General features: G+C 44.3%; 16 protein-coding genes across 22 annotated transcripts; 2 read left to right on the plus strand and 14 right to left on the minus strand.

Annotated features, from left to right (window-relative positions):
- Positions 1–11,341: 11,341 nt before the first annotated feature.
- Positions 11,342–13,116, minus strand: LOC127780550 (60 kDa jasmonate-induced protein-like). Its single transcript, XM_052307469.1, has one exon. It carries the CDS (start codon positions 13,078–13,080, stop codon positions 12,286–12,288), a length of 795 nt encoding a protein of 264 aa, XP_052163429.1. The 5' UTR covers positions 13,081–13,116; the 3' UTR covers positions 11,342–12,285.
- Positions 13,117–20,476: 7,360 nt separating this feature from the next.
- LOC127780490 (equilibrative nucleotide transporter 3-like) lies at positions 20,477–24,124 on the minus strand. Of its 3 annotated transcripts, none has more exons than XM_052307407.1 (10): positions 24,106–24,124; positions 23,131–23,222; positions 22,919–23,023; positions 22,357–22,512; positions 22,137–22,280; positions 21,923–22,028; positions 21,616–21,791; positions 21,366–21,526; positions 20,975–21,233; positions 20,477–20,866 (listed from the first exon to the last, which is right to left on the minus strand). In XM_052307407.1, the coding sequence occupies exons 2-10, from the start codon at positions 23,170–23,172 to the stop codon at positions 20,759–20,761; spliced, it is 1,257 nt and encodes a 418-aa protein (XP_052163367.1). In that variant the 5' UTR covers positions 23,173–23,222; positions 24,106–24,124; the 3' UTR covers positions 20,477–20,758. The 3 variants fall into 3 exon arrangements, with proteins under 3 accessions (XP_052163367.1, XP_052163365.1, XP_052163364.1); XM_052307405.1 differs by lacking the exon at positions 24,106–24,124 and adding an exon at positions 23,965–24,012; XM_052307404.1 differs by lacking the exon at positions 24,106–24,124 and having other exon boundaries at positions 23,131–23,849.
- Positions 24,125–25,143: 1,019 nt separating this feature from the next.
- LOC127780632 (equilibrative nucleotide transporter 3-like) lies at positions 25,144–29,391 on the minus strand. Of its 5 annotated transcripts, none has more exons than XM_052307566.1 (12): positions 29,181–29,391; positions 28,829–29,084; positions 28,634–28,756; positions 28,251–28,275; positions 28,089–28,153; positions 27,893–27,997; positions 27,627–27,782; positions 27,398–27,541; positions 26,952–27,308; positions 26,702–26,862; positions 26,350–26,608; positions 25,145–26,226 (listed from the first exon to the last, which is right to left on the minus strand). In XM_052307566.1, exons 5-12 carry the CDS (start codon positions 28,128–28,130, stop codon positions 26,119–26,121), a joined length of 1,332 nt encoding a protein of 443 aa, XP_052163526.1. In that variant the 5' UTR covers positions 28,131–28,153; positions 28,251–28,275; positions 28,634–28,756; positions 28,829–29,084; positions 29,181–29,391; the 3' UTR covers positions 25,145–26,118. The 5 variants fall into 5 exon arrangements, with proteins under 5 accessions (XP_052163527.1, XP_052163526.1, XP_052163524.1 ...); XM_052307564.1 differs by having other exon boundaries at positions 25,146–26,226; positions 28,251–28,756; positions 28,829–28,911; positions 28,982–29,084; XM_052307568.1 differs by having other exon boundaries at positions 25,303–26,226; positions 26,952–27,127; positions 27,206–27,308; positions 28,251–28,756; positions 29,181–29,389.
- Positions 29,392–31,906: 2,515 nt separating this feature from the next.
- Positions 31,907–32,559, minus strand: LOC127780292 (uncharacterized). The gene is made up of 2 exons (XM_052307205.1): positions 32,539–32,559; positions 31,907–32,311 (listed from the first exon to the last, which is right to left on the minus strand). The coding sequence occupies exons 1-2, from the start codon at positions 32,557–32,559 to the stop codon at positions 31,907–31,909; spliced, it is 426 nt and encodes a 141-aa protein (XP_052163165.1).
- A 378-nt stretch (positions 32,560–32,937) lies between these two features.
- Positions 32,938–35,602, minus strand: LOC127780633 (equilibrative nucleotide transporter 3-like). Its single transcript, XM_052307569.1, has 10 exons — positions 35,376–35,602; positions 35,100–35,162; positions 34,888–34,992; positions 34,638–34,793; positions 34,411–34,554; positions 34,179–34,284; positions 33,859–34,037; positions 33,619–33,779; positions 33,266–33,524; positions 32,938–33,190 (listed from the first exon to the last, which is right to left on the minus strand). The coding sequence occupies exons 1-10, from the start codon at positions 35,406–35,408 to the stop codon at positions 33,083–33,085; spliced, it is 1,314 nt and encodes a 437-aa protein (XP_052163529.1). The 5' UTR covers positions 35,409–35,602; the 3' UTR covers positions 32,938–33,082.
- A 1,069-nt stretch (positions 35,603–36,671) lies between these two features.
- On the plus strand, positions 36,672–41,733 carry LOC127779708 (E3 ubiquitin-protein ligase JMJ24-like). Its single transcript, XM_052306591.1, has 6 exons — positions 36,672–38,048; positions 38,148–38,284; positions 40,050–40,158; positions 40,258–40,384; positions 40,471–40,531; positions 41,025–41,733. The coding sequence occupies exons 1-6, from the start codon at positions 36,786–36,788 to the stop codon at positions 41,407–41,409; spliced, it is 2,082 nt and encodes a 693-aa protein (XP_052162551.1). The 5' UTR covers positions 36,672–36,785; the 3' UTR covers positions 41,410–41,733.
- A 3,076-nt stretch (positions 41,734–44,809) lies between these two features.
- On the minus strand, positions 44,810–47,508 carry LOC127778659 (uncharacterized GPI-anchored protein At4g28100-like). The gene is made up of 2 exons (XM_052305279.1): positions 46,750–47,508; positions 44,810–45,589 (listed from the first exon to the last, which is right to left on the minus strand). The coding sequence occupies exons 1-2, from the start codon at positions 47,383–47,385 to the stop codon at positions 45,218–45,220; spliced, it is 1,008 nt and encodes a 335-aa protein (XP_052161239.1). The 5' UTR covers positions 47,386–47,508; the 3' UTR covers positions 44,810–45,217.
- Positions 47,509–56,869: 9,361 nt separating this feature from the next.
- LOC127779824 (uncharacterized) lies at positions 56,870–62,086 on the minus strand. The gene is made up of 6 exons (XM_052306732.1): positions 61,719–62,086; positions 59,817–61,131; positions 59,335–59,604; positions 58,076–58,231; positions 57,673–57,814; positions 56,870–57,045 (listed from the first exon to the last, which is right to left on the minus strand). The coding sequence occupies exons 1-5, from the start codon at positions 61,745–61,747 to the stop codon at positions 57,713–57,715; spliced, it is 1,872 nt and encodes a 623-aa protein (XP_052162692.1). The 5' UTR covers positions 61,748–62,086; the 3' UTR covers positions 56,870–57,045; positions 57,673–57,712.
- Positions 62,087–69,989: 7,903 nt separating this feature from the next.
- Positions 69,990–71,651, minus strand: LOC127778597 (transcription factor MYB102-like). Its single transcript, XM_052305215.1, has 3 exons — positions 71,396–71,651; positions 71,151–71,280; positions 69,990–71,022 (listed from the first exon to the last, which is right to left on the minus strand). Exons 1-3 carry the CDS (start codon positions 71,526–71,528, stop codon positions 70,179–70,181), a joined length of 1,107 nt encoding a protein of 368 aa, XP_052161175.1. The 5' UTR covers positions 71,529–71,651; the 3' UTR covers positions 69,990–70,178.
- Positions 71,652–80,065: 8,414 nt separating this feature from the next.
- LOC127779670 (putative PAP-specific phosphatase, mitochondrial) lies at positions 80,066–84,992 on the minus strand. Its single transcript, XM_052306526.1, has 9 exons — positions 84,827–84,992; positions 84,589–84,721; positions 83,355–83,457; positions 83,031–83,266; positions 82,881–82,940; positions 81,746–82,128; positions 81,324–81,399; positions 81,178–81,228; positions 80,066–81,065 (listed from the first exon to the last, which is right to left on the minus strand). Exons 1-9 carry the CDS (start codon positions 84,934–84,936, stop codon positions 80,922–80,924), a joined length of 1,296 nt encoding a protein of 431 aa, XP_052162486.1. The 5' UTR covers positions 84,937–84,992; the 3' UTR covers positions 80,066–80,921.
- Positions 84,993–85,146: 154 nt separating this feature from the next.
- On the minus strand, positions 85,147–89,863 carry LOC127779671 (putative PAP-specific phosphatase, mitochondrial). The gene is made up of 9 exons (XM_052306527.1): positions 89,728–89,863; positions 89,490–89,631; positions 88,290–88,392; positions 87,969–88,201; positions 87,820–87,879; positions 86,726–87,108; positions 86,313–86,388; positions 86,169–86,219; positions 85,147–86,069 (listed from the first exon to the last, which is right to left on the minus strand). Exons 1-9 carry the CDS (start codon positions 89,841–89,843, stop codon positions 85,929–85,931), a joined length of 1,305 nt encoding a protein of 434 aa, XP_052162487.1. The 5' UTR covers positions 89,844–89,863; the 3' UTR covers positions 85,147–85,928.
- A 2,851-nt stretch (positions 89,864–92,714) lies between these two features.
- On the minus strand, positions 92,715–94,203 carry LOC127779709 (chlorophyll a-b binding protein CP29.1, chloroplastic-like). Its single transcript, XM_052306592.1, has 2 exons — positions 93,697–94,203; positions 92,715–93,319 (listed from the first exon to the last, which is right to left on the minus strand). The coding sequence occupies exons 1-2, from the start codon at positions 94,201–94,203 to the stop codon at positions 92,954–92,956; spliced, it is 873 nt and encodes a 290-aa protein (XP_052162552.1). The 3' UTR covers positions 92,715–92,953.
- Positions 94,204–95,342: 1,139 nt separating this feature from the next.
- On the minus strand, positions 95,343–99,996 carry LOC127779914 (protein THYLAKOID FORMATION1, chloroplastic). Its single transcript, XM_052306846.1, has 5 exons — positions 99,694–99,996; positions 97,971–98,241; positions 97,311–97,527; positions 96,070–96,185; positions 95,343–95,776 (listed from the first exon to the last, which is right to left on the minus strand). Exons 1-5 carry the CDS (start codon positions 99,857–99,859, stop codon positions 95,683–95,685), a joined length of 864 nt encoding a protein of 287 aa, XP_052162806.1. The 5' UTR covers positions 99,860–99,996; the 3' UTR covers positions 95,343–95,682.
- A 6,444-nt stretch (positions 99,997–106,440) lies between these two features.
- LOC127780064 (vesicle-associated protein 4-1-like) lies at positions 106,441–110,967 on the plus strand. Its single transcript, XM_052307020.1, has 7 exons — positions 106,441–106,801; positions 108,101–108,171; positions 108,321–108,402; positions 108,499–108,614; positions 110,191–110,268; positions 110,368–110,487; positions 110,577–110,967. The coding sequence occupies exons 1-7, from the start codon at positions 106,474–106,476 to the stop codon at positions 110,634–110,636; spliced, it is 855 nt and encodes a 284-aa protein (XP_052162980.1). The 5' UTR covers positions 106,441–106,473; the 3' UTR covers positions 110,637–110,967.
- Positions 110,968–119,096: 8,129 nt separating this feature from the next.
- LOC127778703 (uncharacterized) lies at positions 119,097–121,073 on the minus strand. Its single transcript, XM_052305325.1, has 2 exons — positions 120,302–121,073; positions 119,097–119,690 (listed from the first exon to the last, which is right to left on the minus strand). Exons 1-2 carry the CDS (start codon positions 120,761–120,763, stop codon positions 119,331–119,333), a joined length of 822 nt encoding a protein of 273 aa, XP_052161285.1. The 5' UTR covers positions 120,764–121,073; the 3' UTR covers positions 119,097–119,330.
- A 4,715-nt stretch (positions 121,074–125,788) lies between these two features.
- On the minus strand, positions 125,789–128,492 carry LOC127780373 (sugar transport protein MST6). Its single transcript, XM_052307274.1, has 3 exons — positions 128,215–128,492; positions 127,514–127,842; positions 125,789–127,185 (listed from the first exon to the last, which is right to left on the minus strand). The coding sequence occupies exons 1-3, from the start codon at positions 128,345–128,347 to the stop codon at positions 126,055–126,057; spliced, it is 1,593 nt and encodes a 530-aa protein (XP_052163234.1). The 5' UTR covers positions 128,348–128,492; the 3' UTR covers positions 125,789–126,054.
- Positions 128,493–138,178: the final 9,686 nt, after the last annotated feature.

Below are 138,178 nucleotides of genomic sequence, written 5' to 3' on the forward strand. Positions count from 1 at the left end.
CTTCTCCCCACTCCCATTTTCGCCCAAGCATCAGCCCGAGCTGAGCAGCAGCAGTTGGTAACTAACGGTGAATTTATTACTTTGTCATGTAGGATGGCCGAGGAGGGACAACCACCGACTTACCCAGCCTTGGAGACGTACTACGAGGCCCGTCATCGCGGGGCTGCGATCGAGGCGGGGAGGGTATGAATCGACAAGTATCGGTAGCGTGTGTTTGACATTATATTAACTAATTGATTTACAATTGCTATTGCAGGTACTTCAACCACTCCGAGTTAGAGCTCATGCCCCCCCAGTGTTCGACGATAGGTACATCCCGTACCTAAGGGCGGCCGGGTTGCTCGGGGTGGCCTTGGTCGTGAGCAGAGGAATGCCAGTGTTCAACGCTCCTGCGTTGACAGCACTTGTGGACAGATGGAGGCTTGAGACACACAGCTTCCACCTCCCCAGTGGTGAGATGACCATCACTCTACAGGATGTGGCTATGATCTTGGCCCTCCCATTACGGGGGCATGCCGTGACGGGCAGGACAGAGAATCCTGGATGGCGTGCACAAGTGGAGCAGCTGTTTGGCATTCCACTGAACATTGAGCAGGGGCAAGGGGGCAAGAAGAAGCAAAATGGAATACCCCTGTCTTGGCTGAGTCAGAACTTCTCACAGCTTGACGACGACGCTGAGCCATGGCGTGTTGAGTGCTACGCCCGTGCATACATCTTGCACTTGTTGGGAGGGGTTCTATTTCCTGATGCTGGGGGTGACATTGCTTCGGCGATATGGATTCCTTTGGTCGCCAACCTTGGTGATCTGGGCCGTTTCAGTTGGGGCTCAGCAGTGTTGGCGTGGACATATAGACAGCTCTGTGAGGCCTGTTGTCGCCAGGCACCATCGTCCAACATGAGTGGTTGTGTGCTATTGATTCAGCTGTGGATGTGGTTAAGACTACCGGTTGGAAGGCCTAAGTGGAGGCAAAGCTCCACTACTTGGCCCTACAATGAGCCAGACATGGAGAAGACAGTGGCCTACCTTTTTGAGAGGACAGCCACTGCACATGCTCACCGGGATGTGGCATACAAGCATTATGTCAATGAGATGGACTGCTTACAGCCTCAACATGTAAGTACTTCCAATATCACTTCTAGTTAGACATTTACTTCTTTAATTGAGATACTAACCAACGACATCTCTTCAACTTTTGCAGATTGAGTGGTTACCATACCACACAAATGAGGCTTCAAGCCTGACCCTGAACTCGATGTGCAATCGAGACTCTGACTACTTCATGTACCAGTGCCCATTGATTTGTTTCTGGGCAGTTGAGTACCACCTTCCGCACCGTGTCATGCGACAATTCGGGAAGAAGCAAGACTGGCCGGTTGAGGACATCTCAACTGGAGTTGAATTACACAAGTAAATATTTCTTATCTTTGTTTTGCTTTCATTGTCAATGTTCAATTTTGTACCATTTAACCTTTGTCGATGCTCACTCTTGTTTCATCACCTTCCACTTGTCTAGGTATGACAGGGTGAGAACAAAGAAAGTGAAAGACTGGGGGCTTGAGCATAACAGATACATTGATGAATGGAGGACAGCCGGAAGGAACGACAGGTACATCGAGAATATACACCAAAATCATTTTTTCTCAGAGTACCTTCGTTGGCTACATAGGACATATAGACTGTTCCTCCGCCCTACTTGGACGGAAGCCGACATAGAGGATGACCGCGATTCCGATGAGGGGCGGAATCCCTATGATGTCCGGACTAGAGTTGGATATCAAATGGAGCACGCCCCACTTAGAGACAGAGTCGTAAGTTTTCTTGCATTTGTTAAAGTTATTTCCATTTACACCCTAGACCCTAACATATACATTCTCACGCTTTCAGTCGAGAGAGCTCCTCAGGAGTGTGAATGAAATGGGGCATGCCCTCCAAGCTCCGAGGGGTGGTGAGGACACAGAGAACACACTCCGCAATGTTTTAGAGGTAAAATTTATTTAGCACTTTGCATTACTTGAGTTATGCCTAACAAACTTCTTTTTTTTAAAATGCAGAAAGTTCGTCAAAGGTGCCGGAAACTTGCAGCAAGATTAGGTTGCAGGTCGGTTGGATTGGACGACGTGTACCAACCGTGGAGACTACCACCACCACTACCTCAATCCGCGCGTCCAAGTACCGCTCGACACTCCATCAGGATAGAAGAGCGTGAAGAAGTTGGTGGCTCGTCATCGTCACGCATTCCGCAAGGGAGGGGAAAGGGGAAGGCGCCGGCTCCACCTAGCAACGACGATGACGACGACGACGAGGAGGATGAGGACTACGTCGCACCAGACGCTGAGGAGATAGACATGTCGCAGCTTCCCGACGCGCCTCAGGGGACGCAACCCACGCAATACAACTTGCGATCCACTCGGGCAGCGAAAAAGAGGTAAAATGAGCTTACCATTCTCAAATGTTATTTGATTTCCCTCATTTTGTTTTTAAAATGTTTTAAACACTGGATTTTCAAATGTAGGTACACTCCGGGCTCGCAAGCTATTCGGCGCCAACGGAAGAAGTGATTTGTATGAAGTTAATCTATTTGTTGGTAGTATGACATGTGTGGTGCACTATGTGATATAAAATGTGATGGACTATGTGAGGACTATGTGATGGAGTTTTGACATTGTTTCATGTGTGGAATATGTGATGGACTTTTGGCATTGTTTGATGTGTCGAATATGTGATGGACTTTTGGCATTGTTTGATGTGTCGAATATGTGATGGACTTTTGGCATTGTGATTTGTGCAATTGGAACTTGTTTTAGTCTGTATGATACTGTGAATTGTGATTTGAATTGCGAACTGTGAATTGGTACATTTGTGCAATATATATCTTCAATTTGCAGGGAGGCAGAGGCGCCAATCATCCTGGCGCCGCGGTCGGGGAGGGCGGCGCCAGCCGTAGCCCGGAGGCAGAAGGGTTTCGGTGGGGGACGAGGGCGGCGCCAGACACCCTGGCGCCGTAGTCCAAGAGGGCGGCGCCAGCCCGGGCCCGGAGGCAGAAGGGTGTCGGGCGAGGAGGAGGGCGGCGCCAGCCACCCTGGCGCCGCGGTCTGGGGCTGGGCGCCAGCCTTTGCCCGGAGGCAGAACAGACTTGGCAAAAAAAATTTGGGGGGGGAGAAAGTTGGGGGGCCGCAGAGGAGGGGCGCGCCAGCCATGCTGGCGCCGTGGTATGAGGTGCCGCGCCAGTTTGGCTGGCGCCCCCGTTCTGCCCAGTCAGCACCTCCGGACAGCCCTAGTGCCACGGTGGCACGGGCTCGGCGCCAGTGTGGCTGGCGCCGCCATGTTGGGGTACGGCGCCAGCCGCTCTGGCGCCCCAAAAAGGACCATTTTTGGTTTAAGTTTTCCCAGGGGTCTATTTGTAAAATAAGTTTTCAAAAAGGACCAAAATATAAAAAATTCAGGCGTGCGGGGTCGATAGGGCCGTGATGCAGAGGAATGATTAACTGGGCTATAATATGGCCCATTTGCATGAGCCACGGTTGAATTCAGAACCATTTCATCCAATGGTTCATAAAACACACAGATATCAATCTAACGGCCTAGCTGAAGTGACGACGTGGTGAACTGTGGTTTAAGTTTTATAGCAATTATGGCTTTAGTGGGTAGCAACTATATAGAAAAAAGGATAGGATAAGTGCTAACCCACAGGTTGCCGTATTATTGCCGGGTTACCATATCTAGAATACAAGTGAGTCAACCCATGAACTCATTTATCTATTATATAAAACACTCGCTCCCAAGCCTCTACATAGCTCCTTTCATTTAAATTGGTGGACCCAATATTTTTAACCATCAAATTATTAATTTTCACCATTAAATTTATCTCCAACAAAACTAATCTGTTCGTTCCCTCATCTTGGCATGTTTATAGGAAACGTACTGCGGCGCACCTATGTACGTATTTCCTCCCCCATCCGACTCTCCCTTCTGTCCCTTTCCTATTTTCTAGCTAGCAATCAAATTATTAATTTTCACCATTAGATTAATCTTGAGAGAATAAACTATGTACGTTCATCTCATCCTGACATGTTTACTAATTAAAAAATTATATCTATTATATACTAAAAGTCCATTAAACTTCCTATTTTTTATCATATTATAATATTAATTAATATATCTGTCAATCTCTACTATTATAAAAATTGAAGATATTTTTGCCGGTAATTTGGAACGTCATCCGTGTATGAGTCTGTTTTTAAGTTCGCTCGATTTTGAAAATACATATCCATATTTGAATCGGTTTTTAAGTTCGCTCGCTTTTGGAAATATAAAAGGAGTCGTATAAGAAATCTTTTTAAAAAAACTCGCATGCTAACTTGAGACGATCGGACTCCTAATTGCAGCTCATGATTTTCTAAAAAAATATATATCCAAGCAAATTACCACAGCGAATTTCATCTTAATTAAACCGTATAACAATAATAAGAAATAACCTTCATCCGTTGCAACGCACAGGCATTTTTTCTAGTAATTAAATAATTACATAATATTCCACAAATACTAATGCCTGTGTAATTATGTTTACCTATCAATCGTATTCCTGCTAGGCTACATGTAGTCTCGCATACATTGCAAGTAACATTTCTTTGGTGTGATGTCTTCCACACTATGGAATCAAATTGGACTATAGAAGGTTTTTCATTTAGAGTACGTGCAGTTCACAATCACCCAAGCCAACTATTAATAAAAGATAATAAAATCTAACACTTTGAAGAAAAAAAAGAACATGTGCATCCATGCTAAAAAAAAATTTAACTGTGAAAACATCCAACCAATTTTTCTATGTATCAAAGAAACTACCAAGGTATATCAAAATTAGCAAACAATGATATAAATATATTTATGTGTATTATTTCACATGGGTTCTTTCAATAATCTATGTACAATGATAATTCTAAGCCACTTATTTATTTTTTTTAATTGTTTGAACAATTATGTTCATTGCACTACTATATAAATTATTTTCTCAAGCTCCACGCATTATTTTACACGTACAACCGGAATGTGCAGCTGTCTGTAATGAAGCCGCGGCTGCCTCAACCACATTTGTTGCTTTTTAAAATAACTTTTCTAGGCTTTTACTACTATAACTATTTACCGGAGCTTTAACCCAAAAAGCTAACATTGAATCAATTTACTCTCTTAGCAACAAAGCTGATTTGACATCCTAATTATATATTTCTTTTTTTTCTTGACTAGCAAAAATGCCTGTGCGTTGTAATGGGTAAAAAAATTCTAATAATAATATACGTTTTTCATGCATAATCATGTCAATGACAATGTTTCTATTTTAATGAGCGGCTTGTTTTTTTATAAACAGTGTTTTTTTTTCTTGCGCGATTTTCTCAAACCATTTTTCAGAAATGGCACATTTCTTTCTAACAGTTTTTTCCTACCATGTTTTTTTTTGCTTTTTTTACTTATGAAGAAAACCATATTTTTCTCCCTTTTTTTGCTTTTCTTTTCTCGTGTGTTTTTTTTCTTGTTTTCTCGCACGTTTTTTTGCTTGTTTTTTTTGAAAGTTCTTTTTTGCTTTTTTCCAATACAGGAGAATATATGACAAAATAAAGCCATGTAGTAGATGGAAAAAATTCGATGGATCCTATCCGACTCAAGCGTCCATCAATTTAGCTTTTTTTCTGACAGTTTTTTCAGAGCGATTTTTTTTAATAGACGGTGTTTTTTTCTTGCACGGTTTTTTAAAACCATTTTTTTAGAAATGGCGTGTTTTTTCGATAGTTTTTTCCTCGCATGTTTTTTTAAAATATTTTACCGACAATGGAAATAATTTTTCTCGCGCGTCTTTTTTTATATTATTGATGATGGAGAACCTTTTTAGCGTGTTTTTTGCGCTTTTTTCTGACTTTTGCCTCACATGTTATTTTAACTGTTTTTATTTTCTCATGCATTTTCTCTTTTTAAATAGTTAGATTAGAGAGAGAGATATATACTGGTTAGAAATCAGATTTTGTTTCGCCATTTCCATTTTTTTCTCTCTTGCATTTTTTATTTTTTACGAACCATTTTTTCACCATTTTCTTAGAGAATCGAATGAACTTTTTCAGATTTTTTTGCCTTTATAGGAATTGGACTTTTTTCTTCTGTTTTTAAAGGATTCGGATCTAGCGTTTTTTTTGTCACCACTTTTCTTTTTTTTCCTTTTATATGAATCAGATTTTTTTTTCCGTCGGATCTACAGTTTTTTTCGCCACTCAGGGAAAAAACTTTTGTTGTTGTTGTTTTTCTTTATTTTCTTTTTTGTGCAGCTTTTCTTTTTCCTTTTATGCACCTTTCTGTCTTTGTTCTCTTTCTCTTTTATTATTTTTTTAACAAAAACGACCTCAAGCAGCTTGTTGCAAGATTATAGGGACTCAAATGTAAATATAAAAAATACAGGGACTCAAATATAAAAGTACAAATCCAAAAATTAAAATCATATAAAAATGGAATGCTCTCGACATGTAGATTCTGTTTTTGCAAACAGATCTTCAATCCGGCACATCAATTTTTTTCACCAATCTGAGTCAGACTTTTTTTTTTTTGCTTTTTTTTCTTTTTATACACCTTTCTGCCTTTGTTCTCTTTCTCTTTTATTATTTTTTTAACAAAAACGATCTCAAGTAGCTTGTTGCAAGATTATAGAGACTCAGATGTAAATATAAAAATTACAGGGACTTAAATATAAAAGTACAAATCCAAAAATTAAAATCATATAAAAATGGAATGCTCTCGACATGTAGATTCCGTTTTTGCAAACAGATCTTCAATCCGGCACATCAATTTTTTTCACCAATCTGAGTCAGACTTTTTTTTTTTGTTTGTAACAGCGAATCTGATATAGGAGTCGGACTTTTTTTTCACTGTTACGGATATAGGAGTCGGACTTTTTTTTTTGGTTTTTTTATTGGACAAACCTGGTTTTTTCCATCCCCTTTTTTTTTGTTTTTTTCACCCCTTTTTTTCTGGATCAGACTCCATCCAGTTTTTTCTGGGTTTTTTTCGCCCCTTTTTTTGGATCGGACTTCTTTTTTCCGTTCCGGTTTTTTTATCGGACAAACCTGGTTTTTTCTGCCCGTTTTTTTCACCCGATTTTTTTGACGGACGATGGAAGCACCTCTTTTTTTTTTAATTAGTAGAGATTTTTATGTTTCTCTTCGTACAAGTCATATTTTTTCTTTGATAAATGCTGAGACGAAAGGCAATGATAAATCCATGAAGTCACTAAGCTCATATCCTTTATAGTAGCTTATGGGTTTCTCCACGTTTGAGATGTACACGTCACTCAAAATAGTTTAAAAGCTATATTTGTTCCTGTTAAATTTACATTTTAAGACCCACATTGACTATATTTTTCTCTTAAAAATACTATACGAGTCCCATGTATCATAGATTATGTCCAAGATATGTATATTTCTTCCAATTTTACTAATTCACATGCAAGAATATAACAAATTGCATGCACATAAACCAATTAAAGCAAAAACTGGATGCAACAAATAAAGTTTCACGAGGTTTCTTAAGTAAAAAATAGACAATGTCCATTCAATTAAAAAAGGTGAACATCGTGCTTTTAATTTGAACTTTGTTAAGCCTGTTTTTTAAACAAACTAATACACATACCTGCGCGAATGCGCAGGCTAACTTTCTAGTTGATTAAATTAGTCGATAACCTATGGGTTACGAAATAATTTTACCTATAAGTAGATTCGTGGGTCGGTCCGCTTGCATTGCAGCTAAGCTCTGCTTCCTCTGCCAATGAACAGTAAAAACTTACCAAGATGACAGTTAGACTGACCCAACACTATCTCGAATGACCACTCCAGCACTGGCGAAACCAGAGTTTTCAAGAAAACTCCCGTCCACGTTCACCTTCAGACTTCAGAGACAACAAACAAGTACTCCTATCAGAGTGATGGCTGCTAAAGATGGCAATATTACATACGGAGTAGCTGTCAGCGGACAAGCACTCTTAATTTCTCAGAGCTTTCACAGTACGCTTACCTGTTGTTCAGCCCCAACATTCCACGTAACCCGTTACCAAGTGAGGACCGTGGAGCTAAACTAAGCCACCAGTTTCTCGTGAATCGTAAGAATTGTCAAGCTTTCATCAGGGCCGACCCGCACCCCCACGACGCTTGGGAAGGGAGAGGAAGAAAGAAGATAGAGGAAAGGAGCTTATCGTCGGTCGGGGAGGGGGCAGTGGCCGTGGGCTCGTCGCCGTTCCCCGCTTGTCCAGACAGCTCGACGACCGCCGGCTTGATCTAGAGGTTGCTGGCGGCCTAATCTGTTGCATGCGCGAGCCCTCATCGATCGAGCTGCACTTGCTATTACCGCTACCGCGCTCGCATCCAGCTTAAAATAATCTGCATTATATTGTGGAGCATTGTTCTTGGGTGTTCTTCTGCTTATGTGGCTGGTGAGGCTCCTCAAATTTTCGCGTGGCACTGCCCTCATACTACCATTCCAAATGGATTCCACATGAACAGGTGAAGCTCATAGTGTTCCTGGTCGTTTTCTAGCGAAGCAACGCACATGTTCACCATCCGATAGTAGTACTACGATCGTACGAAGAAATCGTGTGCATAGTATTTTCGTGTAACTAAAGTGTACCTGTGATCCTGTTGATATGGAGTACATTCATCCTGGCCGGTGGTGGCCGGAAATAGCCGGTAACTCTCAGGGGCTGCACATGCATGTGGCGATGTGTTCGTGATCCAGGGTTGGAAATTCCGGAAATAAAAGCAAAGATACGATACGATATTTCGGAAATTTCGGTCATTTCAGTCCCCTCCGATACGATGTTATTTCGAACGAAATTTTTTAATTTTTCCGTGAATTTTGGTAATATTGGTCCAAATTCAAGTAAATTTTGTTCAAAATTTCGGAATTTCCGTATTTCGGTGGGCATCGATCAAATCGGCTAAACCGATAGGTTTAACCCTGCCGCAATCCGAGAGGCATGCAAGAGCACCCTGAGGCTCACAGGAAGCTTACCAAGAGTCGGCCAAGGATGGGCGAGCTCCGGTGAGGTTGGGCAGCGCGGGTGGCAGTGGAGTAGACAGGCGGCGACGGCGACACAGCGATGGCTTGATCTACAGCATGCATGCTGAAAATAACACATGTAACATGTGAAACACTAATCCAGGTTGCTACTACTGCAAGCAATCGTCCAATGGCTCACCGGTTGGACGGGAATCGACGACGGGGGCGCTAGGTTGGAGTCGGAGAAGACGGTGGTTGATCTCCCTCCTCGGTGCACCGTTATTAGTTCTTGGGGCGTTTCGGAGAGGATGATGAGGCAAAGCTAGTGGCGCAGCATCTCATCCGGATTCGCCTTGAGGCGGTGGGAACGGCGACGCGATCCCGCGGCGTCGACGGCGTGGCCCCGCTCCCATGCTCCCGTGGCGAGGTCGCCAGGTCGGCGTTCCTGGAGAATGGCAGTGAGAAATGGAACGAAATAAATACAGCAGCTGTGGCATACGAGCGGCGCAACAACTTCTTCTCCACGGCCGCCGGCAACAAAAGTGAGAAAGAGAGCTGAAGAAATCTCTCCTCCCTTGGGTTTCTCAGCAATGGGTGAAGTGGGAGGGCGAATGACAGAGCTGGGGAACTTGAAAGCCACTTTGTTTGGCTTGAAGGATTCCGAGATGTTGTTTGTAATTAGGTAGTTAGCGATTAAGCTGGGCTACTGATTAATTAATGGAGTTGTCTTCTTACTTTTTTTAAATAAAAATGGAGCATGGAGACGAGACGAGCAGGCCAGTATAGGAAACTGGAGTAGTCAAACTCAAAAGCAAAGTTGCACAGGACTTTCACACCATGTGAGTTGCATAATATTGGAGTACATAAATTGTGGAAGTGCGCCTATATTAGCTAGGAGGGCGCTTACACCATGCATTAATACAACCAATTTGTACTTTTAGCACCTAAGATAGCTCCGTAATAACACATCAACGGTTTCAAGTACCTGAGGTTCGTTAAAGATTTTACAATCTCGTGCTAGATTCTTGAGGCGAGTAGGGTCTGTTTGGTTCCATTGCCCAGCTAGCCTAGCTGGTAAGGGCAAGCCAACTCGTTGCCAGCTTGCCAGGCTTGCCATATACCCTTTATTTGGTTGGTGTGTTTTCTATGGCAAGAATTAATGGCTAGCCGTTTGGTTGCTTTAACGAATCATCTTTCTCTTTAGAGTATTTTGTGCCGCTTCTTTTCATACTGAGCAAAATAATATTGCACACAGATCAAATTTTTTTAACTGATGGCTTTGTCACAAGAACACTACAGATTCTTCCACAGTTAACTTGGCCACAAGAATAATACCGATAGAAGTAGTAAAAAGGGCAAAGCTATATGCTAAAAGAATTCCTTGAAACAATCAAACATCTTTTTGAACTACTTTATTATAAGTTCGAACCAAAGCATATCAATTATTTAAATAATATCTAAAGTGCACGTTTCATTCTTAAACTATTTAACTTGAATGCATAGTAATTATTCAAACATCTCAGCAAAGAAATTACATAGCAGCTGGATAGTTTTGTATTATCCATTGGGCCATATATTCCTTAATAGAATCCAGTGGCCTACCCTTCAACATGGCAGCTATATTCTCATGGGTCGCGAGATAAGTCTGCAGCTCAAGTCGAACCATGACAGGGTATTCCGTCATCTCATCAATTATCTTGAATAGGGATTCATTTGGATGTGTCATATGTGTGAAACACATGGTTTCAGACATATTATCCGTAGCCCCTATTATCTCATAAACCATATTATCATCAGTTCTAACTCTTTTACCTTTATCAGATTTTCTACCTTTTGCACGCCTAGAAGATGAGCTACTTCCAGTATTGTTCTCTTGATCTGGAAGACAATCTGAGTCATAATTTGATGAAGGGTCAACATCACCAGGACTGCCATTTTTATCACCAATAAAATCATCATCTTCAGTCATTGGATGGTCATATGGTGTTTGCAGAACATTAAATTCCCCTGTTGCATGCTTGTCTTGAAAAATAAACTCCATTTCATCATACCAACGTATGGGGACGTTAATGAATTTAGCCCTTTTATCTTTGGCCTACACATGACAAGAAAAATACCGCGAGCACGATCTTTTTCAATAAAATCATCGCGCAATAAATCAACAAAACAGTCAGAAACATAGACATCCATATTATATGTAAACACGATAGTTATTTGCAAGGAAAGAATAGTTAGAACACTCACATTAGTCATTCGAACAACTTCAGTCTCATCATATAGGATTTTTTTTCTCAACATCATCAAATTTGGCCCCGCTTAAATTCTTTGCCTACATAATCACCTTCCACTGAGCCTTCAACTTGTGATAAACTTGTCGACTTGTGAAGTTTGTGTGATACTTGCCATTAATTTGCTTTGCACATTCCTCATGATGGACTTCTTTAAATACAAGTTGTCTTCCATCATGCTTGGTGCCGACGGCCAGAAAGTTCCTAGCTACTACTGCCCATACCATCGACAATCCCCATTAATGCAAAATCAGAATCCAGCACCAAAGGCCCAAAGCAAGATTACTGGATGTGGAAATAGTACATGAAGCAACATAGACAGCTCGTATACATTCATCCATGGCAGGAAGATGGAGAGCTTTAATATAAGAAAAAAAGTCCTCGTACCTGCAAATCTAGATAGACGAGGCGCCATCGGCGGAAGAAATCAAATCTGGGAGCTTCTCAGTTCTCACCACGAGCAATCTTATGTCCAGTAGCAATCTTCTGCAAGAACATGCTCTCCTCAAATCGAGTTGGCCTTGCTCTCCGATTTACTGCGTGGAGGCCGGAGGCTCTACTGCATTTATATATGGGCACGGGATTACTACAGATGAATCGAGGATGCTTGAAAGTTCGGCAAGGGGAGGAGGGTGATTGCAAATTGACCGGATCTGTGAGCCCTATAGTTCAGCCAAGAGTGGGGGGAAGAGAGCGACGAGATCTGCAAGCCCGATTCTTTGGCGAAGAGTGGAGGAGTAGGACGAAATTGGGGGGCTGGTTGTTGAAGAAGGTAACAACTTTTGAGAAAAATCGCTTCATCCTTATCAACAACTTTTTTCACGCGAGGAGCTTGCCGTCGGAGGCGAGCCGATTCAGCTCTCCCTTGTGAGCTATCCTTTTCTCGCTCCTATGGGCTAGCTCGCTCCCATGGGCTAGGATTTTTTTTCTGATTCCAAACGACTGTCCTTGCCAGGCCAGGCTAGGCCCCTGCTAGCCTTGGATCCAAACGCAACGTTGTTCCTCCGAGTCCCATGAATGACCGGACATAAAACTATATTCAAGCATATATGAGATTTGTCCCCAACATACGAGACGATCCGCATCGGTTGAGGTAATGTAGGCAACGGAGTCCCAACCTATTTCAACCGCATTTCTTATAGGAAAGAACCTGAGAGCTTCGCAGAAGGTAAGAAGGATGATCACTACCGCACGTTTTATGGTTGCTTCATCAGTGCGATTTGGATCGTATTCTGAAAGAACTTTTACCGCCCACTCCGTTTGACGCCTACCGAGAGGGTAGTTTGGAAGGTTTTTCCGGAAGCCGGCGATCGATGCGTAGTCCACTCCAAAGCTGAGAGGCCTGGCCCGAAAGGAAGGCGGCAGGTCGTTCCTGTCCTTGAAAGAGAACCATTGCCCTGCTTTGTTGGCGAAACCTATGAAGTAGATGTTGGAGTCGCGGAGGGCGAGCGTGGCCGTCTTGTCTCCGTTGGCCACCAGCTTCGGCAACAGCAACCGTGCCGGCGGGACGGTGTCGTCGTACTGGGGAGCCAGCACCGGATGGTCTTCCGGCACCATGACCTCCGGGCGAGTGTTGAGGAGCACGAGGTCTCGCCATTTCTTGATCAAGTCGCGGTACGGCGACGTGCTCACGTCCATCTCCGTCCTGTCTATGGTAGGTACAGAGTTGGGAGGAGGGACGAAGGGGTTGCGGCTGAGGCCGATCCTCGTCGGGGTGACGAGAAGGGGAAGGTAGAGGAGCAGGAGGACGGCTGCAGGCTTCACCATGACGGCTAAGCTGGTGCAATTAAACAAAGGTGAACTTGAAGGTTTGGGCTTTTTATTTTATCAATCACGCTACAAATGTCTACTATAAATACATGTACACCGATGTACTCTTTGCACGTACTCATGCAAAGAGAACCTGGCTCATCCATTTGCATCATCAACCAAATGGCATATTAATTGTAGCACCATCTTTTTACCTGATGATTGGTAGGAGGCAAGTAGGCAACTCAACATCATTTGATATTCTGATCCCAGATCATTTCCTAGCTACTTCTACTCTAACATGCGCGCAGGTCGCGCGCCCACAAACACCCCCCACCTTCCATTTTCAACCTTTGGGCTATTTCAATTTCGGGAAGGCCACTTCCCCTATTTGGTCTCACACGCGTGCGGTGCGGCCGTGCGGGCTTGTGCCGAATTCAGGTGGTGGCATGCTGAGCAAAACGACGTGGGCTTGAACGGCCCATATAAACGTCTGTGTCTTTTTTTTAATTCAAATATTTATATGTATAAAGTTTATATATTAAATATTTTTATGCATGTATACTTTGTGTTTACATCTAAAATATGATCTTTGGTAACTTTATCACTAAATCTTTAGTTTTGAGATATAATGCTTTAAAAGCTGAATTCTAAAGTGAAGTTGGAGTGAGCTAATCCATCTTTTCCAGTGATCACGTTTCTAAATTATTAAATGGTGCAGTTTTTGAAAAACAATATATAGAGGTTTCATAAAAATTAAATAAATATATTTTCCAAGCTCACAATAACTAATACCAAATTAATCATGTGCTAATAACTCGTATTGTTCTCCGTGTCAAAAAAAGCTCAATCACAACCTCTTTTAAACTCAGCCTTAATCTATAATTTAATTTGGTACTATATTTATAGTTTATGATACGCACAGTTATAGAGAAAATCCTTTACCCACCTATGAACGTTCAAATCCCTTAGCCTTATGTGTCCCTTAATTTAGCCTCATCCCTTCATCTTGATCCCATATATGCTCATTCCATGAGTTGATTGTCGGTTGACCGTAGATTTCTTCAAAAGTGTCAATATCACCCTTATTGTCTTGCTTATGTGCTTATAGTAGTTGATTGGGAAAAAAACATGGCTCTCAACCTAAAAATGACTAGATGATATGCCGCATTTAGCTGTGGGATATATGTTAGATATTGGAGAAATTATGAAATGATTTGGATTGAAATATTATGAAAATGATTTGAGAATAATGATTTAGCATGTGTATGTTTAGTTTTAGAATAAAATAAATTATAGATATAATTACTATATACTTACATGTTAAGCTTTATGTGCTTAAAATAGGTTGATGTGGCATGGTTGCATGTAGTTTTAGGAGTGATAATAAATATTATGCTTGCATGTTGAGCTTTAGATGTTTAGTGAGCTTTAGCTTTATAGAAAGAAGATATTTGTTTATAAAAAAGCAAACATGACATAATTACTTCATCACAAATTTGAAACTAAAACATAGATTTTTTTTAAAAAAAATAAGTTTCAAATCAAATTTGATGAGATTTATTCAAAATTTTCGCTAAAATTTAAACCCAAATAAGAAACTTTTTTGGTTTTTTAGTTCACCAATAAAACCTTTGTGTGGATTTCATTATTTTTTTAAAAAAAATGAAAATAAATTTAAATTTTGTTTTCGAAATCCAGTGTCGAATAATCATGTCCCATTTGAGATCTTGTTATAGATTAAGCTCTCTTTATAACGAGACTTATGTTTTCAAAGTAGTTAACGCAGAGTACAAGTCGAGGGCAATAAAGTTATTTTATGACAATTCTAATGGTCACATCATAGTCAACTCAGGGCATCAGCATAGAAGAGATCAAAAGAACATATAGAAACTTTCGATCGATTAGAAGCTGAGACCGCAAAAATGTCCAGTAATTGAGTACCTGATCTAGCTTTGTTTTAGGGGAAATTGAGTATCTGAGTTGTCCATGGCAAAAACTAATCTAGCAGCATTAACATCGCAACAGGACAGCCGCCGCGCCGGACTTTAGCGGCACGGAGCAGTGGTACCTGTGTGCATCGAGATGCGGTGGAGAACGATGAGACCATGGCTCCGTTTGGATCAATAGGTTATTATTTAGTACTTTCTCAAATAGCCCCAAATAATATAAAAGTTACATACAGATAAGCTATTTCAGGGCTATTTTTTTTAAGTCCTCACTCAAATAACCTTAAATGTTGCATTGGTATTTGGCAAGGCACAGGAGAGCGCGCATGCTCTCCTTGCGCTCGTTCCTGGCCAGTGGCCACCACGATGCGCCGATCGGGAGCACCGGCCGCCGCACCATATCACCAGGAGCAGACGCCACCGAGTTCGTGCTGCTGCGCACCTCTAGCCGAAGCCCGAAGGCCGAAGCAGCTGCAGCGTCTGTACAAGAGAGGACAGGAGAAGAAGAGGAGGAGGTTATTCTCTGACTTGTGGGGCCTATTATGGGCAAAATAGAATTTTTCATGCCGGTGGTCCCCGCTGGCACACCGATGTAGGGAAAAGTGGCAAAATATTAAGCACTATTCTCTCACCCGTGGTAAAAATGTAAAGTCAATCTATTATATTATTAAAGGAATGAAAAAAGGAGCATCCACGTTCGCTCTTATGGTTTAGAAATTCTCACATTAATCGGAGAAAAAGAAAAAACAGAGTCCATATAGAAATACAATTTAGAAATAACTGAAATTCGGAATTAAAAAATAAGGAATATTAGAATAGAAGACTAGAATCCATATAGAAATACAATTTAGAAATAGCAGAAATTCGGAATTAAAAAATAAGGAATATTAGAAGAAGATACTAGAGTCCATATAGAAATACAATTAGGAAATAATAGAAATTCGGAATTAAAAATAAGGAATATTAGAAGTAGAGTATAGAGGCCATATAGAAATACAATTAAGAAAAGAAATAGAAATTCTGAATTAAAAAATAAGGAATATTAGAAGTAGAGTATAGAGTCCATACTAAAATTCGAAATAAACATAATAAAATTAAAACTAGTGTTTAGAGTCCGTATAAAAATACAATTTACAAATAACTAAAATTCGAAATTAAGAAAAATATGGGAAGAAGAGTTTAAAGTCAATATAGGAATATAATTTAGAAGTAACTGAAATTTGAAATTAAAAATTAAAGAATATTGAAAGATAAGTTTAGAGTCCACATATAAATACAATTAGAAATAATAAAAATTCAGAATTAAAAAAATAAATATTAAAAAGAGAATCTAGAGTCCATATAGGAATATATATAATTTACAAATAACTAAAATTTGATATTATAAATAATTAATAACTAACACGTATATAAAATACAATATGAATATTACACATTAGTGGTTTCGTAAAGTTATTGCAAAATTTAAAATTATGTTGTCATTTTAATATATTTGAATAATATAATGAGAAAACATATATGCTATTATACGAAAGAAAATATAATGATGCTAGCCGCGTAATCTACGCGGGCCACCATGCTAGTTGTAAAATATTTGAAGAGTTGTCATATCTAGTAACGACAATTTGTCCTGTTCGTTTTCTCTAAACTTAGAGGATAAACTTTTGAATTAAAATGGCACGTTTTTCAAACTACTAAACGGTGCATTTCGTGCGAAAACTTTCTATATGAAAGTTATTCTAAAATATCAGATTAATCCATTTTTTATGTTTGTAATAATTAAACTCAATTAATCTCATGTTATTACTACCTCGTTTTACGTGAAACACTTAATTTCTATCTTCATTTTTATCTCCAGTAGATTCAAACACTACCGGCTGGAGTACTCTGTTAGATAGTCGCTGACTGCCTGACTATGACGATAAACGCGGGCACACTTGAACACAGTGATGAGTGGCTGGCTGGTGAAGCAGTGGATACTGGATAGCGGTCCAGCCTCGCGAGTTCGCGCGGTGGAGTCGACGAGAGGAGAGCGGCGGAGATGGAGGTGGTGGACAATGTGGTGTGACAAACCTGGGGAGTGGTGGGAGGGCCCCAGAGGGGAAACGAAGAAATCTACGTCAGAGGGATGCTGGATATCGCTAGGCCCTCGTTCGGCATCGGACGGACGTGAGCAAGCATAGCACACCAACAGGCTCCTCCATCCACGCTAGCAAAATCAGCCCATCAACAGGCTCGCTCTTGGCCGCTTCACTCGCCCACCCATGGCCTTCGCCGATCGACGGTGCGGGAATGCAGGCACAGCTTCCTCGGAAAACCGATCCTCGCATGGTCGCCTAGTGCTCCACCGATGGCGGCGGAAAGTCCTGCACCTCCAAGTCTCTCTCCTACGTGCGCTGGACATCTAGTCGTCACGCAATTACGCATCCTGACGACGCCAACGCCGAAGCCGAATGTCCACGTCCGCATCCTCCTTTATCCCCACCCCCTCCCCACGGCGATGTCGCGCGGACGCCGACGGTGACGACCACCACGACGGGGTCGGTGTCCCGGGCATAGGTCGCTGTCGCGCGCGGATTTCCAGAAGAGAAATGCAGTCGTGCAGGACGTACGATCCTGGCATCTTTACGACGCGTCGATCTGTCGATGGCAATGAGCTCGACGCCGGTGTCTCCACGTACCACTGGCCGGCTGCTCCACACCAAGTCACCGACCAGCTCACGTAGGTCATCGTTTCAGATCAAATCTCCAACTTTAAGCCACGTGATGGGAAAGTATGCTTAAATCATCTATGCACGGCCGCACGGGCGGCACGGCTACGGTTGTCATGGACGGCAACGTGGAGCGAGGCGGCGGCGCGCGGCTTTCGACGGTTCATCGTGTGGAGGAGCTCAAGTGTCGATCATCTGGGGTGAACAGGCTTCGGTCCGTTAACCACACGCTCGACGCGGAGGGCGCTGCGTGAATGAAAAACTCAGCGGTCATGCACGGGCGAGCGAAGCGGCCAAGAGCTTGACTGTCGATGGGCTGATTTTGCGAGCGTGGATGGAGGAGCCTGTTGGTGTGCTATGCTTGCTCACGTCCGTCCGATGCCGAACGAGCAGGTTAGGGTGTGTTTGGTTCATGGTCATGCATGGATAGGATATGGCCATCTATATTTTGTTGTATATGGCGATTCAATTTTTTTGTTTGATTTGTATGGATATAGCGAACAAATTTCTAATTTGGTTGAAGGGATATAGCATATATGGGAAAAGCCTAGTGGGATTCATTTGTCATATGTATTTTATTGTCAAAATATAATCATCCGAGATATTGTTTTAAAGATTTAATTATAACAAATATAATGGTGTAATCAAATCATAAATTAGATAAACAGTTTAGGAGAAAAAATCATTTGGAGTTTGCTTAATAGAAAATTAAATTAACCATAACTAATCATAATAGGACATATCACCCAGACCAAAACTGGACGGCTTCATCCAGTCAAGTCGGCCAGATGCATTCATCTAGTATATTGAGGAAATATTCCCTATTCCAAGGCATCTCATCCATCCCGCCCTCCAACCAAATACCATAAAAAATTGGACGGCCATCTCCCATCCAAGCTCATCCACCCAAACAAATACACCCACATCCAACATCCCTCTGACGATCCGTTTTCGCCAGGAGGGGAGAGGGCAAAGGAACGATAGAGGGTGTTCTTTTCTCCTGTAGGTGAATATGAAAATGAAGATTAAATATTTTACGTAAAACAAGGTGGTATTAACATATGATTAATTGAGTTTTAATTATTATAAACTTGAAAAATAGATTTATCTGATATTTTAGAGCAACTTTTATATATATATTTTTCACAAAACTTATCGTTCAACCTTTAAAAAGTGTGCCACGAGTATCCAAATTTTCATCCCCTTCTTTCAGTAGAAACGAACGGGATCAGAATTGAAGAAACCGGCATGTAGTGCCGTCCGTCAACGCGGCACTCCACGTCTAGGCCCCTGCTATCCATATCCATATTATTTGGGTAGGGTATGGGTAAAAATATTACCCATTTAAATTTTGGATATGGGGAGGGCATTACCCATTTTACCCCATTCTCATTTGTTCTTGAAAAGAGAAGCAAGCATATTAACGGAGCGCGTATGCCTTGTACTTGGACTTGGGTTACTACAGGGATTAAAAAGTAGGCAACATGAAGGCGGTATATGTAAAACTCGGATCTAAAATTTTAAAACCCCTCTTCACATTACAAAACTTATCAAATTTGACCAAAATTTGGAGGGATAATTTATCATATGGAAGAGTAACTTTGTACAATTTTTGTTTCATTTCTACATGTGGGACCCACACATATATCACATTACAAAAACTTATCAATTTGACTAGAATTTGGAGGGATGATTTATTAATGGAAGATCAACTTTGTACAAATTTTGATTTATTTCTATATGTGGGACCCACATATACTTTTTTTTATTTATTGGGTTACCCATACTCATTGGATAATACCCATTTGATTTAGGTATGGGTAATGTTTTTGGCTGTGTTAGGCAGCGCTACATCATAGCTGCAGCCACTGCTCTGCAAATCCGTAATAACTGAATCAACAATAAAAACGTTGTTCAACCTGCTGCAGTCCAGCCGCAGTATCTAGCTTCCGAACAGGGCCTTTATAGATGGGGATAACTGAGGGTCTGAGGCCATGTTTACTTCCCAAACAAAAAATTTTCGTCCTATCACATTAAACGTTTAGACACATGATAAAGTATTAAATATGGAATAATAATAATTACATAAATTGCGTGTAAATTGTGAGGCGAATCTTTTAAGTCTAATTACGCTATGATTTAGCAATGTGGTGCTACAGTAAATAGTTGCTAATAATGAATTAATTAGGCTCAATAAATTCGTCTCACAGTTTCTAGACGAAATCTATAATTTATTTTATTATTAGTCTATGTTTAATATTTTAAATGTGTGTCCGTATATCCAATGTAACACGTAAAAAAAAATTTCGTTTCCGAACTAAACAAGCCCTGAGTATGAATATAGATCCCACTGCCCTTCCCAGTCTCCACCCCACCCTGCGCGGCTGATACGTACGCGTGACGGAGCTGAAGCAGCAGCACGGGCGGCACGGCAAACGTTGTTTGATGTTTCTTCCGCACGTTGCACCGTCGCTGCTGTGCCCGACACCACCAGGTTCGTTTTTTCATTCCCCCCGCGGCCCCGCGCTGTGCGCGCGACGCCCGGGCCCGGGCCGCGGTGCCGGATCACGGTGACACGGGACGAGACGCGGCGTGGCTATTCTGGTGGCGGCCTGTTTCGTCGACTCCGGCCTCCTCGCATGGTCGACGGTAGGTGGCTGGTTGGACTCGTGCACTCGTCAGCCAATCAACCTCATCGTCCTTTTGCAGCACGTCATGTATGATATATACATCCAATCCAAGCAAGCAAACACGTCACCGTATGTCCGTATGTATGATATATCCAAGCAAACGCAAGCGCTGCAGATTATATTGAACCCCAAAATTTACGACGGGGTTGAACTACAGCACTACACTAACACATTGCAGCCAAAAGTCGTCAAAATGGTACACAATCTGGTCCCATACGAGTTGCTAACAGCCAGATTTATAGGAGGATTCTTTTTTTCTTTCCTGCCATTCTGATGTTAAAACAGCCCCGCTCATCCGAGCAGGGAGAACCAATGGGTCTCTCACGCCAGAGATATTACAACACGATCACCAGCCTTTTCCTATCAACCACAGCCAGTCGAGCACAACGCCGGAGAAAATGCCGCCGAGGAGGCAGACCACCAGCACGTTGCCCAGCGCGTTCTGCTCCGGCCCCTGCAAAACAGCAACAAAAATTCAGAAACACGGCCTGAAACACTGGCTGCAACCAAAAAAAAAAAAGAAAGAAAGAAAGAGAGGAGGAGGATGAGATTGCAAACTCGCCTTGTATCCTTTGGGCGCCTCGGTGAGGACGCACACGGTGAGGAAGCCATTGGTGAGGCCCAGGAAGGACGTCAGGAAGATCATGTAGCCTTGATCGCCGTACTTGGCAGTGAAGTAGAATGCGGGGATGAACAAGAACCGAGACAGGATCGCCCCCGTGAGACCCTTCCGGGAGGTCAGCTTGATGCACTTGATCAGTGGCAGGTACCTCCCAATCAGATCCCACACATTGTACATCGCAATGAGCGTCAACGCGTACCTGAAATTTTGTCAGGAATGGACGGCATGTCAGGTATTTGCACAACAGCACTAGATTTTAGTGGAAGCTACAGTACATGTTTTACATGCAACTAAGTGCTTAACAGAATGGATAGAAAGTAACATAAGATACCATGTTCCCAGGCTGTGTGCTCCAGTATCTTCAGACAAAAATCCAGGGAAGATTGATAGAGTCAGGACATATATCAGGAAAATGTCAAATGCGTAGTCTATGTTCTGTATCAACAGCTCTTTGGTGCTTAAACGATCGCATTTTTTGGGATCTTCCTCGGCCTGCAGAAGTCAGAATATAATCATATTAGTTTGATTGTCATGATAAAGTTAGAGGAAATGAATAGAGGAATTGATATTGTGAGACAGACTTGTATAGATTGTTCATTGTTGATTCCTGCAGCTGCAAGATCACTTGCAACAGTCTTGCTCCCTTCAGCGGCAGCCTTTGATCGGTAGTACTTCACGATGGGTAACTTGGGAAAGACATACGCATAAAGGAGTAGGCACACTAGCTCGAAGAAGCATGTTATCGAAAAGAACAGTACTGCACCGAGCAATCAAACATCGATTGTTATGCAGGAAAAAACATTGCAAATTTTCAAAGTATGTGAAAAACATTGGAGAAGGCACTGAAGATAAGTATGTGAGATTGGAAGAAGCGCTGAAGGTACTTACTAGCTCCATTACGAAGACCATTTTGTGAGTTCTCAAATGCTGCTTTTGTAATTAATCTCAAGGCTGATGTTAGAACTCCTGATGCAGCCAAGCCAGCAAGGAAAGACTGAAAATTCAAAGCAGGATATGAATCTTCCAAGGTAAGGATGTCATTTGAGGATGATCAAAATAGCAAGAATCATCACGAATCTCTGAACTTCATGTGAAACGCTACCTGAATAAACTCCGGGCACATGAAGGAAAGGTCGCCAACCAAACCGCCTTGAACACTGGCATCAGCTGTCCCAAATAAGGCACTGATTATGCAGACACCGATAAATGGACCAAGTCCACCCCTTCCTTTAGTGCCAACATCCAGCTAGAGAAACAGAGATGATTAAATGAGTTGTAATACTGGCACATCATATATATATATTTTTTGGCAATGTACTTACCATTATTAATGCAAAAGAACTAATTAAGAAAAGTGCAAATCCAATTAGATTCCTCTTCCTTGTGTTGAGCTTTGCTTCATGGTATGTCAGGATGCAGGTTATTCCGAAGGCAAAAGGTTGGTAAGCTATTGTAAGAACTCTTGTTGGATGGTATGTCTGCAACCAAAAGTAGCACTTTAGATATGCTAGTGTATTTACTACATTTGCGTGTATGAATGCAATAAATTCTGCAATGAGAGGAAAACTTTATTTTGATTGACAAGCTATCTTAGATGTAGCCTGAACCGATACGATTGTATTGGTTGTCTATCCCAGCACTCTGATGAAAAGTGAAAGGCAGAGGATGCTTAAAGCATCTATTCAAGTATGCTGCGTGTATGATGCTACTGAATTGGTTTCCATTTAAACCATGAATTGAATATAGCAAAATATATCCCATGATTCACAACAAAGGATAAGGATGCTTTTTTTTTCATCTGTCAATTGAAATGCAAGACCCAACAGAACTTGAGTGCCTGATCTCATTAAAGCCATGAATGGAATGTCCGAGATAAGCATGTACCGGGAACAGAATTGAATAGTAATCTTCAATGGTGAGCATACTATTCCAAGCGAAGAGGCTTCCATTTCCCAAAACCCAGCAGACAAGTATACCCAAGAACTTCCCCTGTCAATTTCAACCAAACACAACAAAGTTTCAGTAACCATTTTTAGTACTGCATAGAAAGATATCTGAACTTTGCATTATTAGAGAATAAGGATAAGTTCAGATACCTGAGCCTGAGGTGCCCCCGCACCTGCGACCTCGAGGCTCATGATAAAGTTCACGTGCGCCTATTCAAGAAAGTTTCTAGGATAGGCACACACTGCAAAGCGTCATGTAGCATTTATTTCAGAATTCAATACTGCAAAGAGATTAATTCGAAGCAGAACTGGAATATTTTGTTGGTCAGCTGATAAAATCCTCTAGTTTTAGAAAGCATGGTTAAACAAGACCAAAATAATCCTAGGACCTAACGCCATACTTAAATAAAGAACAGGGCGCAGAAGTATCTAAATACGATTGTTCAGTTCCTCTGCTATTCCAAACTGAAAGTTTCAGAATTCAGATGTTGAAGTTGAAGATGCCTAGCTACTGCTCTGAATTCCGAAGCAGCAACAAGAGAAACATAAAAAGGAGTTGCCCAATCCACACCACGAACACGATTCAGCAACAACGCATGGGCCACGAAATCCGGCAGAACACTCGCCATGACGCCACGCCACCGGCACACCACAATTCACAAACTACAGAGAAGGCCAGCAACGCAAACAGATCCAACCCCAAATCGCATGAACCCCGCAGAAAAAAGGGCATCCGCCTAACAAGAATCCATGCGCCGGCCGAAGAGATTACCACCAGAGACCTCGCGAACCACCATACCCTCAACCCGAGTTAGTATAAAACAAACAAACAAACAAAAAAAAAAAAACACCCAGGCTAAACCATAAACCACGAGTTAAAAACTTATAAAACACCAACTTCACCACCGCCACCACCACCACCACCAACAACAACAACGTCCCAAGGAAGAGGCGTGCGGGAGAAGAGCAGAGCAGAGCACTGACCTGCCGCTGCCCCCCCCCCCCCCCCCCCCCCCCCCACGGCGAGGCGGCGGCGGCAAGTATGCCTAATCTATGCAGGGTAGGAGGAGAGGAAGCCGGGCAATAACCCGGAGGAGGAGGAAGAGAGGGGCAACTATAACTAACCCAAGCGCGCGTGGGATCCGGTTTATATATACATCTGGGCGCACGCACGCGCACGCGCACGCGCATATAGCGCGCGATTAATTTGCGGGGGGGATGCAGCTGGAATCTCTCGGCTTTCTTTTGACCCCTCTCGGTGGGAGAATCTCTTCCGGAGGATTACGCCGACGTGCTTCCCTTATTAATTTAATTGTTATTGGGCTAACAATATTATACATGTGCGAGGATAGCAAATCGGAGCGGCGAGGAATGGTTGCGTGGGGAACATCGGACGGCGTTCAGACTGTCCCTCCTGCGTTCCCACTACTGTTAGCAAGAAAAAGAATGCGCCCGCAGTTGACCTTTGTAGATATATTTCATCATTCGTCTTATTTAAAAAAAAATATAATTATTATTTATTTTATTTTATTGTTACTTGATTTATCATCAAATACTTTTTAAGTATGATTTAAACATTTATATATTTTTAAAAAAATTGCATTAAATAAAGATACAAGACACTAATATAAGTAATAATATAAGTAGTACCTTCATCAGTTTGAATGCAAGACACTGACTTTTGGGCTAACCATTTGTACTATCACAAATTTATAGGGAGTAACCATTAGTTATTTTTTAAAAAAATAATAATAAAAGTAAGGACAACCTATATTTTATTATAAATTCAAACATCAAATACCTAGTTTTAGATATATTTAGAAATATATTTTGTCGTATATTTAGAAATGAAACGACTGTATAATGTGGGGAAAATATTTTTTTTAGATAATGAAAAAAATATCTAGTTAGGTGTGCCCTACTAGATTTAAATGCGTAATAGATGCGTATTTATATTCGACGATATCTGCAACGGGGGAGAATAGCAGGTTAGCGAATAATATCGATCCCCGGATTTAATTTGCAAGGCTGGAGATTCATATGTACACGGTATATATCAACAGTATCTCTCATCATTGTGCTGCCGGTTTATTACTTTCCTCCTAGAAGAAAAAGAAACGAATAAGTGTAGTATTTTCCAAAGTGACGTGACGAGTTGGACGATGGCCATCTCTTGGCCAAAAAAAAGCTCTTGCTTTTGGGTTGCCCCACATAGAGATAGTCAGATAGAGATATATAAAAGATTATAAAAGAAGACAAGAAAAGATGACCATAAAAATCAAAGAAGAAAAAAAGAAAGGAGCTTCTTGGTTTGACCTAAGAGTGACATGATAGTGGAGTCCACTAATCTCAGCCGTACGATGTCCTTCTCATGATTAGAAATTTGGGGATCGGTTCTTCCAAGTGGCTCGCTTTTTTATCTTGTGAATTTGCTGTGATTTAGACTGGAGAGTGTTGTGCTTTGCATGATGACTATATGTTCTCAGCTTGGCCTTTCTGCCTGCCTGCCACCTTAGACTAATTTTCGTTAGTTTATGACAATCCAGAATTGCAGCTTTTTGGGTCAAACGCTGCGAGCCTGTGAATGTGGTGCTTGTATAATTATAATCTACAGAGATGAAAGTTGATGATCGTTCTTATCTCCATGATAAACGGTGTTTAGGGGTAATCAACTCCCCGCCGCTAAAAACAATCATTTGCTTGCATCAACAGCTAATCCAGAGAAACGTGACACGGACGATGCTGACAGCCCGTCGTCGTCATCTGCGTTGCTGAGCTACTGCAGATGATTGCATCAGATACCTTGAGTAGATACCCAAGATGAACTGTTGTTTTATCTGCAATTTCTGCATCACCCAAGATGATAAAACTGTTGTTTTATCAAGCATCTGAAACTCTGTTCAACAGAAAGTGGGAAAAAGACATGTAGTGCAATTATGCATGACATAATATTTTACATCTCAAAAACATGTCTTTACATTTGTTCTTCCTCGCTTTCCTCCTCATCATTCCGATACATTTGCAGGTTAAATTTTCAGCAGAAGAGACTGTTCAAGCTGTGCCTGGAGCTTAATTGCATCCAGGGACCCATACCCTAGCACAAAACATGAAGAATATGTTACACAGATCGATCGATGGTCACCACCCTTTACCTATCAACCAGAGCCAATCAAGAATGGCCCCGCAAAATATGCCTCCCAACAGGGAAAGCACAAGCAAGTTGCCCAAAGCATTTTGTTCTGGTCCCTGCATGAAGAATCATTCATGGGATATAGTTCTTTTTCTTTGAAAGATCATTCATGGATGTAGCTTATCAAATGCTACAAAAAGGCAACATCAATGGTTGAAAACATTCATTCATCCACTAACCTTGTACCCTTTGGGTGCTTCGGTGAGGATGCAGACGGTGAGATATCCGTTGCTCAAACCGAGAAACGACGTTAGCATGATCATCCAGCCCTGGTCACTGTACTTTGCAGTGTAGTAGAATGCAGGAATGAGCAAGAACCGCGAGACGACGGCGATCAGTATCACCTTGCGGGACCTTAGCTTGACTTGTTCAATCAGAGGTATGTATCTTCCGATCAGATCCCATACGTTATAGCTCGCGATCAAGACAAGTGCATACCTGCATAATGATGTGACAAGAACAAGAGGATGGGTTTTAGAAGTAACCTGTCAATGATCGATCCAAAGTCAAGTACGAAAGTTAGGACAGTACCAAGAGCCCAAGCTGTGTGATCCAGTGTTTTCAGCTAAAAAACCCGGAAAGATGGACAGTGTCAGTAAATAGATCAAGAACAAATCCAATGCATAGTCTGTGTTCTGTAGTAGCAACTGCTTGGTACTCAAACGTTCAACGCAGGAAGGGTCTTCTTCAGACTAAAAATCCATATAAAACTTGGTGTTAACAGATCCTCTTGCTAAGATTCATTAAATGATACAAAACTTCCTACAAACTAAGAAGATACCAGTGAATTTGCGCGATTTTGGATGCCACCAGCAGCAAGATCAGCAGCGACTGTCAGAGACCCCTCTGAAGCTGCTTTTGAACGATAAAACTTCACGATTGGCAGCTTCGGGAAGATGAAAGCATATAGTAGAACACATAGTAGCTCAAAGAAGCATGATATTGAGGAGAACAACACTGCGTCAATTAAGTAGATATGTAAGAAACAAGATAGAGGTTGCATAGGGATAATCATATACGATTGTTGCAACATACTAGCTCCTTTGCGAAGGCCATCCCTGGAATTCTCAAAAGCCGCCTTTGTTATAAGCCTCAATGCAGAGGTTATCATTCCTGATGCAGCTAGTCCAGCAAAGGACTAGAGATCAAACAAATAAATCAGTGAGCTAAATTTGAAGGTAAAAAGACCATAGCGATTTGTCTATGCATCCAAGGGGAGAGATTCACCTGGATAAATTCTGGGCACATCAGGGAGAGATCACCTGTCATTCCACCTTGAACATGACCATCGGCAACACCAAAGGCAGCAGCAATGATGCACACACCAACAAAGGGCGCGATTCCACCTCTCCCTGAAGTTGCAACATCCAACTGCAATGTAGGAGAACACACCAGTGTGATACGGTTCTGCTGATTTAGTATTAACCATGTCAGAACTGCAATAAGTAATCCTTACAACGATCGCTGCAAATGAGCTCAAGAAGAAGAGTGTGTAACCCGCCAAATTGCGCAACCTAGTGTTGACCTTTGCCTCATGATACGTGAATATGGCAGTTGTGCCGAGGACGAATGGCTGATAGGTGAGAGTAACAACTCTTGTTGGATGGTAATTCTGAAGTCAGAGAGCACAAAATCCGTTAGAAATATCTTCCTTTTTTGTCAGCAATTTTCCTATCGCTAGACAATTAAGAAGAAACCAATATTACTTCATACAATTCATACCGGAAAGAGAGAGGTGTAGTAATCTTCGATTGTAAGCATGCTGTTGAACCCAAAGAGGCACCCATTTCCCAGAAGCCAGCAAATGAAAATACCCCAACATTTTCCCTATTATCAGTGTCGCAACATTGCCAGAACAGACATTTAGTAACACTGAATAGACTAAGTACATTTTCAGGTGAAGATAATCAATGAAAACCTGAGTCGTAGCTACTCTTTGTTCTCCTTTACCATATGCCATGTTTGTAGTCAACTAGGATGACCCTAGATCAAGAAAAACAAGAACTAAGTAGAATTGAGAGTGACCATGCCAAATACATGTATAAAGAAATGAGAACTTAGAACGCAAAACAACACTTACAGTGATCACTCTGTGATATGAGGAGCTGCGCACCCAATGTTAGAAGGAAGAGGGACATATAATGACAAGCCAGAAAGGTAAAACTCATACACAAATTGAACAAGAGAGCAATCTTGGAAGGGAACAGAGGAATAAAGGAAGCAAAGGGTTGCATTCCCAAGAAAATTAATATGAGATTAGATGAACTAATAAATATTTTATACACCTCAGCCAATCACATAGTACTATATACGCCATTATATCAAAGCGTCAACGCAACAGATTGGATCACAATCACATGACGAAAATTATTGGTGATAGCAACTAGCAAGGATGTGTACAGCTTCACGGGATAGCTGAAGCTGGATAATGATTAATGAAAACAAAACATTTCTAATGCATACCCGATGATTGAAGATTGTAGTTATATTCAACGGCATGTGCATCAACGCATGACGAATTGACGACTCCTTTGCGGCGCATTCCCACTAGACCATAGATGTCCCGAGACTCGCCTCACCGGTGTCCTGTTAGAGCAAACTTGCCATTGCTTCTTAGAGTCAACACACGCCGGAATTCATAGAATTTTCGCCGTATACCTCATTGGTTTCGCGTCGTCTTCATCGTTAGTAGATTGGAAAGGGATGTATGAAATCTCAATCCAGTAAGCCACTAAACCTCCCTGCAGTACCCGCTGGCTGTTAGTCAAGAAAGTGAAATTCTTGAGCTGGGATAGATTCTCAGTTTCTCACTCTGAGTGCGACAAGTGAGTTCATGGCCAGGTTCACACTGGGACACTGGGTCCTTGCACAAACAACTACTCTAATGGCTACTGCTCGGAACAAATTATTATTTCTGAAACAAAGAATTGTTCATGAGGGCACGGCATTGGAATGCATTCGAAGACCAAAACAAAGATCATATCTAGGACTAGGAAATCAAGAAGGAAACCTTCTTGCCTGGTGCATGCGCAGCGGCGCAGCGAGAAGAGGAACGAACCCCTGTGTCTTCTCGGCCAGGGCCCAGGAGGAGCCCCCCATCTGCGCGGCTGCGCCGCGGATAGGGAGAGAGAGAGCGCGCGAACGGAATTTGGAAATCCCGGACGGGAGAGCGTTCGGCTCGGCGGCGCGATTAGGCGGCGGCGCCGCGCGGACGGACAGACGGGGGACCCGGAAACGGAAGAGAAGATGGGCATTGGAGTGGGCAGTAATGGGCCACAGATGAGCTTCGGTTTAATCATTAGGAATAAGTCCACTTTTCATCCCTCAACTTTACGTCGAGTTTGTGTTTTTTTTGAAAGAACCCAGCAAGCTGGTTTTATATTATAGAAGAAGTGAGAGAAACTATACAGAACAGAAGACAGGGGAGACGTTCCCGGAGGAATTCTTCCTGCCTGCACTCCCTAAAAAAACAAAAGCCTAATCTCTTAACATAATACACTTCACTCCCTTGGCACCTGCCATTTCCCACAAATGAAGCTCATTTATGATCTTGCTAGCAAGTGCCGATGGTGTAGATTCTTTCCCTCTGAAGATGCGATTGTTCCTTTCCATCCAAATCTCCCAAAGCGTGGTCAAGACTGCTGAACGTAGCCCTTTTTGTTGCAACTTTTCTGCCTCATCTAGCTTGCGCCACCAATTGAGGAGAGTGTTGTCTGTGGTCACATGTAGGAAACGTTGCGGTCTGAATTTGCGACCAATGTCCCGCCATACCTGCTGCGTGAAGGGGCACTCCATGAAGAGGTGTTGTACCGTTTCGAGATTTCTGAAACAGAGTTGGCAGAAATAGTTATTTGGCCAGCCCCTGCATTGCAAACGATCTGCCGTCCATATTCTATTTTGCGCCAGCAGCCACGTGAAGAATTTGTGTTTCCCCGGTGCCCAAGTTTCCCATACAAGCTCAGCAGAATCCGGAAACGTTTTGCCCATAAACTGCATGACATATGCTGATTTTGCCGTATACAAGCCACTGGCCGACCACCGCCAAAGGATTGTGTCCTCAGCCCCTTCATGGATCACCTCTCCTGCGTTGTGGAGCACTTCCCATACGCATATATATATTCCTGAAGCAGCTGTATTGTCACCCCTCCGCGGATGTCTTTGATCCAAGCATCATTGGTTATTGCCTCAAGAACCGATCTGTTTTTCCTTTTGGAGTGCTTGAAGAGGTTTGGGGCTAAGTATTTCAGCGGCTGATCTCCTATCCAGTTGGATTCCCAAAATTTCGCCTTTCGTCCATCTCCGACCAATACTTTGGTGGCAGCAGCAAACAGAGCACGATCGGTGTCATCACAGGGCGGCAGGGTTCCTATCCATGGTTTTTCCGGGCTTGTCCACTCATACCAGAGCCAACGTAGCCTCAGCGATCATGAGAACTTCTCCAAACAAGGTATGCCCAATCCACCATGTATTGTTGGAGAACATACTTGCTGCCAATTCACTTTACATTTCCTGCCCAAGCTTTCTTGGTCTCCGGCCCAAAGAAATTTTCGTCGCGCTTTGTCAACATCATTTAGGAATCCTTTTGGTGGTTTAAGAACGGTCAGCAAGTAGGTTGGAATGGCACTGAGAACTGATTGCACAAGAACCTTCCGCCCGCTTTGAGAAACTAGCTTGTTTTCCAGCCCCCCATCCTTGCTCTGATTTTGTCCATTACCGGCTGCAAATGGACCCGCTTTAACTTCCCCGTAGTAAGAGGCAGTCCAAGGTAGGTTTGGGGGAAAGCACCCAGCTGCCCATCGAAGTTTTGAGAAATATCTTGGAGATCTATATCGTTGCATCGAATTGGCGTGATTGAACTCTTTGTTGTGTTTACCTGTAGGCCCGTGGCATCCTCGAATTTGTCCAGGATTCCCAATAGGGTTTGCACTTCCTGGCGTGAAGGATTTAGGAACACTGCTGCATCATCTGCATAGAGGGAGGTTCTGAATTTTAGTGCCCGCGGGGCTACGCTTGTCAACATTCCTTCCCCAGTGGCCAAGTCCAGGATCTTCTGTAGGGGATCGATGGCCAGGATGAACAGGTAAGGGGATAATGGGTCACCTTGCCGTAATCCTCGGCGATGCTGAATACATTCCCCCATACTTCCATTCAAAGATATCTTGGATGAAGATGTTGCTAGTAAGAGGGAAATCCAATCTCTCTATTTAGGACACGTCGAGTTTGTGTGACATCCCTTATCTCTAATACCAGAAATCTTCACCTCTAAACCATACAAAACCTTGCATCACTTTACGTATAGATGCCTGGTTTCGCTGATATGGCATCCTAGTCAACAAAAAGAATAAAAAAATGGGGTCCACATATCAGCGTCTTCTTTCTTCTCTTTTCTTTTCAAGTCTAGGAGCTAGAGGGAGGCGGCCGGCGGGATTCCGGCGGTGCGAGGTCATGGGCGTTGGGGGCACCAAAGTAGATGGGCTCCAACCCGCCCTCCAGCACATAGTAGAGCTTCTCCATCGCGTAGCTATCGGCGATAGTGTTCTCGATGGCGACATGAACTTATAGTGTGGCATTGCGCGTCATGCTCCACAATCGCATCCCCGCACTCCATTGCCGCCCTTGGCCCCTCCTCCTTCACCTACGTCGCTATCCTCATCGCGCTCCTCTGCGTGCACCGCCTCGACAACTTCTTCGTGCTCCACGGGTTCGCCCTCCAAGCCATCGTCTCACCCACCGTCATCACCCCGACGCTGCGTGCACAACGAACCTTTGGATGTCGAGATCGACAATGTCATTGATGACAGCATCGAAGTCATGGCAGTGGGACTTGGGCGCTAACAACTTGAGCTCATGCGCGACGTTGACGCCCCAGCTGACCTTGAGATCCAGCGCGTAGAGGTGGCGCACAGCCGCACCAATGGTGTCCCTATTGGGGGCATGGGTGGCGCTGTAGACGTCAACAAAGCGGTGGACGATGCGGTGCTTGAGGTTGCGAGCACGGGGCTTGGTGGCGGTGGCCCTGTCGATGGCAGTGAAGAGCGAGCTGCCGTCGGTGTTGACTTCCCCGACGTGGCCAAGGCGGAAGACGAGGGACAGGAGTGGGAGCAGGGAGGGAAGCTTCCAGGTGACTCCACGTCCATGCTCCTAGATCCAGTGGAGGTGGCGACGGTCCAACACAAGGGTTAGGGGTGGACCAAGTGAGGAGCGGGGGCACAAGGATAGTGGAAGGGGGAGCGCCTTGGTGATGGTGACGGCGGCAAAAGAGGAGCTTGCCCATTCGAGTCAGTTTGGCAGCGAAATATCTCGTGGATAGGGCCACTTACATGTGGGCCCCACATATTTTTTTATTCACTCCTTGCTGACTAGGATACCACATCAGCGAAACCACCCATGCATACTGCCATGGGATCTACTTTGCACGATTTTGAACATTTGAGAGGTAGAGCTTTATGGTATTAGAGATTAGGGATGTCATACAGACTCAACATAAAGCTAAGGAACGGCAAGTGGATTTATTCCTAATTGTTATGGGTCCTAGGTGCCACCGGTCTGAGGGAACATCAATACCCAAATGGACCGAGTTATGGAGTATGATATTCTCTAAAATAGTTATGAAATATTTTCTTCCAAAATTTAATGTAAACCATTTTGAAAGACCAATCTAAATAGCTTTTATGAATAACCATATATGGTCCTTGACAAAAAAATGGTGTAAATACTCTCTTTTAATCGAGCACGTGGCATAACATTTTAAACAAAGCATTTAAAACTTTATTGGTGATTAAAAGTTTTAAATGCTTAATGTTGTTTCTTTCTGATTTGATATAATATCACAATTGATTATCATTTTCGTGTTTTACAATGATGTCGAATATTCAGATTTCCTGTACATGCAAAAACAAAAACATTTTTTTATCACCACCCTTTGCCTATGAGCCACATCCAGTCAAGAACAACCCCACAAAATATGCCCGCCAAGAGGAAGAACACAAGCATATTGCCCAAAGCATTCTGTTCAGGTCCCTGCAAAAAATCATGCACACAACTTGAGCCCAATCAACCAACAGAGAGATGGTTCAGAAAATTCAGAGACCAAACCTTATAGCCTCTGGGCGCCTCAGTGATGACACAAACGGTGAGATGCCCATTGCTCAACCCAAGAAACGACGTTAGCATGATCACCCAGCCCTCGTCACAATACTTCACCGTGAAGTAGAACGCAGGGACGAACAAGAACCTTGCAACGACTGCGATTAGCAGCCATTTCCTGGATGTCAGCTTGATCTGCTCGATCAGTGGCATGTATCTCCCGATCAGGTCGGACACATTGAACGTTGCGATCAGCACAAGCGCATACCTGAATTTTTCAAATTTGAGTGATGAATTTATGCATGGCTCTAGCAAAAAAGTTACTGAATTTTTTCAGAGATTAGTAGGTCAGTAACTAGTACCAAGAACCCAAGCTGTGTGTCCCGGTGTCTTCAGCCAGAAAGCCCGGGAAGATTGACAGTGTGAGGACATAGATCATGAACACGTCCAGAGCGTAGTCCATGTTCTGATTTAGCAGCTGTCTGTTGCTTAATCGTTCTGCGAAAGCCTGGTCTTCTTCATCCTGATAAATTCATGGCACAAGTTCAGAATGGTATCATCTCTTTTCAACCTGAGCATGATTGCTTGCTCGAATTGCATACCAAAGGATTTTCTGGCTGACTTTTGATGCCACCGGCAGCGAGGTCAGCAGTGACCGTCAGAGACCCCTCGGAAGCAGCCTTTGTGCGGTAGAACTTCACGATTGGCAGCTTTGGGAAGACGAAGGCGTAGAGTATGACACACAGAAGCTCGAAGAAGCATGCTATCGAGGAGAACATCACTGCCATCGATTTGCCAAAAGGATATATCAGTAATCAAGGATCACATTGCGCATATAAGTATTAAGTATATCACAATGTAAACAATGTATATCTGAATTTAGTAAAAAAAAGACAGCATCTCTGAATGTTTGAAAACTTACTAGCTCCTTTGCGAAGGCCATCTCTGGAGTTCTCAAAAATTGCTTTTGTCAAGAACCTCAATGCAGAGGTTATTGCACCCGATGCAGCAATGCCAGCAAAGAACGACTGAAAATTCCAAACACGACAAACATGAAGCAATTGCAGCATATTTTTTGTAACAGAACTTTTTGATCGAATGTCTTTAGCTAATGAATGAACTTCTGTTACTAAGCTTGTCTGAAAATTTATGACCTGGATGAATTCCGGGCACATCAAGGACAGGTCTCCAGTCATCCCACCCTGAACATGGCCGTCTGCAACGCCGAAAGCCGCGGCAATCAGACACAAACCAACGAACGGTGCAATCCCTCCTCTTCCTGAAGATGCAACGTCTAGCTGCCACACAACGAACGGATATAATTCAGGTTCAGAAGTACTCTCTTTTCTGACAGTGACAGATGATACTCAGCTAGGCTTACAACGATCACTCCAAATGAGCTCAGGAAGAACAGCATGTATCCAGCCAAGTTGCGCATCCTAGTGTTGATCTTTGCCTCGTGATATGCGAACAGAGCTGTTGTGGTGAGGACGAATGGCTGATAAACGAGAGTGATCATTCTTGTAGGATGGTAATTCTGCATTCAGAAATCAGAATGCATCCATATATTCAGTCAGGTGTAAGTAACATCCTGTTCCACCAGTAATAATTTTAGGCAGATTTTGCAGTACCGGGAAGAGGTAAACATAGTAATCTTCGATTGTAACCATGCCATTGAACCCGAAGAGGCATCCATTTCCGAGGAGCCAGCAGATGAAAATTCCCCAATTCTTCCCCTATCATCAGCACCCCCAATGTTTCAGACAAAATTTTGAGAAGGTGAGGATTCTCTGAAACCTTCAACTGTAAGAATCTGTTTCAGTTTTGGTGGCTAGATGCAAACCTTGGTTTTGGCTAATCCATGGTCATCTTCATCACATCCTGTGATTAGCTCACTTTGATCGCCCTACAGATCAAGAAAGCAACCACTAAGAAGTACTCCAAAGATATCACACGAATAATACTACTTTCAGAGCAGTATCTCATAGAACTTCATGCTTCTGTAACTCTGTTCTTGTTTTCTGAACTGGTAGCAAGAACCAAGATACTAGATGCAGAACATCATGAGTTCATGACCAACGAAGAGACTGATTTGTCAAAAGTGGAGTAAGAACTTAACTGGGATCGCGCTGTAGGAGGAAGAGCTGCCCATCGGTCATAACAAGAGGGAGGAGACAAGAACTGAATACTGGCAGGGGAATTTTTGAAGGAACAAACAAAAGAAGAGAGGAAGAAGACGAGGATGCAAGGAGCCAAGGATTAAAGAAAGATTAAGATAATCTCCGCTTGGTTCGTTGATCCAACAAGATACTGTTTGCTTGCACTCCTAGCAGATCTAGTATCCATGGTGGACCATGGGGATTATTTTAAGATACACGTGGTTCACGCATCAACATGACCTGCATCAATATCAGCTGGGGTGATACTCTTCACAACTCGCAACGACTCTGACCCAGTGAAGAAAAAAAAACAGCGACAGTTACGGCTAATTTGGAACGCAGGAATTTTGAAGGAGCAAGTTTAGTTCCTGTAAAAATCCTCCAAAATTCATTTGTTCTAGATGAGGCCTTACCAGGGTTTATATTTTCGACAAAAACCCGATTGAAAACTGCAAGATTTCGAGGTTTCGATATACTCGGGACGAAAGTAGGTTTTAAGTGGAATTAGTTTTCGAGAATTCAATTTTGCAACAGCAAAATTCAACCAAATTTTGTTAAAATTGGCCCAACAATATCATACCGCTGAGGATCAGAATCCAACACTCAATCAGAAAAGCGAGCCCTGGGCCTTGTTGATAAATAATAACGGCGAAATGTACCAATTACGCCAATGAAAGCTAGCAGAAATGGAGGAATGTCTGACATTTCACAAAGCTTCTAGCAGATGAAATTGCCCAAAGACTTCTCTGAATCTCTCTGATGAACACATTGAGAAAGCAGATGAAGTTGCAGTGTTTCATGGAGAACAAAATCTGGCCCAGCTTAAGTGAATGCAAAGACAAGGCCTTTCCTGGGCCGGGATCCATCCAAACCCAGGCCCAACCAAACACGTAATCATCCAAAACAGGAACGCCTTTACTCGCCACAGCCGTCGGATCTGCGCATTAACACGGCTCAGATCCCAACCGCTCATGAATGCGCATCGTCCGATCCCAACCGTCCATCCCAGATCGGACGGTTGATCCTCCCTCCGCCTAAACCACCCCCACAATTCTTAATTACTAACTTCCGTTTCCGTGACACCGTGACAGCGTGGACGTTCATAACCTTCCAATTAAAATCCAGCCTCCCCTCGCATCGCATCGATCGCATCCGACGCGGTCGCCACCTCCCCTGACGCTGTCAGAGAGTGGGCCCCACGTTTCGCAACGTCTTAACCCCGTCACGTCACCTCTCTCTCTCTCTACCGTCTCGTCTCGCTTGCGTCGCGAGAGCCACCGTTACTCGCACTCTCCCCCACTTTGATCTGACAAAAATCCCAATCCCCTAGGCCGGACTCGCCGGAACCCTAGCCCGCCGCCGCCGCCGCCATGCCGCCCCGCCGGTACAAGGGGAGGGGGAGGGGGAGGGGGAGAGGGAGAGGGAGGGGGAAGGGGAGGGGCAGAGCCGCCGACGCAACGCCCGTAGAGGAGGTCGACGTGGAGGGCGCCAAGTCTGAAGAGGAGGAGGAGGAGGAGGCGGCCGCGGGGAGCGGGGGTGATACGGAGGCGGAGGACGCTAAGGAGGAGGGGGCGTCGGAGAGTGAGGGCGAGGCTATGGATGTGGAGGCCAAGGAGAGCGCCGACGAGAAGGAGGAGGAGGAGGCAGAGGCGGAGGCGGACGGGGATGAGGGTGAGGATAAGAGCGATGAGATGGACGCCGAAGCGGGTGCAGCGGAGGAGGAGGCGAAGGAGGAGGAGGAGTTGAAGGATGCTGAGGTCGAAGGGGAAGGCGCGGGGAGTGACTCCGAGCGCGGCGAAGCAGAGGAGGCGGACGGGGAGAACGAGGAGGAAGCCGCCGCGACGGACGGCGAGAAGGAAGAGGAAGCCGCCGAGACCGACGGCGAGGAGGAGGCGGAGGAGGAAGCCGCTGAGACCGCCGGCGAAAATGAAGACGAAGGCGCGGAATCCGATCCCGAAGGTGAGGCCTCCGACGCCGAGGAGGATGCTTCGGAGGAATCCCCTCCGTCCCCTCCGACCCGCGGACGCCGCCGCAAGCGCGCGGCTACCTCCGACCCTCCTCCTGAGGATGACGAAGAGGAAGGGACCCCTGCGCAGCCGCGCCGCCGCAAGCGCGCGGCTACTTCCGACCCTCCTCCTGAGGATGACGAAGAGGAGGGGACCCCTGCACCACCTCGCCGCCGGCGCCGGCGGAAGGCGGGGGACCGCGGCGACTCTCCCCCTCCTCTGCCCGACCACCTCCGGTGCCGCCGCAGTGATGGGAAGAAGTGGCGCTGCCAAAACCGAGCGCTCCCCACCGTTAGCTTCTGTGAGTATCACTACTCGAGGGCCAACAAGGGCAAAAAGCCACCGGCGGACGGAGAGGTCCTTGCTGTTGCTCTCCAGCGGCAGAAGAAGAACAAGAGGAAGGGTAGAAGGAATGTGAATGCATCACCAGCATCACCTCCGGCAGCCACTAGCGACGTGACTAGGGATCTCCCGAATGGACTGATGAGGATCTCTCCAGGGAGCAGCGAGCCTGCCGCATCGCTGCCATCGCCAGTGACAACAAAAGTTGGAGTGGATATTCCTGTTCCGACGCAGCGCTGCTACCGCTCGAAGAATGCTGAGCCGATGCCTGTTGGCCCTGTTAAGGTCACCTATCAAATATTGAATTGTCCCTGTGCGGTGTTTTGTTTTGCATATTTTTTATTTAGCCTAACTTGTGCTTATTTCTGATTTGTGTTGCATTAGGTTGTTCCTCGTGCAATGGGTATGTCAAAGGCAGGGCAAAAGACGTGTCACCGCTGCGGGATGAAGAAGGCCGCTCGTATTGTCCAGTGCAAAAACTGTGACAATAGGTACTTCTGCAACAGCTGCATCAACAAATGGTTAGTCTGTGGTTTGTTTATAATTGGTTTAGTTGTTCGCTTAGAAGGCTTGCATTTTGTTGATTGCTTCATTGTGATTAAGATATCCGTAGAGCTTAACATTTTAACCAAGTGTTGAGAACCTGGGTGATCCTTATTGACCAATTAGGAGAATGAATCGCCTGAGTTTCAGGATTTTGCTTTTACAGTAGTTGTTAAGAATGGACGGGCATGCATTTGCTTTAATTTATCAACTATAGTTACCAGGAATCTGGATCATGCATGCAATCCACGGAACATATTGAGATCCTGATTGCATGTTGCTGGTGATCTTACATTGCCATTTGGACACCGATTAATGGCAAAGGGAAAATTAATGGATATTTTGCTGAATCGGAAAAGCAAAGGATTGGGAGATGGAGCTATTCTTTTGGCACACTCTATTATTTCTCCTTGTTGCTTTTTCTGTTGCCTCTGCAGTTGCTTCTGGTTATTGCTATTGCTGCTGTCACCACCGCTGCTTGCAGCCTAGATGGTAGCAATGTTATTGATTAGTGAACACGAGACGGAGGGAGGAAGTGACAGTGAGGTGGATGGAGGGGGAAGCAAGAGAGATAATTGTAAGAGGCTCCAGGGCCGCTAGGGTTTGAATATGGGGAAGGGATATATAATTTGATCTTCTGATTTTATTGGGTCATTGCTTCCTAAAGAACATTACTAGCCTTCATTCCACAATTCTTAGCTATCTGTGTAATACGGAACCTTTCATTGACCTGGTCTTGTATTCCTGGTATTGTCCGATTTACTGCACACCTGATCTTGAGTAGTGTTCAAATTTAAATCCACATCTTGATATTTGTCCAGTTGACCCTGACAACTTTAGGAAATCACTTCTATTAAAAAAAATATTTGCATAATGTTGAGGTGAAGATGTCATCACCTGGTAGATCACGCACTAATCATAATAGTATGATATACTTATGATAAGGTTGTGTCCACTTTCCTTCTTGTTCACTTGTGCTTTCTGTACTATGAATAATCTGCTTCTTATTGTTCAGTGAACAACATTGAGGTGCATAGGATTTTTATAGTACATTTTATTTTACTCAATTTGAAACTTATAATCTAGCGTCAAACAATTCATGCTGGCATCAACACTAGGATGGCTAGTGCACGCTCACTGATTTTTCAATTTGGAAGGATTTGGAATGCTAAACAAAAAATTCACACTAACTTCAGTTCAATGTAATTTTGATTCATTGATGCATTGATTTATTTCTTTGCAGTAAAAATAAAATCATAATGTATTAATTTACCAATGAATTTATGCTGAAAGTATTCGTCTTGCTAGCTTGATTAGAGGTGAAAATCTTAAAACATATAATGAGATAACTAGATAGGTTTGCTAATTTCAATGGTTATGTTCCTTCGGAATTAGATATTGACCTACTCCCTCCGTTTCACAATGTAAGTCATTCTAGCATTTCCCACATTCATATTGATGTTAATGTGGCAATATATAGCTATTATTAAACTTAGAACAGGTGTAAACAAAGAAACAAAATGCAGATTACTTCCAAATATTTCATTGTTATGGATATAGCCTTGGTTACGCTTGTTCTGCCAGATAATTAAATCAGGAGAAAAGTTTGTGATTTTGGCTCATCACTAGCAAATTGTTACGGACACAAAGCCATCAGAAGCAATTTCTTTTCTGGATCAACCAATGCTTGACTAGATCTTGTCATGCCCATGTATCTTGCTCCTGACTGTTCGTATCATGCAGGTATTCTGGGTTGTCCAAGAAGGATATTAAGATGCGCTGCCCAGTTTGCCGTGGTTCATGTGGTTGTAAACAATGCACCCTTGGTCAGACTAAGGGTGCCATTAGTAAGGTGATTATTTTACTAGATAACACCATGATGGTAATCTGGTGACATCCTTTCATTTGATCGCTGTGCTTATTTGTTGATGTGCACATCTTGAATCTTCAGGAATCATCAGGTGATCAAGACAAGCTGATAAGTATAAAGATTTGCAATCATCAATTGTACAAGCTTTTACCTGTAGAACTGAACCAGGAGCAGCTTGATGAATTAGAAATAGAAGCTAAAATACAAGGTTTGTTTTTTAATATTTGGTCTGCCACTTTCTTTTCAACTTAGTCAGCATAAATTAATCACTCTACTTTTTTTTGCTCTTAATAGAAACAAAAATATCAGATGTCCGAGTCCAGGTAGCTGATGAGCAAAGCGGATCACTCGACTGGTAGGCTCTGGTCTCTATGATTCTCAGTTATATAGGAGCTAGTAGCATATATCCTAGTTACTTCTATCTTCTTGCTCTCAGCTTATGCTGATGTCAAACAATAACCTATCACTATGGTGGTATATATGTTAATCATCTTGTGGTAAGATTAACAAAAAAAACTTTAAGTTAGTTTAGCATGTTCTGATGTTCATGGATTAACAGATTAACTATTAAACAAACTAATCTATTATTACTTCGACGTTTCCTAATTTTAGGTTTGTTTGTTGTTTTATGATATTGTAATGGCCTATTTTTACATTTATCTACAATAATCTTAAACGGAAAGCATAGTTACTATTTAAGATATACACCTATGTAAAATCATATATCCATTGTGCTGATTTATGCTGGCTGTGTTACTTTTAAAAATAATTATCGTTCACTGCACTGTTATTGTATTGGAGTTTCTCATCTGGGCCCAGAGATCTTATGAACTTTTATTTGAACGCAGCAATAACTGTAAGCTCTCCGTGCACCGATTCCTGAGAAGCTGCCCAAGATGTCCTTTTAAGCTGTGCTTAAGTTGCTGTCAGAAGATACGTGATGGGAATATCTCAGCCGCCACCCCTGAAGACAAATTTAACCAACGGTTGCTTCAGCAAGAGTCAGCCCATGAGGATGGCAGCATTAGTTGCCCTTCCATCGAGTTAGGTGGTTGTGGCGACTCCTTGCTAAACCTGGTGTATGTGCCCCCATCTGACCAATCTGAAGAAGTCAGTTCAGGAGACGAGCTAGATGGTCCGGGCAATCATTCTGGAGTTAAAGATGCTGTTGCTGAGAGTAATGGAGGCCCTGACAGATTATCCGTTGGCCAGCAGGAGACCGTTTCCTCATAACTACAACTGCCGATGTTGCTGATGTCCCTTTCATCTTTGAGGTGAGTGTGAGAGGGTCATAACTGTGGAGACGCTGAGAGTAATGAGCATGGAATGTTCATTCTAAGGGCTGGAAAGGTGAGGGGTGTGCTCCGGATTCGTTAGACGGTAGATTGCCTGATTTAGCGTGATTATCGGCCCATATCGGCCATTGATTTTAGGTCTGTGACCTGTGGATATTCTCCGAGTAATTTTTTCCGTACCTGTTAAATCCTTGGTTTGGACATGGTGTACATAGGCCTAGGTCTTTGTTTATCCCTCCTTAGTTAAAATCTGGTTGGAGCTTGCATTGGCTGTACTGCTGTCATTTTGGTTGTTGGATGATTTCTATCTGCGTTTGTTATTGCAGATGGCGGAAAGTATCTGTTACTGCCATATGGATGATTTTTGGATAGCTTCAGGGTCCATCCTTCAAGGCGACCACAGAAACTCGCGGCTGAGGCGGTGACGACGGCATCGCTGCCGTCGCGGGCGCTGGCCCAATATGATGCTCAGGACCACGGCCATGGACCTTGGTCGGTTTTCTGTGTCCTCGTCGTTCGCATCATGGGACAGCAGGTCGCGAAATCGCCGAAAACGTGGCACCGTGGGTTGGGGTTGGTAGAAGTTGATCGAACGGGTCGTGGGATGGGCTGGGAAACCGCAGCCCAAGAAGGGAAGATGCGCGGCCAACGAACTGCAATGCATCGCCATGTCCCTCCCTTCTGTGGGCCGCAGCGGCTTCACCGACGGACGCCGTCTGCAAGGCGATATATGGGCCGCCGGCAGCCACCGTGGGCCCGTGCCGGGGTAGTTGGCCAGTGGAATAAGTTCACCAGCCGTCCCTCAACTTTATGTCGAGTTTGTTTGACATCCCAAACCCCAATACAGTAAATCTTCACCCCCTAACTATACAGAACCATGCAATTTAGGTCCCATAGCATTATAAATATCTGGTTTCGCTAACGTAGCATCCTAGTCAACAAAAATAAAAATAAAAAATATAGGGCCCACATGTAAGAGAGAAGGAAAAAAAAATGTGGACCCACAGTGTCAATGGTCCTCTTTTTTTTCCCCACCACTCGTGCGAGGTCCTCAAGCCGCAGCGGCGACGGCTGGGGCGACAACGATGTGGCACCGGCTATGGAGTGGTGACGAGGCGGGCTCGGCCGGCTTGTGGGGCGACGAGGTAACACCAGGCTTAGGGCATGCTCGTCGCCCGTCCTCCTGCCGCCCCAGCGCCTTGCTTCGTGTTTTAGCTCCTCGTCGACGTTGGCGAGCTCGAGCCACAATGGCGTCAGCGGCAGTGCGGGTTGGAGGAGGTAGCCTCAGATACGAGAGGGAGAGGGGGGAAGGCAGCCGGCCGCGCCAGCTGGAGAGGGGGAGAGGAGGCCGGTGAGCCTAGGAGGGAGAGAGGTGTCCGACATCCAATAGTTCTCGGTCAGGGCTGGAGTACGAGTCCATGCCTAGCCAGAGCGCTGCTTCTGCTTGATTCGATTCGATTCGTTTCTCTTCTCTTCTCGCTCTCGGCGGCGGTGGTGAGTGCCTGCCCCGGCACCCCTCGGTATCGAGCTCACGTCGCTTGCCTCCCTTCTCCTCCCCAGCGCAAAAGTAGCAGTGGCAGCCGCCGGGCGAGCGCGGCGGTAGATGAGGTGGAGGCGGCCTCTCCCCTCCGCCATCTCCCGCCAACTCGAGCAACGGCGATGGTCGGAGTAGACCGGCGTAGCTCGCCAGTCGCCGATCTGCCCGCCGCCGATATGCCCCTTCTGCTCCGCCCGCCCACCGCCCGCCGCCTATTCGATTGAAGGAAAGAGAAGCGAAGAGCAAAAAGAAAAGAAAGGAGAAAAGAGAAGAACAAAGAACGTGGGTCCCACTTTTTTTTTTCTTCTCGCTCTTACATGTGGGTTTTTTTTTATTAGGATGCCACGTCAGCAAAACCAGGTGTCTATACTGCTATAGGACCTAAATTGGACGGTTTTGTATAGTTTAGGAGTGAAGATTTGTAGTATTGAGGATAAGGGATGTCAAACAAACTTGGTGTAAAGTTGAGGGATGGTAGGTGAACTTATTCCTTGGCCAGTTGCTTCTAGCCTCAGTCACTTTAAACCCCTTATATTGATGCTTATTTTAAATTGTGTCCTGCCGTAATACCATATATAATGTATCCCTCAAGGTACAATACTGAAGTAATTGAGGTCCCAAGATAGCATTGTGGCCGGTTTCAACTAACGTGACGAGTTGAATATGATCAATCCAGCTAAGTCATCATGGACCCATATATGGCCCGGTCTTCTTCCTCCTCTCTCTCATCTTCTCTTCCCTATCTCTCTCCAGGCCTCCAAGGGGGTCGGCGCATGGCAAGCGGAGGGGAGAAATTCGACATATGAGGCCTTACAGCGTTGGCAACTACTGCTGCGACGGCGATGGCACGATGATGACCGAGGCAAAGGTGTTGTTGATATCCCCTACGCCGCTACCAACACCACCACTCTTTGGAGGTGGTGAAGAGAGCTTGTGCATATTCGTAGTACAAGAACCTATCACATCTCATATTATATTTACTTTTTTTTTATGAAGAGAGTACACTGTACGGAGTAAGTATGTTGGGGTTTACATTTTAATAAAACACACCAAAATGCTTATATTTTGTGGTCAAAATAATCATTAGAAAACTTATAAAAATACTTATAAAAATGTTTATATTGCGGGCAATCCTGGCAAATATTGCCATACTAGTACTAGCAACTTAAGGCAAACATTAGAAGCAAGATCGAACACGGCTTCTTCTGTTGTGCTGACAACTGATAAGGTACTCCAAGCACCAAGCTGCTACTATCAACCTGGGCACACCCTGATTAACAGCCGCCTCAGCTGCAACGATGAGACGCAGAGAGAGAGAGATAAGATAACCCCACAAAAAATGGCTTCGATGCTGCACAGAAAAGACGAGGGCCCGGTTCCCGAATCCCTACGCCGTCCGGTCGCCGGGAAAAGTTTGGGAAAAGCGAAGCGGAGGAGGAGCCGAGGCGCGGCCCGCACACTGGCTGGCTGACCGGCTAGAGGACACAGACACGCAGGCACGCAGACGTGACGACTACTACCTACCACGTGAACCGCTGCTGCGCCCAACCCAAAAAAGCCCCTCGCCTCGTCCAGCTAAATAGGGTTGGTTTGGTTTGACTTGTGGTCTAAATAGGTCTTAAATAGTAAATTTTTTGACATGACTAATTTTGTTAAGACAAAGTTGTATTTGAATTGAAACCAAAATAGCCTAAGTTCACTATTAAAATAGCCTATTTTTTAGGCATACTAAAATTTAGCTTCAAACCAAATAAACACTAAACACTATTAAAATTGTCAAATATTGGTAAACCTAATTTAGAACTCAAACCAAACCGGCCCATAATCTGCCCAAGAGACGATTTATCGCCACGTCTTTGGCTCACATCTGCAGCCTCTGGTCGGTTTAAAAGTTCAGAATTGAGACAGATTGATCTGATCTCTATAGTTGCCTATGCCACACCAAAAACTTCGAATGAGAGCCGTTCTAACTTCTAAACGATTTAGAGAGTTAGCTCACACACGCAAAAACCACCGTGATTTAGAGACGCATAAACACTGCCAAATCACATCTCACTCTCGTAGCATCCGATGCCACGTCTGCTAATCCGCAGGCTCACTAATACTATGCAACAGAAGCTACTAATTAACTAACAACGCCTACAAAATTAAACACTATCGATTATCGACAAGGCTTAGGTTCTTAAATTAATCAGTTGCCACCCTTAATTTACAAGAACACATCGAAGACTACGAGGCAGCCGAGCAGCAGGCTGACGACGACACCGGCGCCGCCGCCACGGAGGACGGTGGCGGCGGCGGACGAGCTGGTGGCGCTGGCGCGCTCGAACTGCAGCGAGTCGACGGCGAGCGGCATGTTCTCCTGGTCCGGGCTGCACCGCGGCGGCGCGCCGCCGGCCGCCGCCGACTCGGTGGGGCGCGCGCTGTAGAGCATGGCGCGCAGCACGGCGGACACGGTGGGGATGTACACCGTCTTGTTCTTGGCCAGCAGCCACGTCAGCCCCATCAGCTGGCAGTCGCGCCCCAGCATCCGCCGCGCCCGGTCGCCGCCGGCGACCTCCCGGCTCACGTTCCCCTTCAGCTGCACCACCACAAGAACACAGGTGAGACGAAGAAGAAACTGCATTTAATGTGCTCCATGCAAGCAACGTTCTTGCAATGAGGCATTTGTTGCCAAGTTGGTAGGCTCTAAATGCTCCCCATGCACACCAACTTGTTCATGCAAGATCATGCAATGCATTCTCTCGAGCTTGGGAGTACAGAGTACTACGTTGCCGCAATCGCAACAAAAGCTTTGAAGTACACTACAGCTATGGATGCAGCTGAGCAATGCCAAAAGATTATAGCTAATCCTAAGAGCGGATGCTTGTCAAATGACAAAGGGGAGAGTTCTACAGTACGGCTCACTCATTAAGATGCCAATTAGGATGTCCGACTTGCTGTTTTGAGGGACAACCTCTCCACAATTAATAATGAACTACTTCTCTTCCGATGTTGCAAGATCACAATGTGGTGGTTTACTGACTAAAGGATATTCAGTTATTCATCATTCAAAAGGTACTGGCTTATGTCTAAAAGTAACATTGATACTAATCTTGGTTCTTCCCTCCCATGTCCAACACTATAACGAATGGTCATGTAAATTGCAATTAACTGGCAATGGTAACTAGTGCTGGGTGTTATTCCACACGGTGCTTTCACAAAAGGCAGTATACTTCAATCAAGTAGCTAATGATTAGTGATGAGCTCAAGAACAAGCAGCAAGCCCATCTGTGCATATGAAGCAATAATGCGGTTAGAAAGGGGCTTGCTTTGTAGAAAGGGGATCTCCTGAATGTCAATTGGGCTCTTTCTGCTAACCCAAAAGAAAGCATGTTAAAGGCATAGCAAGAAAAAGGTACTCTACTATACTGATTTGGTTTACCTAAGATCATAAGACCCAACTACTACTAATGACAACACTTGTCAAAGCTATTAGTACCTCTAATCACAAATTAAACTATGGAGAGAGAGAGAGAGAGTAGCAAAAGGGAAAAGAACTAGTAAAAAAAATGTAGAATAGAACCAAGAAAAACAGCAATAATAATGAATCCATCAAAGCAAGAAATGGAGTAGTACTAGTACAATCGAACATGAAAAGGCTAAAGAAATCGAAGATTTGGAGGGGAGAAGATGAGATGAGTTGAGACAATGGCGCGACATAGGCCATTGTAGGGGAAAGCAAGCAAGAAAGGGGAGAACCTTTTGCAGGGACTGGACGCAGCGGGAGCAACCGGCGTAGGAGGCGTTGCGGCAGCTCTTCTCCAGCTCCTTCACCGCGGCGGTCGGCGTGGCGTTCTTGGCCGCCGCGGCGCCGCCGCCGCCGACGGCGAACGCGGCGGGGCAGCGGAGCGAGCCGATCTGGTGGAGCCGGATGCCGCAGAAGCAGAGCACGGTGTCGCACGTAGCGTTCGGGCGGGGCAGCGCCACCCCGCGCCGCTCGAGCGCGGACCCCAGCGCGTCCACGCACCGCTGGTTGTCGTAGGGCACCATGGGCTCGTCCTCCCCGCCGTCGAGGCCCTCCCCGGCGAGCGCCGGGGCCGGGGCCGGCACGGACAGCGCGGTGCGCGCGTGCGCCGCGAACAGCCAGGCGGCGAGGACGGGGCAGCACCTCCCGCGGTCGAGCGAGCCGGGCCCGCCCCCCGCGCCGCACGCCGCGGCCACGCCACCGAACAGCTCCGCGGAGAGGTCGAGGTGGCAGGGCGGGGACGTGGAGCCGCCCGAGGAGGTGTTGGCCGGGGACTGCGCCTGCGAGAGCGGGTACGACGGCACGTCGGTGGCGGCCGCGGGCGCGAGCAGCAGCGCGAGCAGGAGCGCGGCGGCGACGTGCGCCGACATGGCCGGCGGCGAGGTGGGGGTGGTGGTGGTGGTGGGGAAGCTAGAGCTGAGCGGAGTAGGAGTAGAGTGTGGGGATTGGGGAGTGGGTGTTTTATATGAGCCGTAGGGTGGGTATGTTTGCCTTGCTGTTCCAGGGTTTCTTGGGCTTTGAGATAACCAAAAGAATATCACAAGATTAACAAACCCCTCCTGGAGTGCGGACTAGTGTACGCCGCATTTTGGTTTTTGTTGTAGTTGTAGTTGTTGTTGTTTTTGGCTTGGTGTACTTTCAACGACCGTAGAACATGGGTGTAAAAACGTAGAATAGGAAAAACCACAATAATAATAAAGTAAGAATATAGGTGTAAAACGGAGTATTGAAAAATTCAAAAATTCTTTAAATAAATTGTAAAATATGTGTTCGCACATGGCAAATGAAAACGTAGGAGATGAAATAAAGATGTTGGAGAGGATGCAGAATTTTCATTTTAGGCTTCGTTCTTTTCATGGTGAGGGATAAATATTTTTGGTGCACGTGAAATGAGAAGGTTCATTAGCACATAATTAGTTAAATATTAGCTATTATAAATTTGAAAATTAGATTTATTTGATTTTATTAAACAACTTCTATATAATTTTTTGAAAAAAATGGTATCATTTAACAGTTTGAAAGAGAAAGTTTAAACTCAATAAAAGAACACAGCCGGTATAAGCCAGATGAAACGAATTTTTCCAATGATTTTTCTTAGGATCAAATCCTATGGAACGAAGGTGCTATAGTCATCAAATCTTTAGAAATCCAAAACCTCCATTTTTTTCATTGGATTTTCTTCTAATCCAAATGAGCCCTTAGGTGAGATTCTTCCCACGTATCAAACAACTGATTTTCTTATGATATATTCGGTTTTCTTTACGGCTCGGATTGCATCAAGATTCATCCATATTTCAACCGGTAGTGATTGTTTTCTTATCTTCTGGACTCAATCCCATAAACTTGTCGTGACTAACAATGCACCTCCATCTATGTCACACACGTCATCTCCCTCCACCTTGTCATGGCCACACCAACACATGAGATATCCGCAGCCAGCACCCTCTCTGCTAATGTCCTCCTACTCATACTCCTCTGCACTCTACGTTGCCTTTCTTCATGAACTCTAGGTGAGTTTTCACAGGTTCTGCCTCTTTTTCTCCGAGGCTGACGTTGCTTTTCTTTGTGAACTCCAGGTGCATTTTCATAGGTCCCGTCTCTCTTCTTCGGCGGTAGTTCGCACCACGAGAATTACCGCAAGCCCTACCTCTTAATTACGTAGCTTTCTTTGCCCTTGCCAATATTCTTGCAGCTTCGGTAGTGTTGTCTCTGCCTTACATATGCCTGTCTCCTACACCCACCGCTGGTACTCCACCACGTGGACCTTCATTTATAACAATCCCCCACTCACACACATAGTTTTGGGGGAAAACAAATCTTGGACACCCTTTTCTAGAGCATGAGAATTGATCAACCTTAAGATTATATGCGTGTGTTATAGAAGGGAAAAATCACAAAAGTTTGAAACTGGGATTGATCTGACACTGTCAAAGTGGTTCGTACTGCCATTGCTACATGATGCTAAGTTTAAGGGAATGTTTTATATCCGAGGAAGACTAGACACTGATTTAATGTTAGAAAAATTCGGAAAGACACGGGTGAAATCGCATTATCATTTGGGCGAGTTTTAGAGGATTGATTTGACACTGGTCTGTGGGTCAAACGATTGATACTACTATCTGTGCCGTTTGATTTAACACTTGATTTGATGAGATTCGATAAAATGCCATCTATTTCATTGCCATCTCTATTTTTATACTTTGAAGGGCTTAAGTTATTTATTGGCACAAAACTAACTGCGTGAAAGGACTATTTTTTTCCCTAACTCTAGAGGTCTCTCTTATGTCAATTTGTTTGTCGCTCTATGAGCTCGCTGACGTCGAGGCCACCACACGCCTAAGCTTGTCATCCTAGATGCCTAAGCTTGTCATCCTAGATTTCCACCCCTTCCCCTCTGGTCCCTCTTCCCTCCATCCCCCTCTCCTGTGCTCCACCATTCTCATTAGGCCCTTCTAGTATAAGAAAAGGAGAAGCGACAGTGACAATGGATGCACCTGCATCCTTAACCCCAAGGTAAATTATCCATCGTGGAGCAATTAGTAGGTCGGTTTCTCCTTGGCACCAATGAGCTCTTAATAAGAAAAATTAAGTAAGATAAGAGAGTGCTCTAGGGGCAAGAGCAAAATACTCCCTGTCTTATAGTACAACGAATTCGAACATGATACATGTTTATATTCATTGTATTATGTAGTGTACTATTCGATTTTAAGTTGCTATATTATGCGATGGATGAAGTAGTTCTTTCACATGGCTATTTTAATGTGACAAATTATAGAGGTAGCAATGGAGTATGTGATATTTTATCAATTGTAATATAGATGGTGGCATTTTATTGAAGGCCAACAAATCGATTGGCAAATCGATAATTTTCTCGATTATCATTTGTGCCATTGTACGCGTGATTATACAGTTGGGTCAAGATCGAGATGTTTGTCCCGTACGGCTGGCCGAACAGAACCCACAACCAGCTGTGCCAGGTACACCCCATCATTTCTATCCACGAAACAAGTACCCCATGCTGTTGCAGCTTAGCCACTACATGTGGGCCCACAATCTGGCTGTCATTTCAAAATTACTCCTATTACAATGTGCTACGCTACTTAAACGGTGAAAGATTTTGAAGCCCAAAGCCACATTTGACATCTTTTACACGGATCAGAAACTCATGATGGATTATTTTGGCAGCTTGGGGGCACCACCAGAGGCAGACAATACTACCTGATCCCTGATTTCCTGCGGCGACCAGTGATGGATCGCCCTTAAACAATTCCTTGCTCTCTTTTTTTTCTGATATAGATGGGCCATTGGGAGGCAATGCATGCTCAACAATAGCTACAGTAGTACCCAAATTGAACTAACCAACGTTGAACGATCAGGGAAGGAGGTAGTAATAGTATTTTAGATCTCTTGGAAACATAAGAGTAGAAAAAAATACAGAATTACAAATCACGGTTTATCGAATCCTTGGGACTGACAACAACACAAGAATGATAGAAATATGTTGTGTTTGGATGGTTCAAAAGAACACAAGAATGGGAAAAAAAAACATGAATCCTTGAGAGTAAGGGCTCTTTGGAACACATGAGTCTCAAAACACAAGAATGAAAAAAAAAACAGGATTGAGAGTGCCATGGCCCTTGAAATCCAATAGATTGAAAAAATACAAAAAGAAAACTTCAAGAATAATCATTTTGATGGATCACATGAAAAACACACGAATTAGAAAAGAGATAAACACATGATTTTTTTAAGAGATTAGACCTCATGTCAAAATTCCTCTAAAATTACTACGTTTTGAGCCAGTCCAAATAAATTCCGTAAGATTTTTGGATTGCTACCCATTTAATCCAAAGGACCAGGTAGAAAAATTTTCTATAGAATTGAATTCCTCCAAAATTCCTTAAAAAATTCTCTATTCCAAAGGAGCCCTAAAGGAATTTAGAGAGAGAGAGAGACACAAGACAAGTTTCTCATGAGGTTAGACCTCAGGTTAGATATCCTCTAAAAATTCCTATGAATCGAAGCAATCCATAGGATTTCAGGAGGGTCATTCCTTTGTTCCAAATGAGTATTCTATTAGAATCCTCCAAAATCCCTTAAAAATCCTTCCTTCTAAAGGAGCCCTTAAAGATGGCCACAGCAAAGATAATTCTTGGATTGGTTCATTGTCATTCATAACCTTACTAATTTTTTTAGCAATGGCGAGAATTGATCATTATTAAGATGTTTGACCAACAACTGGCAAAGCATTGTTTGGTGTGCTATCAAGGTTGCATTTTGGACATTCAACTTAATCAAGTAACTGCAATGCCATTTTTTTAAAAAATAAACCAAACAGATGACTAACATTTTGGCATTACCTTTTTTTTTTTTTTGAACTGGTTGAGTTTCGCTACAAACCAGACATGCCTAGTTTGGACAGTCCTTATTCCTGAAAAAAATCTACAAAGTCCCTGAAATTCCGGATGCATATACTTATAGAGTTAATCCCTTGTGTACCCATGAAAACTTGCCTAATCTCTTCTATACCTTCCAATTTTACACGATCTCCTCTGTACCCCCGAATTTTCACTTTGATCCCTTCCATGCCCCTCCCGTTAGGTTTTCTTCATTTTGCAGTGATGTGTGGTTGCAAATGTCCATAATGCCCTTGTAGATGGAGGAGCAACAGCAGGTAGATTGGAAAAGAATTAGAATATGTTGACCGCACATAATATGTATTTTATGAGACTAATAATGAGTTTAAAACTTTTATTGTGGTATTGGAAAAAAATGCAATCCATCGAACGATTTGTTTTTTTAAAAAATAATAGGTTGGAAAATCAAAGTGACATCAGTTTGCTCTGTAAAAAAAATTAGTACACTCAACAGGAATGTGGACAAAGGAGAAAATCTGTGAAACAAAATAATCTGGATCAATAAGAGCATCATAGATCATCAATCAAAATAGTAGCAACCATACAGAGCACTTCATATCAATTTTATTTTCATCATCTATACAGAGCACTTCATATCAATTTCATTTTCATCATCCATACAGAACAGCTCATATGATGCACATACCACAATTTCATTTCCATACCCAATAGTGTAGGAACTAAACCAACTTTCCACTCCATACACAAATGTTGCAAATGACAGATCAAATATGTTAAACACTTTGTAAGGCATCACAACAGCAAACAACAATGAAAATTGCAAGAAGAAGAAATGAAAATTGCTGCTACTCCTACCAGTAGGGCCACGCTAGGTGGTGCAGCGACGAGAGGGTATCGGACTTTGGCCGCACGGTAGGAGGACGGTGGCCGGCGGTGCCTGCGACAGGAGGCCGGCGGCGCGCCACCGCGCGACGGGAGGGCGGGGGCCAGCGACACGCCACCGCGCGATGGGACGGCGGGGGCCGCCGGCGCCCCATCGCACATGGGAGGGCGGGAGCCGGCGGCGCCCCATCGCACGACGGGAGGACGGCGGCCGGCGGCGCGCGCGACGGGAGGGTGGCAGCCGGCGGCGCCCACACACAGGAGGGCGGGAGCCGACGGCGCCCCACCGCGCGACGAGAGGGCAGCGGCCGGCGGCGCGCGCGACGGGAGGGTGGCAGCCGGTGGCGCGGCTGCGCGATTGGAGACTGGCGGCGTGCGGAGGATGGGGGGAGAAGAGAAGGGGATTCGATCTGTTTACCTAGGGTTGGCTGGCAGGGGCATTTTGGTATTTTTTTGAAAATACTGACAATGTAACTCACAGGTCACGCTACAGATCAAACGGAAACCTAACGGGATGGGTATGGAGGGGATCAAAGCGAAAATTCGGGGGTACACAGGAGATCGAGTAAAATTGGAGGGTATAGAAGAGATTAGGTAAGTTTTCATGGGTATACAAGGTATTTTCTCATACTTATACTACCCCATCTATCAAGATTCAGATACGAGAGAGATGCCACAAGCCTTCAAGTAGGCACACTGATGAGCGAGTACTCCCTCCATCGTAAAATAAATTTATTTTTCACCTCTTCCACGTATATGATATATCAATATAAAAGGGAAAAAAACTAAATGCCAATAAAATTGTCTCTAACTTTATTAGTTCCAATGCATTTATCCTCTAATTTTATAAACTTTGATACAATGTATTTTACAACAATAAAATAAGTAAAAAAAAAAGATTGAGCGAGTAGGTCACAGGCTCACAGTTTCAGAATTCAGATGTGGGAAGCGGACGAGCCTTTTCGATTTGGGTTGGGGGGGGGGGGGGGGGGGGGGTTCACTCTTCACGTGAACCGGCGAACGGGGGCGTTGGGCTCAGTGGCTCTCTGCACCTGGAGGACAGCGACGCTGTCTGTGCCTGTGCCTCCTCTCACTGCACTAAATCCTGCTCCTAATCCTATCACTAATGTTATATTAATACTACTGGGAGTAATAATAATCTGCCACTGTCAAAAACTTACTACTTGCTTGATGCAGCAAAGAAATCCATTATCAGAAGAGATGCCCATGGCATGGTAGCCTTCAGCAAAGGAAGGTGAGATTGGATAGATATCATGGATAGCTTCACACTGGCAGCGCAGCAGCATGGCTGCCATTGTTCTGTTGCTACTCGCATACAGTAAGCCTGATGATGGCAGAGGTTCTGAGTTGTGTGTCTTCTTGTGCGTGTGTTTTGTCCATTATAGAGAGCGAGAGAATACAGAGAAAGGAAGCCCCAAAAAACTGTTGTAGTATGTGCAATTGTGCCTACGGCAAAGAGATACGGGTCAAGCTTTTGCCTCCAAAGCCTTTCTCATCACAAGGACCACATATACCAGACAGTGAATAACATCCAAAAGTTCAGAAACTTTCTCATCTTTTCTTGGAAGCAATTAAAGTCCAGCCAGGTTGCTGTTGGAAAGAAGAGTTTTTTTTAAAAAAAATAATTAAGGAGGCCAGATTGTTGTGTTTTTTGAAATGAGAGTTACAGAGCCAATAATAACTGTATGATTAGAACCGCACAAATCCTTGTGGGGATCTACCCTTTTTGAGATGTGAGTTGGCCCTTGACACTTTGCAGCTTCTTTATCAGAGCCTTTTCTCTCAGTATGCTTGTGAGTAGGGAATATACATGTCAACTGTCAAGGACCCCCTCCTGTCTTTGATCTTGATGCATAATAATACAGAACTGTTACAGATTGCAAAGCCCTATAAGAAAGGATTAGCAGGACACTGAAATATTCTATCACAGGCCCCAAATGCAAATGCAAGCCTAGCTTTAGCTGCACCACAGAAAGGAGTGGCACCAGGCATGTGTGTTTGTTTGTCACCTAGCTGTGGTTTTGCTCTGTTTAGTCTTTGTCATGGGGCTCCAAACCATTGTCTCTAGCAGCATGGGAATAAGCAGAGGGCTCTGGATTATGGAGTTGTTAATGCTGTGTGTGTATGTGTGTTAGGTGAATGCAGGGAGGATGGTGACAAGGGTGATATGCCCTAGAAGCCCGGGCTTGGAGAAATTTGATGAGCATATGTATCCTATGTTCAGTGATAAAGGCATCTGTTTAAAAAGAAATAACAGAGGTGGACCATGAAAGTATCACTGTTATAATTTGGACTGTTTGGGTTTGGACGTGCACATTTTGATTGGAGAGTTGCTTCATTGGTTAGATCAATATCTGGGATTGGTCATTAGTCTGGCAACAAGAGGAAAATGGACAAAACTTGTTGCCAGAAACTGCATCTTGCTTTTCTTTCTTCTGGAGAGAAGTTGCAGGGTGTATCTATAACAAGACCATCTTGTAGAGTTACCCCTGTTACTTTATTTACTACTAATAAGGAGCAAACTGCCTTTGTTTATGTCTGATCAGATGCCACAGGTCTGTAACAACAAATAAACAATTTGTTGCTTGACTTGATGTCTCTACTGAGTTTGTTTCGTTGATCGCGACGTCGTTGTTCATCAGTTCTGCAGAGGTTAACAGCAGTTGCAGTGCTAGTAGAATGCTGTAGATCCACCAGATGATCCAGTCTCACTGATTGAACACCACCAGATACCCTTCTCACGGATTGAACACCACTGGATATAATTGTCTACTAGTATCATTCAGAACATCAGTCACGTGGTCTGTTATTATACTAATTATTACTCGCAACATCCCCTAGCTAATTTGCTAATCCGTGTATCAGTCTATCATACGGCTATCTTGAATACAATAATGACTGGAGCAATGAAAAACAAATCAGTATCTTAAGGAAGGCATCTTGAATTTGGTGGAGTTTATAGTTTTCATTGCTCTCTTGAGACATTCCACGAGATAAGCAAGACACGAGATGCAATACATTTGCGTAGTAAATATGGCTAGTTTCTGACTTTTGTTTGATGACAGGTTGGAACTCTGAATCGCAAAGACATGGATAACTGATACCACAAGCTCGTGGTCTCATCGCAGAACAAACCAGCCTGGTCAAGTATAATTTGGTCAGTTCAGCAATACAAAAGATATCCATAGCCGGGGACCGGAGTGTACTTGTTTGTATGTGTATACACTATATGGTAATAAATCGATATGTATCGTATGTAGAGCGCCAGTGAATTGAAAGCTAAACAGTGGGTAATAAGAGTACTCCCTTTGTATAGCAATTATTGGATGAGTATAATAATTATTGGATGAGATATAATCCAGTATTACGAATCACTCACTATAAAACGTGAAAACTTGCGAAGTTGCAGGGGGTTTGGGCATGACCACCATGGCTATTTGTACCCATTTTTTTTATTGAGCGATGCTCGGTGCTCTCTACTAATAGTATTATACTACTCCCTCTGGGTTGATAGTACTTGTCGTTTTGGACAAGGGTGCGGTCTTCAAAAAGTAACTTTAACAACTATTTTCTATTATAATATATATAGAAATGTCAACAAATATATGCCTTAATTGAAGTACTTTTTAAGACTAGTCTACACATATGATTTTCATATTTTTAAGATGAATATTTTAGAAATTATTTGTAGTCAAAGATTTTAAAGTTTAACTTTACGCTTGTCCAAAACGACTAATATTATCAGCCTAGAGGGAGTACCAATATTATTAGAGGTAAATTAGTAATTTATTAATATAATAATTAGGAGTTACTTTGTCATTATGTTTTTTCCCCGGCTAAATTAATATACGATCATCCATTAAGCTGGCATAGCTCATATTTTATAAAAAGAAAAAAAAAGAGAGAAAATAGTTTGTCATTACTAAATGATGATTATACAGTCTGCACCTTTTTTCTTGACAATACTACTCCTCCATGTTACTACTATCGTTAACTAACTGTAGTGAGGTTCTCTTTTATTATATGTCAGGACCTAACCTAAACTGAAAGGCTGGCCTACTTTTAATCAGCTCGGCAAATACCAGCTTTCCCGGCCGCCGACGACCAAAGCCTGAGTCGATGATATCCTCAATCCTCACTGGACTGACTCAACCTGCGGTGTAGTGGATCCTGCTAATCCTACAGGACACAGACCTTTTGGGGGCACCTTTTCTCACTTCTTCGTCCTCCGGCAGCCGCAGCGAAAGCACAGGTGAACCATGGAAAGAGAGCTGAAGCTGAAGCCCGAAAGGACACCGTCCTCGGTCCTCCAGCCCAATCATTCAGCCCTGCAGAGAGTTTAACAACGGCTAATATAATGATACGCCATTTATAAATGTCTATCATCACTCGCAGAAGTTGATTCACATCAAGATTGCAGCAGCATAGCAGGAAGTAAAATTCTGTATAATCTGCAACGTAATTCTGCTCGTTATCAATATTCGGTTGCTACATCTAACAGGGTTTGTTTCTCGATAAGAGATTTTAGCACAAGGAATTTTGGTGGCTTACTCCACCAAGGCGCTGGACAAAATTTTAGCACTGAAGGTTGTCAAATGTGAAACCCAATGCCGTAAGTTGCAGGTAGAGAGGTTGTTTAAAAAAAAAAGAGAGAACATAACATGACATAAGGCATTAGTATAGATTGCTTGGTTTGCGAACTTCTGTCCCATGGTGTCATCACCTTTCTCTGCTGTATATATGCATATTCTGTCAAGGAGAGAGATTGCACAGGTTAGATTGTTGATTTTGCTGAATAACCAAGCGGCTAATTTCAGTTTAGCATGGATACTGAGGCATGAAACGAGGAAAGGATAGTATAAAGCACGGTCAGGTTGCTAACGAGGCTATATGCCAGCATCAAGTTAATGACCGTTGCCAAGCGTACACATGCCGTGACAGCATATATGCAGCGGAGATCCAAGTGGATTCTCCAACTGCTCCTGGCCAACCAGTCCACCACAAAAGATGGGACACCCTCCCCCCTCCTTTTTTTGGTATAATTGAGACGGTATCCCAACTTCTTATCATAAAGAATAGTCACCTAATCAGTTGGAGGTTAATTTAGAAATATTGCTCTGAATGTACTTGCTATAACCCACTGGGGTACCGATCACTAAAGAAGTTCTCTTTTTTATTCCCTAAAAAATAAGCCATATTTCCCATGATAATGTTGAAGGCTGGTTATCATCATGTGTATTATTCTTTTAACACAAGTACAGAACAAGTATGCCAAAAAAATTTCAAGAGAGGAAGACAAACTTAAAAGAAATGGTGACTTGTTTGCACAAATGTACTTAAAAGAAACGATGACTTGTTTGCACAAATGCACAGTACCTGAGGCTCGTAGATTTGGCACTTGAAAGCATGAACTTGTTTATGAGAAAAAATCAACTGGTTGCTTTATATCCTTGTCTAGTAGTAGAGTCTTCAACGTGTGCATGATATCAAAGCCTGGGTCTAGCTTGCGTTGCCACCCCTACAAAAGAATTAATAGCCTTGTATAAATAAGCATGATGTGTTTCTTTCCATAGGCACATTCAGGTCTTAGGAAGCAATGGATATCAGATTAGCCTGTAACATAGAAAAAGGTGGTTGCTAAGTGCTAACCACACCCACTAGTAAGTAATATTTCCCTAGATTAGTTTATCTGAGCATCCTTTTGTAGAGATATATAATCCAATAAATGACGTATGGTAAATATTTTATAGATTTCAAACATTACAATGTATAAGTTTACCTCAAGAACCAGAATCGTGACCATTACAGTACAGATATTCCCATCAATGTTGACTTTGTGGCGCCGGACTGTGTCAAGCAGTTGATGCATGCATTCAACAGGATGGAAAATGTCCCCTTCAGGCGTTCCCCAGAACGAAAATGTCTTATCCAATTCCTACCAATAAAAGAAATATAATTATTATGCAAACAAATATGTACCTAAATGACAATAATAGTTTAGAAATCAACATGCAATAGCCAAAGGCTGGTAATACAATCTATAGTTCTATACCCCTTCCGTTCTTCCTCCAATTTTTAATATATGACGCTGTTGACTGTTGAACATACGTTTGACCGTTCGTCTTATTAAAAAAATGTAATTACCATTTATTTTGTTGTGGTTTGTTTTATCATTAAAGATACTTTAAGTGTGACTTATACTTTTGCATATTTGCACAAAAAAATTGAGTAAGGCGAATGGTCAAACCTATGTCTAAAAGTTAACATCATACATTAAAAATTGGAGGGAGTATTTATTTGACATTACTGACTTTTCAAGTTTGGATGAAACTTTGACCATTACATTTTGGAACTTCGTATCGATATGTAATAATAATAATTCCTACAGATAAAACAAAAAAATACATCTCCTTTTATTTTCAAAGTCAACAAAACACTTTGACCACTAAGTTATATTCTCACATATTCCAAAGTCATTACATTTGTGTAAATATTAAGAGTTTTTCAATAAAAAAATACATTTAACTTTGTCATATATGAAAACTACATTGTTTGGATATAAAATTAACAGTTTTAGCTGCATGAATTCTAGCATGTTTTAGTGAATTGTGGTAGCATATAACGTTATGAAATTAATCTTAATAGGAAATCTAGTAATACAGTTTTCAATATTTTGTACATCAAATCTAGATCTAAACTGATAAAAAAATCAGATTCCAATACATGAAAATGCCTATACAGTACAAAGGGTGACTACTTCGAGCAAAGATTAGCCTATTGAAGAAGTCACGTTCTGAAACCAAAGCCCCAAAAACCTAACAACTGAAACTTCTGCGATTGTTTATGTTGTATAAGGTCCCTAACACCATCTAATATCGTAATGTATATGTAGACAGACACAAGTTGCATCAAAACCTCACCACACTCCTATTCTGTGTATGATATATGAAGTACCTGATTAAGAAATGAAGCTATCTGCAATCAAACATAGCATGTGAAATTCTAAATGTTCCCCAACAGCATAGTTTTAGAATTTACCTCAATAAAGGCAACTGGGTTTGGACAGCTTTGCTGTTTTGATAATTGCAGAGTACAGTTAGCAGCAGTACGACCATCCCTGGTGGCCACTGCCTTGAAGAACTGTTGTAAGTTATCACGGTCATCTCGGGTGAGTTCAGCAGTCATGCCCACATCAAGAAACACAATATGGGGCTTAGGTCTGAAAAACAGTTTCCTCTTAGGTTTTCTCTCATTTAGACGGACAAGAATGTTCCCAGGATGCATATCCGCATGAATAAAATTGTCCTCCTGGAGACAGATATTGATAGCAGAAACTTTAGTGACAGAAATTCTAATAGGAGCAATGTGCCATATGTTAGGGAAAAAAATCAGTATTAAACACTACTGAAGCTCTTATGAATGCAATCCTCAATACCAGCCTACCCAGTCAGATACAAACACCACTACCCAGGTGAAAAGGAGAACAGAAGGAAACACACATAATAAGTAAACATGCATACCAGAAGCATCTTCAAGAATGCATATGTGCCAATGTGGGCAAGATCTCTCTTCATCCGAGCATTTCCTTCAATCTCATCCATAAAACGAGAAACACTTTCTCCATTCTCAAACGTCTCAACAAGGACAGATGGATGAACTAGTGGATATAATGGCTTTGGGAAAGACACATGTCTCCATCTGCGGAAATTGTAGATAAAACGACTCAAATGAGCAGCTTCCCTTGAAAGGTCAACTTGAGACATCATGAAAACAGCAAATTGACGGACACTCTCATCCAGCCTCAGCCAGCTCAACCCAGGGACAACATTCGAAGCTTTCGCCAGAAGATTGATGAGTAAAAAGTCTTTCTTAATTGATTCACCCACACCAGGATGCCTCACCTTAACAGCAACATGCTTTTCAGTATGTTGATCTCTTAATGTAGCTCGATGTACTTGTGCAATACTTCCAGAAGCTACAGGTTCCTCCTCAAAAGTCTCAAATATTTCAGAAAGTTTACGACCAAACGCCTTCTCAATGGTAGCTTTGCTGTAAGCAAATCCATGTGCTGGAGCTGCATTATGAAGCTTGGCAAGCTCAACACAGAGATCACTTGGAAAAAGATCAGGTCGTGTTGCAGCCCACTGACCCCACTTGATAAATGCTGGCCCAGCTATTTCAAGGGTACGGCGCACAAGACGAAGCCATCTCCTTCTAAATCCAACACTGAAAGTATCAGCAAATGGAGACAATGCAGTTGCAGGGAAGAACAAGATTGCCAAATGCACAGCTCTAATAAGCAAAGTGACACCCTCCCAGATTGACCAAACTATGGATGACAGAAACTGGCGAGTATCCCGCGCATTTGTGACAATACCTTCCATTGTGGACAGGTGTGGTGAATCTGCCAGGACAGGCCGTGACAATGCAAACTTGCCAAATGCTAGAGCCATGACCCCAGGGACAACATGGAACCTCGTGAAGGAAAAGCTTAGAGCACAGGCTGCTCGGCTGATCAATGGAAACCGGGGTCCACTGTACATGTATGTATGACTGAGCCGCTTCCATGCCAATTGGGCGTGCTGTGTTGCCGATGAATTCGCGACTGTCCCAGAGAAGGTACGGAATCCCCTTGAAATCCTATTTCTGCACTTGTGATCCCCAGCTTTGTTCTTCCTGACAATTACCTTGTAATGTGAGAACATTCTAGAGAAGACAGTTGGAATCTTTCGCTTTGCCGACAATCCATTGTCCCTCGCTGCTGTGTAGTAGCCACTCCTGTGGCTCGGCTGGGAAAAATAGGCTGCCCGTCTATTTGTTCCGACTGCCAACAGCCTGCTTACAAAGGTAAAACAGAACATAAGAATTTGTGGGTTCTCAAGCTTTAATTGACACCTGTCAGAACCCTATGTTTAACAACAGTTAAAATTAAGAATTCAGCACAGCCAATGCAATACACGATGTATTCAGTAAGTAAGACACCAATTGCTTTATTTCCCTAATTCTCCCAACTACATGGCATTTAAACAAGCATATATACAGACAATTTCCCAATTGCGGCAATGCACAATGCATTCATTAAATCACAAATTGGTCACTCTGTTGGCTAAGCTTCACTAGCTCCCCTCAATGTACAATTCCATGAATATCCTCCAATCTCCAATTTAAGCTACATTTGATGCCCAAAATTCATCTTAGCAATCTCAACGTTCCAAACTGCCACAGCTACCAATTTCCGCGCTATACCCCTACAAATCGAGAAACTAAAACTAGCACCGAATTCGCCACGTGACATACTGCTTCCACAAGTAGGCAGAGTTAAGCCAAAAACCGACCCGCTCCTAACGAAATCTGGAACCCCCGATCCACCCAATCTGAAACAAGGACGGGAAGCCACGGGAGGGCCGAATCGAGACACGCACCTCTCGCCGATCCCCACCAGCCGTAGCATCGGGGAGAAGAAAAAAAAAAACTTCACCGGGTGGTCGAGCCCCCGCCGCCGCCACGGACCATACCACGCGCCCCGCCGCCGCCGGAGACCACCTCCCGCGCCCGCCGCGACTACGACGAGCCCAGGAGAGAGAGAGAGGGGAGGGGGAGGCTCGGAGCCGGAACCCGCGCGATCCGCCACGCGCCGCCGCCCGCCGGGGTGCTCCTCGCTCGGGTAGGTCGGCGGCGAGGAGTCGTCTTCCTGAGTTTTCCCCCCTTTTTTTTTCTTTTTTCTTTTGTTTTTCTTTTCGGATTTGCGCGAGTATTTTTGGTGCCCTCTTCTTGGGCTTTTTGTGTCGGGTCTCTTTCTTGGAGAGGAGGGTATCCAACGAGGGTTTATTCCCAGTTGCGCGGGGGGTGGGGGTCGGTGTCGGCTTCAGGCGCGCGATCAAAACGCGAACCGACGGGTGTTTAGACGAGGGTAAAACTTTTTAACTTTTTAAGCCCATGTTACATCAGATGTTTGGACGCTAATTTAGAGTATTAAATATAGACTAATAAAAAATTAATTTTATAAATGAAAGCTAATCTGCGAGACGAATTTTTTAAACCTAATTAATCCATAATTATCAAAAGTTTACTGTAGCATCACATTATCAAAATCATGGTATAATTAGACTCAAAAGATTCATCTTGCGAATTAGTCCAAGGAAATAGGTTTTATAATTAGTATATGTTTAATACTCCAAATTAGTGTCCAAATATCCGATATGATCACGTCTCTATAAATTAAATAGGCCCGCTCTTCTTGGGTCAGAAGAGAAGAGGAAGGGAAGGAGATTGCGCCGACTTCGAGCCGTGCCAACCTGCTGCGAATGTGTTCGTTCGGGAGTCATGGTGCGCCGAGGCAAAGTTGGAATTGTCATCTCGTACGTCAGCACACGTGCTGCACGTCACGTATGTGGTGGTTGGGGGGTTGACCTGGCCGTGTCAGCTAACGTTTTACCGGTGAAAAGATTTGTTGCTGGTGTAGTGGTACGGTTGGTTCTTCACCCAATCAAAATTAGGAAGTGCACACATTTACCGAATTCTGAAACTGTTTTTCACGATAGTTCGTTATATATTGAGTTAAACTTGTAAGATATGAAATTAAAGGGATCGTACAAACTTTGGTGAGAATGAGCTTTTGGGCTCTGGGTTGGAACGTTGGGTGTGCTATTTGGTGAACCTATAGTGAACATAATAATTTTTTTTCCTCTCTAAAGTGCTCTGTGTGTGTTAAATACGGTAAGATATGACATATAAGCGACATGAGAAACATCAATACTCATATAGAATACTCCCTCCGTCCCACAAAGGAGGTCATTTTACTCCTTAGCAAATGTCCTATAATGGTTGACGCTCTACTCTCCCGTACGCAGAAAAGTAGGGCTGTTAGCCTGTTACTCCTGTCAAATCTTTCTACTCCACACGATAATCCATGAAGTTTTGTCATCGCATCATTCAAATTAGACGCATGACACCAATCTGTATTACTGTTGTCAGAACAAGTCATTAATTAATTGTATGTTTCAAATATTCCATGTGTAGAAGATGTGGCAGTGATTGATCTGTGACAGTGTACTCATACTCTTCAAACCTTCACATGATTAGCTGCAATATCATAAATTAGGGCAATATGGTCATTTTGAATTAACTCTAATTTACCTCAACATCCCCAGAACGGCAAGTATTATGGGACATGATTAGCTGCAATATCATAAATTGGAGCAGTATGGTCATTTTGAATTAACTCTAATTTACCTCAGCATCCCCAGAACGGCAAACATTATGGGATAGAAGGAGTACTTAAGGAATTTCTCTAGATAAGAATAGTATAGTATGTTGAGCAATTAGCGAATACGAAATCAACTTCGGCAAGACTTCAGAGACTCAATCTGAATCGACCATGACTATACCGAAGACTCGAATGAATATTTCTATGAGTTATTTCCATCTACGGAAGAACTTTTGACTCAAGGTGAATATTAGCATTTTTAAATTTAGCCTTCAAATAACCCAATCTAAAATTCGCTCCATGGAAAATAATAAACTTCGTGGGACCCACATAGACGCCACGTTAGCAAAAACCGCTCCCAAAACCACCCAGGGATCTTATCTGCACTGGTTTTGATAGTTGAGTTGAAGGATGAATATCAGATTCGTCTAGAAGTTAAGGGACCTCAGATGAACTTATTCCAAAAAAAAATTGTGAGCCCAATAGCGATTGCAGACCTTGCATGATGCTTTGGCCCATGGATGCACCTAACCTTGGAAAGAAAATACGGAGTATGTTCTCAATTAACTCACTCACTATTCAGTGGTCTCAAAAGAATAACAGCTCCCCCTGGAAAAGAAAAAAAGAGCCGCAATATTTTTAGCGTGGAGATTAATCTCAGGTCCCAATCAAACCCGAAACTTTTTTTTAAGAACCTGAAACAGACGAGGAAATGGGCAGAACGTACGGGACTGCCTTTTGATGTTCTATAATTCTAGCTATCTACAGCAAATACGTTACGATCATTACACAATCTCTCTCCGGATATATGGAAAATTAAATTGGCAATCCCTTTCTCTAGTTTGAATATGCCAATGAAAGGAGGATCAAATTCAAAAGGCGTACCGGAGAAAAATCCTGCTCGCACTATACGATTTTTCACAGCAGCATCCACTAGTGATATGCCTCCTTTTCTAAGATTCCCCACTAGCTAAGACAAGTCCTCATTGATCCACATGTTACTCATAGAACGACAGGGCAACACTGTCTGATGGCCCTCGTCTATGTCGATCTGGATAGTTTTTTTTTTTTTTGGTTTTGTTTTTTCAAATGCTCGAAGACCGAAAAAGGCGTTTTGTGTTTGCTAGTAGTAATAGGAGTAGCTTCTTTTCAGATCTTGCATGCACACATTACACGTGCCTCATCCTCTAATCACTATCGTCGTGATTGTCTTGTCGACTCATCGTGCACATGTGAAGCCATGCATGTACTCCATATATCAAGTGAACAATTTTAAGGGTAAGGGAAAAAAAGGAAAGTACGGAGAATATATTCGTTGATTTCTCGGTTTGAAACTTAGACCTTTTACATCATTACATTTCGATGAAGAAACGTTCACCCGTTTTTTGCATGTCATCTAAATGGTTATGAAAAAATTTCAAAAAAATTAACATGATAGGTCAATATGTAATATATCACTTCACAAACATACAAGTCCAAATTCGACTTCTACAAGTTGTAACAAAAGCAATAAATTTAACTGTGAATATACGTATACTAGTTAGAGTTTGATTTGTTATTTTCGTTACAACTTGTAGAAGTCGAATTTGAACTTGCATGTTTGTGAAGTGATATATTATATATTAACCTATCTTGTGAATTTTTTTGAAATTTTTTCATAATCATTTAGGTGACATGTAAGAAACAGGTAGACGTTCACCCGAGAGATTAGAATCCATCCTCCCCGTAGCTAGCATCCGCGTATAGTAACATCACGTTCGATCGGTCCGTATTGTCTCGCCCCGTGTGACCCTGTACATCCAGTCGTCGTCACTTCGTCAGGATGGCGAAAGTCGCCGGAGAGGAGATTAACGTCGTCGTCGTGGTATTCTCTCCATCCAACCGGCGTATCGCGGAGCTAGCTTCGCCGATCGAGATCGTGTGGACGACGAAGGAGCATTGGGTCCAAACGCAACAGCAGGCAGCAGCAGCGTACAACTCTATGACTATTTACACGTCTACATGCGCATTCGACGACCTCGGCGTGCGGTCAAAAATCGGATCTACTCCACTACTGGAGTACTACTAGCTGTACCGATCGGCCGGGACCAGACAAAAGAGAACTTTTCGCGCCCCACAATCTCGATCGGGCTTCGACCGGCCGGGGCGGCCGGCGCGCCGTTCCCACGTGGCCGTGCCGTGCGTGTACGTTGGTGATCGATCGACCGGGAGCTGCCGTTGTCATGGTCGGCCCGGGAGCTTGGAAACCCGGGGCGCAGATTGATCCCGACGTGTCACGGGCCAAAAAAAAACCCCCACAAAAGTCGCCGTGCGGCGGCAGCCTAGCAGGGGGAGCGGCAGCTTTGCACCCACGGGTTCGCCGTGCTGTACGTTTACGGGTATTTACTCCGCGCGCAGCGCATCGCAGTCGCAGCGCGCTAGGGTGGGGCGCGCGCGCGACATCGCGCACTCGTGCAGGGAGCGCGCGGCGCGCAGCATATGCAGGTCAAAGGAGGCGCGCGCGCTGCGACGCACGGGCAGATTGGCAGGCTCCCGTCCCGGCCTCACTGCGGAGAGAGCAGAGTGCGTCCTGCTCGAGTCAAACCTCGTCGTGCCCGTACGTCATGCTAAGAGTAGCGTGACGGGTGGTCTCAGCTCGTGCATGCATGCATGGGCAGCATAAATGCATTCGCAAAGGGTTCTTTCTCGGATGGCTTTAATTCTTCTGAAACAAACAAATGAGAACATATTGAATACCGGTACCAGTAGTTGTTAGAACGAAGGATATATTCGTGGAGAATTACCACGAATTTCGCTCGTAAGAGGTGAGTTTAGAGCGAAGTTATGAAGTGGTTCTAATCTTACTATATCTTTCTAGTTTATTTTATGAAATAAGTATAATCTACTCATTTTTTAAGTTGAAACCGTTTTATTGGACTATAGCTCCAGCAAAGATGGAGATGCAAACATACCCTCATTTAAGGATAAAATATAATTGAATGTGGATTGAATAGCTTTCTAATATAAGAACCGGTAAAACTCTTTATATGGATAGTTTGTATTTCAAATCAGACTTATGTTACAGGTTTACAAGACCATCAAGCCAATATATTCCTTCGCTCTTTCTTCTGTCTTTGATGGGCTCTTGTCTCTACCAATACCTCCAAAGCTCAGCTCTCTTTCCTCCTCCTCCTCTACTCTCTCTACTCTTGCGCGTATAACATTACTAGCTAGGCCATAAGGCGACCTAAGATCTGTAGTGACAAAGATTGACTATTTGGCAATCTCCTATTCACGGCTTATGGCAATGATGTTCCCAAGTTATGGTGATATATTTTCATCCACCGCATGGCAAGCTCCTGTCGATGGAAATGAAGATTCTTGAATGGTCCCATTTAAAGTGGCACAGATCTGACTATTTGGCAAGCTCATATACATGGTAAAGGTCACAACGTGCTTTCCCAACATAAAAGAGACCACGATATAATCTAGCGCTGCAGGACAAGGATGCGGAGAGATGGCGCGAGAGGATACATTGGAAAATATAAGTAGATCCTCTAGCTTACATTTCTCTAGCTTTGAGAGACCGGTATATAAGTCCCAATAATTCGTGGATCCACACGTCATCCACCCACATTAGAGGAGCCTCTTCCATCTGAAAAACACATGTGCCACGTATTGTTAAGTTGTCCTAACTTTTATAGAAATAATCAACCTGGTGTCAATTAATCTAGCTAACTGTTAGATGCAAATAGTACCTCTAGCCTTTAGGTACTTGGTACAAGCTAATACTAAAAAATGTTGTTAATAAATCAATTTTGTTTATGTATCCACGGTTGAACATGTCAATTATGGTAATTAATTTGTAGTCATAAATGAAGAGACATGTATTTGTCCATTTTCTCAACCGCTGTAATTAGCGCGTAATTAATAGTGTAACTAGATATACTTCGAGTAGAACACTACTACTAGTCGTACGTCTAGTCCGCTATAGTACGTACTGTACGCAAGAACCACGTCCAGTCGTCCACAAAATGGGCTCGTACGTCGCAGCCAGCTAGGCGAAGCTATCCGTGTCGATCCCCGGGGGAGAAGTCAATGGCCGGGGCGGCGGTCGCGACAGCGACGGCCGTGCGCGCGCGCCGCCCGTGCGTCGAGGTGGCAGCCCACGCGTCCCCGCCGAGGCGCACCGGACGGCCGCGATGCGCGCGAGACACACACATGTACACCTCGAACCAGCAAAATCCGCTTGCTCGCGCAGCTCGCCGGCGCATCGATCGTTGCGCCTGAGAGACGCATGGGCGCCATGGCCGGACGTACCACCCCTGCAGGTACAGTACGAGTGTACGGCTACCTCTCGTTTTCTGTCGATGATCGTGGCGTGCGGGCGCGTGTATGTGCGCCGCGCGCGCGCTGGGCGCCGCTCTCACTCGGTCACTCCGACACGTCCATATGGCTACATATCCGTCGGGGACTCGCGCACGCACGCACGCGGAGTTTTGGTCCAACTCTTCAAGCAACGCTGGCCACACGTTTGTTTTAATTTAGGAGTAGCTCTCTCTTGCTCCGATGGACAAATGCAAAACAGTACGGTGACTCTAGGCTCTAGCTACCTTAGGCTCTGTTTGTTTCAGCTTAGGATTATTATAATCTGGATTATTATGAGTAAATTGAAACAAACAGATAGCTTATTATGATAGATTATTATAATCTATAAGCCAGATTACTATAATCTAGTAATCTACTCTAAAGGTGCTTTTTTTTAGATTATTAGATGGCTAACACCTAACAACCAGCTAATAATCCAGAGAAGCAAACAGCTAACAACTTATTCTATGTTTGCTTATTATAATCCAGCTTATAGTAATCTGACTCAATAATCTAAATTACAATAATTTTAAGCTGAAACAAACCGGGCCTTAGTCGTTTCTTATTCCGTTTAATTTACTCGGTCGCTAGCTAGCTAAGATAATATCACAACTCATATAGCGAGCTATAGATTGCAACTTCATCTTTTTGTTTTTTACCAAAAGATTACAACTTCTTTAATTCATCGATCTCACTTTATTGTCTTGTCAATGAAATGTTCATGTGCACAGTATATAGTACTAGAGAAATTTAAATCCATAGACAAACACCCAAATCCAAAAAGTACCATCGGTAAGTGCGTGTTTCATAAAATACCATCGTACAAACGATTTTATCTAAAAAATATTATTACCGTTATGGTTCCATCCATCCCACGCCACTATAGCATCTAATGAAGAGATGGTAACAGATTGGACCTAACGGCGATGACATTTCAGGACAAAGTCGTTTATACAATAGAATTTTATGGAACTCGTATTTATCAGTAACATTTCTTGAAATAATTGAGCGATTGTCAATGATATCTATTGGATTTTCTAGCAGATCGATCGACCAAATGGCCTAAATACTGACCAACACTCTAACAACCATCAGCTCGTATATTCTTCAACAACTATGCTACCAAATTAATTAACTACTCAAATTTTTCATAACCATACGGACGGACTTGTGTGGTCTGTGGGACGTACTATTTGAACATCAGTATAATTTTCTACTCAGCCCAATTTCAAATGCATAACATATATACGATCACAAATGAAGCCATGGCGACCTTGTCTGCTGAGCTGCTAATTGTACATATGTCGGGGTGGGTCATGGCTTCATTATTCGTGATGGATCCCGGCTTCATGAAATACATGCATGCAACTTAATTATTATAACTTAACTATGCAAGCATGGCAGCATGCATTGACCTGCTTAATTAGTCTGCTCTGCCACTGACCAGCTGGGACAGCTTGAATTGATCAAATTAAAGTCTAGCATTTTCGATACACTAGTAAGCACAAGCTTGCAAGATTGAGGGTTGTGACACAATAGCTTAATTATGTATTGACCTGACCAAGCCAACACAACTACTATACACATATATACAACTTGATGCAACATGGTACCTATTAATTTCCCCATCACTCTTCTATTATTTGACTTGCAAAACTCAACAGAGACACATTTTTGTCTATTGATTGTGGATCGCTCATTAGTGGGATCAGGCAGTAGCAATCATTAAGTTGAAGGATTATATACTAGTCTAGTCTATTTTTTTCTCAACCATTTAAGAATTATTTGCTCATCGATCATGTGACTATAAGTGACCTTGACAGTTACTGGTGTCCTTGTTCTAGTTTAATTGTTTTTTCTCCCTCCTCATGCTGATTTATTCCTTTTTTATATGCTGCCACAGTCACCAATGATCGATATAAGAGGAGCAAAAAGAAACGAACAAACGGAAATTAATTGATAAACTAGCACACTAAGAAAAGCAACCGGTGTGCACAAATTTTTCTTCACTGGAGACAAGGCCATGATGCGAGTGAGAGGGACAGCAGCCGCCTCCACCAATCATAGGAAGCCACCTTTGCCATGTTTCCCCACACTGACACGCACCACACATGAAAATTTAATTAATGTAATTAATGATCAGAATAGTAATAAAGTAATTATTTGAAAAAAAAATCATGAGAAGCTTCTAATGATAACCAAGAACTGGATAGAAATGATGGTACAATCCTGTACAAAAATTGCCTCTTGTGATGATCATGTTTTGCCCCTTTGGTACATGGCGTGGAGTGTTCGATTCGGCTCTGTTTCCACGCAAGGAAGAATCTTATTACATGTAGTCGCTCACGTCGAGGAGCTCGGATAGGTGCATGTTGATGAGCAGCCCAGCGTCGTCGACGTCACCGCTCGCGTTCAAGCCATACGTCGTCGTCGTCGTCGTAGAGGATGAGTTGATCTGTCCGGCGGCTGCTGGGCTCGACGACGGCGTGGACACGCCGGAGTTGACGTTGTGGTTGTTGCTACTCGAGACCGTGCTGCTCCACTGCTGCAGGTTGGACGCGTCGGACGCCATCTGCATCAGCGCCGGCACGTAGTCGAGCTGGTTGTCGTAGCTCGGGTGCTGCACGGCGCCGCGGCGGTGGCAGGTCGCCGCCGCCATGTGATCCTGCGGTTGCTGCGCCAGCTGCTGCGTCGGGCTGGCGTGAACCAGGCCTGGCATTTGGTGGCAGGCGGTGCTGGTGGCCTGCAAGAACTGTTCGGTCGCCGCGGCCTGCGGCGGCGGCGGCGGCGGCGGCGTCACCTGCTGTTGCTGCTGCGCCATCTGCGCCTGAAGCAGCCACGGCAGGAGAAGCTGCGCCTGCTCGGCGGCGGCGGCGGCGGCTGCGCCGGTCCTCGTGGCGGCGGGGAGGATGGCGGAGGCGAGGCGGAGCAGGTCCGGGTAGCCGGCGAGCGGCTCGAGCGCGCGGAGCGTGTCGAGGTCGGCCTGCGTGGGGTAGTACGCGGCGGCGGCGGCGGGCTTGAGGAGGGAGGTGAGGTCGAGGAGGTCGAGACGCGGCGCGTGGGTGACGGGGTCGATGCCCATGCGGAGGAGGCGCTTGCGGATGTGCGTGTTCCAGTAGTTCTTGATCTCGTTGTCCGTCCGGCCCGGCAGCCGCGCCGCGATCGCTGACCACCTAAGCCAAAAAAAAAAAAAAATCATGCACGGAAAACGCAACCGGCATCATCGATCATCAGCAACCGTACGCCCAAGTGTCCACGTACTGAAACAATAATTATTAGCCGGATAATTTGATAATCTTACTTGTTACCGAGGATGCTGTGGAGCTGGATGATGGCCTCCTCCTCCTCGAAGGAGAAGCGACCACGCTTGATGTCCGGCCTAAGGTAGTTCGTCCACCGCAGCCGGCAGCTCTTCCCGCACCTCGAGAGCCCTGCACAAACAAAGAAGCTGGATATATCAGCTACCATTCATAAGATAAGCTAATCTAAGCTAGCTTTGTGCATGCTCATCAATGGCGGCAGAGCAAAGCTGACGCGCGCGCTCACCGGCATTCTTGGGGAGCGTGCGCCAGTTGCCCTGGCCGTGCTCCTTGATGTAGGCGACGAGCTTCTCGTCCTCCTCGGGCGTCCACGGCCCCTTCTTCAGCCCGCTCTTCTCGCAGCACGGCGCCCGCCCCATCGATCACGGGAACACACGTAGTTCGCTAGCAGGCGGTGCAAGAGCAAAAGGTTCGGTTTGTCTCGCAGCCAAGCAGGCGTTAGCCGTGTGAAGAGCGGCGGGAGCAGGAGACGGATGGATCGGTTCGACGAGGGAGAGGTGTGGGGGCGAGGTGGGGAAAGGGTTATAAAGGGGGGGCGCGAGGCCGGCGAAGTCAACAGGATTCGGTGCCGGCCTTTGTTTATCGCGCCCGCGACGTGGCCGCGCCCCGCGCTGCGTCCCGGTTGTGTCCCGGGGGCGGGCCACACGGTACGTACTCGTGGGGGCCGCCTCGTTCGTTTTACTACCACCACCACCACCACAGGCCAGGCCAGTGGCGCGATGGGTTAAAACAGCGCCCCCCGCGCGGCCCATGGCTGCAGAGGGCGTGCCAGTTGCCACACCAGAGCTAACACTAGCAGCCTCGGCCCTCGGTTGTCTCGTTACGTGTAGTACAGAGTACAGTGACAAAGCAAACAGCCAACGATATACGGAAGCCAGAACAACTTCCTGCTTCAGTTTGAAACTAGTAAAATTCAAAATCTGTTTCAAGCGAATCCCGAGATACACGGATACTCCCTCCGTTACGAAAAAAACAAAACTAAAATTGGATGTAACATATTTCCCCTCTACTCGTAAAAAATTATTTAGGACAATGTTTAAGTCAAACCTTACGAATATAAATCATTAATATAGATTTGTCTTGAAAAATACTTTTACAAAAGTATACATATATCACTTTTCAATAATATTTTTATAGAAATAAAAAGTCGGAGTTGTGTTTTGGAGTCCGTGTGTCGTTTCTTTATGAGTACGAAGAAAGTATTACAGTATAACAAATCTAAACCGACTTATGTCGCATCTAATTTTAGTTTTGATTTTGAGAACAGAGGAAGTACACGGATTGATGTAGTGGCATCTGAAAGTCCAGTTGTAAAAAAGAGATCGACGCGAGGTGGAGGAGGAATTACTGATGGACTCGTGCACCTCCTCCAGCCGTGCATGCATCGCCCATCCCCATCACCTGGCTGGCGTTGACGCCCGCCCGCGCGAGAAAACCCGTACGACGACGCCCCCCGCCGGTGCCACCTCGCACGGATGACGGCACCACACGCCGCGGCGCGCCCCGCCCGGGTCCCCCATCCTCGGCCTCGTCCTCCAGCCAATTCCTTCCTCGCCAGAAACTGCACCCAAACTGCGGCCCATCGCACGGAAAAATGCCCCTGCGGCCACTGCCCCTCCTCCTGCCACTGCGACTGCGGGCAGCCAGCCATGGCAGGCAGCTGCCGCGCTCGCCAGAGCGGAGCCGATGGCATGCATGCAGCCGCACCACCCCTTAACTGCCTGCAGCTTTGCCTCCCCGTACGCTCTGCCCCCCGGTTGGCGGTGGAAACTACTCGCTACTGTTGACAAAAAGGCTGCACCCTGTGTAATCCTGCATCCCTCCCCCCTCCCCCTCTCATCACTGCACGCCGATGCCAGCGCGTGTCTCCGTTGACGTACCACAGGCCTTTTCGATCGCCGGCTCCGCTCCACGCTTCCAACGCCCGTTCCTGTTGGATTTCGTTTCGCATTTTTTATTATTAATTTTAAAATAAATCCTTTCAATATTTATTTTCCAGATTCAACTTGTGTCAAAAACAGCTTTATTTAGGCACGCCGGTCTGACTGACGTAATAATATTCTCAAGGGTGGTGGGAAAAAATTGTTACACATGTTACGGGTGGTGTAATAGTGTTATTTTTCTATACGAGATGGGTTGGTTGGTTAAAATGTTTAGATTTTGAAAAAAGTTTAAGAAAATATTTATTTTTGAAATAAAATGTTTTAGAAACCAATAAAATTCCGTCCGTCGTATCTATGCCTGCGTATCCCTGTAGATTTTGACGTCTACCTCGATCGGGCCCTTTTCTGGGTCATTGTTTGCATGCATTTTTGCCTGGTACGTGTTGCAGTATGCCGGCCGGCCATGGCGATTGACAGGTGTGTGTGTGTATGTGTATCCTGGATACCTTTCTGCGTCCGTGTATTTTTGCAGGTGTAACACATGCTGACCTGCAGTGTGTGCGGCGGCGCGTACGTACTGCAGTTGAGGTGGTGTAGTAGGACGAACCGGGTGGCGTACTGGGGGAGCGTGGCATGTCGCTGCACGCCCAGCAGGTGGGGGTTTCTTCGCCGGTAATGTTACTTACTCTAAAGTTAGTGAAAACTAAATGTCAAAAGTTTGAACGTATGGAAAGCAAAAAATAGGTATAAAGGGGAGTGACAGTGACATTCAAAAGGCAGCTAGGGATGCAAAAGATTGCAACTACAATTTTTTGGTTTCTTTGATATATTCCATCGGTAAAAAAAAAACAAAGCTAAAATAGAATGGGACACATAACATATCCTATTCTAGATTTATTTTTTATGAGGCGGAAGGAGTACTTTGTACTACTCTTATATTGCCAGAGAAAATATCCAATGACCCAGCATGAAAACGATTTGTTGCATATTGGTGTGGTAACTACAGGTAAATTTCAATACTACCTATATTATTGTGGTGGTGCAATATATTTCAAAATTGGTTTTGCAAAAGCCCAGTTAACTGGGTGAAAGTGACACTAAACTCTTATACATTCATTAGAAAACCTGGTAATGATGTTTCAGGAAAATTAAAGAAGAGCACTTGGTGTTATTGTAAGCTTTGTTTTACTGGTGGCGTGTTATTGTAGCTACAAGTACTACTATCACCAAAACACTTGGTGAACAACTGAATTCATTCTTCTATGTTGCCGCGTGTCCCGTAGCCTAAAGTGTCTATGTCAATTGACTTTTTGACAAAGATCACAATAATTGCTTCACATAACACACATCCATCTGTGCTGGATGCTGCAGTTCATCCGGCACTTCTCAACATTTGATCAACATTAATTTTGACCGTCCAGTGACACAAATCAGGAAAAATGGAGTTGATACTGGCCCATTGCTGTCGGTGTTATTAGAGGGGATGTACTTAATTAGTACTTATTAAACGTTTAGTAAGTACTGAGTATATAAAGTTATAAACCCTGAACGGTTAAACATTCAACTGAGTATATATGGACTATTACCCCCGGAGTCTAAACATAGGGATGTAACATGCAAAGGCGGTGGACAAGCGGGTTTTTTTAGCCCGCTTTTCTTACTTCTAGTTCATTTTTTCTTCTTAATTTTGTACTACCATATGAGAAATGAATTAGTAAGCGGGTTTTTATGCGGTAGTAGGACTACCCACTTAACTAAACCTATATAAACTCTGTGTATATATGGGTGTTTCCGTATGATGAATTGCAATATGTACCGAGTCAAGCGTACCTTATTTCGCTTTATGATGGGTTTAGCACATACTTTTCCACTTTAAAATACGGTCTATTGATATATGTTTCACTTGACACTAGGATGCGCCATCAAACTATAGACATTTCACAAAAATTGAGTGAAACTTCATGAAACATGATCTAAATAATTTACACTCATATTTTACAAGATTTCCATTCAATTATATGACACAACCTTAGTGCAAAGTAAAATAAGGTACAATACGAGTATTTTATATGAGTTCGATCAATTTCTATAAAATTTCTTCAGAAGTTAATACTCCATTCTAAAGAGTCCTAATGTTGGTTTCTGCTAATAATTTTTGGTTTTATTTGTTTTGAAAATTGTCGAAAATGAAAAATATGGGGAGACAAAAAATATATGGAAATCTAAAGAGTGTAACTTAAGATACATTGTTGTAATAATAAGTAGTTAAGAAGGAGATCTCAGCAAGTCATGTATCTCATCCACTCCATCAAACTTGCAACTAAAACTGTCAAATCATACAGAATGCCCCCATTGTAATTAATACTTTGTAATTAATAGTAGTGTTAGATTACTTAAGTTCCTTGACCAATCAGAAACCTGGACCGTACTCCTTGTCTTGCTACTTTAGGCTAGATCTCCCAACTAATGAGCACTTAAGAAGTCTAAACAAGAATTGATCATGGGACCAAGTCCTAATTAGGCAAGCAAAATAAGTAGTACTCCATACAAGTCGCTCTACTAACGGTACGGATTCACACAACTACGATTATAATACTCCAGTCTGGGGGTTTGTTTCCAAATGCATACATGATTAAAATTATTTCATGAAAACAACCTTACATCTAATTGAAACTGTGCTTACTTGGACTAGTCGTTCTGAACGTCCTTCTCAACATTGGAGCAAATTCATTACTGAGAGGACGACATCCATATTACTTAATTATTACATTTTCTATGTGCATATCATATTGTCTTTCAATTAAGAGAAATCAATTTGTTGAGTGGGCATGCATACAAAGCTAGATATCATTGGCAGCCAAATTAATTGTTCTGACAAAATTAAATGTGCATGACTGCTTCTCACTGGGATATTTTAGGTCAGATACACAATACTCCCTCCATACTCGTAAAGGAAGTCGTTTAGGACAGCGACACGATTTCCAAAACACAACTTTGACTTCTTATTTCTATAAAAATATTTATTGAAAAGTGATATATATATATATATATGTATATTTTTATGAAAGTATTTTTCAAGACAAATCTATACATATAATTTTTACATTTTCAAACTCAACAACTTGAGAGTTATTCATAATTTATATTCTCAAGGTTTAACTTAAACATTGTCCTAAACGACTTCCTTTATAAGTATGGAGGGAGTATACACAATGTGACTCCCCATATTTTTAGGTCAGATACACAATATTTTAGGTCAGATTTACTACATAAATCGTGCAGTTTTTTAAAGTCAAATACTTAAATGATGAATGCAGCTATTTTTAAATGAAAAATTGATGCAATTGCGGGCTAAGTTAGACTATATCTGGGAAATACTAGTGGTATGATGGTAGTCACGAGTGTATGATTTTATCCACCAATACAAGATTTAAATCTTGATGCTCATGAGTATTAGCACACGATCGAGGTGCTCACTTTCTATAAAATTTTAAGACCAAGAAGCTGCCGCTAGTTCCCCTTTTTTAAGTGTGTGTTAGAGGAGCATTTATCAATTTATTATCAATGTGATGTTACGCGTGTAGTGTGCCTCTTCCGTCTTACCAAAAACACAAGTTAATTTGATCATATCTGACCTTGAAGCATATTTTTTTTTCTTTTTTGGGAAATTTGACCTTCGCAAGATAAAACCTGATACGATTAAGCTCAAGTACGTGTACCGACGTGCCAAATATCCAGCAGATTTCTAGGAAAACTAACTGGCAAATTAGCTGGATTGGCCGGCGTTTGCATTGACAGCGCCAATTAGCTTAAGAGAGCAGACGTGTGAAGCAGCGGGGAGCAATGCGTGCAGACGCATCCAACCTGCATTTAATCTTGCTTGCATACGTACGACTCGGAGCTTAATTACTAGGAGTAGCTAGCTAGCACACACATGCAACAACGCCCTGCTTAATTAACCCGATCCGTACGTGCATGCATGGATTACGATTTGATTAGTGAGAGAATTAACAATCCAATACATTTGACTATCCAGAGAGATCGATCATATACTCTTAATTATGTAACTTCTACGATGATCATTTTTTTTTTGTTTATCAGTTATCACTAACACACGCACCAGCACATACGTATTGATACGTATACACAGCGTATATAATTAGCCTACCAATCTAGCTAGCTAGATCGATTTACTCCAACACACTAATACTCTATACACATGGAAGAGGATTAATCTAGCCGTAGGTTATAGATAATATAGTGTTCAACTTTTAATATAGTGCCTCCATGTCTCTTGCAATGGAGACACCAGAGCCACCTTCTCTGCAATACACTCAATTTAATTACCCACGGAAGCTATCCATTTTAAGCCAAGACAGCCATGACACAGCCCAAATTAACAAACATCCAACCAACTAATCGTGATCTCACTTGCCCTAATTCTCCATTAGGGGAGCCCTTATTACGTGGCACACGCCAAGCAATCCATGGCGTATTCCTTGCCCGAAAATGGAGTACGCTTACATCGCCTAGTCTGACTTTGACCCCATTTTGCAATGCCAAAAGGAGAGAGAGAGAGAGAGAGTTGTTATGAATAAACCGCGGTATTCATATGTCTCGTTAGGGCCACGTGTCCGCTTCTCGTCTTACTAATAATCTAAGTATATATACTCCGTGAGAGTGTGTGTGGTGCCTCGCGAGCACAATTAAACACAAATAGTTTAATTCGTGACCTGGTGATCTGCAAGATCTCCCCTGAGGTCACCCGGTCTCGCCTGCTTCATCCTAACATTGACGTTTAAGGTATTCAAATGCTGCAGCTAGCGTGTCTTGCTCTTAAATTATACGTATGCCTATTGATTAATTATGTTTTTTGTTCGTTTTGGATTTGTGTAGAGTGGAAAGGTACCAGGAATGGTTTGAAAATTTGGGCGTAGATGACCTCAAAAGAGATTGTATTTTTCTCTAGAGAGGACAGATTAATTAATTAAAGAGGGTTTTGTATATTGGTGTAGACATGGTGACTTGTCGAGTCAAAAGCGAAGAGATCATCTGCTGATTAGTATAGATACTATAGATTATTTGGTGCATATATGGATAGAGGGATAGAGCGGGAAAGCTGCATGCATTTTGGCAAATTGAACTTTTGAGTCTCTGACTTTGCCGTAATTAATTGCAACACTCGTGTTATGATCGTGTTAATTATAGGGGTTAACACTTGTCGCCATGGATCAGGGCTTTGCCACATCGGAGTGAACGTCACAATTGAATCATAATCAGGGTGAAATAGTAGTATAAAATTAACCACATACGTAGGTACCAGCAGAGCAAATCTTTAATTAATCGTGGCATATACTACTCACAATATATCCAGTACAGTCTTTGCTAGAACATTCATCTGGTGATCAGCATGATTAATTAGGTTTAGTTTAAGTACAATAGCTGTCACGATTTCCTGCTCTTGTTGTTTAATAACTCTGATTATGAATGCATGGTGATCGTTGCAGTATATACGTATTTAATCACATACGTGGGTGCATGGGGGTGATCCATAGATTGCAGCAACAAACTCTGAACACACACCAACCAAATTAAGCTGTTGCAATGCTGCATATACGCAGACGATTGCATCGTCGTCACAACCTATAATAAACAAATAAATTTGCAGGTTTGGAGACGGGATGAGAGGCGCCTGTCGTTGCGTTTGGTTGTGACCTGGATCGCCTCGGCCTATGGCTAGCAGGGAGCAGATAGCAGGAAAAGCATTATAATTTGATGCATATGGCCCATGCATCGACGAGAGCATGTACTTGCTCCCAAAAATGCATTAATTTGTTAATAATGTTTAATTGCATGGCCCTAGATATGCTTGGCAATATGTGTGTGTATATATCTTAAATAATGTGTGAGGCATTATTGACATCTGAATATCTGATGAGGGAGTTGGTAGCAGTTGCTCCAAATGCAGAATGCATATGGCACTTGTTCTTCTTCAGGTTGTTCAATTCAATGGCGGCAGCATCAGAAGTTTCCCGAGTTATGGGAAGAATTAATGGAGAGATGGATGGATAGATGTGATCAATTTTCATCAGGTGTGTGATGACTGAAGATGCGTGTGTGATGAGAACGGCGCCTGAATTATTGGGAGTATTGTATTCAGAGCATTTGACGTCTGTTTTTCAGCTATTCATACGCTGGTCTTGTGGCCATGAGGACTGAAGAAGAATCTTGCTCTCTTGTATGTAGTAGCTCAATAATTACAACTCAAAAACTTTAGATCTCGATGATTAGTTCCCACAGTAATGCACTCAAATCGAGAGGTTTTCTGTTGTGAAATGGCCAAAAAAGCTTTAGTACTGATCTGATAACTGAACTGTCAGAGAAACAGTAGAAGAGATAACGCAACGACAGTTTCAGTTCCAGTTTCAGCTTTAATGTCCTCCATAATTTCCGTGGGCAAGAATGGGAGAGAAAGGGGTGTTTGGATCCAGGGACTAAGCTTCAGTTCCTGCCATATCGGATAAATTTAGAGTATTAAACATAAGCTACTTATAAAACTAATTACATGAATGAGAGCTAATTCGCTGATAAATTTTTTTAAGCCTAATTAATCCATAATTAGTACATGTTTACTGTAGTATTACATAGGCTAATCATGAATTAATTAGGCTCAATAGATTCGTCTCGTGAATTAGTCCAGAGTTATAGAATAGGTTTTACCAATAGTCTATATTTAATATTTATAATAGTATCCAAACATCCGATGTGATAGGGATTTAAAAAAGTTCTGCACTGTTTACGTGCACTTTCACAATGTCTGAATCCCGTTTCGTTGGCCCACTTGTACAGCCAACACATGTGATTTCCGTTCGTCAAGCAGGCAGGATTTTGCCGAAATCGTTGACTCCGGCAAGCTCGTACGGCCGATTCCTGCAGCAGCAAGCGACAGATACTCGCCAGCGTTTTTTCAGATCAAGATAAAATTTACTCTGAACCCTCTCATGGTCCAGGAATTAATTTCACCGTGCTTGCTTGCTTGCTTTCATAGCCGAATTATCTCTGATCATCAACGCGTAATTGCGGCTTTTGGCGTGAGGAGAGCAGAGCAGGAGATCATCTGAATTTTTCTTGTTCTCGAGTAGATCAGTAGCTCTTATTAATGCTTAAGAAAAAAAAAGTCAATATAGATTACAACAAGAATCCAACCACAGGCCATCTACTGAAATTCGTAGCTGGAGGACGTGTCAATGGAGAGCAAGATCTTCAGGATGTAAGCAAGCAGTAAAGTGCGTGCTGATCATGGAATTTGTTGGGCTAATCATGATTAGAAGCTGCCAATTCTTGCATTAGGACATGAAGGTCGTTATCTTGAAATGGAGCCAAAGAGGCAAAGATGCAGACCTTTTGGGTGTCCTTTTCTTCGGCTTGAATTGGTGGCCAAACCGAAAGCATCCTGATTCACTGCATGGTGCACTGCTGTCAGATTGGTCCAAGTTTTCTCCTCACAAGCTTCAGGTGTGTGTGGATGCTATGCAACCATGCAAACTTTCAGGATTATGCAACAGATTCACACATTGTGAAGGCAAAAGATTGTATAATTCTGCAAGCAATTTGGTGTTGGATGACTTAGACCAGCAACATATTTGCATGTATCTTCAGGTAATCAGGTACTATTGTTCATAGGGGAACAATGCCTTCTGTCATGTATATCTGTTGTGTTGTATGTTGTAATGATACTGGAAGTAATCTGAACATGTTTGCAAGGTTTCTCTCCCGAACGAGAGACCAAATACATTTTGATGGTTGATGAGGTAAAATGTTAACAAAAGAAAAATCTGTGTTATGTGCGCAGTTATGCAAAATTTGCCGCTACTTGTGATTTGCTGAGATCATTTCAACCAGCTTGCCGTGCAGAGCACCGTTGGTGACGAGAACACCACCTGAAGGGTAAATGTCTCTGCGCCCAGTTAGGTCAGCTGCAAGATCCAACGGTTTCCCACTCCAGTCACTAATCTGTCAGTTGAACAAATCACAAAATCACCATGGTTAATAATGTTAACATTGGTGAACTGATGGAACAAATGTGCATTTCGTCGAGTCCTGGCTTAACAAGTGTGCTGTATACCTGACCTCCAGCTTCCTGTACACAAATTACTCCGACAGCATGATCCCAAGACTGCAAACAGTGGGAAAGGAAAGGATTACTGCAGCTACAAACTAAGTCAACAGTTTGTTCAGCTTGGACGGAAACTCCCAGATTCAAGTGATCACCTTGAGATTTTTCGTCCGTGCTCGAAGTACAAAAACGGAGGCTCTCCCAGAAGCTACAGTTAGGTACTTGCACAAGCTATGGAAGATCAACAAGAAGAGCGCATCACGATCACTCATGCACCGACCAATCCATAATCATTTAAGATGGTCACTATCAGCCTAAGACATCTACTTATGTAGGAAACCTCAGAAGTAATATGATAGCAGCAGAGAGCAAAAGAAAACAAAAAAGATATTTCACAATTTATTTTACTGATAAAACAATAACATAACAAATCAATCACAATATTTTAGGATGGGAGGAAATATCCATCAATACTTGAAAAAACTTTTACCCGTTCATTCGCACCATGTTTTAAGTTTTAATAACTGGAATAGTAACACACATCATATGTAAGTAACATAAGGGAAGTGCAACAAACCTGCCACAGTAAACAGATAAGAGGAGAATTTCATTCTCATCTCTAGGATTGGATTCATCCATTGTTGAGTTGAAGAGAACAGATAGCGGTATCATATTCCAGGTTTGGCTATCAGGAATGCAAAAGCGTGCCATGTTCACAACTGAACAAGAATCCACTAAGCATCTATTCCAAGTACTCTGTGCCGTAGTGAACTGGCCAATATCGACAGACAAATGCCTAGACCAAGTTCCACAGCCCACATGAGCAATCATAAGGATCCCACGATCAGGTTGGGCAGCAGCGCTGTCTTCTTTTCTGCTGGCTATGGTAGCATTAGACCAATTAGGACATCCCATCACTCCTGCTACTACCTTTTCATTTACCACAAGAGCCAGCCCCACCTTAAGGTAAAAAAACATATCACTATATCAGGATAAGGAAAAGGACTGTGAACAAAATGATTAAAGATGCAAGTATTGAAATTCCTTGAACACTGGTTAATTTGACAAATCCCATATATAACAGCAAAAATATAAAAGCAAACAGAGTTGGTTTAGAGTTTCGGACATGACATATATTCCTGCACGATGTTACAATATATTTAAGATGATACCTCAAAACAAAAAAAGTGTCTTAGCCAGAAAAATAGCAGTAATATTCTTAAACTCAGTTAAGAGATGGTGATATTTGTAGTGTTGCATTTATTTCATTTTATTTCGATGAACTGGGACTGTTCTACAGATCCTCAAGGCACATACACCTGCGTCCAGTGACCTTGAGAAAGGTAGAGGGGGGAGCAAATGCCCATAAGGTCGATTATGCTTTTTGATGCATGCATGTAGATTACTTGTGCAAATGGCAGGTGACTGAAAAAGGTCCTCAGGTGGTCAGACATATGATATACAATACAGATGGTCATTTCAAAGCAGACATATCTGACATAAAATGGCCAATCTATGCAGGGTTCAGGAACAACCGTGCTTGTGAAATGAAAATAAAGTTTTCATGCATGAAACTATAATCTCTCTATATTGATGTGTTTATGCTTGTGCAATGAATATATACATGCACATATAACAATGAATAGCACATATCAATGGAGGTTCAACAGTATCAAAGATGAACCATACAATGGAAGAATAGAGAACCATACCACATACAGAGCATCGTCCCCTCCCAAGAAACCTTTTGTGCCATCAATTGGATCAAGTACCTTCAAACCACAGTACCACGTTTACTCAGTTGAGCCAACTCATGTAGCTGTGGATTTATGGTAAATGGAACTTGGAAGCTTACTGCCTACCCAATAACTAGCAGGATTTGAATCAAAGGATACAGCATTCTTGCCTCCTCTATCAATAGCTCTCAGCACATCATCATGAGTTAAAAGTGAATCGGCGTTACTCACTTTTTCTGCAACAGCACTTGAAATTGACTCAACAAGAACATTACTACTGTTATCATCAGTATTGGATGACCTCAGAGAAGCTGAATCCTCTTCTGCCACCAGAGGTATTGACGGAAACAATCGCTGGAGCTCTTTTAGTAGCAACAAGGTAAAATTTGTCATCTGACAGAAGTGCAAAGTACATACCAAAGCTGATTGTAGAATAGTCTTATGAATTACCTAAACTAATAAGAGCTTGTACTCCAAAATCTGCAACTGTGACAGGAGTTTGGTCATTCTTTTCAAGAATCTTCTTGTCACCCGAAAGCAGCGTTCTCTTCATCTGTCAAGATGTACAATTGAAACTGGAAATTGCAGTTCACGCCTTCTCTTTACAGTTAAGTGTTGACAAGCATTTACATTTGTTCTACCAAAACCAGATGATAACCCACAAAATTACAAAGGACTGGGTACAATCTATGACGGTGCAACATATTAAAGAAAGCATCTTGTGTCTCCAATCGTACCCATGCTCACTTCCACCTATCTCTCCAATCCAGGCTAGATCAAAGCTATTTCACTCTTTTGGTTGATTTGAACTAAAATGGAAACCTGACCCTAAGAAACTCTGTACAAATTTGTTTGTGTACTCTATTCTTTATGTTTCTCCATAAGTAATCCTGTACTGATCAAAATGTGTCAGCTGCCACTAGCATGGTTTGGATATCCTAAGCCACATGTTATATTTTGCACAAAGATGTGGTTTGATTAGAGAAAGATTAAATGAAAAAAAATCTAGGTACACGGCTATTACTTTTAAACACTAATGTTAGGCACATTTTCATTTTCACTTCTTTTTATTTTAACTAACATGATTAAATTAACTGTTCCACGGTAAAGAGATTGTTCACATACTTGAAGCAAAGACAAACCATAAGTGTAACACTTAGAGAAAACAAACTTATTGAATTGTTCTACCAAAGCTAGTGGGTACATGAAAAGGTTGTCAGGACTGCAATCCTTGGTAGGACTGTTTTGATTAACTGGATCTGATTGTATGCAAACTCGGTTTTAAAGCTCTTTGATTAATTGCAGTTTCTGGGAATATTTCTGTACAGCTAGAACGAATTGGGGTACACCTAAAGTATCATGATTTCCCATTTAGTCTATCACAATTCACAAACCTCACCTCCTAGAGAAAAATTCTTTTGAAAAAAATCGCAAATTAATTGGTCGATTCTAGAATATTTCTATGAGCTGCATTGTCAACAAATGGAGAATGTGAGACGCCGCTCTCAAAATTCCCCCATTGAAGTCTCCGGCTTCACATGAAGTGCACCAATTTTAATTCCATTACCACCCCCACATGATTCAGGATATGAACCCAAACAGAAATCAACCCCACTCACAAATCTAAAAAGCTCTCCAGTTTCTTCACAAACAGGCAGGAGAGGGGTTATGAAGCCAAACTCACGTCTACGCAGAGGCGGCAGGCGCGCTCGACGGCCGCGGCGGCCGCCGCGAGCTCCCGGTGGTGGGCGGCGCGCTCAGGAGGGAAGGGTACCCCGTACGCCTCCGCCGCGGCCGCGGCCGCCGACGCCGCCGCCCTATCCAGAACACAAACACATGAGCCACTTAGGGCGGCCGCGGCGGCGGCTGTCGGAACTCAAACGAGCGGAGAATACGGTTAGGGTATCCAGGAGAGGGGTCACCTGACGCGGACGAGGGAGCGGCGGCGAGCCGCCGGGAGGAGTAGGCGGCGGCGGCCGCCGCCGGCGAGGAGGAGGCGGTGCGGCGGCGGCGAGAGGTGGAGGAGCGGCATTCGCGCGTGTGGCGGGAGCGAGACGGCCCAATGCTGTCACCGGAATATTCGCAGGTATATTCGCGAATACGCCTCACGACGCGAGTATACCACCGCCGTCCACTGACCTGAGGAAATTTGGCCCATTAGGCCCCATAATCTTGGGCCTGAGATTCTTTTTTTGCCGGGTCGGCCGAAGGAACGGCGACCAAATTTTATTAAGATGGGGGAAGTACATAAAGTTACAAATTGTTTCTTGCTTATTACAACGACAGGAAGCTGTCGAGATGGTGCTATGGCAAAGCCACAGCAACCTGCAAGCTAGGAACAGCTACATTGAACAGAAATTTTATGTGGTACTACTCACGAAATATCAGGCTTCCTTCCAGACCATAATCTCTTCCTTAATAGCCTCCACGAGTTGGTCTGGCCTTCTGGTTCGCTGCTCAAACACCCTTGCATTGCGTTCTTTCCAAATCTGCCAACACATGAGCATGCAGGCACTATCAAAGTTGCTCCTGTAGCTCTTCCGAAAACAGAGCCTCGCTTGTTGGGCCTGAGATTCGGCCCATTGCTCGCCACTTTCTTTCAGGTTCATACAGAAAAGTCTACAGATGATAACAAGAGAGCTAGTATCCTTTGTAAATTACATCAAAATATAATATTACTATGATTGCGAGACGGATTTATAAAACAAATGACAGATTCATACATTGTGAAGGCAAAAGATTGTAGTAATATAATTCATTAATTCTGCAAGCAATTTGATGTAAGATGACTTGACTAGCATGTTGGCATGTATCTTCAGGTACTCATTGTTCAGAGGGGAACAGTGTATTCTGTCATGCATATCTGTTGCTGTAATGATATTAGAGGTGATAAGTGATATGGACATGTTTGCAAGGTTTCTCTCCTGGATGAGAGACCAAATACAGCTTGATGGTCGGTGAGGTAAAATGCTACCCCAAAAAAATGTGTCATGTGTGGAGCTATATATGCAACATTGCAGCTACTTAGTAATTCGCCTTGATCAATTCAGTAAGCTTGTTGTGCAGGACGCCGTTGGTGATGAGAATGCCACCATGAGGGTAAATGTCTCTGCGCCCAGTTAGGTCAGCTTCAAGATCCAAAGGTTCCCCTCTCCAGTCAGTAACCTGCCAGTCAAACAAATCACAGAATCACCATGGTTAATAATGTTTCAGTGTTTACGTTGGTTAATTGATTGAACAAATGCTAAGCGTGTTATTCCATACTTGGCCTCCAGCTTCCTGCACACAAATTACTCCTACAGTATGATCCCAAGACTGTAAACAGTGGAGAAAATAAAGGATCAGTGCGGTTATAAACTATGTCAAGAGTTTGTTTAGTTTGGACAGAAACTGCAAACAAGATTTCACCTTGAGGCTTTTCGTCCGTGCTTTAAGGACGAAAACTGAGGCTCTCCCATAGGCTACAGTAAGGTACTTGCACAAACTACGGAAGATGAATAAGAAGAATGCATTCGATCACTCATACTGACCAATTTATAAATAATTTAAGATTAGTCATTATCAACCTAGGCATGTACTTATGTAGGAAATCTCAAAAGTATTATTACAGCAGCACAGCACAAGAGAAAAAAAAACAAAAGGATATTTCACATTTTTAGATCTTGCTGACAGAACAATAGCAAGTAATGAAGAACAATCACAAGATAGCAAAGTGTTATGAAATATTTTTTGCTCATTCATTAGCACAACGTTTTAACTGAATAGGAGTAGTAACAACATCATACATAAGTAGCATATAGGCTATAGGAAGTGGAACAAACCTGCCAGAGAAAACATATGAAGTAAGAAGTTCATTCTCATCTCTAGGTTTCGATTCATCCGTCGTTGAGTTGAACACAACAGATAGTGGTATCATATTCCAGGTTTGGTTATCGGAAAGGCAATAGCGTGCCTTGTGTACAACAGAACAAGAATCCACGAAGCATCTGTTCCAAGTATCCTTTGACGTAGTGAACTGGCCAAACTCATCATACAGGCGCTTAGTCCAAGCACCACAACCCTCATGAGCAATCATAAGGATCCCACGATCATAACGGGAAGCAATGCTGTCATCTTTTCTGTTGGCTATGGTATCACTGGCCCAATTAGGACTTCCCATGACTCCTGCTACTACTTTTCCATTCACCACAAGAGCCAAGCCCACCTTGAAGTTAAAAAAACATATCAGGATAAGGCACAGAACACTGAACAAAACTGCCAAAGATATAAGTATTGAAATTCCTTGAACACTGGGTTGACAAATCCATATCGAAAAGCGATCATATAAGAACAGGCAGATTTAGTGTTTAGAGTTTTAGACATGAAATTTATCCCTGCAAAAAAGTTACAGTAGATTTAGGATGACACCTCAAACAAAAAGGTGCCTGACCCTAGTCCAAAAAGACTGAACTAAAATTCTTAACCGCAGTTAACAGACAATGGCAATATGTTGCTACATATGCTTCGTTTCAATGAACTTGGGCTATTCTATTTCTAAGGTCCTCAATCCATACACACCAGCATTCAGTGAACGTTGTAAAAGAATAAAGAGGGGAGAGCAAATGCTCATAATTTTGATTATGCTTTTAGATGCAAGCCTGGCCACACATATGATATCAACGAAGGCAATCATTTGAAATTGAACATGCTTGACATGAAAAAGGGTGCCCAGAAATATCCAGGATTCAGGACCCACGCTTGTGAAATGACAAGAAATTTGTTGTGCACAGAACTATAACCCCTCATATTGGTGTATATGCTTGTTGCAGTGAATGTACACATGCACATGTAACAAATATGGCTGCATAGCATGTATCAATGGCAGATGAATACTATTCAAAGATGAACATTATAATGGAACTATAGAGAAACATACCACATACAGAGTATCATCCACTTTTGAGAAACCTTGTGTACCATCAATTGGATCAAGTACCTTCAAACCACAGCACCATCTTTATTCAGCAGACCAACTTTTGCATATGTAGATTTATGGTAAACAGAACTTGGAAGCTTACCACCTACCCAATAAGTAGCGGGATTTGAATCAAAGGATGCACTATCCTTGCCTCCTTTGTCAATAGCTCTCAGCACATCATCATGAGTTAAAAGTGAATTGGTGTTACTCACATTGTCGGCAACAGCACTTGAAATTGACTCAACAAGCACATTGCTACTGTTATCAGCATTAGATGACCTTAAAGAAGCTGAATCCTCTTCTGCCACAAGAGGAATTGATGGAAACGATTGCTGGAGCTCTTTCAATAGCAACAAGGTAAAAATTGTCATCCAATAGAAGTGCAAAGTATATATGAGAGCTTAACGGAGGATTGTTCTATGAATTACCTAAACTAATAAGGGCTTGCACTCCAAAATCCGCAACTGTGACAAGAGTTTGGTCATTCTTTTCGAAAATTTTCTTCTCACCTGAAAGCAGTGATCTCTTGACCTGTCAACATGTACGATCAGCATTCGGGCCTTCTCTTCACAGTGAAATGTCAAACATTCACATTTGCTCCACCATAACCGACGATTAGATGATAAATCACAAAATGACAAACAGATATAGTACAGTCCGTGTATGGTGAAATACAGTAACCAAAAGCCTCTTTGTTTTCCAATTGTACCCATCCTCACTTCGAGTAACTTTGCCAATCCAGGCTAGATAAAATAAATTCACTTATTCTTTTGGTCATTCTGAAGAAAAAGACCTGAAACACAAGAATAACTCTCTAGCAATTTGTGTGGATTGTATCTCTTTTGTAATGTTTTTCTATAAGAATTTATATAGTCGAAACTTGATAGGTGCCACTAGTATATTTTTATTAGGTTTCCTAAGATACATGTTATTGTTTGCTAATAATATAGGTATAAGGTTAAGTTATCAACAGTTCAACACTAATGCTAAGCATATTTCATTTTCACTCCTTTGTTGGACTACATTGACTAAATTAACAGTTATCCGGCGAAGGTGAGATTTAGATCAGATACTCCAAGAAAAAAACCGTAAGCGTAATATTAAGACAAGACGAACCTATTGAATCGTCACCAAAGCTGGTGGGTAGACAGGTCTGTGATCCTAGGTAGGTTTGTTTCGATTAACTGGACACACCTTGAAATATCATGATTTACCAATGGTCTATCACAAGTAACCTCCTAGTCCTGGAGAGCAACTCATAAATATTTTTGTTTAGTGAAAATTCATAATGATATTTACCTCGAAAGAGCATGCTTCATGAAAATTAGTTGCTCGTTAAACATTTCTCCCAGTGTATTGCCGGGAAATCTAGAACATGAGACGCCGGTGCCCAATTTTCTCTGGAAAAAAAAAATCTCCATTGAACACTCGGCTTGACAGTTGACATCTTTTTTTTTTTTTTTTTTTTTTGCTCTCGGTATCACCTTCACGCGATGCAGCATTGCAGCCATGACCCATGAGCCAAAACTGAAATTAATCCCACGCACGAACCCCAAAAGTGCCCAATCCGGCAACCTACTCGAGAACAGACGAAAGGGGGGGGGAGGGGATGGGGTTAATTAACTCACGTCTACGCAGAGGCGGCAGGCGCGCTCGACGGCGGCGGCGGCCGCGGCGAGCTCGCGGTGGTGGGCGGCGCGCTCCGACGGGAAGGGGAGCCCGTACTCCCCCGCGGCCGCGGCCACCTCCAACTCCACCGACGCCGCCGCCCTACCCGCGATGTCGGAAACTCACATTAATTAGCCACTGAGACAGCGGCGGCTGCTGCCACAAGTAGGCGCGCGCGCGGGGAGAGGGACGGTTCACCTTACGCAGACGCGGCGGGGAGACGGCGGGAGGAGTAGCAGCCGGCGGCGGCGGCGGCGGCCGCCGGCGACGAGGAGGAGGCGGTGCGGCGGGAGGGAGAGGTGGAGGAGCGGCATTTTCGCGTGTGTGGCGGGAGCGAAAGCCTCGATCGAATTTAATGCAACCGAGTTGTACGTATTCGCAAAGTATATTGGCGAATACAACACGTGATAGTATTATACGGAGCCGTATATGTAGTAGACAAGATATGTGTAAGCCTCTCAAATCTCAATACGAGTGTACCACCTGCATCCAACAATTTGCATCTTTGAGGATATATTTTTTTATAGGGACATATTGTATAAAAGGAATCTGATGATAGATTGGACTGGGCCCGAAATTTTGTGAACCCACCATTTAGAGAAAAAAAATGTCTAGAAATTAAAAATGGAGATTCGAATCAGCCACAATAGTGACTGCAAGTGAAGCAGATGAATAACAACAGGATACTATTCACTCGAAATTTGTCTTTTTTTTCTCTTAAACAAAGTTGAGTTTTGAGTTGAGATTTAGTGAGAATGTATTTCATATCTACACATATCTCTAATATTTTTTCATGACTTTACAAAACCTTTAGGTATTATTTTCACAAGTTTCTAACACTTAATCCGTTTTCACCGAATATGTCCTCGTTAGTATGCACCATGGCCAATGGGATGCATACGGGACGATCTAGATCGTGTGCTGTACTGTTCACAGTACTGTAGCAATAAATATTGTAGCACAGAACATTGTTCACATGGTTGATGTAGCTTTAAATCTAATGGACGGCTAAAGTTATATGCAGTTGTAAGTATAACTACACCTAATCTAAATTCGGGAAATGCAATGGGTAAAATGTTCATGTTAAGTTAAACACAAGTTTGTTATATCAGGGGATAGATGCCATCCTCCTCGTTCGGTCAAAACACCAAAGGAAAACATGTTCTTAGAATTGTAGTATAAGTTGGCTCGAATAGCTCTCAACTAAGTGTTTAACTTGGAAAAGGCTTTCGTATTTGTCAAATACCATTGAGTGAAAAAATACTACTCGAGTAGAAAAACGCTACTTGAGTAGTGGGAAAACGCTACTTCAGTGGAAAAATACTACATGAGTGGGAAATTACTACTTGAGTAGAAAAATACTACTCGAGTGGTAAAGTACTACTCAAGTACGAAAATACTACTCGAACGGTAAAGCTCTGTTTTGAGTAAGCTAAACTAACGATGCTCGAGTAGTTTGCTTTACCCGTGTGGATTTTCTACCTGTGACAGTAAAAGTCTAAGGGGTCAATAGATTAGAAAGGAATGTTCGAGCCCCCAAGATGAAAAGGGCATTTTGACCAAAGAAACTATAAGGAGCTTGAGAGAAAGTACTGCTTAAATAAGGAAGACGCCGAAAGAAGATCCTGTGGGATCTACTTATAACCACTACTGCCAGTTGGCACCAAAAGATCATGATGACCTCCAAGATATACTAAAATGCCCCTAAGGTTGTCAACTTTGTAAGGGCATTAAAGTAAGCTCGCATGTATGAAAACTCGCATGTATGGCTGAAGATTATATAAGCCAGCCAAGGCCATGTAGCAAGGACAAGGAATTATTTAATATAAAATACCACTTGATGAGACATGACATTTTGTGTTTGAGTTCATTCTTAGGATAGACAGGGAAAATATACTTTCCCACCTATACTGAACTTGTCTGTAGCGTTAGCTTAGCTTACTCAAACAAAGCTTTACCATTCGAGTAGTATTTTCCTACTAAAGTAGTACTTCCCCACTCGATTAGTATTTTCCTACTCAAGTAGTACTTTCCCACTTGAGTAGTGTTTTTTCACTCAAGTAGTTCTTCCCACTCAAGTAGTGTTTTTCATCTTAAGTAACGTTTTCCCACTCAAGTAGCGTTTTTCCACACAAGTAGTGTTTTCCCACTCGAGTAGTCTTTTTGCACTCAAGTAGTGTTTTTGTACTCAAGTGATATCTGATAAATTACTAAAGCCTTTTCCAAGTTAAACACACACTTATAGTTGAGAGCTATTCGAGCCAACTTGTACTATGACTCTCAAAACATCTTTTCCTTTTGCGTTTTGATCGAATGAGAAGGATGGCATTTACCCTCTCGAGGGGATGTCCCCTCGTTACTTTCATGTCATCTAAATAATTATAAAAAAATTAACAACATAGATTAATATGAAATATATCACTCCACAAACATGCAAGGCCAAATTCGATTTCTACAAGTTGCAACAAAAAAAATTAAACTGAAAATATTTATCGTACATTTGGTAGTTATATTTATTATTTTTGTTATAATTTGTAGAAGTTGAATTTGGCCTTGCATGTTTGTGGAGTGATATATTTCATATTAATTTATTTTATGAGTTTTTTCCAAAAAGTTTTGTAACTATTTAGGTGACATGCACGAAATGAGGAGATATCCCCTCGAGAGATGAAAAGCACATTTCCCCCTCATCACCACTACCGCTCTCTTCTTGACCAAAATTGACGTTTGGAATGATTTGGAAAACTAGGGTTTGCCTCGGCAAGATATTCAACGGGAAAAGAAAAATCCATACTTCCACCTCAATTTCCTTCTGTCAATACCCATACATGAATGTGCTTGTACCTCCCAGTACTGACAGTTTTGAGACATCTAATCTCATCAAGTGGATGGTCCAGATTTGCTACCGACAACCCATGCCGAAGGACGGTAAAAATTATTTTAATCAAATATGGAAGAAAGGGAATGATAATAGTGTTTATTTTGTGAACCTAATGTAGCTCAGCTAGCAGGGCGTTCTTATTTATAACTAATTATTTTTTTCAGTGATAAACAACATACCTATTGATAGCGAGACACCTATTATAACTTTGTTAATATCAATACATGTCAGGTAAAGTCTATGCAGTGTGCATGTGTGCATTCACAGTCACACTCACTTAGTCAAATACCAAGATCGATCGATCGATGTACAAGTGGATGCATTAATTCATCATCTTGGGTGTTCTTATATTACAAATCACCACCATGCAAGTCGCCATTAACCACCAACCCAGCTCTCCTAATTTAAGTAGTAATCAACAAAAGGATGACCTCTCCTCTCTCCATACCCTCCCAGCTCGCTCGTCATCACAAAACTAAACCGCGCGCGCGAACGCACACCAACGCATCGATCCCGTTTGAATTGCGCGCGAAAGAGCTTAAATTAAGAGGATGAGGAGAAGGTGTCGAAGATGGTGGTGTGGAGCGGGTCGCTGAGGTGGGTGGCCCAGTTGTTGAGGGGCCCCTTGCCGGTGGCGGCGGCCTGCACGGCGAAGCCGAGGAAGGCGACCATGGCGAGGCGGGCGTGCTTGATCTCCGCCAGCTGCAGCCGCTCCTTCTTCTCCGGGTCCGACGCCAACCCGAGCGGGTCGAAGTAGGACCCCCCCGGGTACAGCCTCTTCTCCGGGTCCAGCTCCGCGTTGCGCTGGAACTCGATGTAGCCGATGACGAGCACCTCGATCCAGATCAGCGTCGAGATCGAGAACGGCAGCGGCTGCCCCAGGTACGACGACCCATCCACCAGCTCCACCTGAAAAACACCATCGGACCATTCCTACGTCAGTGTCATCGTCCTCGTCCGCGGCGCCGGCGACACGTAGTAACCAGGTTTTAAATCTTCAGCTATAGCTATTTGAAAAAAGGTGTAGCAATTTGTTCTCATGTACAATTTAGTCATAGCTGCCGCTATTTTGAGAGGCTAAACGCTAAATGTTTTAGCCCGCTAGCTATTTGAAACAGTGGTAGTGAGAAACGCAAACGCCCAGAGATTTTTCGGCTATCCCCACGGGCTAGACGACCTGAGTTTGAAGCCTTACTCTTTCTAATTATTTGATATATTAGGTCATTTTTTAATATTTGCTTTTTAAAAAAAATGCTGGTAGTAATGTATGGGGGAGTATCGTGTACCTTGCCGGCGTCTTGCCAGGTGACGCCGGTGAGCCACTCGACGGAGAGGGCGCCGAGGGTGGCGAGCATGGCCCAGCGGCCGTGGATGAGCTCGCACTCGCGGAAGCGCTGGAGGCCGAACACCTCGGTGTAGGGCTGGAACGGGGTGGACTTCACCTCGCCGGTCTCGAACCGGGTGCCGATGATCTCGCCGGCGTTGTTCTTGGCCAGGTTCTGGTCCAGCGAGTCCAGCTCGAACTGCAGGTACTCCGCCGGCTTCCCGAGGCCGAACGGGTCGAAGCCGTAGTCGCCGACGAGCGACCCGTCCAGGTAGTCCGGCGCCACCGCGCCGGGGAACCACAGCGGCCTGTCCGTCGTCGGCGCCGACGGCCTCGCCGCCTTCTTCGCCGCCGCCTTCTTCCCGCCGCCGAACCCGAACCTCGCCACGATCCTCCCGCTCTGCGGCGCCGGGTCCGCCAGCCTCGTCCCCAGGAACGTGCTCGCCGCCGCTGCCACCGACGACGCCATGGCTGCTCCTCTCCTTCTTCTCCTTCTTCGAGAATGTGTGGGTGGTGGTGAGGGGGGGTTCGCCATTGGGGTACAAATAGGGTGGCTTATAACAAATTCGCGGTGTTATCTCCGCGTGGCAGATCGGACGGTGCAGAAGGGGGCTGTGATCTATCTGACGGCCACGGTTGGCTCTGCCTTATCCGGGCCTTATCTGTATGGCCCTATGGATGGGGAGGTTTACCATGGGGGTTGGTGACACGTGGAGGGCTGGGATTGGGTGATGGGGGTTTTGGAATGCTTTGTGATTTGTGGTCTTCAGGGTGGATGGGCCCCAAAATATCGGGCGAAAATAAATCTTTTGGCTGTTTTGCAGCTCTGGCACCTTTGTAAGTTGAGTTAGCATTTCAGTCCTGAAATCACAATGCAGCAATCTGTGAATGGACAATGGAGTTTGTAAAGCTCTTCTTGGAACACGCAAATTTTATATGTTGGGTCAAGACTCAAGAGTTTCATTTTTATCTTAAGATTATGGATAGAAATCCCGACTTTATATCCACTTATGGACATACACTGCCAAGATTAAGAGTTCTATTTGCCAATCAATTCAGTTGAAGGCGAGTTATTTGAAAAGATGGCATCCAAGAAGGGAAAAAGAAATCTATAAGTTTTAGAATCGCCAGGCCATTGCCGTTTGAATTCATGCAGTTCAAATTTGGGAGAGGATTGCTTCAATTTCTGTCATGTTGGATGGACATGCAAACGGCTAATGTTTCAATTAACTTAAAGTATTCTTGGATTATTTAGGGCAATTTATTTCTGGTAGGTTGTAAGGTACATTTTATTTACAGATTACTAACTTGTTTGGTAGAGCTCTAAGTCTAATATGGAACTAAAAAAAAAAAAACTTAATATGGAGCTGAAGTTGTGAAACTAGAAAATGGTAGCTCCACCCTTCATATATATTTTGTGAAGCAGATCCATCCACTCCACTCTTAGGAGGATCTAGGAGTGTTTGGTTTGGCTCCTGCTCCACATAACAAGAATCTAGAGCTAGAACCCAACCAAACAAGTCCTAGATTTTCTGGCATATGATCCAATGCAGAAAAGTCTTCCTGCTCGTTTCCACCACTGATATTCCTGATACATACAGATCCAAAGAAAGAACTTGTGACCGATTTCATTTTCATCATGAAGAGATAACTGAACAATATATTTTTCATCTTGTGAGTAACATTGATCCCCACATACCTCTTCATATATAGTCAAAGAAAAGGAAAACGATACATTTGAACACTGAAAAGGAGAATTACAAAAAAATATAATGCTCAGTAGTAAGAACAATCTGGATCCTTTTATACGGCAGAATACAAAACCACACGAGAGCAGCCAAAGTGTCCGTGCAGTGAAAGGTGACCTTGATAGTTTCTCAACGTGATCCAGAACTCTGTTAAAATCTGTTATCCACGGTAGCACTCACTCCCCTTATGAAGGCTTGAGTTAATGCCTCATGGAATTGAGACTCCCGTCAAATTTCGTAACAGCTTCATTCGATTTTGGGGTCTCTGATCTTTCCTCTCTCTTCTTCTTTTCCCTGCCAACAAAGTTGAGTTCAACTCGTTGAGATGATCAATTTAACACAGAAAAACTGGGGAGGATACAAAATGTAAAGAGAAGGCAATATAAACTAATCCATTTGCCTGGGCTCATTGAAAGAGGAGAGATTTATGTGCTAAACAGTAAACTTCAAGTATAAAGCTATTAATATCACACAATTGTTGCAAAATAAAATTAGGAACATCCCTCGTGCGTTAGTAATATCAGTGATTGAACAAATCAGGGTTTGGGCAGTAAGAGAAGTGGGAAATCAGCGGATAAGTTGGTTACCTTTCCACGTATTCCTTGAGAAGTTCCTTAGCCTGGACCAATTTGGAGAGTATGTTCCGGTAAACATCGAGATCCCTGTCGACACTTCTTTTGTTGATGTTTAGAGCAGCGCAAAGCTGTCAAGGAAGCCATTGAAAATATTAGTGAGGTAAGTAGGTAACATCAAAGTGCACATTACATTTTGAGTTCACCAAATGACAAACATAACTGGCTTAAATGTTTCCTGAAATTATCATTGGACACTGAAAAAATTACTTGACTTGTACTATACTAGAATGCCTCAAGAATGCTTTTGGAGTTTTATCTTGTATGGAATCTCCCTATCTCCAATGAGTCCTCCCACAGAAAAGTTCAGATATGCCCCCAACATTGGTACTAAGTTAGAAGCCAAAACTGAACTCGAACCTCCTTAGTGCTATTTCCTATTCTGGCTTAAGAAACATCATAAATAATAGAAACCATCACAAACTTGAGTTGTCAGTTGATCACATGCCATAACGATTATAACATTTGCTAACCTCAACGTTTGAGGAGAAATATTTAGGAAAGCAGTTCGTGCGCACTCAGCTAGGGTAGTTAGATTTTAGAGGTGGGAGCTGTGGTTCTGAAGTGATAGGAATGAATGATGGAGTCGAGTAAGAGGCTTAGTCAATAGGAAAGTATGATGGAGTCGAGTCAGAGGCTTAGTCAATAGGTATGGAGGGCATGTTTGGTAGAGCTCCAACTCCTAAAATTTAACTCTAGGAGTTGGGTTCGGAGTGGAGTTGTGGAGCTGCCTAAACCCAAGCTCCACCTCTCTAGTTCATTTTGTGAGAGCGCTCCACCCAGCTCCACTCCCATTTTAGGTGGAGTTGAACTATTTGGCTGGGCTCCAACTCCAGGAGAGGCGGAACTGGAGTTAGAATTGTGCCAAACAGGCCCGTACGCTGTAGGATGGAATAGAGTCAGACTTAGTCCTTTACTAGTAATCTAGCATATCAGCGAAGTAGTAGGTTAAAAAGAACACCGCATAGACACTTAACCAGCTGTGGTTGCAAGATATTAGACAGCAGACACAAGCCAACCCCTTAATTGATTTGAGATAAATCCTTTCTTTCTGCGAAAACTAAAATGTATTGGAAACATGCTCTCTAAAATATAACTTGAGAAACACACATAAGCGTTATTAGAAGATATAATTTGGAAGTGAAGCAAAAATAAGTATGATAGTCAGAAACAAAATTATTAATGGCAATAACAACCTTGTCTAGTATGGTTGGCTCTGTTGCATTTGCAAGCTCAAGCAAACGGAACAAGCCAACTGCAAAGAACCGGCTGTAGCTGAAGCTTCCCTTACCCTGGGCCCTTTCTGAAATATCTTTCAGAATGGCCTCTATTTCTCCATCTTTGGATGAAAACTCAACTAAAGAATTACCATTCTGGGAACGAGCCCACTCTTCCATCTTTTGTGCGTCAGCTCTGAAGAAAGAACAGAAAACACTTACTATGATTGCTTGGAAAGACACCTCTGTTGATGCCAAAACAAACTAGTAACCCAATAATACATTAGCTTTCATTGACGCAAATAAAGCAGATAATTGGTGATCCACAAATAAGCAAAGCATGCAACAAATAGATAGTGCAAAATGTGACATTTTTTACAGCGGCAAGATAGATAATTGCTACTATCTCTATAGGAAAAGGCTATGGTTGACATATGAATTCAACGAATTGGGGGTAATATTTATGCTGAAAATTCATGGCTGTGAATTATATAAATCTATAAAAAAATTACTTGGATCAATTAAGTGTAGGATATTGTTTGAAGGTTCAATTTGGTTATGAGAAATCTAATTGAATATAAAACAAGAAGATGCTAACATCACTGTGAATAAAAAACAGTTGTAAGTTACAGTAGGCACCTGTATTGCTCAGGGTCTTCGTTTAACGCTGTTATATATGCTTTGAAGATTGCATCCCTATCCTCATTGCTAGGGTACCCTTCCATGAGTTGGTCATAGACGGTCACAAAGCCAAGAGCAAACACCGCATCATATTGATATGTTGTTTTGTATCTCATCAGATGTTGCTGTACCAAAAGTTCTTGTAGAACTGTACTGTAAATGCTTGGGATAGGACGCTTGTATGACTTGAGAAAATTCATCTTTGTTTCTGCGACAGTGGGTGGAACATCTGCACAATATTCAGAACAAGTGAAAAACGCTGTGGCGATAACTTGTTCATCATGCTGTGTACATAGAACAATATGTTATAAGTTAGTTGCTGCCTTTGTGATCATAATAACTGAAAACATTTGGACATACAATGATCCAGTATCAAATACTTGACAAGTAATCGGCACTTGCTCGATGAATTGAAGAAAGTTGACAGGAAAGGGGGCAGAAGCAACAGAACACCATGAAGAAACTGTGGAACGAAATGAGCGGAAATATGTAAACGCATCAAATCGTTCTACAAGGAAGCATTTGGCAGTTTACTGCCACAATTCAACAGAAAAGCAGGAATCATAGGCCTGAACAGCTAACCAGGGCTTGTGAGGTTTGGCTAACATAAGATGATTGGCGCAAATACACAACTGATCCTGTTTCTCTGCTCCGGGGTCTCCCCGGCTCGACAGTTTAATGTCGTGTAAACTTGTAAACTCTCCTTTCATTCTTAATGAAATTTGGTCGGCTCCTTCGCCGACCCGGCAAAAAACAAATACACAACTAAATAGTCCTACCCTTCGCTATTTGTGGATCAAAATCAGCTAGATTGTTGAAAATCACATATGGCTAAACAGTGGCGAAGCCACCGTAGGGGCCAGGGAGGGCCAACACCCCCCTAACCCCTATGTGACCTCCCCTCCCCTCTCTTCTCCCAAGGATGATTAGCACTTATAATCTAGCTATTAATTATATCATTAGTTACAGATGAGACTAACTATATAGGATATAGGACAACTGACTTATGAAATGACTTAGCTAACTGATTTATCATTTTAGAAGTGATTGCAAGACTCCAATTAATGGAACAAACTGTTCAATCATCCATATATTAAAAATATTACTGAATTTTAAATTGGCGAATCATGATATATGGGTTCTTGTTCTCTCTTGTAGCTAATCGCTGTAACATGTATGATATCGAGTTACCGATCATGCATCAACACTACAAAATCACTGTTCACTGAACCTTAAGTGAATTACCACGTCTCGTAGATGGCACCCCCCATCTCTAAATCCTGGCTTCGCCACTGTGGCTAAACTAGTGATACGAAATTCTAAAAAAATTCCCAAGCTCGCATCTAAAACAGACATGAATTCCCTGCTAGAAAGAATAACCAAGCATCAAAACCGCATGGATACATAACTACAAATGCTAATTGTTCACCCAAAAATCACAGTTGCCAGTTCTTCCTCCAAACATAGGACGCTAGATTGGCTTGTAGCCCCCGCCACAAATAATCTTGCAGCATCCCCAAGAAGAACCAGGATCCAGATTTTGCTAATGAAACCCCCACGCAAAAAGAGAAGCTCTTCTGTCGCAATCGAACGCACTACCACTACGTGTTCATCACCGACGCCAGAAGCACCAGTGAGTGAGAGAGAAAAAAAAAGAGAGAGCGCGAGCGAGCAAGCTCACCGCCCGCCGTGGCGACGCAGCGCACCACCGAGCGCGACCCCCGCCGGGGCCTCACGCTGAGCACGACGGCCCCCGCCCCCGCCCCCGCCGCCGCCGCCGCCGTCGACGGCCTGCAGTCGGCGGCCCGGCGCAGTGCCGCGAAGGGAAGCGAAGATATGGCCGCCATCGTGGAGTCCCCCGCCCACCTGCTGCCGATTCTCTCGCCGGAGTGCGGCGGCCGCCGGCGAGGGGTAAAACGGTAAATTAGGCGCAAAAAGGCGCGTGCGCGAGAGGGAGGAGAAAAGGCTATACAAGCTTGGGGTTGGAGGGATGGGATCTTCCCATCTTTCTTATCCAGTAGGCCTTGCTCAGGTTTCTCGACCACTACGGAGGCGCCACGTGTCCGCGTCACGCTTTCAAGTAATTTTCCTGAATTTTGGACGAAGTTTTAGCTTTTTTGGGGCGAATTTTTATGGGCGTGAGAGGTGGGATTTGCTTGCGGATTTGTGATTTGGACTTTGAAAAGATCGGAAGCAGTTGTTTTGATGGTTTAGTTTAGGACTTTAGCAGCTAATGACGATGGAAGTGTTTGGTGCGTTGCTACTCTGTCAGTGGTGTGTACGCAACAGAAGTGTTTGATGGTAAGACCGTTTTTGAAATATTTGTCCGTTTGTTTGGTTGATGTTATCCGTTGACGAGATTATATCAGCAAAACAAGTAAAAAAATATCCTGCTACTTGTAAATTTTTATTGAGCTACTAAGGCTGTGTTTGAGGAGAGGAGATAGAGGAGATTGGGAATATACACAAAACTAGGTGAGCCATTAGCATATGATTAATTGACTATTAAGTATTTTAAACTTCAAAAATAGATTAATATGATTTTTTTAAAGCAACTTTCCTATAGAATTTTTTTTTGCAAAAAACGCACCGTTTAGTAGTTCGGGAAGCGTGCGCGCGAAAAACGAAACAAAACTCACTCACAATCACCCAGATCACCTAGGAAAGAACACGGCCTAAGAAGTCCTTAGGTTGTGTTTTACAGCTTTGAGATGCAAGTTAATCCCTCGTGCACGTAAAATGGAGCGACTCATTAGCATATAATTAATTAAGTAGTAGTTTAAAAATGAATCACTATGATTTTTAAAAGCAACTTTCGTATAGAAATTTTTTTATAAAAAACACAATGTTTAGCAATTCAGGAAACGTGTACGCAGAAAACAAATGAGGTGGAGCTAGCAACTCACTTTGCTGAACGCAGCCTTATTATAAGGTCTAGCACTTAAGTCATTCACAATACAACTAGTTGTCATTCTCCCTCACCGAACCAGCTCAAAGATTCCCTCCACCTAGCATAGCAAGGAGCCTCGCCAAGACGGGGAGACAATGGCTCCCCGTTCTTCGTAAAAAGTGCAGCTTTTGGGCCCACAAGAGAAGAGGTGAAGAAGGGGGAGGGAGGGGAGAAGTGCCGATGTCATCTTTCTCCCCGATCTGCGCCGGTCAGAGCTCGCCGGCCGCGCCGCCCCCCCGATCTACGCCTGCCGGGACTCGCCGGCGGCGCCGCCCCCCGATCCATGCCTGCCGCCAAGGGAGGAGGCTGGACGGGGAGCTCCGCTGATGCTCGGTCGCCTGCCACCGCCGCTCGACCGCGCCGCTGCCTCGCTTCCTCCACTGCTGCCTCGCTATGGTGAGGAACGGATAGAGGAGAGAGAGAGGAGGGATGAAAAGTGAGGGTAGAAAAAGGACCGGTGGGACCCACTTGAAAGTAGTATACACCGTGTAGCATGTAGCTAACAATATTTCCGGGTGTTTTTAAGCTGAGTTTGCACACGAGGCTTCTCAAAAACTGAGGACGCACTGCTAATGCCCTTACCATGCCTCTTGGGGGGCTGCAACCCCCCCCCCCCCCCTCCTCCCTTCACTTGCTTTAGTGGTTCGGCCCTTGGCTCCCAGTTGCCATAGCGTCATGGTCTCATGGATACGCCACTGCGCAGTGCGAGAGCACACTAGAGTTGATGGTGGCTGAGCTTAGAATCATTTTCCTACGAGGAATTTTACGGTCAGTACCTTAAGGTATCTAAATTTTACATTAAAAATTTTGACACTATTATTTTGAGATATCAAATTTTACAATATAAAATATAATACCTTTAGATACCTTCTTGAGGATGGTAAAATTACCATTTTCAGACCCAGAGAGCCCTCAAACCCAGGACAATTGGATTTCCAAGCCACTGCAGGCAAGATAGCAAACACGGAGGACAACAGCATATGTCAAAGGCAGAGGAGCATGTAGCATGGTGGCTTGGATATAACCGTGTCGATGGAATATTCACCGGCTACATCTTTTTTATATTAATTATCAGAATTTCCTGTAACTTGAACTCTTCCGGATATTCTTCAAATTTTTGTTTATAACTTGGAATATCTATAACTTGAACTCTTATATATGGATACTTTTGATAAGGTAGCTTTCTGAACGAGCCGTGTACTATAGAGATGCACATAAGTGAAAAGCTTCTAAGTGCGGAAAATACACTTTTTTAAAAAAATTTGACTTTTTATAACTTGCAATTGCGTTTGTTCTTGTAAACAAAATAAGAATAGAATTGTGTACATGTACACACGTTCTTCTTCTTCTTCTTTGTTTCACAGTCTCACTGCTCGTTAAATCTTGAATAAAACTGAAATGACAAAAAAAAAGTTTCTTCATTCCAAAAAGCAAACTCTTTTGACTTTCCATATTTTGGACTGTTTTTAAGTAAGTCTAACAACAAATATGGGTATAATGATGGTCCCTTGATATGAGTTGCTACTACTAAGAACAAATCCAAAGTAGGTGTCGATACTCTGTTCAATCCCCATGAAGAGAAGGGGGAAGAAGAGTAGTGGGCTAAAGAAGGAAGAAGAAGATAAGCCCCTTCTTAATCATTGCCAGATTTACCCCTACTACTATCTTTTTGGAAATAACAATACATAGAACGTGGACACAATACAATACAAGTACTACTAATCTTATCTCGACTGTAGTAAAGATTTAGACATGAGTTTGTACAGTAAAATAGTTCTATTTCAGCATGCAATTTTCCTTTGAGCATCATGATATATAAACTCTTCTCTACATTTTCTACCATGATTTCAGACAACCAAAATCAATTGTCAAAAATAAAAAAGACAACCAAGATCAAAGTATGCAACTAATTTTAGTGGAAAATAGCTAGACAAATTATCCAAGGAGCCAATTTCCTGCAGGAAGTTCACGCCTTCTTGCAAAATGCCAGATTGCCGTCAAAGAGCCTATGATTTGGACATACTCCCTTTGTCCCATAAAGAAGCAACTCCTACCTTCCCAATGCAAAACTAAAAAAGAGGATAAAGATCAAAATACACCTTATTAATAGTTTAATACTCCCTCCATTTTACTCGGTTATTAGACGTTTTGACTTTGGTCAAATTAAAATGTTTTAAGTTTGACTAAGTTTGTAGGCAAATATAGTAATATTTATAATACTAAATTAGTTCCATCAAATTAATTGAATATATTTTCATAATAAATTTATCTTAGGTTAAAAATGTTACTATTTTTTTCTACAAACTTGGTCAAACTTAGAGCAATTTGACTTTGACCAAAGTAAAAACATCTTACTACCTCCGTTTTTTAATAGATGACGCAGTTGACTTTTTCTCACATGTTTGACCATTCGTCTTATTCAAAAAATTTTATAACCTAAAACGGAGGGAATAGCAAATTAGTATTGGTAGATACAGTAGGTAGGTAAGAGATATTGAAGGAACAAAAATTTTTCGATTTGCAAACCGAGAGTGTATGAGAAAGTAGAAGTTGATTTATTTTAGGATGAAGTTTGAATTTCAGAAGTTGGTTTATTTTAGGATGGAGATAGTAGATGATTAGATGGTCACATTTACGGTGAGACGAGAAGTTGGAATGCCACCAGTCCACCACATCAATCATAGTCGCAGACATGTCCCAACTTGTGGATTTTGTGAATCAGTAAAATAGTACCCCTGATCTAATTGTTGCAGTTCTTAATTTTGCAAAATTTGTTCCATTTGCAAAATTTCGTAAACTTTGTAACCTACTCCTGAGCCTTCCGCTAATAATGGTGGCGACAGTAAATTTTACAAATTGCCCCTAAATTAGACCGCAGTCATTGGTAGTGACCATGTATTTTGACAAATGGACCCCTCTTTCCTTTAGCCCCCCACCGCCACCGACCGCCATGGCCGACGACCATCTCATTGCCGTTGGATGGTCTCCTCCCACGGACGTACGCCGGCGTTGGAAATCCTCCGATGCCGGAAACCAGCGAGGTGAGCAGCAAAGCTGAGGCTTCAGTTTGGCTTCCACCACCGTTCACTGTGTTCTTCACTTCGGTGCAGATATCACCGGCCGGCTGCAGCAAGATAGTGATGATGGCAGTTATCTCATCTGACAGAGGCAAGAGAAACGCTCAGTAATTCACTTCAAAGATCAGAGACCGGAGAGCTTGCATACTGAATTTACTTCTGTAAATTGCGCGCAAATGTAAGGGCAGAATTAAGGGTTAAATCTTTAGCACATCAGACATTTTTTAGCGTCAGTCGTTTGAAGCAATATTATTCACGTTCTTTTTGAGAGCTGGGTTTGTTTTAGTTTGGAAGTCATTCTTTCAGGCTTTCAGCTTCTCCGAGAATTAAAGTCGTGTTCCTTCCTTTTCTCCTCTGGCATTTGGGCCTGCGGTCTGCACCCTTAGGTAGTGAACTAGAATGCTCTTCAATGTCTTTTTTCTGTTTTTCTCATCTTATGCTTTCTAACTACTCTTCAGTCGAGTAGAACGTGATCTATGTCCAACTTTAGCTTTAGAGAATCTTTAATGGCTTTATATTGATAGATATGTAGTGGTGCCTGCAACGCGTTTTTAAATAATTCCATTCTATGGAGATGTGCATATGCAATGGATATAATTCATCGTGCATAGGATTTTAAACAAGGCTTCTTTTTTCTTTGGGACGATTATTATTTTATTTTGGATCTTATAATATATTTTTGTTTGCCATGCACAGGCACTGTATTTGCTAGTTTTGTTAAAGAAATACTAAAAATGCATTTTCATGTTTTCGTATATCTCTACGATTTAAACGCTCAATCGTCCATTTGTCATTCTTCCCCGCATCATGCGCGCAGACTATAGTGTGCCCCTCCCAAAAAAAAACCCAAAAAGAGAGAGCGAGCGGCTTGGTTAAAAAAAACCCGTTGAATCACATGTTTTTACTTAATCCTTGCTTCCAACTTACTCACGGTTGCATGGACCCATAAAATGGCCAATAGTTTGTCTAGCCCGTTGCAAAGCGAGGCCTAGATGTTCTGGGATTGGGGTTATGCCGATGTCCACCCGGAATACCCAGGCCTCTTGTGCATGCTCCTGGAATTAAGCCTAACATTTCTATACTAATTAAATAAACAAGCCTCGGTTCCAACTTAGCAAAAGGATCAAAAACTTATTTTCAATATCTGAACTTTTTGAGCACTCTAGCCGGATTGTCGTGGCAACTTTATTTGGTCTAGCTGGCGTGACAGCATTATTTAGCTACGATATCCTTGTTGGTGTGGACGTGTGGCAGGACAAAACTGTCACACCCGCTATGTATAGTGTGTTAGTGTTGTTTTACCTTGTCAGGCGAGCTCATGTGGGCAAAAGGTTCAGATTCTATAATCTATAAATAAGTCTTATAATAGTTTATTTTTAAAACTAAAAAAAATAAAAATGTTCAAAAATTAAAGAAGTTCTCAAGAGCCCATATGCCATCCACTGGTTTCAATTTAATAACTGCTTTCATATTATTATTTAACTTTAACTGCGCCCCACATTCGTAAAGAGCAAGAAAGCCAATTCACCATAGAGAAAAAAATAGGTCTTCTAGCCCGTCTAAGTTACTTGTGCATATCACATATGCCAATTCGGAAGACTTTCATATTTTGTCACCCCTGTCAAAGATTTATACACTAACAACAAAATATTTCTCAAGAAATACCGTTGTTTTCTTTATCTTATATTACATTACTTAATATATGATACAACAATATTTTACATGTTCTCCAAACGAATACTGAAATACCTCCACAATCTGCACTGTTGTCACCTACTACCCCACGGGTGAGTTCAGCAGCTCTAGTTACCAACTCAGCTCACTCGTTTTCCGCATGCATGTTTATCAAACTGCTAAACGGTGTATATTTTACAAAATTTTCTCTATAGAAAGTTGCTTAAAATCATATTAATCCTTTTTAAAAAAAATCTAATGCTTAATTAATCACGTGCTAATGAGTCGTTTCGTTTTGTGTGCGCGAGAAATTAGCTCCCAACATCTTCTAAACACAGCCCAAATAGAGTATAGCAAGCCCTTGTTTAGTTCCTAACTTTTTCTTCAGACTTTCAACTTTTTCATCACATTAAAATTTTCATACACATACAAATTTCTAACTTTTTTATCAAATCATTCCAATTTCAATCAAACTTCTAATTTTAACGTGAACTAAACAAACCCTAAAACTACGTAGAACTGCAAGCCCATGAGGGCTTCATGATTAGTTTCACTGTACCAGCAGGCAGCAGCAGCAGCAGCAGCACAAAAGCCAGCAAAAAAAAAAAAGAAAAAGTCAACCGAGTGAAAGAGATAAAAGATGTGATATCAGAATGTACTACTGTTTGCTAAAGCTGAGGTGAAAGAACCATCGCTTTAGAACCCCCCCCCCCCCCCCCCCCCCACCCACACCACCACACCACTCCCTCCTCCTCCTCCCATGGCGATCTCCGGGGAGGACAGGTACGCGGCGGCCGGCGGTGGCGGCGACTCCGGCGGGGGGAAGCTCTGGAACCTCTGCCGCATGCCCTTCTGGCAGCCCGGCGGCGCGCCGGCGACGGCGTCGGCGCCGCCGCCGCCGTCGTCGTCCTCGTCGTCGGCCGGGATCCACCACCACTCCGCCGGGCGGTACGGCCACGAGGGCGGTGGTGGTGGTGCCGTGGCAGGGGACGGCGCGCCGGCCGGGTCGATCTCGTCGGTGGCCAAGTCGCTGCTGCCGGCCCGCCGCCGCCTCCGGCTCGATCCGCCCAACAAGCTCTACTTCCCATGTGAGTGCGCGGGGGGAATTCGGGGCTTGGGTTCGAGTGCTTCTTGGTTTAATTGTGGGATGCGGTCGTGAGGAGAGTGGGGAGCCGCGATCTTTGCCTGGGTTTGTTAATCTTGGCTTGTTATGCTCGATCTCCGCTGTTTAGGAGTGGGAATTTATGTGTGTGTGTGTGGGAGGAAGTCGCGATCTTACGGAGTGATTAATGGGGGTTACTTAAATTTAGTAGAAAATGTACTCATTAGGGCTCCGTTTCGGTTGGCTAGAGGAAACAGTAGCCATTATCGGCTCCGTTTCCCATCTGGGTTTCTTGATCTTATCTCAGGAGGTACAATACCCTCGATCTCGGAGTTGGATCTAGACCTGTGTGAAATTCCTTGAGTAGAATTTCTGACTGAAATGTGCCGGAGCTGAGATCTTGGGTAGAGATACCATGATGCTTGTGCAGTTGAGGTAGAATTCTGATAGGCTAGTTTGTGTGCAATTTTACTGCACTAGCCTATATGGGTGAAAGACTGTAAGCAGCGGCTGTATGTCAGGTATGGCGATTGTTTTCTGTTATGTGATACTTAGTAGGTTAAACTCCTATGCATGAGATCAGGGTCAGCTTCATGCACCATTTTGCTTTGGTTGACTGTTCAGGGTTCAATTCTCAAGTCTTTAGTGAACTAATGATCAAACTGAGAAACAAGCATGCTTACTTTCTCCGAAAGAAACAAAATATACTTACTGTACCAATTTGCTACTATTTCCTGAGAGCATTGCAAGCTACAATATTTATTTGTTCTATTTGGTACTGTGGTGTTGTCATTCCGTGATTTGCTACTACGTGTGTAAGGCTGTTATGGAAAACTACGATATCTTTGCAAATCTGTCATTTTAAGAAGGTGGTTAATAAATTTGCAAACATCCAAAGATGGTCGTTTAGCCAAAAGTTCCTCTTTGTTTTGTTTGCATACGTGTTAGAGGTGGGGGATGGGGTCTAAATGCTTTCTTTGGTGTTTTTGTGTTTTTACTGTTACCAGATCAGAAAGACAGATAATGAATAGCCAAAGGAGTGGGTAGGTTTGACCCTGGATATTGTCGATTTGCTATATGTGTGCTCTGTGGTGAGGTGCAGGGAGTTTGACGAACCTTATGTTATTATGTGTGATAACACCTACCCGTTAAATAGAGAGTTCCCTATTACCATGAGCAGCAGCAGGAGAGATAAAAAAGAAAAAGAAGGGGACTTCAGTTTTGCTTATTAATTGCTTTCCTTATTGTTTGTCCTGCTAATAGAAGTTTGCTACTTTCCTTGTAGATCAACCAGGACAACAGGTGAGGAGCGCAATCAGGATAAAGAACACAAGCAAGTCTCATGTAGCATTTAAGGTTTGTATGATTGCATTTGTAATGCTTCCCACAGTTTTAACTCTACAGCAGTTGGGTTGAAATCTGCAGCTTGATTTCAGCAGTGTTTAATGCTAGCTACTATATTGGTAATGAAAGCACCTGACTGTTAACTGATATTTTATCTTTAGTTCCAAACAACTGCACCCAAGAGCTGCTTCATGCGTCCTCCTGGAGCCATACTTGCCCCTGGGGAGACCATCATAGCAACTGGTAATACATCTGATCACCTTCTTTACATGAACAATAGTAAGGCTTCCTGATTTGCTTTATGTTTGGTGCTTATTTCTGTTTCCATTTGATTGACAGTTTTCAAGTTTGTCGAGCACCCAGAGAACAATGAGAATGTTCTACAGAAGTGCAAGGTTAAATTCAAGATTTTGAGCTTGAAGGTCAAAGGACCCATGGATTACGCACCAGAAATGGTCAGTTATTGTTTTTCTTATAAACTTTTACTTTGGTCCATTCTATCTAGTAAGTCATGCAGAAAGCATTTTTCTAATTGGCAGCATTGATCCAAAGATATAAATACTTTTAAGAGGATGAAATTAGACTTAGCGCAAAATCTTGCATATGTTGTCTATTTTCAGTGATGCTATATTCCCATTTAGCGGTGTTTGATCCACAGGTAACAAAACTAGAGAAATAGGAGAGACCTTGGAGGTGAGGAGTGAGGACTGGGACTGACAGGACTGTAGCCGCAGGTGATGGCCTGCGTGTAGGTGGGGAAGTCACTTGGTGGATCTCAAGTTCTCAACAGTGTCCAGATATGGACAGTTACCCATAGGTGGAAAGCCTTTACTGAACGCTCAATTGGGAAGTCATGAGGTGGCAGCCCAATGAGATAAATGTGCTGGTGCTAGAGCTAACTCTCCAGACAAGTTTTTCCTATGCACGGACTGAGGAACAACAGATTGGTGCTAGCTTACACCTGGGGTAGAATGACCAAGCTAGCCACTTAGCCTGCTTAATTGGGTAATAAGTTCGGTAATTATGGACTCTTTAATGTGCTAAGGATTGTTGTTAAGATTGTGATCAAGGTGTATTAATTCAGATTACGTCGTATTAGAAGTGGGCACAACCCATGCTCCCTGATGCCTCTGTGGTGGCACTGAGGCAGAACAAAACAAATTGACCAATAGGTTGTGACTTCATGATTAGTGAATTTAACATCCAAGCTAACCTTAAGGGATCATTGAACTAGAAGTGGAATTCCAGGTCAAATTTAATAGCTCTTGTGAGGACCTTTTGTATATATTACAACAGAAAAAATGCAAAGATGTCAGAAACTTCCCTAAATAAAATTCGTTATTGAGTACATCTCTTTAAAGCAAGCTATAAGATAAAGTCAAAAAGAAGTAATAAGCCATAGAAAGCAACAATCATAAATAAAAAATGTCATGCCAAAGCAGAACAAAATTGCCTTCTCATGTGATGAAGCCTCTTGTACGGACACATGAACCAGGTTCAAGCCTACTACCTATAAATCCCATGCGGAGAAGGATGCCAGGATGTTAACTGGAATACTGGATTCCTTCACTATAATTGTGTAATTGTGCTGTCCAACTCTAACATTAAATCCTTAGTCTCTATTGTTTTGTTTCACATGTCATATTTATGCTATAACATATGAAGGATGGTCCGGGAGATTCAGTAGAGTTGGTATACGTTTTTTTCCCCTAAAGCAACGAGTTAGGGTGCCCATCTTTACTGCAACTATGCATGGTCGTATGTACTACTTTCAATTTTTATTGCATTTATCCTGATCTGCATCCCGTGGCTTTGGTTTGGATCTTGGATGGACACAGTTTTTATGCTAGCAGTCCTTGTCCAAGGTATGGTTTGAATGTGATGCATATGCCTTATGGTTGAGGAAACCCATTGAACTTTTATGTTTCACCACTCCATTTGTTTTTAGCATATTAGTATACCTTCCTTCCTGATATCAGTCATCTATTTATATTTGATGTACCAAAGCATGACTTATTTTGTTTACTGCAGTTTGATGAGCAGAGAGATCAAGCCGTAGTTGAGAAGATCCTGAGGGTTGTTTTTTTGAATGTTGAAAATCCAGGCCCAGTAAGCAAATAGAAAACTATTTATATATGCACGCATAACTTTTTCAGCGGAATAGAAAGTTCAATAATATCTCATTCATGATCTTATTTTCTTTCAAAGCAACTGGAAAAGCTAAATAATCAGTTGGCTGAGGCTGAGGCTGCACTTGAGGCAAGAAAGAAACCTCCTGAAGAGAATGGCCCAAAGATTGTTGGCGAAGGGCTTGTCATCGATGAATGGGTATGTCTCTTCAAGTCATGTGGCTCTGGCTCTTTCGATGATTTGTTCGTTTTCTCGTTGCTGAAAAATCCTTCATGTGTTAATCACAGAAAGAACGAAGGGAAAGATATCTTGCACAACAACAGGTTGAAGTGGTTGACTCAGTGTAAGTTGTGCCTTTCTTCTGCTTCTACCGAAGCTATGCCTATAATATGGCTTCAGAAATGTGCTGTGGCATTCTTGTAAACTGCTAGATTTTGTGGTTGGTAGTCTAGTGTGTGGTAGTCTAGTGTGTGCTTGCAGAATCAGTCGCCAAAGAACAATCTAACTCCCGTATTTTCAGTGCTTGATGTGTAACTAATAGCACATATGTTCTATTTTTTGTGTTAGTGCTAAAATCTGCTTGTCAAAACAATAAAGTTCACAAGCACACCTTCCTCTGTATTGTTGGGGAAGGCACATTCTATCATCAGCTTCTACCTGTTTTGTATTGGTTTGTCAGTGATCTGTGTTCATTTTATAGTGCCTTTCCATGCCCCCATGTAATTTAGTCAATAGCTAAAAATAATTAGCTATTCATCTTATATAGTCTTATTACCATTGTGACAAGTTTTGCAATTCTGCTTTTGGGCAACTGAATCCAGCTTTCGGGGCCTTTTCTTGAACTCAAATGCCATGCCTTTAGGATGCATCTCCCTTAATGTCAAGTTTTTTTTTTCCGATCCTGTTTTATTTTAAGGTTGACAAATTTCGCAAACATTGGATGAACTTCAAATGAATTTCGATACAAGACCGAGCGGTTTAGGGAGCTACAATATTTAGGTTACTAAATTCAAATGAAATTTGTGAACCCTGATTCTGACGTTTGCAAAGGTTTTCTTGTGCGTCTACGCATCTCGAAGGTTGCAAGTCGAAGTAAATCAATTTATTTATATTACTAAATTCTATTTTCCACGAAATACTATCACGAGGTAAAGATCTTAAGCGGTCCAGTTAGCACTTCTGTTACCCTAAACAAAGCAACCGGCTTCTCATTGGAGTGACTGAATGACAAATTTAGTCTGAATAAAAGAATTATCCAATGTAAACAAGTCACTGTCAAAAGATAACTGATCTAATAAACAATTACCCAACGTCCTTATCAACTCACAGATGGCACCAACTTCTACTCTGCGACTTCTTTAATCACCTCATCATGTCAAACACCATCGTTAATTCTATAATAACGCATTATAAAAACCACTTAAACCTTATCGATTTCCCTGAAGGCGACCTCCACTTGCGAAGCAAAACGCAGTGCCTGATCAGAAAGCTACAAAGATGAAGCTCCAAGATGAGATTCTCAAGATCTCTACACCCATAGTATAATACTTTGCATTGGATCTGATGATCTACGCGGTTAACTGCAACCTCTTGTCACTTTATTTTATTGGTGATCCAACGACTAGTCCTACTTAATTAACTAGTAATCTGTAGTATATGCGTTCAGAACGTCCACAATTATATGCGAGACAGGCGCTGCTGATGTTATTGAAGGTTACTGTATCTGTCCTGCTAATTTGTCACTGGAACAGTAGCACATGCAGGTAAGCAGTTTGCAGCAAAAAAAAATGTTTCAGCTAGGTTGCTGCACATGTGTAAATTGCACTGGATAAACGTCCCAGATCAGCATGGTTAGAGTTCAGGAAGTTAGAACTTATCCAGAATTCCAGACCATGATGATTTTCAGGAAATCAAAGAGAGAGATGAAAGAGCCCTAATCACCAACCTCCTATTAAACACTGCAGTAAATGTGAAGCAATATATGGGCCAAGGGAGGAGGGGTACTACTCCAACCAAAGTTTTTGCTGAAAGTTGCAGGGACTTAAAAACGGTGATGCAATTGAGAATTGACAGGCACAGGCACAATCAATTGGATGATGTTGCAGTCTTGCAGAAATGCAGAGAGGACAAGCCATGAAGATGAAGTCCACATCCAAACCAGATTGGCCTCGAGCTATACCATGGACTCTCACCTCCCTGAGCTCCTGGTTTGGAGGAACCTATGGTCTAGCCAGCCACCTGTTTTCCCCATCTGCCTCAAGAAACCATTGGCCACTGTGCCAAGTTGGCCCATGAACACCAACTGTATATATATACATGCACAGGTAAGTTCACTGATAACTTCTCCATCTACACATCACAAGTTCACAGCAATTGCCAAGTACTCTCTGAGCTCTCAAGCTACAAGTTCTTAATTACATAGTAGCTTCTTCAGTGATCGTGAGGTTAACAACAAGAACAAGAAACGATGAGGTTTGTATTGGTGAACAAGGCGTACATGGCGGTGACGCTGGGCGCCGCCATTGAGCTCAAGGAGCAAGTGGCAAAGCCGTGCTCGTCGGCGGCGAAGCGGGGCGCCTCGGTGCTCGCCGTCCGGCCCTCCTCGTCGGCGGCGACGGCGGCCGCGGCCGCCGCCGAGGAGTCGCTTAGGATGGTCATGTACCTCAGCTGCTGGGGTCCAAGCTAAGCGACTTAAGTAATTAACCGTGTCAGACATTTGCATGGTCTGATCAAAAGCATCATCATCATCGAGCAGAGCTGACTCGATCCGGTTCGAGTTCTTGGCCATAACATGCGTGCTCGTGGAAAGCTCAAGAGATCAAGCTTCAGAGATCGATGGAACATGGCAGAAAAATCTATGTACATTAGCTAAGAACGCATGTACATATATGTATAGCTAGTTTCAACTTCCAAGTGCATTCTGAGAGGGCTGTGAACTCCTCTGGTTTGTGCTTCCTTTTGACTTGAACAAAAAGATCATGCAAGCAGTTGCCTTGCTTGGACTCTGAAGCTTTGCTTTGGCGTCTAAATTAAATCAAGATCCTACCTGAATGGACAGTGCTGAACAGATAGATAAGTAGTAGTACTTAGCATTTAGCATTGAACTAGTTCTTGTCAACGATAAGTAATCCAATCCAAGCGTGAGCTCACGCGTGCACTTTGAGTGAAAATTCAGAATTCTAGATGGTTCGAAAGGCACAGGCTCGATAAAAGTTCAGTTTGACGGCACCACACACTTACAGATACAGATATTCGTCGCGGATGAAAAAGTCGCCAAGATACCATTTGCAAGTGGTGTAAACTTTGAGGGCGTCTCTTTGAAATGTAGGATAAATTTTTTTAAAAAAAAACATAGGAAACTGTAGGATTGCGTGTGTATAACAAAATATTGGAATATACATGAATTTTATAGACGTGTTGTTTGAAACATAAGAAAAAAAAAAGATATAAGAATATTAGAATGAACACAAATCTCAATGCATTTTATTACTCACAGGAACATGCATGCTAAGCCATGGGTAAATGGGTCTTACAGGAACAATAGTCCATTAGCAAAGAATGATGTGGCCAACAGTGGGCCACCAAAGAAAAAAGAAGAGAGTTATAGGTACTTATCAGGATGGTATAAGTTGGTTTTCAGGTGGACAAGAGAGGGAGATCAGGACAGAAAGGCTTTTACAAGGACGTACGTTTATACTATAGAGTACCTACTTATACACTTTAGGTGCTTAGGGCAGAAAAGAAAAGGAGTTGCTAAGTGGAGAATAAATGCCTTGCTTTAATTTGCCTTTTCAACATGGAGACACTTGCATAACACTTGTTTCTCCATATATTGATATAGGAAGTAAAATGCTCAGCAAAATAGGAACCGAGGGCTTGTTTAATTTGTTGCCCAAATCAACTTCCTAAAATTTGTTAAGCCAAATTTCGGCACATTTGGCATAGGGCTCTTTTGGAATTAATGGAGTATTTTTCATAGGGATTTCATAGGATTGAAATCCTAAAGAAAAATTTTATAACTAAGTTGATTGGGACATAGGATTGAAAATATGAAAATTCCTATGAATTGCAATCCATAAGCAATTCCAAGGGATTTTACGCACGCGCTCCAACCCTATTTTGATTTTTTTTCTTTGACAAGTCCAATGCTTCTTCTCTCTAATTTCCCATGAGTTATCCAAACTCATCATTGCAAATTCATGTATTTTGCATTCTTGTAGGATTTTCTTACATGTGACATCTCATTCCTATTTTTTTTTCTAATCCCGTATTTCTAAAATAAAATCATGTGTTTTAGAAAAGCCCTTAACCATATTTCAATATTATTGATGTGTTTGTTACAGTCTCTTTTTTTTTATGTTTTTTGAGTTTGGGAGGAAACTTTTTGAACTAATACCAAACTTTAGCATGGTGACAATAACAATAGTATATTTAGGGTGTGTTTATTTCACGTCAAAATTAAAAGTTTGATTGAAATTGGAACGATGTGACGGAAAAGTTAGAAGTTTGTGTGTGTAGGAAAGTTTTGATGTGATGAAAAAGTTGGAAGTTTGAAGAAAAAGTTGGGAACTAAACCACGCCTTAGTTTCTTATAAGAGCAGGTACAATAGCTGACTATTAGCCAGCTACAAACATATTTTAATAAGATAAAAGAATAGAGAGAAAAGCAGCGGGCTATAGATCTACAGCCAGCTGCAGCACTGACTTCAAGACGCAACGTGTGTATGACAGGTGGGACCATATACTAATAGTATAGTAAGCAATTATTGTATGGATTGGCTATTAAATTGGCTATAGATGAATTGGAGTTAGTAGTGGTTATACTATTAAACTTGCTCTAAGCAACCAAAATGTGATATAACAGGGGTTCAAAGTGACACAAACAAACTAGAGTAAACAATCCGTGAAATACAGGGCTGGTTTGGTTTAAGACCTAAATTAGACTTACCAATATTTGGTATTTTCAATAGTGTTTAGTGTGTATTTGGTTTGAAACTAAATTTTGGCATGCCTAAGAAAATATGTCATTTCAATAGTGAACTTAGACTATTTTGGCTTCAATCCAAACACAATTTTACCTTACCAAAATTAGGCATGTCAAAACTTGCTAAAATTTGGCATCGATAAAAATTGGTAAAGGCTATTTAGGCCACAAACCAAACCAACCCACGTATCCCAACACCAATAATTGGTGCCTTGTCAGGAAACAGGACAAATTACCTCGTCCATGCCGTGTCAGCCATCAAACAACAATTGCCCCTCTTGAACACCGTAAAATAAAGAGCAGGGGAGAAGTGGACAAAGGAGTGTGGATGTAACGGAATCCGAAAGACGACGAGGCTGTGGACGTGATGTGCCCAAATTACCCCTCGTCGGAAAGCGATGACTCACCACTGCCCCCCTTCTCAGGATAAGCCCTGCCACCTGTAGGCTGTAGCACAGTAGCCGCATTTTCTCCTCCTCCCACGATAATATCGACACGAGAATTCGATGTCAAAGTTGGCTAAACTGTACTACTACTAGTATAAACTGATCCGTTTCTGCGTCGTCGTCGTCTCGCGAGAAGGAGGGCGAGATGGCGGGAGAAAACATGTGTACAGGCCCCAGCTGAGAGGAGGAGGTGGGGGAGAAAGCGAAAAAGCGAAAGTGCAAAACCGCCTCACGAAAACCATCAGCCGCAATGGCCGAAACCACCTCCCCTTCGCTTCCCCGCTACAAATACCGCCCCGCCTCCCCCCTTCTCCCATCTCCGAAACTCATCATCGGTAGCAAGCAGCACCGCGCCGGAGGAGAGGCGAAGAAGAGGGGGAGTGAGTGATATAGTGATTAGAGATGGCGCAGCTGAGCCGGGTGTGGGTGGCGGCCACGGTGGCCGCGGTGCGGGCGCAGCGGGAGAGGGCGCCGGCGGCGCGGGAGCGGGTGGCCGGGCTCGCGCCCCAGGCGGCCGCGCTCGCCGCCGCGCGGGCGGCCGCCGACGCCGACGGCCGGAGGCAGGCCGGCGCCGACGAGTCGCTCCGCAAGGCCATGTACCTCAGCTGCTGGGGGCCCAGCTAGTGGCAATTGCGGGGGCCGGGTCGAACGGGCTTTTGGCCTCGGCTGAACGGGCCGGGCCGGGCTGGGATGGGCCCCATGGGGGGGCAGCCGGGTAGAGTTGTTAGCTAGCATGAAGGCGCTTTGAGATGTGAGGGCTTTGGTTGATGAAAACTTGGAATTAACGGCTGGAAATTATGGGGATTGAGGCTGGTGGCTGTATTGTACATACACGGTCATGGTGATTCCTGTACATATTTCATGGAATCAATTGAAAAGGAAAAAAAAAAGTATTTCATCATCTGGGAAACTACACTAGACTACTCCATGTACCTCCATGTAGTAGGCTACATGGATGATGGATAAAATTACTCAGTGGATGATCCAATTATCCAAACACAAGTTATTTTTCTTGATATTTTTTCTTGATTGTTACGAAAAGCATGCAAAATAGGCATTGGGCTGTGCGGCACTCGACCGTGAGGCAATGAATCCAATGATCACTTGTGTTCATGCTCCCGTGCACAAGAAATTGCATGCGGCATGCCTTGCAACTTGCAAGTTCTCTTTATTTCTTTTTGACTGGATTTACAACTTGCAAGTTGTTGGCAAACCATGAAACCAGCAGGATGCTCCAAAACCAGAGCGCTTCCACGAAACTGCACGATGACACGAACAAAACAGAGCTCGAGCAAAGGCTGCACAATTTCTTGCAGCCTGCGGCAGCTTTCCGTAGGTGTACAAGATCAGATTCGATCTCCGGAACTCCAGAAATTCAGGCGGTCCGGCTCCGGCCTGACCTAGTCGCACAGGGTCGCGGGGCGCCTTTCAACTTGCCATCCTTTTCCGCGCTTTGCTGGTTAATTTGGAGCCACCTCGCCGGAGCCGGAGCCGACGACACGAATACACGATGGCACGCGAGGCCGGAGCGGGACGGGGGGTGTCGAACTGTCGACGAGTCGATCCAAAGAGAAGTTAATCGCTTCGTCCAAACTCCGGAAGGCCCCCGCGTGGGCCGCTCTGTTGATTGGCCCCGGTTCACGTGGCTTCACGTGGCGCCGGGCCATCGCGGTCGCCGGCGAAGACGGGTGGCGCAGGCAGAGGCAGAGACAACGGGACCCGCCCCGCCCGACGTTTTTTTTCTCCGGTTGGGGAGAGGGGGGTCATCATTGCCTATTCGGCCGGCTGGTACTCCCACGTTGTGGGCAAAGGTCGACGAGGCCCAGATCATTTGAGCACGCTGACCCACACAGTCCTGTACGTACGTTTGAGCTGTGTGGGTTCAGTCAGGGCCGCAGGGGATCAATTGGCTGAGGTAATTCGGCTCTCCGCTTGTGCAGAGAAGGAGCCCATCTTTACAGTGCTGAACAAAATCTGTCTTTAGCATCCAGCTGTGGAATAAGTTTGTTTTGACTCCCACAAATATATGTCCAATCTGATTCATATCCCTGAACCGATTTCCCCAACTATTAAAACCAACGCAATTTGACTCCTTCAGCGGTTTTCACTAACGTGGTTCGTTGACCTGGTCCAACCTAACAAGTCAGCATGTGAGGCCCATATGTCAGCTTCTCTTTATTCTTCTCCCTTTTTTTTCTTCCTCTCCTTTCCCTCACACGCGTATAGTGGTTCTAACCAGACAACGGTGGCATGGCCCAAGGCAGAGCAAGGAGCTGGGCAGCCCCGATAAGGTGTTTGGCATGGTGGTAGGGTAGACCGCGGACCTGATGTATAGAAGCGGCGTGGCCTCGAGGCTCGAGGTAAAGCGGTGGCGTGAAAGCAGCCACATGTGGTGGACGGAGGATGCCGCCACCGCCACTGAGGGGATTTAGGGGTATAATGAAGGGAGATGCACCTACGGATTGCCGGTTGCCCCAGCGACAATGAGAGTTGCTTGTACACCGCTGTCGCTGCGGCGCTTGACAGGTTGAGCAGGGTTCAGGAGCATGTTACCATCGGCAGCTTCCCCTCTGACACCGCCGCATCGTTCGGGGTTGGGGAGTGCGACACAATTGGTGGCTGCCTATTGCCACCGCTTGCCTACAACGACACGGGCTGGGAGTGCGCCGTTGGATTGGTCACCTCGCGCTGCTGTGATGTGATGCCTCCCCTTCATGCCACAAGGCAGCGTACTTTGGCGATAGACGACGTGACCCAAGTGGCAGCGGTTGCCTCTTTGGCTTCCTCCATCGCCACCACTCGCCTCCTAGGGGAGGGCAGCGAGCGGGCTTGCACTGCCCGTCGAAGGGGTGTTGCGCTCGCCACCTCGGATGTGAAAGAAAGGAGGAGAGAGGGGAGAATAAGAGTGGGGGCTGACACGTGAGCCCCACATCATTTTTTTTCCTTCTCACTTGTCCATATCTATTTTTAATTTTCCTGGGCTGCCACTAAAAAACCATTTTGTTTGGAGTCAATTGTTTTTATAGTTTGGAGGGGGGGGGGGGTTTAGAGTTATCCAGTATTACGGTTCAGGATAAGAATTTGATTGTTGGACCTATAATTGAGGAAGTCATAGTGGACTTATTCCATCGGCTGCTGTTGCTCAATTTTGCGCCAAATACTTTTTAGTCACGGCCCACATTCTATTACCGGGCACACAGAATCTTTATATCCGCTTCGGCCCACAAGGCCATAACCCACGCCCTCTTGCCGGCCACACCAGGCACACGTGTAACAGTTAGCGCAGAAGCATTAATACTGTAACAGATAACAGATTAACAGCCCTAAAAAAGGATCAAAGGGCAGAAGAGTACATAACCTCACGAACAAATACGGCATACAAAAGCGTTGATCTCATCTGCAAGGCTGCTGCAATGTCTGAATTAATAATGTCTCCAATTACCCATCTCCCCACTCTCGTCTAGTCTCGTACCCCCAACAAATCAACAACAATACAAACGCGTCGATCAATAATCAAACGTGTACTCTACAAAGAATATTTACTAGTAGTACATTACACGGCACACGTCTACACACGCAGGCGCAAGCCTCGACCGACCGACCGCGAGTAGTCACACGTTGTCGGGCAGGTCGAAGTGCTGGACGCCGAGCACCTGCAGCGCGGCGTTCTGGACGAAGAGGACGAGGCCGCAGCGGGAGGCGCGGAAGCCGTCCCAGAGCGGGAACTGCACGGACACGGACACGGACTTCTTCGCCGACGCGCCGTCGCGCACGGCGGCCACCTTCTCCAGCCGCCGCACCACGTGGTCGTTGAGCAGCGACTTCCCCTTGTTCTCGCCGCGCCCGCAGTCCGTCACCAGCCCGCTCTCGTACAGCGCCACCAGCACGCTCCCGCCGCCCTCCATCCGGCTCCGCAGCGTCCCCGTGAACGACGCCTGCAGCGTGCTCGGGTTCGGCCGCTGGAACGTCACCTGCACACAGTGCCATTATCGGTGCAAGATGCAGATCAGATCACAAAGATGAGCTTAACTGCTTGCTGCTTATCCAAAGATTTTAACTACTTCTATTTTAACTCGTGCAGGATACGTTAATCTGACCGTGACATTCCATCTGGACAATCCTAATCAAATAAGCTGTGGGTTGCACATGCGAGATAAAAAAAATAAATCAATGCTGATCTGAATTAGTACCGATGAGATCTACTCCACAGTTAAATGGAAGTGCCGTTAACATCGATCGGAATCATCCTGGATCGATCGGCCAGATTCCAGAACAGATCAGATCCGATGATGCATCTATCACATGCACGCAGTTGTACGGCCAACTTTTGACCTCCGTTTTGTCGAACCAATTAAACACTGGGCCATCCAACAGCCAGAGTTGCAGCACCACGACATGCTGTTCACCTGTAGGCGCTTTACCTTGGAGTCTTGGACGACGACAAATAGCACGCCGCATTTGCATTGATCCATGGCATCGATCGTGCAATGCAACGGTGCAATATCTCGGCGGCGTTCTTGGCGCGTCAACAGCGGCGCGCATGCATGATGCAATCGGCTAGTTATGACTTGATGGTGCGTACCTTCATGGCGGGGGCGGGGTAGCGGGGCGCGTCGCGGACGGCCTGGGCGAGGGCGTCCTGCTCGGTGCCGACGCAGTGGGCGCGGCCCTGCACGACGGCCTGCGGCGTGAACAGCGTGTCGAGCCGGAGCGCCTCCACGTACGCCTTCTGCCGCACCGTCCACGCGCTGGACGCGAACGGGTCCTTCCACCCGCGGTAGTCCCAGTAGTCGACGTGGAAGCCCAGCACCACCACGCCGCGCTCCCCGCCGCCTCCCTCGCCCGCCGCCGCCCGCTGCTGGTCCTCGTGCACCATCCGCGCCGCCACCGCGTCCGCCTCCGGCGACGCCCCGCACCCCTGCGAGCAGAACAGCTCCAGCAGCACCGGCCCCGGCGCGGCCGCCGCCGCCGCCTCCTCCGGCTGATCCGGCGCCGACGCCGTCGCGCTGCCCCTGCCAAAACACGACAACAGCCGCGGCGCCATGTTGCGACACACTACGATCGCTGCTGGCTATCTGGGAACTTAGCCGTGAAGGGAATGAACCGAAGAGGAGGTAGCGAGCGAGCTAGCTAGCTAAGCTGGTGTAGTGTGTGGCGGGCAAGGTAAGTAGCTGTGGTGTGGTGGTGGGTGGGTGAAAGGTGAGGAGGAACGTGGCGGTGGAGACGGCAACAGGATACCAGCCTGGGACAGCACGCAACCTCTCCTCTACTCGCACATCTAATCTACCTTCGCCACGCCTCTCTCTCCGGCCTCAGGCCATGTGTGTGCTAACCTAGCTACAGATTTATCTACTTCGTTTGTTCTTGACTTTGCATTATAGTTCTTCTTTTGTTTTAGCTGTCCTCCAGTGCGATCGGTGGCCGATGACGCGCGTTGCTCTAATAATGCACCGCACGATGCTAGATCATGTTGGCTTCTTCTTCTTTGGCAAAAGAATAATCGCATAATGCAATTGGGTAAAGGGCGCACTTCTGCTTGCCGTTTTGCTTGCCTGCTGCAAACTGGAATCCGTTGATCATTTGGTACGGTGTATTCTGCCAGCACGAAGTGGAGACGCCCGGGAGAATTTTCGGTTCGCTGAGAACGGTGTCGCTCGGGGACTGGTCGATCGGTTCGGTGATTAATCCAAACGATGCTGTGTGGTTCCTGTGATATATCGATCGATAGTCCTCCTGACTGCTCAGGCGATCGATCAGTGTCGCATCAAGCTTGGATTTCGTGGGCGATCAGCCGATCACATTTGCGAGCGGTGGCGACTGCGGCCGTGCAGCTGACAGTACAGAGACGTGCTATCTGAATATCCTACTGTATCTCTGTCGGTGCCTACCTGCAGACACGTCCGTGAGACTGGCAACTGGGCCGAAAGGCCGGCAGAGTGTAACGAGATATGCTGCCTGGTCCGGTATGCCATACTGGGCCGTTCTCGGCCGCTATAACACGATGCACGGTATGGGCCTCACGGTATTCAGCCCGCACGTAGGTTTGCAATCCGGTTCCTGCCCACAGACATGGAAAAGTCCACTGTGTCTCCCTCAATATTGGTCAAATATAATTCGTATCCCTCAACTACAAAACCGGGTATAATGTATCCTCCAACCGTTAAAACTGTGCATCATGTCTCCTGGCAGCCTAATCATCAATAAAATAAAATAAAATAAAGTGGGCCTCACATGTCATCATCCCCTCCCTCTCCTTCTCTTCTCCATTATTTCTTCCCTACACAGCAAGGCATCGGTGACAGGCGGCATTGAGGCAGGAGGTGAAGGAGAGGGCAGCGGCGAGTGGCAACAGATCGCCGCTCGACGGAGGGGCTCGAGGGAGGTGCCTGTCAGAGGCAACCCGATATGGACACAGGGTCATGCGGATGGAGGTGGGGATCTAGGTAGCGAGGTTGGGTGGGAGTGTGCTGGTGAGCGTGTTCTTTGACACGTTGAGGACAGCCAGGTGTAGGAGCGTGTAGACGGCGAGGGAGTGGAAGAGGTGGGGGTGACTAGGGAGAGCATATGAGTAGGAGGCAATTGTAGGGAGGAGGTGACGGCGGAGGAGTGGAGCAACGGAATGATAGGAGTGGAGTGGAGAGCAGGTTGGTGCAGGGGAGCTCGTTGTGCTTGGTCCTTTGACGTCGGCCTCTCCTCGAGCTCCCTCTCTTCACTGGCGTCAAGAGGACTCGCCAGTCACTTCGCGGCTCTTCAACCACACCTCCAATCCGTACGTTCATGGCAACTAGGAGTTCCTCCGCTTGGCGGTTCTTGACCACTCCCCTCCCCACTCTGCCCCACTAGCCCTACGCACGGTGGCAATGCTTGTGCCTGCGGCGCGGCATCGCAACTAGATCTTCTCCACCTGCGTCGTCCACCTGCACCTCCTTCTCGCCTCCCAATCCAAGTGCCATTATCTCTCTCGCCTCATACTCACCAGCACTGAGCTCTCCGCGCCTTCTCCTCCTCGAGTGGTCACAGCCGCTCACTTTGGCAAGGATCTTGCTCACTCAGTGAGTGCTTGCCGCCAGCCGCTCCCCCTCATCATCCTGCACGCGCCACCGTTGATCCGTGTCATCGTCCCGCGCGCCGCTGCTGTGGAGAAGAAGACGAGAGGTGTCGACCAGAAAGGGGGAAGAGGAAAAGGAGAGAGGAAAGAGGAAGAAGGAAGAGGATGACATGTGAGGCTCATATGCTGAGTCAGACTGTTAGACTAGTTCAACGAGCCACATCAGTAAAAAACCACCCTTAAAACCATTGAGAGAGTTATTTTTCACCGGTTTTGATAGTTGGAGTCATGTTATATTTGGTTTTATGGTTAAGGGATATAAATTAGATTTGAATATATTTAAGGGAGTAAACATGGACTTCCTTCCATAGACAACCCGTTCAGCTATCGTGTCGGCCCATGTGTTCTCGGGTAGCCGAGAGCTGCGCGGGCCTGGGCGAACAATACGGAAGTTTCATACGAATCCGCTACTCCCATGGGCCGTGGAGGGGAGCAGCGTGCGACCTTGAGGGCCCGCGTGCCACCGATTTGTGCTCCGCTGTTCCGCGTGCGTGGACGACGCCGACCCGATCGGCCACTCCCGGTCAAAACCCAACTACCCGATCGACCCGCGTCGGCGGCGGCAACGCCCAACTGCCACCGCCGCGCGTGGCTCCACTCGCGCCGTGCAATCGTGCATGCCAGCTTATACAGCTCCAGCCGGCTGAGTCACCGCGCACACGGCAGCATCCTTCGAAGTACGCCGGCCATTTCCTCCGCGTACACGTACGTGTTCCCCCGATCTCGACGTCGTCGTCAGATCCTCGTGATTATCGCGCCAGATTAATCCGCATGCAGCCCACATCGTATATTTTCGTCGTTCTGCCTGCTGCTGGAAAAGCGGTAAACTGTGGGTTCATTATTGAGTTTCCGTTTCGATAATCCACCGAGAAAAATCGACGGATTAATTAGGCGTTTCACGCTGATTCACATGACCTCCTTGATCGTTTTTAAACTTACAGTAGTTCACCGTAGAGGTTGGTGATCCATATTTCGAACACTGTAGTTATCCTACGCTGCAGGGAAGCTCAAGCTTCAGCCTTCAGGCCAACGGGCCAAGCATGCATGCATACACCGAAAGGACAAAGCTAAGGCGCCCGACTGATCGAGAGGTTTCATCGTATCTTTCCATTTTCTTTTTCTGACGTAATTCATCGTATTGTATAGAAAAAAAAAACATAGATTTGGTGTGTGGATTTGTGGATAACGCAGCCGTGATCGATCGATGTTGAAACGTACCGTGCGACGGAATGCGTGGTCGGTCGCTCCGAATCGGGGCCTGTCACGTGTAACCAAATCCAAAACCTGTGGGTCAAAATTCTCCAAGTCAAAGCACTCGCAGCCTACAAAATCTAAACCCAAATCCAAATCTCCGGCGGGCGCGGCATTAATTAATTACGGGAACTTCACTTTACACGTCGGCCGGAGAGAAAAAACACGAGGTTTATCCACAAATTAATCCGGATCACACCCACAACAACCCACCACCTTTCTCTTCTTTCTTTCTTTCTTTCTTTCTTTCTTTCTTCCTTTTGCTTTGGATTGGCGTCACGCATTCGCAGCCGCGCGCAATTAATTTGCGCTAATCCATCCGGATCGATCGAGCCCTTTTCCTTCTCGTGATTGCACAATGCTCGCTACAGTAGAGAATAGTACTCAACCAGCTGCTGCTACTGCACAAATGCACAATGTTTTGGGTTGGTGGCTTGCGTTGCATGGCCTTAATCGTCCGGGCTTTTCTTTGATCTGTCTTGCTTTTCGCGGATGCGAACACGTGAGAGAGATTTTGGGGCCCGGATCGTGTCGAATCAGCCATGGATAAGACGAGTAGTGACAGTGTGATATGCAGCATCCCTTTTGGTGGAAAAGGAGGTTTTTGGCCTTCTTCACACGAGTCTCCTCGTACGAATTGCACTGTTCAAGTGTGCCTACTGCCTTCTTTTAGTTACTTCCCACACGCTCTTCTTGCTCCCGGTTTCTGTGATGTGTGCCTGCCCCTATTGAGCTATTATACAGTAGTGGATAAGAACATACAGAAAGGTTTTGTTAAAGAGTGACTCTACAGCTTGCACACTGTTTAATAATAAGTGTTTATCCCTCTAATGAGCTAAGAAGTTTGTCGCAGCCAGCTTCATACTTTAACCTTCAGTTTATAAGCATAAACAGAAAATTTAGTTTCAAAACTTAAATTTTGAGTTGATCTTGAAGTTTTCTTATCGTGGTTTATTTTTCATCGTTTGCTTTTAAATAGCTTAATAACACATTTATAAAAGTTTTACCAGTAAATTATATTTTAATCATTAATAAGCCGTTTTGCTTATAATCAAAACGATCAGACAGGTGTAGTGAACTTTTTATTATCGCTACCTTACGTTTACAATCTACGGGAAACTATTCTACAATCTACTCAAAGATCGTGCACGGTACACGGGTACACGACCTTCCCTTTTTGTGGATCTCCGGTACGCCTTTGCAACCACAAGCTGGCAGACATGTTCTGGAAGAAAGCATCACAAACAAATGCATAGCAGCAGCGCCAGCTGATGGAGTGGATAATGCGTAAACGGGCTATAAAGTTGGCGTGGCACGGGCCGAAAAATGCCGTGCGAGCGCGGCACCCTGGCCGCCCGCGCGCGACGATCCTCGGCGACGACACCAGTACACCACGACGTTGACGCGCGCGGCAACGAAGGATTATTACGCGAGATGTGGCTGGAAAAACCCGCGGATTCCACGTGATCCGCTGCTCATCATCACGAACGCCGGTGGAAGCGGAAGAGAAAAAACACAGCCAGAATACTGTTTGATGCCGCTTTGTGATTGTGCGGTGTGGCGTGGACGTGTTTTGTGCTGATTGTCCACAGGCACTGACGTTCATACTACTGTTCTTCGTCAAGAAAACGAAGTTTGCTTATGATAATGTGAGATCGATCGATTGATCAAATGCATTGTTCTTGAATTAATACAGCCGGCACGAACTCATAGAGCAACGTTCTTGAAACTTGCATTTATATTCATACTTGATCCAAAACAATCCCCAAGTAGAGTATCCGGCACAGATAAATTAAACCGGAACTTTAAAAATGAAAAGAAAACGAAAGAGAGACTAGTGACTGCTTTTTCGTCGTCGTCCTAGTACTAAGACAATTGGGGTATAATACAGAAAAATGATAAAAAAGAAATATAAGATTTTCTTTTTAATGGTAGCTTATTTGCGAACGATGTCAGCGACCGACGCGCTGAGGTCATCAGTTGGCGAGCTTGGCCGGGTCGACCTTGCCGTTGCGGTTGCCGGCGGCGGGCATCTCGACGTCGGCGCCGACGTGCACGTCCTCGTCGCGGATGAACCTGCCCCAGTACCAGTGCGACTTCCAGACGAGCACCATCTCCTCGATGGGCACGTTCTTGGTCTCCGGCAGGAAGAAGGCGACGAACAGCGTCATGATCACCACCCACGCGCCGAAGAAGAAGAAGAGGATGAACTTGAAGCGGCAGAGCATGGGGAGGAACGCCTGCGCGATGATGAAGGTGAAGAGCATGTTCACCGACACGTTGATGCTCTGCCCCGCCGACCTGATCTCCAGCGGGAAGATCTCGCTGGGGACGAGCCAGCCCAGGGGCCCCCACGACCACGCGAACCCGGCGACGTAGGCGCAGATGAAGAGCACCACGAACGCCGCGTACGCCTTGGGGATGTCGGCCACGCCGGAGAACCCGAACTTGGCGCCGATGAGGCTTCCGACGACGATCTGGCACGCCAGCATCTGCGTCCCGCCCTGGAGGAACAGCTTCCGGCGGCCGAGGCGGTCGACGGTCACGATGGACACGAAGGTGGCGAAGACGTTGACGAGGCCGGTGATCACGGCGGACATGAGGGACGCGTCGTCGGCGAATCCCAGCGTCTTGAACAGCACCGGCGCGTAGAACATGATGACGTTGATCCCCGTCAGCTGCTGGAACAGCGGGATGGCGATGGCCATGGTCAGCTGCGGCCTGTACCGGCGCTGGAGGATGTTCCGCCACGGGTGCGCCACGAGCTTGGACTCCTCGCTGGCGGCCACCAGGTCGTTGTACTCCTCCTCGATGTCGTCGGTGCCGCGCACGCGCCGGAGCATGCGCTTGGCGGCGTCGGTGTGGCCGCGGTCGATGAGGGAGTTGGGCGTGTCAGGGAGGAAGAGCGCGCCCACGGCGATGATCGCCGCCGGCACCGCCGCCAGCGCCAGGCTCACGCGCCACCCCCACCCGCCCTTGATCTTGGCAGTCCCGTAGTTGATCAGGTTGGCGCACAGGATGCCAATGGTGATCATCAGCTGGAACCCGATGTTGAGCATCCCGCGCAGCCTCGCCGGCGCCATCTCCGACAGGTACAGCGGCACAGACTGTTCATCACACCGACAAAAAATCATCAGTAAAAACTGTCACATCCGAAGAACTTAAGCAAACCAACAGTAAATTTGAAGTCAAAGATAAGGCACAAATTTCAGCAAAAAAATGTAAGGTCTGAGATTTTTTGGCTCCAGCTAGAGAAATCTTTGCACACTCATTGACGATAGCAACATGCTCCAAGAATCAAGTACTAGAAGAAAAATCTTGACGTGCGAATGGACACGGCAGCAAGTCGTATTTTGCGGGTGCAAAGTCAAAGCAGAAGAAAGAGCACTGCAATGCATTGACGCAGGTGAACGAGAGCAGCAGCAGTGTATGTACCTGGTTGGCGAAGCCGACGCCGACACCGAGGAGGACGCGGCCGAGGATGAGCATGAGCACGTTCTTGGCGGCGCCGTTGAGCGCGGCGCCGACGAGGAAGGTGACGCCGCCGCCGAACATGGACCACTTGCGCCCCGCGACGCGGGTGACGGTGGACGCGAAGAAGGAGGCGACGAGCGCGGCGAGGTAGAGCGACGAGGTGAACATGGTCAGCAGCGGGCTGTCGAACTTGCAGTACTGGTTGCTCTGGTTCTTCTCCGCCGCCTGCTCCTTCCGGTACACCGACGGGAAGAACTTGATCAGGAACGGGTTCATCGACGTCACACCCCCTGCATCATCCAAAAACAAAAAAATGATTTTAAGTTTCTTTTTAAAAATTCTTACTTAGTATGAAACTATGGAAGTTTATAATAGTATGGAATAAAGATTGCGAAAACGACGGGGACATGGAAAGATTCTTCTTGGTTTCGCAAGAATCTGGCAAGTGGAATAAAAGAAAAGAGGAAGGGAATATCATGGTTTTGTTTCTACGCGTGCAAGGTGCTTAAATGTTTATGCATTGAAGCTCCCGACATGGCGGTAGGTGCACGGTGGCCAAGAGAATGACTCCGGTTTGCATACACCAACATGGTTAATTAACCATTTTTTTATTTATCTCCTGATGATCAGCCATAAAGAAAAGATCATGGACAAGAACTCACCGGAGATGCCGATGTCATATCCGAAGATGAGGCCGCCGGTGGCTGCGACGATGCAGGCGAAGAGGACGAACATGGTGAGCTTCCCGGGGTAGTCCTTCCCCCCTCCGTTGTTCACCACCACGCCGCCGGCCATTGCTGCGACGACCACCTCACCGTCGACGTAGTACTACTACAAATCTCGAAGAGATCACGAGCTCAAAGAAGAAACCCTCTCTGACGAGAAGAGATCAGAGACGAGTGTATCTAGAGACACAGAAGCGAATGGATGGTGAGTTTGGAGAGGCGGAGCGGCGGGAAATATATAGGCGGGGGAGGGGTCCGGACTATTCTGTAAAAGCTCAAAATCCCAAGGGGTGGACCGCAAAATATGCCGCTCACAACCTCAACGTTACAGTCTGTTCCGAGTACTGGTACTAGTACTATTTTTTTAGGAGGAAAATCGCTTGCCGATATTAATTGTGGCTATGGATTACCCGCGATCCACCTGCCTCTGCTTCCTGGAAAGAGAGGCCGTTTCATGTGAACCGAACGCTGCTTTTCCGTTGATGGGCAACGACCGCGATCGCCGTCCGTTTGGGGGGTGTAGTGTATGTAGATCGACACGCCGGCAATGGCTGTCAGCGTTATCCGGAAGTTGCAAAGGTGATTAATTAGACCGACCTTAATTAGTAGTACTAGTAGTACTTTGTTGTGTTAGCAGTGTGTGTATACAGCTCCAGTCCAGTGCACGCTACGAACGGGGTAGATCGTATCATTATCAGCTGACTCGGCCACGAATCAGATGCCAACCGGCCGGTCGATCGATATGGTGCAAGAATTTCTGCGTGCGTACTCTTAACTCCGGCATGCCTGGAGATGATCTGGCCAGAAATGGGGGAAAAAATTTTGGTGGAGACCGGATGCAAACCTTCCCGTCTGCAACCCTGCTCCAGATATCTGATGTGTGGACAAGTGCATGATCCAATGGTGCGCTCTCCTCAGCTCCACACCGTGTGCTATCTGTAGCGGTTCATCCTCCGCTCGGCTTGCGTGCCTTCGTCAGCTCGACTCAACCCCAGCTTGGTGGCTATAGAAGCGGGAGCGACGCGCGCTACACCAATCGGCGATGGTGTGTCCGTGATAGTCAGATCATCGGAGAAGGAGCGGGATTGTTCGTCTTCCTACATCTGATAGCAGCCAAATCGCCGGCAATTGCAGCTACCATGGCAGGAGAATTAATCCTCCACAGATGATGCAGCTGCAGCATCCACCCTGGTAGGCATCGAACCCAGACCTGCAAACGCAGTCGCCGGGGATCGTGGAGCCGATGAGGAGCAGTCACCGAGAATCGTGGAGAGGACGCAATCACCTGGGATCGTGGATTACTGAATAGATGATGCTACAATGCAAAACAGCGTGTTCTAGAAATGATCCAAGAGGACTAACGAAGCTACTTAACTGTAAAACTAACGAGTATCTTGGAGGCTTGGAGCCATGTTTTTGTTTCTTTATTGTACTGCACTGAATCTGAATACAACTTTGTATAACCAGTAGTCTCCAGTGCCGAAACATTTTGGGGAGTCTTTAACAATTCATCAGACAACATCAAATTGATGCATAATGCTTGGACTATACGATTTCAGACATTCAAGATTTCGGATTACACAATATTCCATATTTTATTTATCTACGGAATCAGATAAATAATCACATTTTTTTAACACATTCATAGAATGCATATTTTAGAACATCTAACACGCCATATGTATTTTAGATAGAAAAATACATTGTACATATTACAAAGGGATCTCAATTTCCTTGCAATTTGAACAACAATAGAAGGTGTCAAATTACAGCTTATAGCATTTGCACTACAATCCTTGCAAACTCTTAACGTTTTACATAGATTAAATATTTCAGATTACAAGTAAGGACTACCATCATGATCAAACTACAATACACCATCCTCTTTTGATGCATTTACAGTCCTTTCAGGTAGTACATGTACATATCCCTCTTTTGTATTTTGAACAGAAAATAGAGAACCACCATCATACAAAATTCAGTTGTCCAGGATTTGTCAAATTGAGAATTGCAGAGGTTCTGCTTTTATCAGAAACCTGAGAATTAGGAACAAGAACCCTCTTCGTCATACTACAATTGTTCTCTCGAGTGCCAAAGTTTGTGTTCTCAGCCATGCGTAGTTCTTCCAATTGGTCATTTCCCGAAAGTAGCACAAGACTAGTGAGGTTGATGCATAAGCTTTCCTACCTTTTGGTTTCATAACAGCTTGGGTAATGCACTAATGCACATGATGCCCAACAAGCCCAATTGCATTAATCAAGGCAGCGGTGATGGGCGACGAGCCGGCGATTACCCCTGTGGAGGCGAAAAGCGGCGGCGGCCCTCAAGCGATTGGATGAGGAGCAGGTAGTGGACACGCCCGACGCTTCCCGGCGGCAGACGAGAGAGATGGCAGTTGAATCAGGAGAAAGGGGGAGGGGAACAGATTGCGCTCGCCTAGAGCCGAGCGAGCCGGGAGAGTATTGAGCGGAGGGAGCCGCGGCGCGCCCAGATCATGCTCGCGGGAGCCAAGAGGGTCGGCCGTTCGATTTGCTTTCTATCCACGCGTCCACCATCTGCAGCGGGGCTGCAGAGGCTTCGGTTTGTAGCCGGTCTCCATCAAAATTTCTTCCAGAAATGGGGGACCTGTGGGCAAATAATGTTGGTCAACAGTTGGTCTCTAAGGGCATCCACAATGGTAAAGTAAGATGCTCTCTATAAAACATGTACATCTCAACAATAGACTAGATTAATAGTAAACCATCTCAATAGTATGTCTATATGGGTATCTATAGCTCTCTAATCCATTGTCTCGTTTTTCTCTATAGACTATCTCCAAGTTAGTAGATAGCTTTGCTCTCTCTCTTCATTTAATCTCTTCCATGTAGGAAAATATGCTGATATGGATCTCTTGTAGATAGCCTATAAATAACCATTGCGGGTGCCCTAAGAAAACCTGATGAACTGGATGAGGCATTAATGTGTTGAAGTGTTTTGCCATGTGCCGTTCGAAAAAAAGTGTTTTGCCATGTGTTTGACTGTTATCTCAGTTAATATCTGGACGATCAGCTAGCTGGCACAAACTGATCGATCCATCTCATGGTGATTTTGAGCAGCTGATACTATACTTTGTTCGACAGAGAATCCTATTTTTTAGAAAAGAAACAAAGAAGAGAGGCGTGTGAACGGGTATGTTTGGTTAGTAGTACGTTGCAAAACTAGGGATGAAATGGTGCAACGAGTCATGGGATGAGATGACGCAGTTAATGACCGACAAGTTTTGAATGCTCAGGTTTGCATCGCCGAATTAACGCTTGCGTATGCACGCAAATGTTAATGTACACATAGGCACGCATGGCGCGTCGTTGTTGGACAAAAACAGCATGTCCAGTTGGCTTTGGCCGGTGCTCAAACCCATCGGACAGCTTACCTCATGTCGCTGTGTAACAGCAACGATTTTTTCCCCTTTTTTTTTATTTCGCAGGGAAAATCCACCGGCCGAGTTTATTAAGATTGATCGAATTGAAGTAGGTTACAAACTCAACACCAAGGTTGTTGAGGTACACTCGTGTCCGTGAATCGGCCGAGAGGGACATAGCTGCAAAAAAAAAAAAAAAGTGAGAGGATAAGAGAAAAATCAAAGATGACAACACTTTCATCGTGTAGATATATACGTACATACGGTGAACCCGCACCCGTAAAAAATACGGTCGTTGTCTCGGCAAACTCTCGCGGAAATCCTGCGCACACAGCTAGCACGTCGTACCTACGTTTGCTTCAGATATCATGTGTACACACAGCCGCGCGCGGCTCCGTCGCGGGAGCAGTTTTTTGTTCGCTAATCGCCGCAAATCTCGTCGTCCCGTCGACGACGCCGCACGCCGGTGCTCATTTCCGTGTCAAACATGTCAAAACCCCGTGGAATAGCGATCTATCGGCGAGACGGGCGAAGAAAACGCACACACTGTACTGTTGATGGGGTAGTTTGCTACAGGAGTCAAAGGGAGCAGGACGAGGCGGGCGCCGGTCGGCCGGGCCATGCACACCGGCCGGTCAACGCGCGCTGCGCGCGCACGCATGCGCGACGGAGCACCCGCGGATGCGTACTCGCGTCAGCGTCGACGCGGCCGGCGTGAGTAGGACATGTCGCGCTCTCTATCTGTGCCGCTACGACCGCTTGCGGGAGACGGGGAGTAGCATAGCATCAGCATGGGCGCCAGACGCCAGTGGCTTCGTACTTTCGTAAGATACGCTAGCTTTGGTCGCTAGCGTATCGTCAATGGCTCGTTGGCTCGATATGTCAGCTACTAGTTACTCCCTCAGTCTCAAAAAAAAGACAAACCCTAATTTCCGTGGACAATGTTTGACCGTCTATCTTATTTAAAAAAGTTATAAAAAAAAATTAAAAAAGACAAGTCACACATAAAATATTAATTATATTTTATCATCTAACAACAATGAAAATACGAATTATAAAAAAATTTCATATAAGACGGACAGTCAAAGTTGGACACGGAAACCCAAGGTTTGACTTTTTTTCCGGACGAAGGGAGTAGGTTAGTACTACTTAGTAGGAGTAGCTCGGTCCATGCGACTAGCTAGCCAGGGCCGGGTTTAGTTACCAACTATTTTTTCAAGCTTACAACTTTTTTATCACAGCAAAACTTTCTTACACACATAAACTTTTAATTTTTTTCTTTAAACTTTTATTTTTAGTCAAACTTTCAATTTTACCGTGGAACTAAACACACCCCAGCCATACCGATTTAGCTGGAGCAGCATGATTGATCGAGCTGCAGTTGCAGTTTCAGGACCGACCCACGGTGGTTACTGTGAAACCGGGGACCACCATGGCCATGAACCAAAGGAGACTACCGTAAATGTTCCTTTCTTCTTTAATATCCAAACCCTGCCTTAATTGAAGCGTAGGGCTTGCTACCACTACGAAGAAATGCAAAACGTCGTCAATGCTACGATGACATATATAACAACGTTGCAGGTCAAAGCTACAAGTCGGCCATGCCGGCCCGTCAGTCCCCTCCCTTGTGCTTCTCCCGTTCTCCGCCTCTCCGGTGCACACAACTTGGAGGGGTATACGGGGATGGGCGGAGCCGCAGCGCACAGCGCACTGGCACGCCAGCGACCGATGCAGCTGAGATCGATATGCGATACGGGCCTGAGCACGCACGCATCCATGCGCCAGCACGTCTCCGCGACGGCGACTCGCGCACTGTTCCACGTACAAAGATGGGTCCACCAGTACACCACTCCAGCCGCGCTCGGAGGTCAAACCGCGCGTGTCTCCGCGACCCGCGACGAGTCAGCGCAGGCGCAGGAAGCAGCGTAGCCGGCGACGTATACGAGTAGTAGCCGCGATGCGTTCGCTGTTGCTGAACGCTGACTCGTGGTCGCTCTTGGAGAGAAAAACATGTGCGCATCGATTGGATGAGGCGCGATCGGTTTCGTTGCTGGGCGCCTGGGCCCCCACGGGCAGCCTCGTTTGAAGAGTCTCCGGTAGCGGACCGACTAGCGGAGTCAAGTTCGGGTTTGGTACAAAGCGGCAACTTGTGCGCAGGCCCAGCTGTCTGCGAAGGCGGGAACGCGGAAATTTCTCCATGTGATTTTCGCGCCAGAATTACTCCGTACTCCCAATGGCCAATTTCTTACAGGATCCGAAAGAACTTTCTTGCTACAAGCAGTGTATTATCACCGTGTTTAGATCTAAATTTTTTCTTCAAACTTTTAATTTTTTTATCACATGAAAACTTTCGTGCATACATAAACTTCAAATTTTTCCGTCACATCGTTTCAATTTCAACCAAACTTTCAATTTTAGCGTGAACTAAACACAGCCTATATAGTACATTCTTCAGCTGTTGAGCTGTGACTTCACACTATGCTAAGGCCTGGCTTAGATGGTAAAAATTTTTGTTTTGAGATATTACATCGGATATACGGACACAAATTTAAAGTATTAAACATTGTCTAATAACACAACAAATTACATATTCCGCCAAAAAATTGTGAGACGAGTTTATTAAACATAAATCCGTCATTAGCAAATGTTTATTGTAGCACCACATTTTCAAATCATGGCGCAATTAGACTTAAAAGATTCGTCTCGCAATTTACACGCAGACTGTGTAATTGGTTTTTTTTTCTAGATTTAATACTCCACGCATGTGTCCAAACATTCATGTGATCGGTGAAAAGTTGAGGTTTCTCCCTATATGCCATTAATAAAGATGGTGCCTACCTCTGTGTCACTAAAAAGTTCGAGCCTCCCTCTCTGCCATCGTCGAACTTTATCGTGCCCTCCATACCACTCCGTCCGTTTTTGGTCCTAACGGTGTGTAACAGCGCAGCCAAATAACTTAGTTGCCCTTAGGCTTGAGAGGTGACGAGTTTGAACTATTGGGTCTTTGGGTCGCACTCGTTGTCGTCGGTGGCGTCGTACTCCTCGCCGTTGTCGGTGCTGGACTCGTCGACGACGTCGTAGCGGCGCGCCCTCAGGCGGGGGCGGGGCGGACCTCCCGGAGGCGGTGGGAGTGGTGACGGGCCTCCCGGTGGCGGCGGACGGTGCGTCGGCGAGGAGCTGCTTGAGGAGGGTGGCGAGCGGGCGGCCCTTGAGAACGACGGTGGAAGCCATGGATCTCTCTCTCTCTCTCTCCCCTTTCTCTTGAGCGCTCTGCGATTCTTGCGGTGGAAGCCGAAGAGGTTGGGAATGGAGGAGTTGGTGTCACGTGTGCAGCCTTTTGTAAGACGCGGTTGTCGATGGTGGCGAGCCGCGCCGGCTGGCCGCTCCCCTCGGCTCTCAGGCAGAGCAGCAGTGTCCCTCGCCCCACGTCGCCATCGTCGATGCCGGCTGCGTGTATGCCCACGCCGTTCCTCCTTTTCCTTGCTGAGCCGCCGCTACTCCTCCTCACCGAGACGCCGTCGTCGATGCCCGTGATGGCCTTGGACAACGGGCGGCGCGCGAGGGGCACCGCAAATCGGGAGCAGCCGCGGCAGCGAGGTTGGTGAGGTGGAGGCGAGGAAGAGGGCATGCAGCCGTCGCCGACCCATACCCCTTCATGCCCTTTTTCGGCGGCTGCGACGGCGCTGTGGAGTCCAAATCCTGGCGGTTTGGCGAAAGGAGGAGGAGGCGCCCCTAACCTCCTCTGCTCAGCGCCGCACAGCTCCTTCTCACCCTACGCGGCCTGACTGCCGTGTCGGGCCGCCTTTCCCCCCGTGAGCACGGCCGTGCTGCCGCGGCGCCGCATTGAACTGCGTTGGCCGCCGCCGCGTCGCCTTCGCCCTCTCTCTCTCTCTCTGGCGCACTCGAGGCAAGCAGAGACTGAAAGGGCAAGAGCGGCATTTTTTTTTGCCCAGGCGCACATATCAGAGCTACCAAACGGTTAAACCCAAACAGATAAGCGACGGAATGGTGTGGAGCGCGTGATAAACATCGACAATTGCAGAGAGGGAGGCTCGAACTTTTTAGTGGCACAGAGATAGACACCATCTTTCTTAATGGTATGCTGGGAAAAACCTCATTAAACATGGCCTAAATACTACTCCTACTATACGTACATAAATTGTAATTGTTTATGTACTAGCGGCAAATAGCACAAGGACAACCGACGTCGTGTCAAGAGATAAACAATACTACTGCTCTATCCTTACACCGTGTAAAGCTCGAAGTTTTCCTTTTTTGTGTGTTATTTGTTGGAAATTTGGTCATAATTCGGCATATTTTAATCCAAAATATTAAGACAATAAACATGACATTTGCAATATGAGTAGATCTAGTGACAGTGCTAGATGTATACAACTTGAGTATGCTTAATATGAAATAAGCATCAACATTTACATAGTAACGCAATGCTGCCATTGCGAAGAGTATTAACAAAGAAACATCTAATAGAATCGGGAGAATGAAAGTATACCTCGAAAATGTCCCACCGCTGGATTTTGAGGCAGTATTGCCTCCGTTGATGTCGTTCATCTTCTTGTCTCCAATCTCCGTTAACATCTTGGTGAAGGCGCCGATGCAGCAGCAGTAGCCGCGAAGAACAAGAGCAGTTGCGCTTGAAGCGCTACCCAAAAACTTGATCGCCCGCCTACCCGTGCAAGTTCTCAAGCGGACGGAGTTCCGGAGGCACCTGCTCGTCCCGTACACCTGTGCGCGCAGGTGAACAGAACCGGAGAAGGATTCTGCAGCTCAGGAATAGAGGAGGAGGAACTTGAAGTGCAAGAGTCGTGAAGAACTTCTCCGTCCTTCTGGTCGCTGCGGAGTATATATATGCGAGCGCGAGAGTAACGTTCGGAGTCATCAACCGCGGTGTTTAATTTCGTAACCGACGCGCTCGTTAATACGGAATCAATTCACGACGTTTAATTCCGTAACCGACGGAATCAATTCACGACGTTTAATTCCTCCGTTGTTTATTACCGACGTTTAATTTCGTAACCGACGCGTGCATTGATATGAAATCAATTCTCCGTTGTTTATTACCGTCAGTTACAAAACGAGAGAGCGCAGTAGCAACAGCTGTCTGCGTCGCCTCGCCTCGCCCCGCCTAGTTGTCCGCGCACCATCTCAACCGGTCAACAGAGACTCTCCACTAGCTCCATATTTAAGTTGAGACCTCTTCACTTAGATTTCCAAGATGGTATTATTACCCATAGCACTTAATGTGGGCCAATGGAATTTATTAGGATTTAATTGGGCCTAGCCCATTAATCTAACAATCCTCACCAAATTTCATGGCTCACAGGAAATGCTCTCGATTCTGATCATGTTTGTTATACCAGTGTTTCGGTGGAGACTGTTAAGTTGAACTTCCACATAGGAAAAGAGCTACACCAGATCACAACTGAACAATGGACTATGCCTTGAATTGTCAGTCTTGTGCGATTCAGGTTTCCCTCAAACCCTTAATTGGTACTAGGCTGCCGTTTGCATCTCCTCTGTTTGGAGCGTATAAGTCATACTCCTGGCCTTTTCATGAGTATCTAGAGATCACCCAGATCTCATAGACTGTGACTAGCAGTCGGACTCATATAGGTGTGTTCCTTCTAAGATGTTATGTAGGCCAACATCTCTGCTTTGTGAAAAGCCATTCGGATCACATTAAGGTGTATACCATCCTACCATACAGATTAGAAGAGAAGTGCATCATGAAGATAAGCCCATTTTAGGATCTCTTCTCTCAGTTACACAATAGTTTGTTTCGCCATCCAAATTCACGGGATCTCTGATCACAATGGACAGGTTTCCACCATTGTGCAACTCTAAGTGGGTCTCAAGCCCATCTTCCTCGACGCATAGTCTATCACATTACGTGGTAGCCCCTTGGTAAACTGATCTGCCAGATTTTTAGCCGTCTGGACATAGTCCAATGCTATCACTCCGGAGTTTTTCTGCTTTCTGACAGACTTCAGTCTTCTTTTAACATGCCTGATGACTTCATGTTGTCCTTCGAACCGTTCACTTTAATAATCACTGTTTGATTATCACAGTTCATCAGGATTGCTGATACTGGTTTTTCAACCACCGGCAAGTCCATCAGGAGCTCACGAAGCCATTCGGCCTCAACTGTGGCAGTATCTAAAGCTGTGAGCTCTGCTTCCATTGTTGACCTCGTTAAGATGGTCTGCTTGCAAGACTTCCAGGAAACAGCGCCACCTCCAAGTGTGAACACGTACCCACTTGTGGCCTTTATCTCATCAGCATCAGATATCCAGTTTGAATCACTATAGCCCTCCAGCACTTTTGGGTACCTGGCGTAGTGAATTCCATAGCTCATTGTCCCTTTTAGATAGCGCATTACTCTTTCAAGAGCATGCCAATTATCATCTCCCGGATTTGAAACAAACCGGCTCAACTTGCTCACAACAAATGAGATGTCAGGCCTCGTTGCACTAGCTAAGTACATCA

Source organism: Oryza glaberrima, chromosome 7, assembly GCF_000147395.1.
Source record: "Oryza glaberrima chromosome 7, OglaRS2, whole genome shotgun sequence".
NCBI classification, from domain to species: domain Eukaryota; kingdom Viridiplantae; phylum Streptophyta; class Magnoliopsida; order Poales; family Poaceae; genus Oryza; species Oryza glaberrima.

Excerpts from the sequence above, each read along its gene's own strand:
- LOC127780550 (XM_052307469.1), bottom strand. The coding sequence starts at position 13,080 with ATGGTGAAGCCTGCAGCCGTCCTCCTGCTCCTCTACCTTCCCCTTCTC.
- LOC127780490 (XM_052307407.1), bottom strand. The coding sequence starts at position 23,172 with ATGAGCCTCGAGGTCGCAGGTGCGGGGGCACCTCAGGCTCAG. Across the intron at positions 21,792-21,922 it reads TGGTCTTCGTAATGGAGCTA|TACTGTTCTTTTCGATAACA; the intron begins GTAAGTACCTTC and ends TGCTCGGTGCAG. Across the intron at positions 20,867-20,974 it reads AGGCGCCCAAAGGATACAAG|GGGCCGGAGCAGAACGCGCT; the intron begins GCGAGTTTGCAA and ends GCTGTTTTGCAG.
- LOC127780632 (XM_052307567.1), bottom strand. The coding sequence starts at position 28,130 with ATGGCATATGGTAAAGGAGAACAAAGAGTAGCTACGACTCAG. Across the intron at positions 26,609-26,701 it reads TCACACAGCTTGGGCTCTTG|GTATGCACTTGTCTTGATCG; the intron begins GTACTGTCCTAA and ends ATCATTATGCAG. Across the intron at positions 26,227-26,349 it reads AAGCACCCAAAGGGTACAAG|GGACCAGAACAAAATGCTTT; the intron begins GTTAGTGGATGA and ends TTCTTCATGCAG.
- LOC127780292 (XM_052307205.1), bottom strand. The coding sequence starts at position 32,559 with ATGGGTGGTTTCGCTGATGTG. Across the intron at positions 32,312-32,538 it reads TGGGTGGTTTCGCTGATGTG|GAGCATGGACGTGGAGTCAC; the intron begins GTATCCTAGTCA and ends CACTGGATCTAG.
- LOC127780633 (XM_052307569.1), bottom strand. The coding sequence starts at position 35,408 with ATGGGCAGCTCTTCCTCCTACAGCGCGATCCCA. Across the intron at positions 34,993-35,099 it reads ATGGATTAGCCAAAACCAAG|GGGAAGAATTGGGGAATTTT; the intron begins GTTTGCATCTAG and ends TGCTGATGATAG. Across the intron at positions 34,794-34,887 it reads ACTATGTTTACCTCTTCCCG|AATTACCATCCTACAAGAAT; the intron begins GTACTGCAAAAT and ends TTCTGAATGCAG.
- LOC127779708 (XM_052306591.1), top strand. The coding sequence starts at position 36,786 with ATGCCGCCCCGCCGGTACAAGGGGAGGGGGAGGGGGAGGGGGAGAGGG. Across the intron at positions 38,049-38,147 it reads TGCCTGTTGGCCCTGTTAAG|GTTGTTCCTCGTGCAATGGG; the intron begins GTCACCTATCAA and ends GTGTTGCATTAG. Across the intron at positions 38,285-40,049 it reads AACAGCTGCATCAACAAATG|GTATTCTGGGTTGTCCAAGA; the intron begins GTTAGTCTGTGG and ends CGTATCATGCAG.
- LOC127778659 (XM_052305279.1), bottom strand. The coding sequence starts at position 47,385 with ATGTCGGCGCACGTCGCCGCCGCGCTCCTGCTCGCGCTGCTGCTCGCG. Across the intron at positions 45,590-46,749 it reads GCGTCCAGTCCCTGCAAAAG|CTGAAGGGGAACGTGAGCCG; the intron begins GTTCTCCCCTTT and ends GTGGTGGTGCAG.
- LOC127779824 (XM_052306732.1), bottom strand. The coding sequence starts at position 61,747 with ATGCTACGGCTGGTGGGGATCGGCGAGAG. Across the intron at positions 59,605-59,816 it reads CATTCTTGAAGATGCTTCTG|GAGGACAATTTTATTCATGC; the intron begins GTATGCATGTTT and ends ATCTGTCTCCAG. Across the intron at positions 57,815-58,075 it reads TCACGATTCTGGTTCTTGAG|GGGTGGCAACGCAAGCTAGA; the intron begins GTAAACTTATAC and ends ATTCTTTTGTAG.
- LOC127778597 (XM_052305215.1), bottom strand. The coding sequence starts at position 71,528 with ATGGGGCGGGCGCCGTGCTGCGAGAAGAGCGGGCTGAAGAAGGGGCCG. Across the intron at positions 71,281-71,395 it reads CACGCTCCCCAAGAATGCCG|GGCTCTCGAGGTGCGGGAAG; the intron begins GTGAGCGCGCGC and ends TTGTTTGTGCAG. Across the intron at positions 71,023-71,150 it reads CACAGCATCCTCGGTAACAA|GTGGTCAGCGATCGCGGCGC; the intron begins GTAAGATTATCA and ends TTTTTGGCTTAG.
- LOC127779670 (XM_052306526.1), bottom strand. The coding sequence starts at position 84,936 with ATGCCGCTCCTCCACCTCTCGCCGCCGCCGCACCGCCTCCTCCTCGCC. Across the intron at positions 84,722-84,826 it reads CGCTCCCTCGTCCGCGTCAG|GGCGGCGGCGTCGGCGGCCG; the intron begins GTGACCCCTCTC and ends TGTTCTGGATAG. Across the intron at positions 82,129-82,880 it reads GGGACGATGCTCTGTATGTG|GTGGGGCTGGCTCTTGTGGT; the intron begins GTATGGTTCTCT and ends TTTTACCTTAAG.
- LOC127779671 (XM_052306527.1), bottom strand. The coding sequence starts at position 89,843 with ATGCCGCTCCTCCACCTCTCCCTCCCGCCGCACCGCCTCCTCCTCGTC. Across the intron at positions 87,109-87,819 it reads TGGATGATACTCTGTATGTG|GTGGGCTTGGCTCTTGTGGT; the intron begins GTATGTTTCTCT and ends TTTAACTTCAAG. Across the intron at positions 86,220-86,312 it reads CACGGACGAAAAGCCTCAAG|TCTTGGGATCATACTGTAGG; the intron begins GTGAAATCTTGT and ends CACTGTTTACAG.
- LOC127779709 (XM_052306592.1), bottom strand. The coding sequence starts at position 94,203 with ATGGCGTCGTCGGTGGCAGCGGCGGCGAGCACGTTCCTGGGGACGAGG. Across the intron at positions 93,320-93,696 it reads CCTGGCAAGACGCCGGCAAG|GTGGAGCTGGTGGATGGGTC; the intron begins GTACACGATACT and ends GGTGTTTTTCAG.
- LOC127779914 (XM_052306846.1), bottom strand. The coding sequence starts at position 99,859 with ATGGCGGCCATATCTTCGCTTCCCTTCGCGGCACTGCGCCGGGCCGCC. Across the intron at positions 98,242-99,693 it reads CTGCGTCGCCACGGCGGGCG|ATGTTCCACCCACTGTCGCA; the intron begins GTGAGCTTGCTC and ends AATATTGTGCAG. Across the intron at positions 96,186-97,310 it reads AGCCAACCATACTAGACAAG|CTTTGCGCTGCTCTAAACAT; the intron begins GTTGTTATTGCC and ends CTTCCTTGACAG.
- LOC127780064 (XM_052307020.1), top strand. The coding sequence starts at position 106,474 with ATGGCGATCTCCGGGGAGGACAGGTACGCGGCGGCCGGCGGTGGCGGC. Across the intron at positions 106,802-108,100 it reads CAACAAGCTCTACTTCCCAT|ATCAACCAGGACAACAGGTG; the intron begins GTGAGTGCGCGG and ends CTTTCCTTGTAG. Across the intron at positions 108,172-108,320 it reads AGTCTCATGTAGCATTTAAG|TTCCAAACAACTGCACCCAA; the intron begins GTTTGTATGATT and ends TTTTATCTTTAG.
- LOC127778703 (XM_052305325.1), bottom strand. The coding sequence starts at position 120,763 with ATGGCGCCGCGGCTGTTGTCGTGTTTTGGCAGGGGCAGCGCGACGGCG. Across the intron at positions 119,691-120,301 it reads ACCCCGCCCCCGCCATGAAG|GTGACGTTCCAGCGGCCGAA; the intron begins GTACGCACCATC and ends CACTGTGTGCAG.
- LOC127780373 (XM_052307274.1), bottom strand. The coding sequence starts at position 128,347 with ATGGCCGGCGGCGTGGTGGTGAACAACGGAGGGGGGAAGGACTACCCC. Across the intron at positions 127,843-128,214 it reads ATATGACATCGGCATCTCCG|GGGGTGTGACGTCGATGAAC; the intron begins GTGAGTTCTTGT and ends TGGATGATGCAG. Across the intron at positions 127,186-127,513 it reads GCGTCGGCTTCGCCAACCAG|TCTGTGCCGCTGTACCTGTC; the intron begins GTACATACACTG and ends TGTGATGAACAG.